The 144,179-nt window shown below is 35.2% G+C and overlaps 2 long non-coding RNA genes across 6 annotated transcripts; one reads left to right on the top strand and one right to left on the bottom strand.

Moving 5' to 3' along the window:
• Window positions 1-36,563: 36,563 nt before the first annotated feature.
• LOC144291796 (uncharacterized) lies at window positions 36,564-75,407 on the bottom strand. Of its 3 annotated transcripts, XR_013359330.1 has the most exons (6): window positions 75,254-75,407; window positions 56,129-56,294; window positions 50,792-50,961; window positions 37,818-38,008; window positions 37,475-37,619; window positions 36,564-36,900 (listed from the first exon to the last, which is right to left on the bottom strand). It is a non-coding gene; the product is annotated as an uncharacterized LOC144291796 (long non-coding RNA). The 3 variants fall into 3 exon arrangements; XR_013359329.1 differs by lacking the exon at window positions 50,792-50,961; XR_013359332.1 differs by lacking the exon at window positions 50,792-50,961 and having other exon boundaries at window positions 37,818-38,118.
• Window positions 75,408-75,473: 66 nt separating this feature from the next.
• LOC144291980 (uncharacterized) lies at window positions 75,474-98,696 on the top strand. Of its 3 annotated transcripts, none has more exons than XR_013359521.1 (4): window positions 75,474-75,503; window positions 96,387-96,587; window positions 96,877-96,932; window positions 98,388-98,696. It is a non-coding gene; the product is annotated as an uncharacterized LOC144291980 (long non-coding RNA). The 3 variants fall into 3 exon arrangements; XR_013359522.1 differs by having other exon boundaries at window positions 75,490-75,573; XR_013359520.1 differs by lacking the exon at window positions 75,474-75,503 and adding an exon at window positions 75,608-76,187.
• Window positions 98,697-144,179: the final 45,483 nt, after the last annotated feature.

The following is a 144,179-nucleotide window of genomic DNA, read 5'->3' on the forward strand; positions in this document are numbered from 1 at the left end:
CTAAACTTGAGTCTCTGTCCATGACGGCACTATCTAGCCTCACATTCCTGGCATTCAGTGTATCTCTCTGGGGCTCAGCTTTTTCCTCTATCAAAAAGAAAAACATTATTTACCTGCATGAGTTTTGTAAAAGTGATAGTTGTTATTATTATTTCAATATCAAATTTTAATCCAAGAAAGTATTGGAAGGTGCTAGAGAACTATGTGAACTCAAAAATAATAATAATACTATATTAGGTTTAAAACAGGTCATAGTTAAAATTTTTTTAATTTACTTCCCTAAAATATCATTCAACTAGTTTTGTACAAGATGATTTTTCTGAACTATTATATATCAATACATACTAAGAAATCAATTAAGATACTTCTAATCTGGGAATGCCTGGGTGGCTTGGTGGTTGAGTGCCTGCCTTCAGCTCAGGGTATGATCCCAGAGTCCTGGGATTGAGTCTCGCATCAGGATCCCTGTATGGAGCTTGCTTCTCCTCCCTCTGCCTATGTCTCTGCCTCTCTCTGTGTCTCTCATGAATAAATACAAATTAAAAAGTCTTTTTAAAAAAAGATACTTCTAATCTGGACAAGACAGTGTAAAATGGTTTTTCCCTGCATCTCTCCTCTAAGGACAACTATATACCCTGGAAATGGTACAAGACACAACCAAAGAACTCTGAAGGGTGGTAAAAAGGACACCGGGACTGGAGGAAAAAACACAGCAGCAGCAAGGCATCTGGTTTTCCCCACCCAACAGAAGAAAGCCACCCAGATCCAGCATTTCCCAAATCCTAAACTGGCAACAGAAGGCAGGTCGTTTCTCCCCCAACAGAATTCCCTTTGACAAAAGCAGGGAAGTTTGATACTACTAGAAAAGAGAGTCAGTTGGAAACCCTGCCAGATATAAACAGCCAGGAGAGGTACTCTCACTTCCCACAAGGCCTGAAACTCCCCATGTCTACTAAGAGATGACCTACAGGGCAACCAGAGCTGGCAAAAGAGCCAATAAACAGCAGGTGGCCTGGTCCAGGAAGCCTCATTGTTTCAGCTGTACCCACACTTACTCCCCTGCCCAGTAATAGGGAATGGGCAGCTAGAACTGGGAAAATGGATGTAGCCACAACAAGCAGCTTGGTCTAGGGAGTCTTTGCTTCAATGGGACCAGATTCTTCCTCTCTGAAAGAGGCTCTGGGTTGGGTTAGTGGGGCAAAGGACCAGCTCTAACAAGGGGCTCAGTCTGAGAAGCACCTAAATCTCTGTAGGCACAAGACTTTCTTCTGCCATCCAGAAATACCAGGCAGCAGACAACCTCCATAGGGCAGTCCCACTACGCCCTCCCTGCTGAGAGATACCTGGCAGCCAGGACTAAGGAAACTCCTTCCACCCTGAGGCAACACCAACAGGAAACAGCTTGGAGCCACTCTATCAACAGCTGAATCAGATTGATCAAAATAATACCACAAAGGCTCTGATAATTAAAATGACATTGGTACCGTAGCCTACAAATATAGGCCAAGCCTCATGTGCTAAATCATTCCACTAAAATTAAGAAAAACTGTTACAGATTTTACAACCATTACAGATACAACCCAGTTTCTCCTAACATGAGAGACAAAATGTCTAAGATACAATAAAAATCACCCATTGTAGCAAGAACCAAGAAAATATAACTTGAATAAAAAAAGAGTGAACCGATGCCAACACCAAAATAAATCATATGTTGGAATTAGCTGATAAGACTTTTAAGGCAGCTGTCATATAAAAATATTTCAACAGACAATTACAAAAACCTTGAAACAAATTAAAAAATAGGAAACCTCAACAAAGAAGTAGAAGTCATAAAAATAAACCAAATTGAAATTGTAAAACTGAAAAATATAATAACAGGGTAAAAAAATCTTGGATGGGCTCAATTGTAGAGATAACCAAGAATAGTGTGAATGAATGATATAATTGGTGCAATCTGAAAAATAAAAAATAAGCAGAAACAACAGCAACAAAAATGAGCAGAGACTCAGGGATCTGTGAAATATGACAAAAGGCCCAATATTTGTATCATTGGAATCCCAGAAGAAGAGGAGAAAGAAATTTTTTGTTTGTTTGTTTATTTATTTATTTTTAAAATGTTTTTAAGATTTTATTTTATTAATTTATTAGAGACAGAGAGAGAGAGAAAGAGAGAGGCAGAGACACAGGCAGAGGGATAAGCAGACTCCATGCAAGGAGCCCGATGTGGGACTCGATCCCGGATCTCCCGGACTGAAGGTGGTGATAAACCACTGAGCCACCGAGGCTGCCCTATTTATTTATTTTTGTATATTTTTTATCAGAGTTCAATTTGCCAACATATAGCATAATACCCAGTGCTCATCCCATCAAGTGCCCCCGCCCCCAGTGCGCATCACCCAGTCACTCCAGACCCCCACCCACCTCCCCATCTACTACCCCTTGTTCATTTCCCAGAGTTAGGAGTCTCATGTTCTGTCTCCCTCTCTGATATTCCAACTCATTGTCTCTCCTTTCCCCCTTTATTCCCCTTCACTATTTTTTATATTCCCCAAATGAATGAGACCATGTAATGTTTGTCCTTCTCCAACTGACTTACTTCACGCAGCATAATTCCCTCCAGTTCCATCCATGTCAAAGCAAATGGTGGGTATTCGTCGTTTCTAATGGCTGAGTAATATTCCATTGTATACATAGACCACATCTTCTTTATCCATCATCTTTCGATGGACACCGAGGCTCCTTCCACAGTTTGCCTACTGTGGCCATTGCTGCTATAAACATCGGGGTGCAGGTGTCCCGGCGTTTCATTGCATCTGTATCTTTGGGGTAAATCCCCAGCAGTGCAGTTGCTGGGTCATGGGGTAGCTCTATTTTTAACTCTTTGAGGAACCTCCACACAATTTTCCAAAGTGGCTGCACCAGTTCACATTCCCACCAACAGTGCAAGAAGGTTCCCCTTTCTCTACATCCTCTCCAACATTTGTTGTTTCCTGCCTTGTTAATTTTCCCCATTCTCACTGGCATGATGTGGTATCTCATTGTGGTTTTGATTTGCATTTCCCTGAAGGCAGGTGATGAGGAGCATTTTCTCATGTGCTTGTTGGCCATGTCTATGTCTTCCTTGGTGAAGTGTCCATGTCTTCTGCCCATTTCATGATTGGATTGTTTGTTTCTTTGGTGTTGAGTTTAAGAAGTTCTTTATAGATCTTGGAAACTAGCCCTTTATCTGATATGTCATTTGCAAATGTCTTCTCCCATTCTGTAGGTTGTCTTTGAGTTTTGTTGACTGTATCCTTTGCTGTGCAAAAGCTTCTTATCTTGATGAAGTCCCAATAGTTCCTTTTTGCTTTTGTTTCTTTTGCCTTCCTGGATGTATCTTGCAAGAAGTTACTGTGGCCGAGTTCAAAAAGGGTGTTGCCTGTGTTCTTCTCTAGGATTTTGATGGAATCTTGTCTCACATTTAGATCTTTCATCCATTTTGAGTTTATCTTTGTGTATGGTGCAAGAGAGTGGTCTAGTTTCATTCTTCTGCATGTGGATGTCCAATTTTCCCAGCACCATTTATTGAAGAGACTGTCTTTCTTCCAATGGATAGTCTTTCCTGCTTTGTCGAATATTAGTTGACCATAGAGTTGAGGGCCCATTTCTGGATTCTCTATTCTTTTCCATTGATCTATGTGTCTGTTTTTGTGCTAGCACCACTGTCTTAATGATCACAGCTTTGTAGTACAGCTTGAAATCCAGCATTGTGATGCCCCTGGCTATGGTTTTCTTTTTCAATATTCCCCTGGCTATTTGGCGTCTTTTCTGATTCCACACAAATCTTAAGATGATTTGTTCCAACTCTCTGAAGAAAGCCCGTGGTATTTTGATAAGGATTGCATTGAACGTGTAAATTGCCCTGGGTAGCATTGACATTTTCGCAATATTAATTCTGCCAATCCATGAGCATGGAATATTTTTCCATCTCTTTGTGTCTTCCTCAATTTCTTTCAGAAGTGTTCTGTAGTTTTTAGAGTATAGATCCTTTACCTCCTTGGTTAGGTTTGTTCCTAGGTATCTTATGCTTTTGGGTGCAATAGTAAATGGGATTGACTCCTTAATTTCTCTTTCTTCAGTCTCATTGTTAGTGTATAGAAATGCCACTGATTTCTGGGCATTGATTTTGTATCCTGCCACACTGCCAAATTGCTGTATAAGTTCTAGCAATCTTGGGGTGGAGTCTTTTGAGTTTTCTATGTCATCTGTGACAAGGGAGAGTTTGACTTCTTCTTTGCCAATTTGAATGCCTTTTATTTATTTTTGTTGTCTGATTGCTGAGGCTAGGACTTCTAATACTATGTTGAATAGCAGTGGTGAGAGTGGGCATCCCTGTTGTGTTCCTGATCTTAGGGGAAAGGCTCCCCGTGTTTCCCCATTGAGAATGATATTTGGTGTGGGCTTTTCGTAGATGGCTTTTAAGATACTGTGGAATGTTCCCTCTATCTGTACATTCTGGAGAGTTTTGATCAGGAATGGATGGTGTATTTTGTCAAATGCTTCCTCTTAATTGATTAAGAGGACCATATGGTTCTTGTTTTTTCCCTTGTTGATATGATCTATCACATTGATTGCTTTCTAAGTGTTGAACCAGCCTTTCATCCTGGGGATAAATCCCACTTGGTCATGGCGAATAATCTTAATGTACTGTTGGATCCTATTGGCTAGTATCTCGTTGATAATTTTTGCATCTGTGTTCTTCAGGGATATTGGTCTATAATTCTCCTTTTTGGTGGAGTATTTGTGTGGCTTTGGAATTAAGGTGATGCTGACTTCACAAAACGAGTTTGGATGTGTCCCGTCCCTTTCTATCCTGCAGAACAGCTTTAATAGAATAGGTAGTGTTTCTTCGTTAAACGTTTGATAGAATTCCCCTGGGAAGCCCTCTGGCCCTGGACTATTGTGTCTTGGGAGGTTTTGGATGACTGCTTCAATTTCCTCCTTGGTTATCAGCCTGTTCTCTATTTCTTCCTGTTCCAGTTTTGGTAGTTTGTGGTTTCTCAGAAATGTATCCATTTCTTCTAGTTTGCCTAATTTATTGGTGTATAGCTGCTTGGTGTAGGTTTTATTTGTTGTTCTTTCTCCAGTTCCTTTAGGTGTGAGTTTAGCTTGTGTATTTGAGTTTTTTCCAATTTTTTGAGGGATGCTTATATTGTGAAGTATTTCCCTGTTAGTACTGCTTTTGCTGTATCCCAAAGATTTTGAACAGTTGGATCTTCATTTTCATTAGTTTCCAGGAATCTTTTTAATTCTTCTCTAATTTCCTGGTTGACCCATTCATCTTTTAGCAGGATGCTCTTTAACCTCCACGTGTTTAGGTTTCTTCCAAATTTCTTCTTGTGATTGAGTTCTAGTATCAAAGCATTATGGTCTGAAAATATGCAGGGGATAATCCCAATCTTTTGGTATTGGAAGAAATAGGATTTATGACCCAGTATGTGGTCAATTCTGGAGAAAATTACATATGCACTTGAGAAGAATGTGTATTCAGTTGCATTCAGATGCAAAGTCAGCCACGGTGTGGTTGCACTCTCCCCCCAGATGCTCCTCCTCTATTAGTGACCCCAGGAATCTGGAGGGTTCCCTGCCCCTCCTGCGATCCTGCTCGGTTTCCCTGCTGAGCACCTTTCCATCCGGGAAGAATCTGGTGCAGATTTTTTAAAGTCCCCACTTCCCCTGAGCTGAGCTTTCCTGATCCAGGGGCTCTCACCACTCCCCTTAGCCTGGCTCCTCGCAGGGCCCTCCCCCACTTGAGTCTTTTTTATTTTATTTTTTCCACCTTCCTACCTTGTTAGAAGTAAAAGCCCTTTTCTCTGTAGTGTTCTAGCTGTTCTCTCTTTACATCTCAGGTCAAATTTGTAGGCGTTCAGCGTAGTTTGAAAATTATCCAGGTAAGTTGTAGGGCCCGGTGAGTTGAGGACCCTACTCCTCTGCCATCTTGCCCCGTCCCCCACCCCCAGAAGAAAGAAATTGGGACTGAAAGAACATTAAACAAAAACGATGGCTGAAAACTTCCCAAATTTGATTAAAGACAAACTTAAAATAAGAAGCTGAACAAGTTTTACATAGGGAAGCCCAAAGAAATCCGTATCAAGACACATCATAATTAAGCTTTTGAAAACTAAAAAAAGGAAAAAAAATATTGGAAATAGCCAAGATGGATGGAACACTATCCATATGGAACATGAATTTGGAGTGGATTTCTCATCTCATCCTTGGAGTCCAGAGGAAAGTGGCACAATATTTTCTAAGTGCTGAAGGAAAAAGACAGCAGTTACTAATATTATAATACCTGGCAAAACTATCCTTTAGGAATAAAGAGGACATCAAACATTCTAAAACAAAACTAAAGTTGTCACTAGCAGAGCTATCCTACAGATTGGCTAAATGAAGTTCTTCAACCAGAAAGGAAACAATAAAAAGGAATGATGGAACGTCAGGTAGGGAGAAGGAGCAGTGGGAAGAGAGGAAATAGGGGTACATACAATAAGCCATTCTTTTTCTCCTAAGTTTTAAAAATCACATATGATATTGAAACAAAAATTATAACACCATCTCATATTCAAGTCAATGATATTTAAAAGTGGGACCTAGGGATCCCTGGGTGACGCAGCGGTTTGGCGCCTGTCTTTGGCCCAGGGCGCGATCCTGGAGACCCGGGATTGAATCCCACGTCGGGCTCCCAGTGCATGGAGCCTGCTTCTCCATCTGCCTGTGTCTCTGCCTCTCTCTCTCTCTCTCTCTGTGACTATCATAAATAAATAAAAATTTTAAAAAATAAAATAAAAATAAAAAGTGGGACCTAAATGGAAGTGAGACTTCTACACTTATCTTAAACTGGTGAAATGTTGATGTCAGTGGCCTGTTGTAAGTCATACATATGTGTTTAAATACACCAAACAACGACTGTGAAAACGATACTCTCAAACACATTTCATATAAATCAAGGTGGAATCTTAAAAAATATCCCTACAACCCCATGGTAAAGCAAGAAAAGAATAACCCAGAAATGGGAACCAGAAGAAATAAGTAGTAAGCAAATAAAATAGCAGATTGTAACTCTATCATATCAATAATTATCTTAAATGTAAATGATCTAAATACAACAATCAAAAGACAGGCAGAATGGTCACAAAAATATAACTTGAACTATGTACATGCTTTTACAAGAAAGGATTAACATACCAGCCCTGATATTGTTATCCTTAAAAGAATTAGCATGTAAGACTGGCCCCTCCTGATGTCTGGGAACCTGATTTTCTCTAATAAGAATGTCTCTATGTGCCCAAACTATGTAAACAGTATGTCTATACTGAACACTTGGTTTTTTTGGGGGGGAAGAAGGAACTCTGGAATTTTAGTACATGCCCAGCAGAAATGCTTACATGACCAGTTGCCAATAAGAAAAACTGGGTGATGAGTCTCTAAGGAGGTTCCATGGTAGAAAACTCTCCACACTTGTTATCATAACAGGTTGCCTGAGGAATTGAGCTCTCAGTGTGTGATTCCACAGGGAGAGGACTCTTCCTCAAGAGCTACACCTGATTTTCTCTGGATTTTACTCCATGCAACGTTCCCTTTGCTGAACAAATCCTTCACTCTAATATGTCATAGCTGTGAATCTTACAATATGCTGAATCTTGTGAATACTGCTAACAAATCATCACACAAGGGTATGATGTTGAGAAACCCTGACACAAGCTGCTTATGAGAAATGACTTCAAATTCAACAAGATAAGTAATTTGAAAGTAAAAATCTCTCTCTCTAAACGTGTGTGTGTATATATATATATATATATATATATATATATACACACTCACACACACAAACATAAAGCAAGAATAGCAGGACTGGCTATATTAACATAATAAAGTAGATTTCCAAGCAAAAAAAAAATAGAGAAAGAGGGTCATTACATATTGATGAAAGAATTAATATACCAGGAAGTCATATGATCCTAAATATAGACACATCTACCATTGGGAGAAACTGGGCAAAATGTTCAAAAATCTATGTTTTTCTTGTAACTGCGTGCAAATATACAATTATCTCAATAAAAGTTTTAATTAAAACTAGAAAATAAAAGTTAATCAGTCCAGAAGGCTTGATATGAAAAACATTCTGGGTTGAAAGTCATTGTTCACTTAGTGCCACGAAGGAATAACTTCATTCATTGATTCATTGTCTTATAAGAACAATGATGCAGGGTTTACCTGCAATAGGTTTGTCCCCCAAACCCATTCCCCCAAATTTAGGATATCCTATGTATCTAAGTTTTAATAATTTTTCATTCACTGTTTGATTCAGGACTCTCTAATGTGAAAATATTTAACTTAGATTTTATTGTATTAATATTATTATTATTGATAATTTTCTCTGACCTTTCTAATAGCTGATTTTTTTATCTTTTATCTTTTCTGTCATATTTTTACTAAAGTTTATTTTTATGTCTTATATTCAGGGAGATTTCTTCAAATGTATCTTTTTTCTCTTTTTATATTTTGCTTTTAATTTCCAGGAAACTTATTTTGTAGCTATTTCTTTTTTATAGTATTTTTCTTAATGGATGTAATACACACATGTATGTATATGTATATATAAATGTATAGTTTTCTTCTCCCTCTCTCTCTCTGAAGATTTTAATTAGAATTTTGGTTCGTGTTACTTAGTTTTATTTTATTTTTATTTTTTTCTGTTTCCTCCTTTCTCCCTCAGAATTGTTTTTCTTTTGTTTATTTTGGTCTTTGTCTTTCATGTTAGAGTCTTATGTGGGGACAGACTATTAATTATTCATATTTAAGTGAGCCAAATAAAAGTTGATTTGCAGCTGTGTATACTTGCATGAATTATGTCACCTAGAGGATGTATCTTTTGGGTGAGGGTCTGGTACATGGTCATTTTGCTGAGGAACCCTTCAGTGCAAGAATAAGAATGGAGGCACTAATGCCTATTATTTCTGACCAAGTAAGTCATCCCTAACATGTGGTTTTATTTAAGGCAATGAAACTTTATTTTAGATTGTCCCATTAATAGGGTGAAATTGTAGACAGGCAGGGACAACCAGTCCTATGACCTTGCAGTCCACCCTACTCTGCACTCCTGCCCTTGTAGCCTCTCAGGCAGTTTAGCTAGCTCATCAGTTACAACCACTTTTGCTTGTCAACTAAATTATGGCTTTCTCATGTCCTCAGTCAATACTGTGTCTGCTGTTTTCTGTCTTCTAGAAATGTACTAACATTTCTCATTTTTTTCATGGCCCCCATTTGGTATTCTTTATTGTATGATTTATACTAGTTACTCTTTTACCATTGTTTTAATGATGTGTCAAGATAAAGAGGAAATATGCATTTGTGTTGTCGGCAATTTTCAAACATTAGTCACCATTAAAATTGTCTTGACATAAAAATATAACTGTTGTACATTTTACCAATAGTAATTTAAAAATCAATAAAAGTTTCTCTTTACCCCAGAAATATAATCAAAAACTAAAGCCATAATTAGATTTTGCCAAGCTAACAAGTAATTGAATCATGGATTTCTTTTACTTTATAACTCATGTTTCACGTGATTTTTAGCTACTAGCCTTTCATGATTAGAATAAGTAAATTTAGTTTCTTCCAAAGTGTTTTAAAATCCTAATTAGGAAGAGTTTTGTTTATCTATAGAAAAGTGTTTTCTTATATTTTACTAAGTCAGTTTTAGGCACACAGTATTCAATCAATTAATACTTCTTTGTTTGTAGGAAACCACAAGTGTAATTTTAATGTGCAGTGATGTGAAATTTTGTGTTCTGTGAATCTCAGTTGGTTTTCTAACATCATCCCTCCCACCCCAAAATCAATCTCCCTTCCAACCTTGTCATAAGTTTCACTGACAGTAAAGTCACTCATCTCAGTGGAGCAGAAAGGTAAAAGCAGAATCATTGTTTGGAACTACTGGCACGTTGTACATTTATTTCATTTAGTTCAAGAACCAAAACATCTAAGTCATCTTAACCATGCCAATAATGGCAAAATATCTTCTGAGCCCTTCAATCTCTTAACAACTACAGAACTTCAATTATATACTTTTTTTTCACCTTCTTCTTGACATCCTATTTCTCACTGAGGCCATTTTGTATAATTCCGTGTTCCTGATTGGAAGATAGGAACAAAGGCAATGATGAAAATAATAACCCAGGAAAATACTTAAAAGTACACTTCTGATTTAACCACTTTTTTGTGAAGGCTTATATTAGGGTATAATATTATTTATTATTTGGAGAGTGACTAATAAGATTTAAATAGCAGTGAAGGAAAAGGAGAACAGAAAACGTTTTGTTAAGGCAGCTTGACTTTGAGTAACTAAACACTGGCACAGTAGCTTTACTCTTATTTCTCTTCATAGCTACGAAAAGAAAAAAACTAAGCCCCCCCCCCAAAAAAAAAAAGCCCAAGGCAAAGAAGTGAGTCAATAAAATCTTGTAGTTATAAAATCATTGTGAAGATATAACTCTCTCAAAGTCAGGCTTAAACCAGGGAATGACTTATTTCCCATGATGTGGATTATAGAAAAATAAAACCCTAATTTAATTTTATCTTGCCAGTAGACCTTGTAGGTTGGAGGAAGCAGGGTAGGGTAGAAAAAGAGTCTAGTTTGCTCTAATATTTTTCAAGATTATTATTTTATTTTTTTAAGATTTCTTTATTTATTATATATAGAGAGAGAGCATGAAAAGGAGGGGCACAGGGAAAAGGAGAGAGAGAGAGAATCTCAAGAAGGTTCCCTTGTGAGCCCTGAGCCCAATGTGGGCCTCAGTCTCACGACCCTGAGATCTTGACCTGAACTGAAACCAAGAGTAAGGTGCCTAACCATCCGAGCCACCCAGGTGCCCCAGGACTATTTTTATTTATTAACTACAATAACTGAATGAGCAGTCGTTATTTTTGGTGTTATCTCTATTTTTATATCTAGAAATATTATTTCCCTCAGGTAATAATTAGGCTAAACCCTCTCATTTTAAACTGTCTTATTCTGAGGGGCCAACTACTATAATAAACAATCTTAGAGTATCCAGGAATGACATAATAAAAATTTATTTCTAGCTAATATCACAGTCCAAATCAAGTTTTGCTCCATGGTGTCATGGAGAGGATCCATTTTTGGTTTGATTTTTGTTTTTATAAATACATCTTTGAAATTGGTTGAGGGGAAGAAGGGAAGTAGCTGTTTTGATCATTAGCATTTTTCTTAAAATGTTTCATTACTTATTTCAATCTGATAATCAGGATAGCCAAAATTATAGCTCTGTAATGAAAGGTCTGTAATTTTAAATATGTTCTTTTTTCTCAGCTATATTTTCAATGTCAGGCCATAGTCAACAGGATTAAGAACTTCCTCCCTTTACTCATTGAAAAAGGAAAGGAAGGAAGAGAGAAAGGAAGAAAAGAAAAGAAGAAAAAAAAAAAGTCTAGTCCAACTTCATGGGCTCATGACCTATGTAGATGGAGAAGGCTCCCTAGTCAAAAAGGCACTGTGCTTGGTTCTGCTTTCAGCATCTTGAAATTCTTAAACATTTTATCTTTGACCTTGTGTCATAAAAGTTGTCAAAGGGTCAGTGGAACAGTGCCCATACAGAGGTTTGATGCATAATATGTGTGTCTCTTCCTTTCACTGAAGCATCTTCTCATTCACTGTTGTCCATAGTGCCCAGTGGGCACAGAATTCCCATTAGCCTTCCCAGTCTAGTGGACTCCAGCATTCCTAGGGACCTCTGCATTCTTAGTGGATCCTCTGGTTCTTAGTAGCAAATGAAAAGAGAGAAATGTAAGAGGGATGCCTGGGTGGCTCAATGGTTGAGCCTCTGCCTTTGGCTCAGGGTGTGATCCCAGAGTCTCAGGATCAAGTCCCACATCAGGCTCTGCATGGAGACTGCTTCTCCCTCTGCCTGTGTCTCTGCCTCTCTCTGTGTGTCTCTCATGAATAACTAAATAAAATCTTTTTAAAAAGTAAAGAATTGGGAAGTTTTTAATTTAATTATTTTATTTTAGGGTCTGTCCCCCAAAACAGCATATATCATCTCTATCAATGTCATTGTGCAGACCTCGGTTCTATAGTCTCTACAAAACCATCTACATAATTTGTAGTCCCAATAAAAAATGAAACTGTGGAGCCTCTTGGTCAAACATTATTGAGAATTTCATGACTATAAAAACAGAGCTTTAAACCAGGCACAGGGCCTTTTTAAGTGCAGGTCATATGTTACTATACAGTCTTCGTGTCCGTGTAGATGGTCCTAAGTCTCACTTAAATTCCAGGGAATCTGAGAAATGTGGTTTAACTGTGTATCTGGCAGAAAAAGGCAATGGTGTTTGGTAAGTACATTACCAAACAAAGACTGCTGCAACAAATTGCCACAAACATGATGGCTTAAATAATACAGATTTATTGTTTAATAGTTCTGGAAGACAAATCTGAAATGTATTTCACTGGACTAAAAGTTGTTGGCAGAACTGTGTTTCTCTTTGGAGGTTCTAGGGAAAATCTATTTACCTTTTCCAACTTCTAGAGACCACACCCTACTTGGCTCATCTTCCAACTTTGCATCTTTCTGATGATTCTTCCCTAATCATGTTTCTAGCTGACCATAGATGGAAAAGATTACAAGGACCTATGGGATTCTATTTGCCTACCTGGATAATCCAGGATAATCTATTCACTTTAAGGTCTTTACTTTAAGCACATTTGCATGGCCCTTTTGCAATGTAAAGTAACATATTCACGTGTCCAGGGAATTAAGGTATGTGTATTTTGGAAAGCCATTGTTCTGCTACCACAACAAGCATATGGTATTGTTTTCATTACAACTTGCTATGAGAGTTGGTATAAATTATTTCTTTAATGAATTCTACCCAAAGAAGTTTAGTTTCTGAAAGTAATTAGTTCTAATTAAAACAGTGTCTCATCATGGAAACTATGACTCCAGTGATAGCTCTGGTGCTGTCTCTTCTTGATATATTCTCCCTAAAATGTTTTCCTTTTCAAGATCATGTAACTGTCATTTTTTGAAGAATGCCTATTAAATCACTCAGTTCTAGATGTCTGTTTCTACTTTGTTGTACCTAATCTTATTTCTAAAACAAAAACAAAAACAAAACAAATAACAAAAAACCTCAGCTATCTGAATTGAATTATTGAAGTTGAAAGAGGATAGGAGAAAAAGAAGGAAAAATGTGTGTGTATCTATCCTACATAGAAGAGTTATATCTAGTACCCATAAGTATTTTCTTAAAATTATCTTTTTTCTTTATGTTAAAGGCGGTTTTTTTAAATTCTGATGAAATGTAGCCTGCCAACTTATGAAGAGATTTTTTAAAGCAATTCATTTGGTACCCTCCAAAAGCAAAAATAAATATATAAATAAAACTCCAGTAACTCTTCTTTCATTTTTTTAATTAGTAGCAGCAAAATTATTTATGAGTTGTTTAGGGGCATGTTCAGACAATGTGGTAGGGTTCAATGAGAGGAATATCACATTTTTATTCTTCCTTGGGCAACTTTGATTTAGTTCAACTCTTTCTGAAAGAATGAAAGTCAAGCTTGACTGCCTTCTGCTTGATTTCTCCTATGCTTCATCTCTGTTTCCTTATTAATAGGAAAATTTAGAGAAAGGATAAGGATTCAAATTAAAAAAGGAATTGAGAATGTGTGAGGAGCAGTTCTAGACATTTTATTTTTCCCTCGTCTCTGTATTAGAAATAACAATGGACACCCTATAAGATGAACTCATTAAATACAGTCTCTGGTAATTGCTAAAATATAATGTAGGAAAAGGAAGAAAGATGAACCTCAGGTGCAAGTGACTTCTTAGACCTTGTTTGCATATCAAGAATTTTTAATAGTATCAGAGCATTTGCATAAGTTATGTACTTTAGTATTAGACAACTTTCACCAACTTTTGCAATGATAATAAGTAACCTTAATATCTTAATAGCATATAAATACATTAGTTCAGTTTTGCTTGGTATGGCTGTCACCTGCTTTGCCTCTACTTTATATACCATCACCTTTCAGAGCAGAGGCTAATGGGAGAGCCCCATCTAGAAGACACTATTCTTTTTTTTTTTTTTTTAAGATTTATTTATTTATTTATTTATTCATGAGAAATACACACAGAGAGAGATAGGCAGAGACACAGGCAGAAGCAGGCTCCATGCACCGGGAGCCCAACATGGGACTCGATCCCGGGTCTCCAGGATCGTGCCCTGGGCCAAAGGCAGGCGCCAAACCGCTGTGCCACCCAGGGATCCCCTAGAAGACACTATTCTTATCATGAAGGGAAAAGAACAAAATAGTTTATTTTTTTAAGATTTTATTTATTTATTTGAGAGAGAGAAATAGCAACAGAAATGGCAAGAGGCAGCACAAGCAGGAAGGAGAGGGAGAAGCAAGCTCCCCTCCCAGCAGGGAGCCCAACGTGGGGCTCCATCCCAGGACCCTGGGATCATGACCCAAGTTGAAGGCAGACACTTAACCAACTGAGCCACCCAGGGGCCCCCATGATAGGTTTTTTTTTTTAAGATTTTATTTATTTATTTTATTGGAGAGGAGGAGAGCAAGCAGGGAGAGGGGCAGAAGGAGAGGGAGAGAATCTCAAGCAGACTCCATGCTAAGTGCAGAGCTAGACATGGGTCTCAATCTCACCACCCTGAGATCATGACCTGAGTGGAGATCAAGAGTCAGACTCTTTTTTTTTTTTTTTTTTAAGAGTCAGACTCTTAATGGACTGAGACACCCCGACTTCCCAAGAACAAAATAGTTAATGGAAACAGACAACAGCACATAAGCTTCTTCTAAGAATAGGCTGTACCACTTTTGGTTCATTTTTTTGGCTGAAGTAAGTGAGCTACTTGGACACACTTGACATTGAAAAAAGGAAATACATTTTACCTACAGTGAGGTAAGGCAAGGCTTTCAGCAATGTGCCAAGATATGTAAACCTCTGAGACAAAGGAAAGAGAAGCAAATGATTTGGAATCATAATGCAATCAACCACACGAGGAGTAGAAAGGAAGCTATTTTTTTTTTTAAACTACTGAGTGCCTCAAATTATATCTCCTATGTTGTAAAAGTTTCAGAAATTATTGTGGAAATTAGAATAGAAACATTTTGGTGTGTTTAGGGTAATTACAGATTTAAAGAGCTAGTGTAAAATTTAGAGAAAGCTGGAGTATACTGTTTCTCCTCCTAGGGAGAAAAATAGTTTAATCAAAGAATACCACTTTGTTACTTCAAGTCTAGTCTGCTTTTCTTTAGGAATGAATTACTAGTTTATTGCTTGGCTGTGTGCCCACATAAGCAACTACATTTCTCAGGCTCCATTGCAACTAAGGGGGTCCATTGTGCATAAGTGGGATTTGACAGATGGCACTTTGGAGAAAATTCCTTGAGGATTTTCTTGCAACAGAGGGGTAATGTGCACCTTTTTGCCATCACTTCCTTCCATTTGCTTCTTCCTGTCTAGAACTAAGACCCAATGGATGAAGATCTGTAGTTATTTTGGACATTGGCTTTGAGGATGGAAGCTGAGTGCTAAATTCTTGGGGCTAAGGTATTGAAGGTGTTTGCATCTTTGCTGGCAAAATGCAAACCCTGAGTCCTGGAGGGTTTAACTCTGTACTTCTTTTATGACAGGGCAACATAAACTTTAATTTTATTTGACTTACTATGATTTTCTATTTCTCTTACTAGCAGCTGGGCACAGTTACTATGTGGTACAAGACTTAATTAAATAATATTGATTAAAAATTGAGGGCAGCTCATTGCATCTTTTCTCACAGAGACCAGTGTGGATGTTTAACTGAGAAGTAAAATGATACAGAATAAGATGCCGAGGAGAACAGAGCAAAATTATAATGTCCAAGACCTAGAAAAAGATTAAAACAGTGCTAGTGTTCAGCCAAATGAGCAAAACTAAAGAAATGGTATTGTATTAAGTAAGATTATGACTGCACAAAGCTTAAATATTTAGCTGTAATGATAGACATAGATATACATTTTTGATCATATATGGATACACACAGATTCAAATGCATTAAAAAATATCTTATTTTTAATAAGTAGAGTCAAATCAAATAGACTCCTCAGATACTTTAACTGGGACACTATAGAACTATGAGCCCTTATTTAAGTAGAATGATATAATGTTCTCTCTCTGGGCCACTTGGCACCAATGTCACCCATTTGTTTTGCTTCTACAGACTTCTCAATGATAGCTACCCCCAAACAATGGGAACTGTTCAAATGGGTCTATTGGCAATGGGATTGTGGTTTGTGAACACACGGGTGCCCCAGTTTTTAAAAATCTATTATTCCAGCATTTTTTCCCCTGTTAGTTCTGCTTAGATTTAAAACTAGAAAAAAATAGTAGAACTTCTCATTCCATTCTGCAGAATCTCTGTTCCAAGTATCCAGGATCCTTTCCAAATAGTGGGCTAAGTGGACCCTTCTCAGCATTTCTTAACTCGCATGATGTGCTGTCTTTGTCTATGCCCTGATTTTGTCCTCTCTCATTTATTCATCATCAGCTGAAGACAGCAAATTCAAGAGGCCTCTTAGTTGCTAAAAGCTTTAACTGCTTAAATCTGCCAGAGCAGGTATCTGAATTTAATATGAATTGAGAAAAAAAAAAGCAAGAAAAAAAACTTCTCAAATGGTATGTCAGGAAATATCACCAATACACAAGGATGCTTTAATCTAAAACAGGTATAATCAGTGCACATATACTGATGTGTCCATAGACTATGTTGACAACCAATTGTACAATTAAAAAAATATTTTAATTAATTATAATTGCAGGCAGAGAGGATTCATGGTAAATCCCTGTTTTACTTTTCATAGTCCAAGAAATATTTCACAGTTTCCAAGGAGGGATTGAAAATATTCGATTAGTTGAAGTAAAGAAAATATTACTGGTGTGTGGGTTTGGAACATGAAGAATGAGAGGAAGAATCAGGAGCAAAAGGAGGTAGAGGAGGAGGAGAAAGAAGAGTGTGTAAAGTTGTGTTTTAAGCAACTGAGAGAGTGAAATGAACAAATGTTGGAAATGAGCAAGTAAAAGTTGGCTAAAGACTATGGAATAATAAAGGAACTGGACTTAGCAGCTGGCTAGAGGCCAACAAACTAGCATGTTCATGTTCTGACTATTTGAATATTTGCTTTAGTTTCCATTGACCAGATTTAGATATTCACTTAGATATTTCAAAGACCATGTGAACCAACACAGTGTTTGGACAGTATTATCCCGGTTGTCTGGAGATGTTTAGGTAACATCTTCGTTTTATAGTGTGCTTTGCTGTTTTTATTCTAACAACTAAAAACATAATATTTTTGTATAATTGCCAAATAGTGATAGATTAAAATATATTAAATAATTCTTAAAGCGAATCTCTTGTCAGTCAATGCAATATTTTAAATATTTTGAATACAAAGAAGCCAATGTTTTATTTGTACTTATAATCCTTTTCTCCCAGAGAAAGAGGAATAATTATATATCTTTTCTACTTCAGAATATGCCTCTTAGAAGTGTATCAATTGCATTCAAGTTCTTACAGTTAAATGTGTCCATTTAAAGTTATTTTCTGTATTTACCTTGGTACTTAAGGCAGAATACTAGCTATCTTGTTGAAATAGAAATGTCCACACTAGACTCTTTCTTCCTTTCAGAAATGATTTCAAGCCTGATAAAGAAAGAAAAAAAAAGATAAAGGCAGCAAAGCACTTGTCATTTTTTTTTTTTTTTTTTGTATGTGCTGCACTTGTTTCTTTCAGGCATTTGGGAAAGGACTGAATATATATTATTTGATTTATTTTACTGTCTCTTGAAGTACATTTGGTTTTGTGTATTTTAAACAGAGAGACAGAGATGACTTGATAAACAATATCCATCAAAACAACTTGGAAACCACTTAAGATGTTGGTCTTTGTAAGAAGTCAAGATAGCTTTTCTATCCAAGTAGCTTTGAGTGCTTCTGTTAAAAGTATATAGCAGGAAGGAGATGAGGATGGCGGTAAAGCAAAGAAGCAGAAAGGTTTAAGTTGGAAATGTGACTTTAAATATTGTTAGTGTCTTTCAAAACGGGTACTCCTAAGAGTAAGCTCCTCTTTGATAGCAATAGATTGTCAGTATTTGGTCTGAAGTTAAAACACTGTTGAGAAGCTCATTAGCTAAATATGAAATTCTGTTTTGTTTTTTTTTTTAAGATTTTATTTATTCACTCATGAGAGACACACAGAGAGAGGCAGAGACATAGGCAGAGGGAGAAGCAGGCTCCCTGCTGGGAGTCCCATGCAGGATTTGATGCTGGGGCTCCAGGATCAGGCCCTGAGCCGAAGGCAGACACTTAATCACTGAACCACCCAGGCGTCCTGAAATTCTGTTTAAAATAACAAACTTGGGCAGCCCAGGTGGCTCAGCGGTTTAGCACCGCCTTCAGCCCAAGGCGTGATCCTGGGGACCCGGGGTCGAGTCCCACTTCAGGCTCCCTGTGTGGGGCCTGCTTCTCCCTCTGCCTGGGTCTCTGCCTCTCTCTTTCTCTCTTTTTATCTCTGTCTCTCATGAATAAATAAATAAAATCTTTTAAAAAATAAATAAAATAAACTTTCCGGGGTGCCTGGGTGGCTCAGTTGGTTAGGCATCTGCCTTTGGCTTAGATTATGATCCCGGGGCTTTGGAATGATGCCCCACATCGTCCTTACTTAGTGGGGAGCCTGCTTCTCCCTCTCCCTCTGCCTGCTGCTCCCCCTGCTGGTTCTTTCTCTCTCTCTCTCTGTCAAATACATAAATGGAATCTTTAAAATAAATAAATAAACTTTCAGATTGATTCAAAGTATCTTACTCAATTTATGCACATGGGATTGCTTTATTGCTTTTCAGAAGACTAACTAGGACTTTCCGCTTTAGAATATGTGAACCAGCTTTGAAATATACCATGGCAAATATTTAACAGCAAACAGCACTGATTAATAAGGGAGAAAAGGAATGGATATTGCTCCAGTAAAATAGCAGAGATTTAGGAAGTTGGTAAAGAATGATCCAACTTGAAATTTGGCCAGAAAACAGTGCCTGACATACACCCACACCCTCCTTTGGCAATATGTTCTCTGCTATTTTAAATGGCCATGAACAGCTGTAACATTAGTTTTGTTGTTAAATGATGAGAAAAGGGTTGTAAAGCCAGTGCCCTGAATTCTAATCCCAAACTCCCTATTTATTTTATTTATAAGGATATATCATTTTCTAACAGCCTATTTTCTGGAGGTCTGAGGGGTGTAACTGGTGCAGTATAATTATTAAATTTTCTGTCAAGTCTTAGTAAATTAGAATGACTAACCCATATGTAGTAATGATCATGTTTGATAAGAATAACATGTATGATCAGGATTAGATGGATATATAAATGAAAGTAAACTCAATCCTTTAGTCTATAATCAGGGTAGAGCTCAAAGGCAAACACCACTACTGTCTCTGGAACCATCACAGAAAGCCACACTATCCCCCATGAAAATTCTATTTTCAGTTGCTACCAATTCATCTCAGTGTGTTTTCTTGCCTAAATCGTCTCCCCTCCTGGGCACAGTAATTCTCCAAATTTTCATGTTAAATCCCCACCGAACTTTTGACCAGGAGCAGCATGCTAGACGGTGAAGAAACATGATGGCCACTCAATCACCTGATGGACAGCATGATTTTCTTTGCAAGAGTTAAGTGTGGTTCATTTTTGCAAACTGAGAAAATCACATTTTAAATGCCTTGTCTGCAGGCTATTTGTAGCTAATTTAAGACTCAGTGCATTTCTCTAAGGCTGAAGACTAAAGGAAATGTTAGGAGTATCCAGCTAACTTGGAGCACTGATAGAGTCTGCCTTGCACAAGCCAGTAGTCTGCACTCTTGATCATATCCTTTCATTCAACCAACCTCTACTTCATGTCTCTTAACAAACAAAACACACAATTAATGAAAAAAAAAAAAAAAGATAAAAGAAGAGACAGTGAGGGAGTACAGGAATAATGAAGTTAGTTATTCCAGCAGCTTCTAAAAAAAAAAAAAAAAGACTGTTATCTCTAGATTGATATTTTCAATGGATATTTTTAAGTCATTGTCTTATTTGAACTTAATAGCTTTAGGTAGCATTAATCATTCTCTCTCTCTCTCTCTCTCTCTCTCTCTCAAAATTCCCTTTACCCTTGGCTTTCATGAATAGTATGCTCTTCTGATCTACTACAGCTCCCACTTTTCTGACCTATCCATGTTAATCTTTGCTACCTCCTTCTTCTTCTTCTTCTTCTTCTTCTTCTTCTTCTTCTTCTTCTTCTTCTTCTTCTTCTTCTTCTTCTTCTTCTTCTCCTTCTCCTTCTTCTTCTTCTTCTTCTTCTTCTTCTTTCTCTTCTTCTTTTAGATTTTAGATATTAGAAGGTCCTAAGATTTCATTCTATTTTTCATCTTCTTATTTCTTCCCTGACAAGCACACTGACACCTGTGATTTTGCTTTTTAATTTATCTCAGAACTCACTTTTGAGTTCTAGATCCGTATCATCTTCTTTGTATAGAGCAACTAAATTTGAATATTTCAAAGGCAACTCTAGGGAATCCCTGGGTGGCGCAGCGGTTTAGCGCCTGCCTTTGGCCCAGGGCGCGATCCTGGGGACCCTGGATCGAATCCCACGTCGGGCTCCCGGTGCATGGAGCCTGCTTCTCCCTCTGCTTGTGTCTCTGCCTCTCTCTCTCTCTCTCTCTCTCTCTTTCTGTGACTATCATAAATAAAAAAAAAAAATGCAACTCTATTTCATCATCCAAAGTAGAACTCAATTTTTCCTTTAAATATCATTCCCTTCTCTAGCATTCTGTATTTTAACAAATGCAGCCATGCTTTATCAAGCGAGGCACATTAGAAATTCAGAGGTTCTAATTCTTCCTCCTCTTTTATTCTCCATACCAGATCCATTTCCATGGACTTATATTATCTAAATTTATATTATATTTATATTATCTGAATATATTCTCCATCCAAACACCACCACTCTGGGTAAAGGTCCTACCTCACCTGAGCTACTAAAATAGATTCCATCTCATCTTTCCCCTTCCCTTCTGGACCACCTCAAATCTGTTCTTACATGGAAGTCATGGTGATATATTTTAAATATAAACATTTATGTTATTTTCTGCTAAAACTCTTCCAAAAATGGCCCATTGTTCTTGATAAATATGCACTCAAAATTCAACTCCTGACTCCCTTTTTACGCAATTTTATTACATTCTTCCTCTCTTTTCCTATATTTCATCTATAAAAGTCTTTAAATCTAAAAATTCCACTTTGTACCAGCTCCACCCTGGACCTGTACCACCTTAAGCAAGTCATTTTTCTTTTCAGATCTGACATCTCTCCCTGAAGTGAGCCTAACCCGTTGTACACCTACAAATAGCCCCATTGTAGCCTCTCATGACTCACAATCATTTCTTCTTTATCACAATTACTATAACTTATAATTATTTATGCATCCCAAATTAGATGGTGAGCTCCATAAGGTAACATTAATGTCTATGTGTATTCACCTGAATGACAAACCAGTGCCTGAAATATACATATGAGATGCTCAGGAATTTTTTTTAAATGTCTAAAGGAAAGACCTGATCTGTTTTATATATTATCAAGCTGAATTGCATCACTACAACTGCTCCATGTCCCCCGTGTTCTCTCGTTTTCCCACGCGGTAACTTTAATAGATCTTTCTTCCAATATTGCCTCAATGTCTTCAGGGATCTGTGAGGGAGAATAACACCAGGTTAAGAATTTGTTTTCTAAAGAGGACTGTGTAGTTCAAGTGACTTGTCTCCTTTCCTAGCTTTGAGATACTTAGTAAGCTACTTAATTGCTCTGCATTTTAATTCCTCATCTGTAAAAATGGGAATATTGATTTATAAGATTATGTGGTTAAATACAATTATTCAGAGTCCTTAGAACAGCACATAATATGTGTTCAATAAATATTAGCAAATGTTTCCAATCGTATTTTTCATGTACTGGAAAAATTGAAGGGTTATGCAAGGCAACACTGAGGGTAGATGCTCTATTTTTGAGGAACTGGTTGGTACAAAGAGTTTTATAGTAGAAATGTGGCATCTGTCCACAAAACTAATTTACAAAACCATTTTTTTTCTCAGTAATGATGCAGTTTTCATAAACATTAAGGGGAATACAGGAAAAAGACAGTATCCCAGATCTTTAGGCCCTACTGAGGAGAAAAATGACAAAATACTGGTCAGCAATTCATCTTTTGTATAAATGCTTGAAATTCTATGCAGATGTTTTAAGTTGTAGCCTTGCCTTGGGTATCCAACTTACAGTAAAAATTACTTAATTGGTTTCTATAAAGAGCATGCTTATTCTAGACTTGAGTTTTAAATAGAATAGTCATTTTGATGAGGATCATTACAGTTTCAGAATTTTCTAGCTTACATCAATATGTTTCTGAAAAAAAAAAACACTATTACAAAGTCTAGAGATAACCAGAATAAAAAGCAACTTATATAACATTTGAATTGTAATAAAAAACGGAAGGTATTTTGCATCTTTTTATCTGATAGCTCTGAAAATTATTTGCTCTTCACAATTATCTTGTTTTGGGAGGGGGATATTTTTGAATGGGTTATTATATTTAGTTTGTTCTTGCAAAGAATTATCCACTGCAAACCAAAAATATAGATATATAGGAAAATACATAATAGTTCTCTTGTTCTAAATTTAAATAGCACACAAATCTACTACAGTCATCAGTTGTACAATCTGCCTTTACCTTTTATAGCAGGATTATAGCTTGAAGGGAGCTTCAAGTGTCTTTCCCAAAGGTAGAGACAATATGAAAAATAAGAGTATATGAACACTCACTGACTCCACTGAGGAGATTTTTGTCTCGTCTCAAATATACTGTGAGGTACCAAAAAATTACAGGTTAAACAAAGGTATAGGCAAGAATGAAAACAATGCCAATTATGGAAATACTCTGAATGTTAAAATATTTCTGTTAACTTACATATATCCATATTAATAATTATTAATAAATTGATATGAGGGGCCAATTAACATATAGAAATATAGTCAGCTTCATTACTAAAAACATTTAAAAAGCAATATAATTTTTACCTAACATATGAAAATATTTAATGGGATCGTAATATTCTGAGTAGAGGTAAATATGTACTTACAGACTGTGTTCATGTACATAAGTACAACCTACTAAGGGGCAATTCGAAAATATACATTCAAAGTATTTCAAATGTTAATGCTCTGATCCCCAATTTTTTATTCTTAGTAATTCATATTGAGTATTTTTGATAGTAGGAAATATTTATATAAGAAGGTTTTTTTATTGAGAAGTTAAAAAATTGATTTCCCATACATCCAATATCCATTTTCCCCTATTAATAATATTGATGTGGTACATTTGTTATAATAAATATTGTATTGTAATTAATATTGGTGCATTGTAATTAACTAAAGTCCATAATTTATTCAGGTACCCTTGGTTTTTATGTACTCTTTTCCAAAATCCCTTCCAAGTTACCATATTACATTTAGTCATCATGTCTCTTTAGGCTGTGTCTCTTGGCTGTGAGTTTCTCAGCCTTTTCTTATTTTTCACAAACTTGATAGTTTTGAGAGATACTGTTAAGGTATTTTGCTGAATGTCCCTCAGTTAAGACTTGTCTGAATTTTTTTTTTCATGATTAGACTGGAGTTATGCTCTTTCGAGAGGAAGACCACAGAGAAGAAAAGTGCCATTTTAATTACAAAGGTATGTACTATCAGCACAACTTATCACTATAATGTTAAACTCGATCATCTGGATGAAGCAGTATTGGTTATGTTTCTTTTCTATGAAGTGAATCTTTTTCTTCTTCCCAGACTGTACTCTTTAGAAGTAAGTCACTATGTACAACTCACCTCCTTGAGGGCATCTACATAAATTATCTGAAATATTTCTGCATAGGAGCATCTACATAAATTATCTGAAATATTTCTGCATAGGAGATTTGTCTGTTCTCTTTAATTTATTTATTTTTCAATACTTTATTTACATTAGTATGGACTCATGAAAGTTTTATTTTAATATAATTTATAAAAACACAATTTCAAAAATACTTTAAATGTCCATCATCAGTGATTGGTTAAATAAAGTATGAAATTTTATGCAATGGAGTAACATGTAGCATATTATATACCAATATCAACATATATATTTACATGGAAAGATATCTATATGCTAAAAGGGAAGATACTTATTGTTAGTCAAGTTTCATTTTTACCAAAAAAAAAAAGAAAGTAAAATAAAGTGTGTCAATGAGTGTATGTATATATGAATATATTTTTAAAAGTCTGAGATGAAAGAAAAATGTTGATAATGATTATATCTAGATGTTGGGATTATGGAAGTGATTTTTAATTTTCTATATTATATGACCTTAAATATTTTTGTTCAAATATTTTTCATACTGAATGCATATTAGTTTCATCATTGTGTTGTTGTCTTAAAATTTTTCCCATGCTGAATTCTGGTTTTAAATGCACATTACTACTCACCTTTGCTCAGTTTTACTTTCTTCTTCCATTATGGAGAGTGACAAGTAATGGCTCATTCCAGTTCTCTTTAAATAAATCTGTGTGCCCATGGAATAGAAAAGTCTGCTATTTGTTACATGTAGCAAGTGCTCTGTCCTCTGCATGCGTCTTCAGACTTCATGATGCAAAACCTCTGTGTCATTGTTATCATCATTATCATCATCATCACCATCATCATTACAGAGATGAAATTCCTGAGACTAGAACTTGTGATGAGTCCCACAATTAGTACATGTAAGAATCACGTTTTGAACAAAGGCTTGTTTAAATCCAAAGTTCATGTCATTATGTTATGTGTCGGAACAGCTGCTCCTATACAAGACGGCCTCCACTCACCTATTTAATACCACCTGCTTTCTCTTATATCCTCCCTGGCTCTATTCAATACCTTGTCTTTACACCTTATGTCAAAATATTCTCCTTGAGTCCTCCCTTATTTAATAGCTCATCCAAATGAGTCACCATTGTTTTTTCCCTTAAATTTCAAATATATTCATGATGATGTACTGCCCTCTGATTCCACACACCTATAGTTATGGGTTGGATAATATCTCTAACAAATTTGGGCAATATCAGGTCCACATTATTATAAGTCATATTCATAAAAGCATGGTCTGTTGCATTAGTATGCTGTATTTGTGATGCACATAGAGTTTTTCATTAGCTTTTAATATTAATTCCATAGAAAGAGAAAATATAACCCTTACCCCTTTGAGAAGGACAAACATAATTTTTAAAAATGAGTTACCACTTCAAGAAAGAATTCTGTTTTAATTAAAGGCTAAGTATGAAGTAATCACTCATTCTTTTTGTTTGACCAGGTTTAATAAATTGTCTGTGCACCTGAATATTTTAAATACATTATGATCACAGACTTTGACATTTGGTGCAGTTGGGCCAAGAGCAAAAGTCTTAACTAAGGTTGCATTCTATAATACTCTACCATATTTCAGCAAGTTTTTGCGTATATTTTCATCCCTGATACCTGAGGCCCTAGGAGACATGTCTCTCATTAATATTTAAGGTCCCTCTATTCATCTTATTCCTTTGTAAATATAAGTTTTACATTTAAGTTTTAATGTTCTTAAGTTATAACATATGTTTTAGGTTAATTGCATGAAGTCATAAAACATGGCTAGTGTAAGAGATAGCTAAATTTCAAAAAATGAAAACTGTTAATTACTTAAAATGTAAATGAGTTCCTAGGGAAATAGCTTCCTTCCTTCCTTCCTTCCTTCCTTCCTTCCTTCCTTCCTTCCTTCCTTCCTTCCTTCCTTTCTTTTCTTTCTTTCTTTCTTTCTTTCTTTCTTTCTTTCTTTCTTTCTTTCTTTCCTTCCTTCCTTCCTTCCTTCCTTCCTTCCTTCCTTCTTCTTTCTTTCTTTCTTTCTTTCTTTCTTTCTTTCTTTCTTTCTTTCTTTCTTTCTTTCTTTCTTTCTTTCTTTTCTTTCTTTCTTCTTTTTCTTTTTTTCTTTTTTTTAACGTTTTCTGCTCCTTTTGGCTTTATTTACCCTCTCCCTCACACAATAACTTGGTGTTACATAACTCACAAGTCACATTACACAAAACTCAATGTTATATCTAATTTTGAGATGTATAAATAGGCAAAGATTTCTAAATTTCTAGGGGAATAATTTGTTTGTTTATTTATTTGCAAATTAAGAGACTTCATCCTCAGAAATTTACATAGGTAGAAATCAGCAATTACTAGTCCAAAAACAATTCCCCCAAGAGATAAAAATCACAAGCCTCTATGAAGTCTTCTTAAAAGTTGCTTATATGATTCTGCCTCCAGTCTTAAGACCATATGTGGCCACAAGATGTTTAAAAACAAATGAATCACATCATTGAGTAAGAAGTCTCATTGATTACAATATTTTTAATGCTCCAAAGCATGTCACTTTGGGCCCCTTCCTCTGTACCCATTGTCATTTAATTACTCTACTGAAGTTTTTCTATTTGTGCTGTTACTTCAGGGAATGAAAATAAATGAAGTGGAAATGCATTGATGGCTCTAGTTAGTGAAGAGGTCAAATGAACTCCTGGCTCTGCACTTTGCAGCTGCAAAAGACAATGGCTTTCACATGAAACAGTTCTATTCTTGCAGCAGAGGAAGTGAAAAAGTTGGTTTTTGGGGGGTTCCAGGGCCAGAAAGAAATGCTAATATTATTTTAATCATTTATGTACAAATGATCTTCTTATTGCTAACAATAAGGAGAGCTAAGGAGGGAATGATAGGTTTGGCTAAGATAAACATTTTCTTTAAAAGCCTGTGTAGTTTTAAAAGAATTACCATCTTTAGGATTGCCAGATTTAGCAAATAAAACTGTAAGATGCCCAGCTAAATTAAAATTTCAGATAAACAATGAATGATTTTTTTAAGTATAAGGATGCCAAGAATATTTAATAGTACATACTTATATTTTTAAAATTTATTTATTGTTTATCTGAAATTCAAATCATTTTGAAATTCTATATTTTATTTGTCAACCCTACTAAAAAATGTATCGCCTAGAAAACATTTGGGGAATATGGAAAATAAGATGATAGCTCAATAACACTTCAGGAAGACGAATGGATATATCAAAATAAAAATCAAATATATTAGCCTATGAGTTACCATTTGTTCTAGGCCTATTAGGCATGAAAGAAATGTCAGTTCCCTGAAGTAAGGGTGAGATGGCTACTCTCTTCCCAGTTCGGTGGAGGTAAATGCAGTGCTTTTTCCATAAATGATGTTACTTTACTTGCTGAAGATACAAAGGCTCACATATTACATTCAATGCACCTCCTGGGTTTTCTAGTCTTTGTTATTAAGAGGCATTGGCTGATATTTATTCAGTTTTGACTTAAGATTTAATTTTGATCCGTGTTTTTATGTATGCCTAAGATTTGTTTTGAAGGAATTCTAGGACTTAGGAACGAAATAGGATTCCTGATTTCCTGTGGATGGCTGTGCCATTTACATTTTGTGATGTTGGCAGATGAGAAAATGAACAAAGAGGGCAAGTTTTCGAAAAACTCAATGAACCTAGGAGCTTCAAACATTTAAGTTAGTAAGAATGAGGTTCAAAATGTCACCCTAGCTAGAGATGAAATGAAGAGGACTATCCAGTATTATGCTTATGAACATAAACTAATTTGCTAAATTTAAGAGTAATACCCTGCCCTCACCCCCATTTTCTCATTGGTAAACTGGTAAGCAATACAGAAAGAATGTCAAAGCTGGGTACATTCCATGACATTCATGGATTTCTCTGGAACATTTGCAACCACATGTGTCAGAGAGGCAGGACACAAAGGTGGCTTGTTACAACAATCTATATAGAAAACTGGGACTTCACGCCTCAGAGATTGACAAAACATTCAGCTATTGGTCTGGAGAATGAAGTTCTAAACTGGGACTACGTTTCCCTGAATCCTTAGCCACATATATTAAAGAACTATATCCCCTCCAGCAAGGATCTCAGAAGATTTCTATCCTTTGAGACTGTCTTGATTAAATCATCTTCTTCCCTGCTTTTAGGGTATACTTTTATTTATAAATGATATTAATGCTTGGGTATTGTGTTAAAAGCCTCACAAAAACACCAAAAACACCATGCCAATTTTCTCTCATTCATCATAAGCAAAGGTTAAAAATGTTTTATCTTGTGAATATTTTTTCCCCTTGTGGACCTCATATAGATAGATAGATAGATAGATAGATAGATAGATAGATAGATGATAGATAGATAGATGATAGATAGATACAGATAATGGATAGATACACACATATAAAATTCTGAATTTTATATATGTATATTTAATATAATTACACATATAAATTTTATTTTCAAATGATTTTGCTGAATTTCTAAGATGATGCAGAGCATAATTCTATCTTGGAAATATACTCCCCTTTAGAGGATTGAGAATGCACATTTGTAAATTTGTCACACTTTGCTCACATTTTTGTTTGCCTCATTTGGTTGGTGTTTGCCTAGTAAGCTGCAAGTCACTAGCAAGAGCGTGAGGCTTTCCCTGGGCACTGTAGGTGCTCAATGAATAATTAATCATCAAATGAAGCTGCAGCAGTTACCAGGAGGTTAGCCACCAGGCATCAGCTGCTATCTTGTGCTGGCTTGAGAGGAAAATAACTGACTGACATGAAATTAGGTAATTTTTAATGAAATTAGAACCTTCTTTTAAAAAAAAAAATCTGCTGCTGGAATCATTCAATAATAATCATGGTAAAGGGAATAAAAGAGAAAAAAAATAATCAGCATTTTTTTTCAACTTTTCTACAAGTGAGTTGATAAAAAGCCATCTACTGTCATTCATAAACACATTCTCAGATGTTATCATTTTCTCAACTTCTCTGATGCTCTTTTGGCAGTTCTATTCCCCACCCCCCACCCCCTGCCAACAGCCAACTGTAGCACTTCACTATGCTGTAGCAGTTTTGAGTTACTGTGTCTTTCTGAGACATTGATAATTTCCACCTCATACATTGTAGTGCTTGCAACTAGGAAAGGAAAATTGTGATGTGTCATCATCTTGTCTTTAAGAGATTTCATTTGCAAAATTCTCTTAGTGCAAACCTTACTATGATATTAAGTTAGACAACTTGAATACCACATTACAACCTGGCAAATCCTAACATATTCTAAATTATTAGCAGGAAGATCAAATAAAGGATAATAAGTTTGCTGGAACTTAGGTGGTAGGTGGAGGAAGCAGAGAAAAGCAGCAAATATAGAGAAATGATAGAGGTTAGAAGTTGTGTTTCTTGAATAAAATGGTCTAACTCTGTTGAAACATTAAAATGCACTGGAGATACAAAAACCCCAGACAAAGGAAGACTGAAATTAGATCAATCTCTTTATCACGTAACCAGAAAATGGGAAAGGACTAAGGCTGAGATACGTTAAAAGTATATTGAAGAGCTGTCTGAAACTTTTTATTACCCCCAAACCTGTAATTCCTTTGAGTTCTCTGGTCATCAGTTGATCAATTGTATGAGTCACATTATGTCACCTGATTTTCTGTCTTCCAATAAAGTAGTTTTTAATTTCCAATCAGGATAAAAGAAGAGCAAAATCTATATGAATTGTTCAGAATTGTCTTTTTCATGTCCACTGCTCTGAGGTGTCTTTTCTATGGGAAGCCCAAAAGCAAGACCCTCTGAGGATCTTTGACCCCCTGAGTGTTCTCCTCCATTCTCTGTAAACCTTGGGTCTCGATCAAACTTTTTTTCATTTTTTTTTCATCTTTTACCCTTTGTTCACAGTCCCAGGTTAATATACATAAAAATGCTTGATTATGAGATTCACATTGAATTTTTCAAGTTAAATTCAAAACTTTTCAGTCATTTGAAAACTGATTCTTCATTATCTACTATGAGCAAAAGCATTAACCAAGCCAGAGAGGTAGGTGAGGAAGCAGTTGAGGTGTGCAGGGATTTTTCCATAGAAGTAATTTGTAAGAGCGTTGGTCTCACTCCCTCTCTTTCAACAAATAGCTGTCTTTAGAGAGACCTGTTCATGCTCGCTCTTTCCCACAAATAAATGAATAAAATCTTTAAAAAAGGAAGAAAAAGAGATGACTCCAGCTTCTCATTTTAAAGGGCTTTGTTGAGGTCCAATTTACCATAAAATTCACATATTTAAAGTGACCAACTGAAGTATTTTTAGTATATTCAGTTATACAACCATCACCACAATCAGTCTAGAATTATTTTCATAAACCCAAAAAGAAACTCAGAAACTGTGCCTACTTCTACCTTCACCCCTAGGTAACCACAAATATACTATCTGACTACGTTTGCCTATTCTGAACATTTCAAACTTTTGTGATTGCCCAAGCCATCTTTTTTCTTACTGGGTCCCAGTGTTGAACGTGTGCCAACACCTGTCAGTGCCCCACAGAGGAGGCTCACAGTCAACACCAGGAGGCAAGCTGATGGTTTTTTGTTTTTGTTTTGTTTTGTTTTGTTTTTGTTTTTTTTGTTTGCTCCCTCTGTGCTGGGTCTGGCTGTATCATCTGTAGTGGGGTGGGGAGGGTGCTCTTGTGTCCACGGATAGTCTTTTTTTGTTTGCTAAAGTCCTATGAGACTTTGGAAAGCAAGCTCCATTGACTAATAGAGCCAGATGACCTAGAAGCCTGTCCCTTGAGTGGCAGCCACAAAAGCTGGGTTGCTGGCTGGGTATACACACGAGTGCCTTCTAGGGAGATATTGGCTATTTGGAGTGGACTTGAGTGAGAGGCAGAATTGGTGTCTGCTGGCTTCTCTGGTCCCCAGGGAGGATCACAGATAGCTCCCAGATGTGTGCTAAATTACAAGTCTGACCCTCAGGCAGCAGCTTTTAGTGTATGCAAACAATCCTCTTTTAGGGAAAGACTAGGAAATGGCATTTTGCTTGTTGTCTCTGTGCTGAACCCCTGGAGCACAGCCACATTAATGAAAGATAGTCCAAAGAAAGGCAGGCAGGGACAAGGGGCCCCCAACCTAAAAGGAAAGCACCCTTGAAAGGATCTTATACCACCCTGGAAGGAGCCCTCCACCTTTTGCCATTTGATAGGTAGATGACAAAAACCTGGCTGTATAACAGAAACATGGAGGATTAATCAGATTAAAACAGCCTGCCAACAAACCCAGAACACCAACCCCTAGACTTAGAAACTCTGGTGGCAACCTGCTCAGGTCCCCCCTCTCTTCGGGAGTTTTGTACTTTGCTCTCCCTCAACAAACTTTGCTGCCCACCAGTCTTCATGTGATCTATCTCCTCAGCCTTCAAAGCGGTGTGACCCAGAACCATGGCCACCAAAGGAAAAGGAATCCTGCAACAACATGTCCTTGTGAGCCCACTAAGAACTGTTTTCTGTCGCCTGTGGGTTTCTGGATGTGAGTTCTGTTGGCTTTAATAGCTAGGTGTTTGGGGAGGTAAGGGGACAGTTTCTAGGTGGAAATCTTAAAAGTTGGAGCTTTAGATGTAAAGTCCAAACCCATCATTCCTCAGCATGAAGCTGGGAGTTGTGAATTCCCTCCTGATTGAGGAGTGAAGAGGTTTGGACATTGTTTCTAAATATAACCCCTAATTATGAAGTACTATGGTCATATATACTCCGGTTATACACATGTCGTGTATGTTATTCTATGGAATTAAAAAAAAAAATCTTTAATTGAGAGGTGCCTGCTTGGTTCCGTCGGTACAGCATGTGACTCTTGATCTTGGAGTCATGAGTTTGAGCTCCACGTAGGGTATGGAGATTACCTAACAAAATAAAACCTTTAAAAAACACAAAAACAAAGAACTGAATTTGAAATTCATATATCAAGGCATTACTGAAAAAAATAAATTAAAACCACAGACTGGAAAACTGAAGTGTGTGCTTGGAAGCAATACAAAAAAAAAAAAAATCAAAAGGATTTAGTGAAGTATTAAAATTGGTAGAAATTGAAATGATGGGTAAACTATCAAAATTATCACTCTTCCAAATAGAATGAGAGCCTGGACATTGACTTTTGAGGAAGTGGAGGAAGATTAATTTCCACTAGTGTCAAATGCAGGTATAAGTACCCTCAGAGTACTAAATGAGTGTTTTTGCAATATTAGGAATTTTAAGGACCTATGTTCTCTCATGAGAAAAGAGAACTATAAGGAAAAGCTTCTTTACTGGATATTTATTTTCCCCTAGAAGCTTACTGTGTTTGTTCCCTGGGTTACTTAAAAGGGGTTCCTGCACAGCAGGGACCTGATCCTTGTGTCAAATCCATCCTAATGCCTGGTTTTGTAAAAAAAGTTTTATTGGAACAAAGCCACACCCATTTTTGACAATTGTGGTTGCTTTCAGCCTGTATTGCAGGGTTGAGCGGTTGCGACAGAGACCGTATAGCCCACAAAGCCAACATTGATTCTCTGGCCCTTTACAGAAAGTTTGTCAATGTCTGTTGCACAGTAAACTTTTTAAAGTTAGTTCATATCACTATTTTTAAAATTGGATAGTTAGGTTTTGTCATCTCAATAAATTTAATTGCGTGCATGTTAGCATGGAAATGACAAAGGTAAGGACGGAAAAGAAATAAAGCCTTTATTGCTTTGGGACATGGCTGCTAATGACTAATTTCATGTTTACAATTACAAATCTCTGTGACAGCCCACCAGACATGGTCTGCATTGAAATAAGGATGCTGCAGTGAGATCAATCTGGAATTATTTTCCCTGAAATTTTAGTGTTTGGCCCTAGAAGTGAGTTCGATGAGACCAATGGCTAAGCCTGGACAAATTGTTTCTGTTTAATACCATGTCAGATGCTCACGTTCAGAGGTTTGGCCATTCTCCCTCTCTTTCTCTCTCTCTCCCTCTCTGTTTCACTCTGTCTCTGCCCTCTTCCTGTGTCTGGTTTTGCCAATCTCTTTGCTTCCTCTCTCTTCCTCCCCTTCCTCTATTTCTTGTCCTCTTCTTCTTGACTCCCTCATTCACAAAAGCCACACAAATTCAATAGCTGCAGCTTTGTTTCTACATTGTGACTTTCAATATTTTATTAGAAACCCAAATTGAAAGCTGCCTAATGATCCCAGGAGAAGACTGCCAATTTAACATAACCTCTAAACAACATTTGAGAGGCAATTTCAGAGGGCCACAGTGGAGCGGGCATTGCAAAATCCACCGGTGCAGGGGCAGTTTAAAGGGATATGCATTTCTTTGCTTTTAGCACAGCCATGGGGTCCTGCAGACATTTGCTCCCCATACTGCTGGCTTCTCACTTTCATTTTTATTAAAAAACTAACAAGGAGCATTAAGCAGCTCCCTGTTTAATTTCCCATAGAAAAGCAATAGTTTCGAGCAGCCCACTGGTGGAGGGATATTTAAATGCAAAATGCACAGCTGTGCCAAATGTATGCACCAGAGCAAAAAGGGTTTTTTAATATGACAGGTTAATACCATGGATTTTTATTTCATTTGCCACTGAAACAGCTAATCAGAGAGAATTGGACCAGTGGAAGCAGAGGTGAAACTGGGTAGTTGTTAAGAGACAAAAGATATTGCTTGTCAACCTTCTGTGGTTTTAATATTATGCTAGTGAGGTGCTGCAGAATTGACCAAACGTTACCCCACTGAGGAGATTTGCTCTGACCTACCCTCACTTGGCTGAGCCTCTAGAAGCTTCCTGCACAGAGACACTAAGTGAACCATGTTTTCACCCAGCCACCTGCTCAGGCCCTGCATCTGTCCTACCCAATGGGGGAAAAATTATATTAAAGCAAGCGCTAGAAAAGATCACACAGAGGAAATCTTTAAGGCTTCCTATCAGCCTGAACACTTGGCTTCCCTTTGGCTCTGGGTAAATAGACACATAGTAATGTGAATGATTGTAGAAAAGAGAGATTGCCCTAAGCACAGATTTCATGAAATCTCTGTATAAGCCAGGCGACCCTGTCAGATGACCAGCTTAGCCCAGCCCAGGTTGATAGGAGAACAATTCTTTAATTACATTTTTAACAGATGTCGCTCTTAAGCCGATCCTGCTTCCTTAGGCCAGGTTTCCATAATGACCTTTCCTTTTCTTTAGTTCATAACATACACATCCTAGTTAAAAAAAAAAAAAAAAAAAAAAACATGTAATGAATAATAATGCTTCCTGATAGGAAGCTTGGCAAGACCCCTGGATGGTACTTAAGATCTTAGGTAAATACGCAAATTATGATGTTCACACCCATTAGGTCTGTTTTTCCTCTTAAGAACAAGGTTTTGTCCAGACATAGGTCGAAAAGTAACTTTCAGAGTCAAAAGGAATGTTGGCAAATATGCCCTGAATTGTCTCTTTTAGAATTTTTCCTTTTACTCGAAATGAATCTGTGCTTGGCCCTGGGCCCCTTTCTCTAAGTTTTAGGATTGTAGTTTTAGGATTCAGTTTCTCAAGTCCAGACCCACAGCCACCTAGATCCCATTAGATACAACTATAAAGTTTTGAAAGATATGTTCTACTTTTCAAATAGTAGAACGTTCAAGTGATGAAGGTGTGAAAGAGGCCACAATCCACATATCTGAAGGGAGCAAGGTGTTAGTAGGTCCCAAGCGGTAGACAGATCACCACAGAGTAAAGGAAGAAAACATTTTCCACTAATTTGTTAACTTATAGCTCAGGAAACAGTTCTCTTGCTTTCAAATTAAGTCATTTCTGCTCTGCTACCCTAGACAAGCATCATGAAGGAACCATCTGAGGAGTTGAGTGAAGTTTTCAACAATAAATTGAAAATGGCCATTTACAAATGACTGCTTTCATACGGGTCCTTCTTCTGTTAGCTAAGGCAAAAGAGGTTAGCTTTCTAAAATAGTAAGCAGAAAAAGAGAGAGAGGAAGGGGGAAAAGGAAAGGTAAAAGGAAAGTATATCTGTAGAAATTAACTGCTAAAGGATTGATCTAAGGAGAAAGGCTATTATATTTCTAGAGGAAGAAGCAAATAGATCACCTGTTTTATTAAGTAGACACCTAATATATGGATAACTCTGAAATGATGTTTCCATTTCTTCTGGTTAAATGGTGTCATGCATGTATAATGCAGCTTCTGAACCCTGAGCCCAGAATACAGGTGGGCGGCAATATTTGCTGCCATTTGGTAGGTGCTTATTGTATGTCAGGTATTTCATTAAGTGCTTTGTAAAAAATGAAATTCAGAATCTTGTTTAGTGTTTGAGATGACTCAGGTCAGCCTGAGAATAGCTGGAGAATGATATTTGATTTTACGCCTTATATCTAAAATCCGATTACTGTAAAGTTGCAGTTCTTCCTACTTACACTTTGTTCTCTCTTAGCCCTTGCTATTTTACCCCTTTGGTACCAACTCCTCTTCCATCCCCTCGTTCCTAACAACCCATAATCTGCATGCTAGTGCAGCAGCCCTTGGTCCAACTCCAAATTAGCACAATTGAGTTTTCTCCCCAGCTTTATTGGGGTATTACTCACAGATAAAATTGAAAATTTATTTTCAATTCTGAGTACAAAACTAAAAGTTTACAAATAAACATAGTCGCATGCCTTTTTCATCTTCTACTCCCCCTTTACTCTGTTTTTGTCAGTGAATGTAAATAGGCTCATTGTCCCAACTCACATGCCTGAAATATTCTTTTTTTTTTTTTCTGCTGGAGAGCTACACCAATGAACATTTCAAAAGATCAGCTTGTGTATTTAATTTAAATAGTAATCCTAGAAAATAAATCCCATCCTGATCCCCTGAGTGAAAAATGGCTCCAGCAGCAAGGAGGACTCTCTGGCCATTCTCAAAGTTCCTCTCCAGGTCTGGAATATACTTAGGCTGTGAGAATAGCTTTATCCCCTTGACCACAGCAAAAGAACTTTCACAATTAAGCCCTACAATTTATTTACTTATAATTATGCTTGTCTCTGTAGATTGCCTTTTCTTTAACTTTTCAATACCTGATTCTAAAGGCATCATGTGCTTTTATAGGTCAAAGTATCTTTAAAAGCTTTTTTTTTTTTTTTTAAAATGGCTTTAGTTGTTTTACTTAGAACATGCTCACCCAGAGAAAGTCAATAAGACAGGAATGACTGAACTAATAGAATTCCAGGTGATAACAGCAATCAAATTCTAATTTGGCAAAGTCAAAATGAAGAGTTTCCATCACCTTACAATCTGTGTTTTTGATATTTTATTTCTTCAGGTTTACCCCTTTCTACAAAATGCCTAAAGGAAGAAGATACCACCTAAAAAGTAAAAGGCAGCATTTATAAACATCTAAAGGGATTCATTCATTATTCAGAGAAAAAAATCATTTATCTGAAATTAGTTGGAAGTAACACCAATAATGAATGAGAAGGGAGGCATGTTGTATATATTTTGTCTTAACAGAGGAGACAAAAATGTAACCCTTGAAAGCTAAACAGAAGCAAAAGCTTTATTCCATTTTTTCTCCTTAATATACTTTATCCTTTTGATAAATTCACAAAATTATAATGTAAATTCCTCTTCAAAAGTGCAGTTTGGTTTTAGGTATACCCATGTTTCATTTTGGCCATCTGACCCTTTCTTCTCCTGTTCCTCTTTTTCTCCTTCCCCTTCCCCCTCTTTCTTTTCCTCTTTTTGTTTTCTTCCAAGGTTCAGGGTCTGTCTGTAGGGATGCACATATGTGTGATTATATAAGTTAAAGAGCATGCCTCTTCAGATGTCAGCCTTTGGGAATTTCAGGATTCGGGATCAGGTCAGAACCTGGAATTAGTTGGAAAAGACAAAAGAAACTGTGGCGGATAAGCAACATTTGAAAAGCCTGGACTATACAATGCTGCCAAGCTTCAAAGAACCTAGCTAAACTTGATGGACAGCTGTTGTTCAGTTCACTGTGCTAAAGAATCAAAGTGTGTAGATTCACTGGCAAAACTTATGAAAGGTCAGGCTTCTCAGGCCAGAGCTGTTGAGAAGCAAACAGAGCAGAGAACAAGACAACAGGGGCTGAGTAATACCATGGCTTCATTTCCTTCACATCAGAAAGTGTTCGCCTTGAGGCCTAGGAAAGCAGTTGAACTGGCCCTCTGAGACAGAGATCACCTATGATCACATCACCACCAGCATCAACCTCGTGGTGTTTGTTTTTATTTATGTTTTTATCGTGTTGTTCTTGCCTCCTCTCTTTTAGCAGTGTAAGGATTTTTTCCTGGATAACTTCATCATTTCTAATTTTAACGTTCTTTTTTTTTTTTTTTTATGAAAGTGCTTGTATATTTCTCATAAAAACATAGAAAACACCCATGAGAAAACGAAAAAGAAAACAAATACAAATTACTACCACGTGAAGACAGCCACTTTTAAAAAATATTAATTGTTGTTTTGACTTGCAATTCTTGGTATGTTCTGGTTATTTCTTCCCTCAAACATTGAGATCCTTAGGTATCAGTTGACTTCGTCTCAGGTGGAGACTTCATCTTACACACCTTTCAAAAAAAGGAGGGACATGTAAAGGGCAGGAATTTCTATAACCTATCTATACCTTCATCAACATTGCATAATATAGAAGTAACTAAAAAGAAGCTATAGATAGAACCAATGAAGGTTTGCAGGTTTATTTAGTAGCGAAGAGCAAGAGAACTAAAAGCAAGGAAGACATATTGATTCAGAAGGAATGTGGTTACCCATTCAACTGTCCATGTTGCCCGCAGCTGTGCTCAGCCTCATCACACAGAGGCTAATAGTCAATTGCACCTCAAAAGTGTAAGTCTGTACAGCTCCGGAGACATAAAATATCTCAATAGTATATGTGAGGAGGATGAGAATAGCATCTGTGCTTCAATACCTGCAGAGTATCTGTGCACCTGCTTCTGTCCTGGCAAACAAAACAACAGTAGTGAAGTAATGGTTGGTCCTAGGTTTGTGGGAGATTGGCAGGGAGGAGATCATAGGTGAGATGGTGTGACAGCTGCATTAGAGAAACATCTGCAAAATATTATAACCATATTCATAAAATGTGTTCATTTGAGGCTTCAAATAGTCATTTATATTTAGTGCATTCTGTCTTAAAGATGTCTAGTTCATTTTTTCCATTCGTAAGGTCTCTGACTTAAATGTCATCTCCTCAGAGAATTATTTTCTGAATTTTATATTTTTGGTAGGCCGCCACCACATACCTGGTTACCATCTTAATTTCTTCATAGCAATTATCATCTGAAATTATCTTTTTCGGTAAATTGTTTATCTCTCATTTTTCCCCAATAAAATTTATACCTAATGTAATTGAGATAGTTTTCTGTGTTCTTGATCATTGTATTACTAGATATAGAACTTAAAATACTGCTTACAACACAGTAGGTGTTTGATAAATACTTAGAAAACTTAAGTAAAACTAAAACAACAACAAAAACAAACAAACAAAAAAACTAGGTGCATGTAAGACCATAGCTTCACTGATTGTTTTATCTTCTTTTTCTCTATTCTGAAAGGCATGTGGTAAATTCCTCACTGTTATTGTGGATTTTTCTATACATTTTTTTTTCCTGTTTAAAAATTAAAGGTATTTTATTATATGCATATGAATTTTAAGAATTGGGGAGTGGAGAAGAGTGTCAGAGGCTAAGCAGGCAAGTATTCAGAAAACATTTGACGTGAAACCAGTTTACCATTTTCAAGTTCTCTTTCATGTTTGTGTCACCTTTCCCACCTCCTCCTTCTTACACTATATGCAGAGTCAGGGCTAGATATTACTCAAAGAACACTTGTTCCAGACTTTCATAGCACTCAATATAGCTGGGAGATCAAAACAAAGACTTCATACACTTTTCAGCTTATCAATGTAGAGTAAAACATGAAACAAACAAACAAAAAAAAGGAATGAAAAAGTTGTATCTTTTCTTTCTTTTTTTTTTTTTTCACACAAAAAATAATAATGTGGCTAGGAAGCCATCGTTGAAACCTGCATTCTGCATCTTTCAAATGAGCGTTGTACTCTGAGGAGGAAAGCAATGTGTTTTATTTTAACTAACACATGACATAAAATTTCCAGTTGAGTCATGGAAAGAGTGAAAAAGAGGAGAAAAATGAGCCAGACAGTGAGACAGTGCTGAATGCACAGATAATAAGGAAATGGTTTCCTTGGCAACAACAGCACTTTGGAAGGTTTCAGACAAGAGTACAACTGGGTACAAAGTATCTGATTAAAATTTATTGCAGGAGAAGAAAATTGTTCAAATTGAACAGTACCAGAATATGCACTGTAAATCTGAATGTGATTGCTGAAAGAAATATATATACATATATATAATTTTTTCTAATTGATTTTATTTTCTCCATTTTGGTATAAAGTAGCATTTAGGAGGCCAAATTAATCTAGCAAAGAAAGTTTTTTAAAATAGCCCAAAGATACTGATGCTTGATTTATGACTTAAGAATCAAAATCCACTGATAAAAGCAACAAAGTATGTATCTTTGAAAAAAATTCAGAAACCTGTTATGAGGCACCTACTATCTCCTTTAGCTCCATTTCTTCAGAGAAGGATAATATTCAGTGTTCATTTTCAACCATCAAGAATAAGAAATATTGGGGGATCCCTGGGTGGCTCAGTGGTTTAGCACCTGTCTTCAGCCCAGAGCATGATCGTGGAGACCCGGGATCGAGTCCCACATCAGACTCCCTGATTGGAGCCTGATTCTCCCTCTGCTTGTGTCTCTGCTTCTCATTCTCTCTCTCTCTCTCTCTCTCTCTCTCTGTCTCTCATGAATAAATAAATAAAATCTTAAAAAAAAGAATAAGAAAATTTTCTGTATATTTAAAAATAATTCATGCTTAGCATTTAATTTTCAAAGCTAAAATGGACTACAGATGGTCAAGATAAAAATCTATTGTATAAACTTGGAATAAACAGAGTCAACTGGTCAATCTGACAGGCATATTCTGGTACATACAATAATGACAACTTAGGCCCTGTCCTGCATATTGCGTGCTATAAGGACATAAAGAGTAAAAGGTTATTGGATTTCTAAAATATTGCCAATTCTGAGAGGATATTTTCAAATGTCTTAAGCCAAAATGAATCATCATAACATTTTAAAAACCCCATTTTATTGCAGAAAATAATGTTCATTATTATAAAATAATTTTGTAAAAGTAATTCTGAGTTCTAAATCTTATTTTGATTGGTGTCTATTATGTAAGGAAACTGCACCATTCAGTTTTCATTACTTAGCCTTACACACTGGAGATAATCATAGGAAGTGGTGAGTGAGCTTTAGCTCATTTTTATCTGTGATTACCACTTAAGTTTTCTGAGAACTCAGCATGTCTAAGAAGTTAACTCCTAAGGAAGCAAGAGAAATAATATTTCTATGAGGCAATTGAAAGTAAGGGAGCTATATTAGCTTTTTAATGTACAAGGTACACTTGGAGACTTCTGCTGAAAAGATGTAGAAAAGCAGAAAGCATTTCTATTTATTAATTTTGTCCTTAGTTACAGCTAACATTAAGAAATTCAAGTGAAAGAAATATATGTCCATACTTAATTTTTAATTTTAGCTCTCTAGGAAAAATATGCCAGGTCAAAATTTTAGCAAAGGGCCTGGGTTTAACTAATGTAAATGATTCATTCATCCTTAATAATGATGGGCAATTTCTAATGAGTAGAAAGTGAGAAATAAAATTAAAATGTCTACAGAACAGTATATGGAGACCCACATTTTCTTTCATTTACTTCTATTTCTGGTAAATTGTATTTAAAATATCATTGGTAAAAGGACAATGGAATTTCTAATTCCACCTCTTTTATAATTATGTTAGCAAATGTCCTTGCCTTTGGTTCTGAACTTTTATCATTAATTTTTTAGTTTATTTAAATTCTCATGTTAAAAGACTATTATTTTGAGAGTGAAAAACCCCGTGCTTGGGTAGAATACAAACTTTTTTTTTCTATTTTATGAAATTAGCACAGTGCACAGATCATTATTACCCACGTTAATTGACTTGCCATTGAAAATCTGATGATTTTTATAGAGATAATTCCTAATGTGCACATTTCTAATAATTTGCAGCATGATGTCAAATTCATTTTTATTAGAATTTTATTTTTTAAAAGAACTTTATAGAGAGCCTGGGATAGCCTTAATACTTGAATGGATACTTAGAATGTGAAAAAGAAGATGAGAGCAAGGATTTTGCTCTAGAAGAAATTACATACCCCCTAGAGGGAAAAAGATATGACTGTCAAATTACTTTCACGTCTTTGGGCTCAGATGCAAGTTAATAGCATACCTAGTCATTAAGGTCTATCTAAAATGCCACTAATTCTATACCTGCACTGATTCACCAACTACACCCTTGCACTATGTTTTTTCTCCCTCATAGGAATATAATTCTTAAAGTGAATATTATCACCTCTAAGATGTGTATTGTTTTCACGGTTATTATCATGTAAGATCAGTAAAGGATTCCCATCACGGAGATACACGAAAGTATGTGTAGGCAGGAGTGAAGCCAGAAGGGTCATTAAAAGGCAGTAAAGGAGCTAAAGCCTCTGGCAAAGCAGATGGGAGAGACCTACACGAATTGGTGATTGTAGGATGATTAATTAATGGTGATCAGAAAGATGGGTAAGTGGGAGAAGTAAAGTCATAGTGGTAAGCTGATGAATCTGTGAAGATGGTGACTGTGATCTCACAAAGGAAGTGATAGATTTAAAAAATGATGGAAAACTTAGAAAGCTGACTGGCCTTGATGAAAGAGTGAATGTAAAGGGAAAAGGCAAATCTAGAGCCAGAGTACAATCAGGAAACAAGAAGGCACTTATTAAAAGTAGGAGATGTTTGGGTTCAAGTTTTAATCATCTACTAAGTTTTAGTAGTAATTTTAGTAATTTTCTTACTTTCCTGAGCCTTATTACTTCAATTGTAAAAGATAAAAATAATATTTTATTTGGTAGTTATCAAGACTAAGGAAGATAATATGATATAAATTCCTTAATCTGGTGTCTGGCAGGTAACAAGAATTCAACAATTATTAATGCAAACCTTATTAATCTGTTGTTACATTAATAATAATAACTTAATATGAACTTATAATTCAATAACATTGCTAATATTATTCTTCTAATTTAATTTAAGATTTTATTTTTAAGTAATCTCTACACAAAATGTGGGTCTCAAACACACAACCGCAAGATCAAAAAAAGTTGCATTCTCTATCAGCTGAGCCAGCCAGGTGACCCATCTTCTGATTGGACCTAGCTGACTCCCTCACCCCTTAGATGACAAGGGACATCTAAATGAAAACTCGTTGAAGTGGGGAAAAAAAGAAAACTGGTTGAGGGAAAGAAAATGTTCTAGATTTTTTTTTTTTTAATAATTATTGAGGATCTTGGAAACTAGGCCAAGGAGTTAGAAACAACTAATAAAAAGGGACCTTTCCATAAAAGGGAACTTTCCATAAATCTTTTTGATTTGAGCTGAAAGTGGTGCCTTATCTATTCCTGTGATGTCCTAGGAAGCACAAAGTAATAAATAAATAAATAAATAAATAAATAAATAAATAAATAAATAAATTTTGTAAGCCAGACCAGTCTCTGCCTTTAGTTTGCTACTGCAAATCTGAGTGGTTTTTGCTGATACTAGTAACTGGCAATGTTATATAATTTTGAAAGAGGATGTATGATCCTGAAAACCAAGGGAATTTCAGAATATTTGAGTCAGTAAAACATAAGAGACAAAAATGATAAGAAACACCCACTAGATTAAAAGCTCCACAGGGGCAGAAACTATATCTTGTTCTATTTATAGCTAAATACCCAATGAGTGTTGCACTTAACAAGGAGACTTTGAGTGAATGAAATATTATGGGTTAATACTAATTTGACTACCATTTATTTGCACTCACTCATGACTGCCCTCTTTGTAAGTCACCAAGAGGTGTTTCTACATCTGTTCGAGTCCAATATGTATTTTGTCTTTCCATATATGTGTTAGTAATTGAGTCCAATGTTTGGTAAGATTCTAGTGTTTTTCATAATGCACATGAGACAGACTGTGATTGATCAAAAAGATTAATTTTTAGATTTTATTCACTAGCTGGAACATGTTCTTTGGCTTTGAAAAGTAACATTAAAATTTTTTAAATAAAAATTTAATATTTCTAGGGACCTTAAATTGTATTACAGGCATGCTAATATTATGGGTACCAAGATATATTTTGAAATCTGAACCTTCTAACTAGAGGAATTTTACCTTGATCTAAACTATACTTTTTTCTAAACTCTTATTTTTTTGTAATTAATTTTAAAATATCTTTGGAAGATAGAAGGTATTTTTAACCTACATTAAATTCAGAGGTACTTTCTATTAGTTTTCCAGATAAATAAAACTGTCTGTCTGAAATTCAGTTCTAATGAAACACTCTACTCAAGGGCTTTGTGAAAGTAACTCTATTTATAGCATGTCCTTCTGGAAATGGAAGGTAACCCCTGAATGGCACAAAGCTTCAAAATATTGTTAAATGTTTCTTTGTCATTGTTAAATAAATATTGGTAGGCATCAGAATTTTTGAAGAAACCTTCAGAATTAGTATACTAAGGATCAGGAATTCGATCCTAACTACACATTGGATTTAAGGATGTCTCAAAGCTAATAAAGGTAAAATAAGTTATTTTCCTTTTATATATATGAGTTTTCTAAAACCAGCATATAAAAGTGGATTTGGGGATCCCTGGGTGGCGCAGCGGTTTAGCGCCTGCCTTTGGCCCAGGGCGTGATCCTGGAGACCCGGGATTGAATCCCACATCGGGCTCCCGGTGCATGGAGCCTGCTTCTCCCTCTGCCTGTGTCTCTGCCTATCTCTCTCTCTCTCTCTCTCTCTCTCTCTCTCTCTATCATAAATTAAAAAAAAAAAAAATAAAAAAAAAATAAAAGTGGATTTGGGGCAGCCCCCAGTGGCCCAGCGGTTTAGTGCTACCTTCAGCCCAAGGTGTGATCCTAGAGACCCAGGATCAAGTCCCACGTTGGGCTCCCTGCATGGAGCCTGCTTCTCCCTCTGCCTGTGTGTCTACCTCTCTCTCTCTCTGTGTCTGTCATAATAAATAAATAAAATCTTTTTAAAAAAGTGGATTTGTATTAATTTTTGAAAACAACAGAAATGTATGTTTTGGCTTCTCAGTAGGTTCCACAATTTCTTCTGTGACTAAGTTGATGTTGAAAATAAACCACATGTTTTAAATGCATCAATCTATAAATCTCACTTTCTAAAACAACAGTAGACCTTCCTATCTAGAACCTTTGATATTAGCTTAATGACCCTTCATTTTCCATAAGTTCACATTTAGGATCATTCTCTCCATAAAAGTCAAAATAGACATGACATGAAACACATTTTATATTTTGGATATTTGCCAATTGTTAGCATTTTCATTTTATTTTGTTTTGTTTGTTTTTTTAAATTTTCCTCAGTAACTCCCTCTTTCAATTATGGGAACACACAGTGACAACTGAATGTGGATAGCACAATTCTTTTCTTAAGTGTTTTAGCATTCTTACTCATTGTTTTGTTTTACATTATTTTATTGATAAATATACTAAGCTTAAGAAACAACTTATCTTTGCAGTCTCATCAATTTAAAAGCTACATTTGATTTAATTAATAGGAGGAGTTTATGGGAAAAGCTTTTATCGATGGGCATTGGTTTAAGATATCTTGGCCTTTTGAGAACGATGCACTATAATAATTGGTCTAAGATCATGTTAGAGAGAGCAGGTCACTTTATATTCTCTCCCAACTAATAGAGGAGTCAGGTGAGGTTGCTTCCTGACACGGCTACTATTTCATTATTTTGGCTGATATTACCGACCTGAAGAAGCTATTTCCAGTATTACTTGGACCCAGCAGATATAGTCACTGACAATCAATGTGTAAATATAGAAAACAAGCCAATTTCTTCGTATCTGGACCTCTATTTGCCATTAATTTTCCTCTCTTGATTACACAATAAATCACATCTATCAATTCCATTGTATTATGATCTAAAAAAAAGGTAATTGTGGTGTAGTCATCAGGGTAATTATTGTTCTGGGTGTAGGGAAGCTATAGTCTACCTCAGGTTTTGAAACAGTGAGACTTGGGCTGAATAATTTTATGCAGTGATTTCTCAACTTGCACTGCACACTATCATCACTGGAGCATCACAACAAAACAAATCAGAATGCCTACAACTGATTCCCACTGCCAGAGTTTTATACTTCTGTGATTTGTTTTTCGAGAATAAAATGTTCCAAGTATGTAATTTTGGTACATTTGTTTTTGTTTTTCTGCAAATAGGCAATAACACATTTAATCTAAAATTTAAAAGTCAAGAATAAATATTTAACTTAATCCATATAATTTTTAATAATAAAATACTATAGATAGGTACTTTCCTTAAAAGCATTTTCATCCTCATTTTCTTCTTTAATGAAGTCTGTATAATCTAAAAAATGAATGGAATCAAATCTAATCCTAAATGTGATTTGTTTAGAGAATATAGACTCCTGATTCCTTTACCTTTTCAGTTAAAAAATATACCTCTTGGTGAAGATATAAATATATTTTCAAATCATTACCCAAAAGTAAAAAAAAAAAAAAAAAGTTTCATTAGTTAGTTATTACATAGTATATACCTCCTTACTATTATTTCATTGATTTTCTAAGACTTTTAATATACAAATTGCAATCAGGAGGAATTATCAGTCTACAACTTCTTCTGCTTGCAATATAATAGAGAAGATGTACACTAATAATCTTACAGATATTATTACTGTGTTTAGCAGGTGAAGAGAAGAAAGTCTTGGGCTCCACATATCTTAAAAACTAACAATAGAAGATATAGCTGTTGTCACTCCAGAAAAATGAAAGAAAATCTTTGATTAATCAGGTAATTAAATTACATAAACAAGGGATAAAATGTAGAAATTTTTAGTCTCCGAGAACAGAAAAGAGCAGAGGTAAACTGACGTATAAATTACACACAGCTAGGGACACCTGAGTGCATCAGTTGGTTAAGTGTCCAACTCTTGATTTCAGCTCAAGTTGTGATGTCAGGTTTGTGAGATTCAGCCCTGTGTCAGGCTCAGCACTGGGCAGGGAGCTTGCTTAAGATTCTCTCTATGACCCTCTCCTCCTCTCTCTCTTAAAAATAAATAAAATTAAAAAATAAAAAATAAATTACACATATCTAATTTAACCTCTCATGCCTCTGTATCTTTGGCATGTGAAGCTATATATGTCATCCTGATCTTGTTATTTCTGGCTGTCTTTTTCCCTTCTTATATCTAGCTATGAGCATTTGCATAGGGTATGCATATCAATCTGCCTTTTGGTGTTTCCAAATTCTCTGTTGAATTTTCACAAATCATTAAAATTGATCAAAAAAGTCAAGTTGAGTATCATAGTTTTACAGTTTATACCAAGGAAATTAATTTAAATTTGAAAATCAAATATATATGATTGAATTAATGGGGAATCAGAAACTATTCAAATTTCATCTCCAATGTAGAAAGAGCTGAACATAGACACATCCTATCTTCACCCTCTGGAGATGAAATTTAACACCCTCTGGAGATGAAAATGTCTTTGCCTCTTTGCTATTTGTCTATATCTTTTTGTCCTTTGCTTGTCTCCTAGCTTCATCGTATCAATTCTATCAAGCTATTTTTTAAACTTCTTTTTCACACAATCATAAATTTTTGAGACTAAGAAAGACCTCCAGAGTCTCAGTCTTATCTCTCATTCTCTCCACAAAAGGATTTTCTTCTCACGATCATAGGTGGCAAAAAATGCTCAGTGTTTCAGTGAAATGTCCCACATATATCAGTACCAGAAACTGCGTCACTCCTTATTTCCATAATCTTTAACAGAAAAAATGTCATAGTTTTATATCTTCTTGAGAATCTACCTTTTAATACAAATTTATTTTGTGCCATGTGAACTCACAGATTTATTCCTTGATTTACTTTGATTCCATTATTTTATTATTTTTATTTCATCTTTTTGTATATATATTTGCTTTCTACTTATTCTAATCAGTTTGCCTTTAGATTTTCCTTCTTACAGTGCCTGCCAACATGAATATAGAAGGTTTTTTATCTATTGCTATTTGAGAAACTAGAAATTATATATTGTCTCAGAATATTAAAGGACTTAAGCCTAAATTACCTATATCTTTATTATTTATCTATTCTAAAATTCTATGTTTTATACTTGGTTCTATTATCTTCACTTTTTTTAACTGTTCAATTCAATTAGCACTTATTAATTCCCTGCTAATTGATGACATTATACTATGGGTTGAAAGCATAGAACAATTAACCCTCAGGAACTTTACAATCATGGCCCCGATTGTCAATATGCCACAAACATCCATCAATTTAATTCGATTTAAAATTGGCTTTTGCTAGTTACTTGAATACACCAACAGTTAATGGTTCCCTTGGTGAAGTAAATGTGAATAGTTATTATCCTGTAAGTATTACTTCTGAGGTTAGAGAAAATGTGAGCTCTTATCATAGATACCCTCACCACCCCTGCCCACAACCTTCTGAAGACCTGACCCTACACATATTTGAAAGATATTTTACTTTCTAGTAGATAAGAACTTAAATTTAATTACAGTAAGTCCAAAATTATAGCTTTTGGGAAAGAGTCACATACCAAATCCAGGTTTATAGATAACCATAAAATTGAAAAAGTTGGTACTTAGACCAAAGTTAGAACTGACTTTTAATGCCAAGTTATTGAGCAGCCCATTTAGATTAAGGGGAAAGCAAAACATTTCACTCATGGATTTCTATTTCCTTTTGAAGCTTAGAGGGTTTTTTTTTGGGGGGGGGGGTCTGCTTCTTCTTTGAAAGCTGTTATAACTTCATTATAAAATGTGTTACATGTATAGTTGGCCAAGATAACAAAAATACTTAAATGCAATTCAGAGTCATTTTTCAAATGCACCATCCCTAATCTAATATTCTACAGATTACACATGACATAAGTAAAATGTGGTCAGCCAAAATTTCTAGTGTTTTCCATCATATGAAATGTGTACATCACAATAAAGCCTATTTTGTTCTTATTGATGTTATTAAAATTTTATTTTGAATATACTTTATTTCTGAGGTGTGAATCCTTTCCGTTTCCAATGGATATTAATATTCTATTGGAAACAAGTAAGCAAAACTTAAGACACACTTAATAGTGAACAAAATTCTGTAGGATAAATCATTATCCAGAAGAGAAAGTAAGGGGGGATGTTGAATTTTCAATCAAGTAGATCATTTTAAAATTTTTTATCTGCTGGACCTAGCCTTTCTGAAAATTATAACTTCTTTCATTCTTCTTTTGTACGTCTTTCTATTGCCACTTTCTTATGTCTCCATCTCAATCTTCATCATAGCCAACACTAATTGTGCCACTTGTCATGTGTTGGGCACCGTTCTCACTGCTTTCATGTATGATTGATTTACCATTCATATCTACACAAGATTCTATTACTACTCTCCTTTGCACACATTAGAAAAGTAAAGAATATAGAGATTTACAATTTTTCTCCCCACATCCCTATTTCCTGAAAACCCTCAGGCATTTTTGAATAGATGAACCTTGCTCAGGCTTTTCTTGAACAAAACAATTAATTTAGGATTTGAAATGCAAAGTTGTTAATAGGATATGAACACAACTTAGGCATTCCTCCCTCTTTACTATTCATGTATGAATCTGGTCCTCATCTGAATAAGTTCAAGCACTCAGTGTTTCAGCTCACTCAGAAAATGATCAGAGCAGGTCCTCTCTGGCATAAAAATTAATTCATGCTAATCATATATATATATAAATATCTCTGCTACATCAAAGTATCAATGTATTAATTTGCAATGAGAAATTTAATTTCCTGAGATAGTGATATTTTCAGTGACTAGAGTAAAGATGAGGGCTAGTCTCATCCTTGAATAGCAAGGGAGGAAGGATGTATAAGTTATATTCATATCTTATCAACACCAACACCATATTCAGTCTCCTCCGGAGACTCATCCTAGGCACCCAGCTGCCTGCCCTTTTATTAAAGAATTTGCAATTTATAATCTCTTCTGGCCCCAACCTGTTTCCATACCTATTCTCATATTCCTTAAAATATCTCTATGCCATCATTCCAATTAGCTAATATCCTCAAAATAACTTTTTATTTTGTCTCTTTTCATCCTTGTATCTTTTTTCGCATCATGGTAAGATTTCCTTTCTCTTTTCCTGTATCTGGTGTAACATCTTTTTCTTTATACTCCTAATGTTATCACTCTGGTAAGAAATGTCATTATATCCTGCCTAGAAAGTTATAATGGTCCCTGAATTGGAATAACCAATAAATTGTCTCCATTGCCTGAAGATTTATGTTCTTAGGGTATACTTGAATATTATTTTTTATCTTTACAGACTCCCCCATTGCCTACTGAAGTAATATATATATATATATTATATATATATATTATATATATATATATTTAGCATGAATCCTATATGAATATATATTAGCATGAATGCTATATAGATATATATTATATTATAAATATATAAATATATATATATATAAACCCAGAGTTGAACATTCAAGAACATTCAATACCTTACTAATCTCCTTCATATTACTACTCATGGCTTTCTTATTTAATGCTACACATTTTATATTTACTCATCCTGTTCTTTTTCCTAGAATAATATCCCTTCCTATCCCTTGTGTACTAAATTTTTTATCAGTCTACAAGACCATTTAAATGTCACCTCCTCCATAAGGTCTTCTGGAGCTTCAGAAGGATATCATTTATCTCTCCTTTGACTTTTCAGAGGACTACATTTTTACTTTTCTCAGACATTATTATTTTTTCTTACATTAGAGAGACTTTACAATCATTTATTTTTCTAATAGTCCACTAGACCACAACTTCCAAGATCAAGGATTAAGTCTTATTCATTTTTGTTTCCCCATATTATCTACTTACTAAGTAAGTATTTAATAAGAGCTTGTCCCATTTTAAATTAAATAGATCAAAAAGAAGCACTTGGAGCCCCTACTTTTTGTTTTATTTCATCTTGAAGCTTTACTTCTCTGACATTTCCCAAAAACTGTTTATACTTTCTGTGTCAGCAGAATTTCCCATTAAGTGAACAGTTTCAACCTACATATGAAAAGTTGTAAGCAGCAGTTCCTGGCCAGACAGTATTTCATTATCTTCAGTAATATCTGAGTCTAAGAAGATCATCTTTATTATATAGATGCTATAAAGAAATGTAGTTTAAATGGAAAATTCATCATTTATGTATTTTATACAGTTGAAGAGTATTATCAGTAGTGGTTCTTCAAAGTTTTCCCCTAAAATACTCAATGTCTTTCAGTGTTGAAATAATTTTAAAATTAAATTTAAGGGCAGCCCCGGTGGCCCAGTGGTTTAGCAGTGCCTTCATCCCAGGGCATGATCCTGGAGGCCCGGGATCAAGTCCCACGTCAGGCTCCCTGCATGGAGCCTGCTTCTCCCTCTGCCTGTGTCTCTGCCTCTCTCTTTTTCTCTGTGTCTCTCATGAATAAATAAATAAAACCTTTTAAAAGAATAAATTAATTTAATTTAATTCACTTACCCTTTCACTCAGACACCATGGGCTCTTTGGAATGGTTTTAGTTTGTTGGTTGGTTTGTTGGTTGGTTTTGGGGTTTTTTTGATGGGTTTAATGTAGTAAGATGTCCTTTGTAGTTTTCCAAGTCAATATTTGGCAAGATAAACTGCTGAGCAGATAGCATCTGTGAGGAACTGAGATGTGCAAGCTCTTCACTAAGTGCTTATGGTTTATGCTCAGATATAGTGCAATTTCACCAATGAACTCAGAAAAGCAGAGTAGATATTTGGCATATTCCTTTCCAATCTGTTTCAGTGTATTTTATTCATGGTATGGACAATCTTTGAATTTTTTTTTTTCTAAAGAGATGAAATCTCACTGTACACAAACAGAGAGAATTATAACATGTCAGCTAATTAAAAAAAGATGTCAAGCTAATAAGTGCACCCTTTATTACAAGCACATATGGAAAAAATCTTCTTGAAAATGTAATTTATTTCCATTCTCCTAAACCAATGAAACATTTCCTCCATAGAAGAATCTTGATTATATGTGTTGAAAACTCCTTAGGACTCCTATATGATATACTTTATTCAGCTAAGTATAGTTTCTCTCTGTATCTACTAAAATAAAACTTGGGACTTATATTATACTTTCTTTTCTTCATTTTTTGAAAAGATAGTTAGACAATATACCCATGTTCAATTTTGACTACTTTTTTAGTTTTCTTTTGATGTAATCAGACAGAATTCATAGTTCCTCTATCTCTCTCATTCTCTCTCTTTAGGTTTTAACTCCTCAAAACTAAAATTTTAAAGTACTGCTGAAAGTCAAGATAAGTTAGGAAATGGCAATAAGTCTTATAGCATCTGGTCATTTGCCCTTTTTTTCTTGCTTTACTTGTTCTATAAGGTGAGCAGTAATCACTTGCAGGAATTAAATTTGAACCAATTTATCTATCTATATTATATACATTATGCTATATACTATATATACTATAATTATATACATAAAACACAGTTATAAATATATATTGTTATGACATATATGTTACTATAGTCCAGTGAAAAAGCATGACCAGAAACAAGAAACTCTCCAGTTTTCTCTTTGGCATAACTAGCTGTGTGAGTCAACACACATCATTTCCTCCACAGTCAAATATGTAGCAAAATTTATTTTTTCTAAGTTTTTATGAGGTTCAACTGAAATATGAATCCAAAAATATTTTTTAAATAAGCTTATCTGCTGTGTAAATTCAGGTGGTGGCAATGGGTTGAATTATAAAATAGAAGAGAAAAAAAAAAAAGTTAAGTCGTTGAGAGGGAGTAGAAAAAACATTGAAGAACACCTCCAGTAAATACAGTAAATAATTATCTTCTCGATTAAAAGTAACATGATATCTCTAAATAAATCTTTCCTATACCTAGTCTGTTTTGGAGGTCAGTCAATGAAGACTGATTATAGCATGTAAATACCGAAGATGATACTGACTGATGATGGATGAGACATATAGTTAAAGCTCACGTAAAAGATAGAATATCTAACAGGATGATGGAGAGAAAGTAAATATTGGGAATATTCAGGAGGTCCTTCTAGTTTGGAAAGCACTTCCTAAAATTTTTGAAGTTTAATCTTCCTTTAAACTCAGGATCTTATAGAACCTAGAAAAAATATTATTAAAAGATGTAAAGGCACTGTAGGAAATAAAGAGTTTATAAAAATTGAATATATTGAATGGTAAATTCCAAAGAAATATAGCTATATTATACTGTGAATCTCAAATTAATCCTTCCAATCTTTTGAGAATATTTGTAAAGCAAAGGGTGACTTCTTTTCATTCTGTTGTCTCCCCCCAAGTATGAATCGATTACTTGTGATAATATTTGTCATCAATATTCCCATCAATATCTTTAGTTTCCAACTAATCAGTTACTATTTTAAGTACAGGTCTTTCTGCATCATCTCAGCATAGATTGAAACATATCTCTGCTACTACTCAGTAGCTTGTTTTGTTTTTTAGTTGTCATTAGACTAATTCTTTGCTACCCTTCCCCCTTTAAATAAAAGAATTCCATGAGATGGAAGCAAGTAACGCTTTCAAATATGAACATACTAGACAAACTTCCTTGCTCGTGAATTGTACCAAGGGAAGCCTGCTACAAATTTCCCAGGATTAGGCAGGTAGGCAAATACTTTTTGGAATGAAAGCTGTGTACAACACTGTCCTCCATTACTGTTCTCTCTTTTCCCATGATTATTCTCCACCAGCAACTACTGTAGGCTATAGAACGAGGACCCAAATTAAATAATCTGCAAGATGACATTGTTTTTCCATGACCTATTGTGTCATTCACACTAGTTACTGGTAGTGAATAGAGTGATGACGTGGAGACTTAATTTGTGTATAAATGAAGGATGCATAAAATCACTAGGCAGTGACAGTGATGAAACCAGAGATGTTGAGGAAATCACTGGCATTTTTGGAAATGGGATTTGGGCATATATGTAAAAGCAAAAGGAAATAGGGGGGGAAAAGCTCAAAACAGAATATCATGATGGAGAAATTCAAGCAAGTATAAATTTTAGCCATGTTTCTTTAGAAATTTGTTGGAGTGGTTTTATAAGGTAAACGCATCTTAGTTGTTATTTTCTTACCACTGCAGAGAAAATTCCAAGACTGTCCTCTAAACATGTTTCTTAAGCAAAATAAACTTAGTTTTGCTTTCTTTTAACATGCTTTTTGAGTTTTATGTTCAAATATCACATCCAGGTAGTATTTGTAATTTGAATTTAAAAGTTACCATGTGGTTGATGGAGCTGAGATGAAACCATCAAAGGCAGGATATTTCTATTGAGATCTACCTCCCTGCAATGTGTGGAGTGAGAGTATCAAAGAGAACAGTTGCAGTATAATAAATTTTGAAAAATGATACATATTTTACATAACATTCAAAAATCATCTTTAAAAACGGATTGCTGAGTTGTATTTGTTCTGTGGTGCTTTACATCTGATCCATTTGAAGGCAACGCTTCCTTTATATCCACACATTGCTAAAGACTATTTTTTGGCACTTTTCCAGATATTGCGCTCACCACGTTTCAGCATTAAATTTTGTTCTGAAAATATGGATTCACTAAATTGTAGAATGTTTAAGGAGACAGTTAAATTCTAACTACTGTATTGGGATATTTGGAGCAAAACTGTAGTTGTGTTTTTTTATGCTGTCTTTCCCTTTGGCATCTCAGGAAAATCCATGTCTCTGATGCAGTCCACATACCACAAGAAAGAACAGTATGCTTTCTCAGTAATTTGTCACTTTCTGTATGATGGAAAGCCTCATTTTCTAAAAGAAATATCAGAAAAGTGAAGGAAAGCACTTTGTACATTATTTTATCATTTTACCAAGAACAAAAATAATGGTTTAATACTTCCCGTAATTCCACTTTTTCCTTTTGCATACAAAGTAAGTTGCACAAGTTCAAGATTAACAGATCCTAATTGAAATGCTAAAAGATAAATATACAGTGTAATTATCCAGTTTGAAGTTTAACATTTTTGAAGATATTTCAATGTGAAAAAAATCTGTTCAGAGACTTCTTAACACATGTCATATTATAGAAAGAAATGAGCACTGATTTTTCTAGATATTTTCAGTGCCTAACAAAATATGGTATTTTATCTTGACTTTGTAACCAAGCACCATATTTTTAAACAGATGCCATTTCTCTTCTGATTCCTGTATCCCATTATGAATTACCTCAGTTGGGAAGAGGAGGGGGGAAGCATTTCATCAAAAAATAAGTCTATGCACCTGAAATACACTATGTTCTGAAGATAATAAAAAAATGTACACATACGATCATTTATCTCTGCTGATTTGAAATATCATCGAACCTTTAGAGCCAAAATACTGAAGTCTTGAGAGATACCATGAAACCATTAGAGTGGTATATTCATACTTCTAAAGGTGATATTCTTCTACCCCAATAAAATCTTTCCATATATGCAAACAATAATGGCAACAATGTAAATTGAATTATCCACAAAATACTATGTTTTTATTATAGCATTGCTAAAAAGATGTTCTGGGCTATGATACTGTTAGAAAGTGCTTTCATATTGTATATACCCGGGCTTCTAATTAGGCTTGTCAATCACTGATTGATTACTACCATAAGATGAAAGACCAATTGCATCCCAGCAATTATATTATCTTAAGGGTACAAAATGCAATGTTCTGCTCTCAGCTGTCAGCAAGATTTCACTGAATGAAGGTCTGTTCTATCACCACAGGCTGTTCAAAGGCCCTTCTGAGAACCTAAACGGCACATTAAGCTCTAGAAATACTGCTACTCAAAAGAAAATATGCAGTGGATTGAAGTTGACTAAATTTTAATTGATGAATGAGAAATCATTGGCATTGTAGCTTCACATTCTGTAATTTTAGGAAAATATAATCCATACAAATATGCAAAATTTCTGTTTCCATACTTCATATGCTTCCCTTCTTTTTTTTTTATTTTTTTTAATTATTCATTTATGATAGTCACACAGAGAGAGAGAGAGAGAGGCAGAGAGAGAAGCAGGCTCCATGCAGGGAGCCCGACGTGGGATTCGATCCCGGGTCTCCAGGATCGTGCCCTGGGCCAAAGGCAGGCGCTAAACCGCTGCACCACCCAGGGATCCCCCATATGCTTCCCTTCTTATCCCTCCCCACTTCTCTCTACCTGTTGACTCTCTCCACGTGTAAACACTTCCACGTCTGTGAGGAGACACATGTGTTTCATATATTGAACTTTGCCTTTTGGCTTTTTAGAATTTTAAAATAGTCAGTGGATATATATATTTCTAAATATATTCTAGCAGCATAAATATTCTTTTCTCTCCGTTTCCTAAGGTTGAAATATTGTCAAGTCAATAATTATTTAATAATGAGTCAAGATTAATTATTAAATATTGTTTTTCATCCTAAAATGTACTCTTTTGGGGATAATAAACTTTCCAGTAACATTGTTTTAGGTGTATCTTTCAAATTCCAAAGTCAAGAGTTTAGGAGAAATATGTGGTTTAAGAACCCTACAGCCATGATAGCTGCTATAGTTTCAAATATTTGGAGGAAAAAAACAAATAACTGATTTAAAATGTGGAAGAGAGGCTTTAAGTTAGAGACTTATTTTGAATTTGACTTTTTGGTTTTCCGCTTTTCCAATAAAGAATACTGGATGACCTCCTAGTGCTATTGCTATGAAGCAAACCACCACAAACTGGGAGTAGAAAACAACACCATTTTCTTACACTTAAGGATTCTTTAGGCCAGGAAATAGGACAGAGCACACTGCTTCACAGTGTCTGGGGCTCACCTGGGAAGATTTGAATAGCACGGGACTGGAATCATCTAGAACTTTCTTCTCATGCCTTCCTTGTACTGGGGATGGGATGACTTGAAGAATGGTTATAGCTGGATCTGTCTATGGGAACAGCTGTAAGAGGTTTTCTATGTGGCTTGATATTCTCACAATATAATGGCTGGGTCAAAAAAAAAATGTGATACGAGTGAGTATGAGGATGTGGAAAAGCTACACGAGTTTTCATAAACTAACCCCAGTCACACAGGATCACTTCTGCTGGGCTCTAAGAATTGAAAGCAAATGCAAACCTCATCCATACTCATGGCAAGGGGACACAGAATGACCTCTCCTGGAAGGAGGCTAAAATAATTTACCACTATTTTAAAAAGCCAGCAAAATTTCATCTGAACACAAATTATTGATCACATCTGCAAAATAAATCAAGCTCTCCCAAGGCTCTCAAAATGCCTAAACTCTTTATGGGATTAGGTTCAAATTCAAGAGCCAAGATCCTGTCTTTTAAATATGGTCCAGGTATGGATAATGCTCCTCAGTGTGATCTTCTAATATAGTCCTTGAGTTTAGTCTCTCTTGGTCTTAAATCTGGTGAACTAAAGAAATGTGTTATCTTGTTTCGCATACCCAAAGTACAAGAGTGAGGTAGGCATAGGCTAAGTACAAGTGGCACTCCTGCTAGGAGATGGATGAGGGGAGGGAGAAGGAGAGGGACTGGAAGTGCCCAGCAGTCAACGTCCCATCGCATGTCTAAGATCCAGCCAGTATGAGTTGCCAGTTTCTGGGTTAGAGTCCACTCCTATTCCCTGGCTCCTGGCTATGGAATTCTCCATGGCTGTGAGCTCCAGCCTCTGGGCCCTTGTTCTGACGTCTGTGTTCTGTCCTTTCTATAAAAAGCAGCCCACGTTTGCAGCTGTGTAGTTGTTTCAACCTGAATCCTACCTGGAAAAATAGGGAGTTCAAAGCCCTTTTTTCATTTTGTACTCTCTTTCCGTCCAAGCTGCTATAAAAATCTTTAAATTTTATGTGTTTTTGTGTGCCAATTTATCATTCACTTCATTAGACAAAGGCCACACCTCTCTTGCACCGGCTGTAATGAGGCTATGAGGAAAGCCAACAAACAAACATACAAACTCTAAGGGTCTCAGAACCGTTGGTATCCAACAAAACCTTTGAGAGACTTTATACACTGAAAGGGTTTTTGATGCACATCTTAAATCTTTCAGAAGTCTTACAAAATATGTTATGGTCATCCCTTGTTTACTTTTTAGCCTGAGACCATACTTTGCTGATGCATCCTAGATTTGCCTTGAGGCCTTTCACTACTTGAAAATATTCTGCTGGCAATAGTGGGTGTGGTAGCCATAACAACATGCCACTCAGATCTCTTGTTAGATGAAGCCCACTGACAGATAATCCCAGTGGGGCGCTTAGAATCTACCACGTAAGGAATGAGCCCATGTTTCCCATGGGCTGCTCTCGGCAACTAAGTGTGGCAAGGGTACTAAATTAAGCACCTTCCTATGAGAGGAAACACTCCCCTGATGGGGGACTTTGGCTTATCTGCCTAGAAGAAATTTCTTAGAACTGCACTGCAGCTGGCTAATCTGCCTATCCAACACACTCTCTCTCCTTCACAGGGGACAGACCTGCATCACAATCAAGTGGTTTTTTCCCCACCATCCCTGGCTTCCCCACTCTTTTCCCTCACAGTATGTACTTGAGGAAATCTCTTGCACACCTCATCCCTTCTTGCTGTCTGTTTCTAGAGTAACTGACTAACACACATGATACTAAGAATTTCACGGTGGAGAAGGCCAAATAGAAAACTCTGAAACCATCTCCCTAAAAATAATATTATATCCTGGAGTGACTAGAGTTTAGAACTAATGACCTACCAGATGCAAGGGTGATGGTTTTATTATATGTAACCTCCACTTAATTCACCAATATGACCTCTGCAAAAATGGGATGGATTCTGAATAATGACTATAGATTCCTGAAGGCTTAACCAAGTAGTAACCCAGATTATAGCTGCTGCGCCAGATGTGATATCATTGCAAGAACAAATTAGCAAGACTTCAGGTACGCTGCGTGTGACCACTCATTTGAAAACTGTATTAGAGTCAGATTTAAAAAGGCTATAAAAGAGTTTGCATTCATGTCAGTTAAACAACAACATTTATTTATGGTTTGCCTTAGGACTATTTTAATATTCTTATTTTCTACCATAATATAGTCTGAAGATGTCAGCTCTGCCTGGACAACTCAAAGAACATTACACATATCATTACATTGATTATATCACACGAGTGGACCAAATGAGTAAAGGGAGGCTGGAACCTAGAGGCCACGTAAAGACACATGAGCCACAGAGGCTGAGAGAGAAATGCCACAAAATTCAGAGACCTACCACTACAATTAAATTTTAGGAGACTTCAGAGACATGCCAGGATATTTCCTGCAAAATAAAAGATGCATTGCTGCGTCTTGTGTGCTCTCCCACAAAGAATCACAGCATTTGGTGATCAGCCCTTTTGGGTTCTAGAGACAACAAATGTTAGGCATAGGGATACTGCTTCACCCCATCTACAGAATAGCATGGAAGACTTTAACTTTTCATGGGGCCTGCAAGCATCTCTGTTACCTGTAGTGTGACTAACAACCTCAGTTTTCCTGGAGCAAATGGGTTTCCTGGGACATGAGACTTTCAGTGCTAAACCCAAGAAAGCTCTAGATAAACCAATGTGGTTGGTCACCCTGGTTGGGGCATAAAATCTGGCAGACACTGCAGTGTTGTAAGCATCAGCAGTGGTAAAAATGTAGGATAGAGCTCGCGGTAAGCTGCAGTGAAAGAATAAAAATGCAGACACCTGGAATTATGGAAAAAGGCCATGCCATTCCAGCAGAGAATTACACTCCATATGAGAGCGAGAGGAGTTTAGGATGGATAGCAGAAGAGGGAGAGGATGATGCTGATGGCTCCAAGATGAGTTACTGTGATGGGGGCTATCTCCATAACCCATTCTTCTAAGTTTACTCTCAGGAAAAGAGGTCCCAGGGAACCCAAGAGAAGCTGCTCTTGGCACATATGCAGAGAAGTGTACTGTGCAGCGTAAGCAGGGAACTGTGGTTGCTCAGAAAGTGCATAACCCAGATCGCCTGCCGCAGGGAGTCTAGTTGACAGATGACCGCCATCTCTCAGTACCACTATTTTCGTATCGCAGTCTTAATTCGCAGCAACTTTGGCCTGGCTAAAATTCCTTAGACCTGCACTCCGGTCTGAGGTTCTGTTTACGCAGTATTTTCTCCTGTTCTCTCCTTGTAAAGTGTCGTGCCTGCATCATGGTGTACCACCTCTCTCTCCCTCCCTTGGCTCCCTGCTCTTTCTAACTTACAGCTATTCCCACTCCCCACCGCACTATAAATCTATCACACTCTAATCTTGTTTTGACATCTGCTTCTTGGAGGACCTGAACTAATGCACTGGGAATGAGTTGTTGCATTTTAAAACCAGGAAATCCTGATTCTCATAGTTTCTCTATGTTCTACTTGAAAGACTAATAAGTTCTCTTTAGCTCATCACTCTCTAGTCTCATCTTATGATGCGTAGTTATGGAATATAAGGGACACTTGGAACATGCTGCCGAAATATCTCCTTGGCTGGATCTCTCAGGTCATTTAGGTACTTTGTTTTTCCATGTTACTGTAGGTGCCAGTTGTGCTTAATTCTTGATCACTATGTAATGAGAAATCGGTTTTCCTCCAGCTTCCAATAACAGCTTCCTTAACTTATTTTTAAATTTTCCCAACAGCTTCCTCAAGGCCTATTCAAGCATTTTCCATGACCTAGTTCCAAGGTTAATAGCATGTTTTCAATTTGCTCTTTATATTTTAGATTTTTGTGTTTTGTTGTTATGCATTTTGTTTTATGGCTTTAGCCCACCTCAAGTTACCACATTCCATTTCAATGGTTATTGGTGAGTCAGAACCCATTTCAAACTAAGGGCATACAATGCATATTCTACTATGTTCATGCATTCACTTTTGCTTTTCCCTCATGTTCAAAGTGAATCCAAACTCAAATATATAAATGTCAAAAGGAAGAGTGCATAGACCCTCCTGTTCAATAGGAACAACAAATTTGGAGCCATTTATTAAAATGTCCATAGATAATATTTATCAACTAACTGATTACCAATTTGTAAATGTGTAATATTAATGAAAGAAAATGTGTGACGCTAATGAACAGCCTAGGGAGAATTTTCAGACCTACAAAGTATTCATTAACCCTTCCTATACTTAAGACTCTTCTTTCTATCACTTGCTACTACTACCCTTTCAGCACAGAAAAGCAACTGTCTTTAAAACTGGTACTCTGCTATCCAGAGACATGTTTTTTCCTCTACTAATGAGCCTACAGTATTTCCCCTTATGTTAATTCAAATCAAAATTTTTCATCCTCATCTCTGCCTTGAAATTTGATTCTTATGTTCCTCTTCTTAACACCAGTCCTCTTTTCTAGAGAGTTCAATCCTCCCTAAATGCCTTCATAATCTAAATGAAATGGATTTTGTCTTTCTTCACCATCAATCTAAATCTCATGTTTGCTATTGACAAATGGCTTAAAACCTAATGTTTTCCAAAAGATTGTCTTAACCCACCATCTCACAGATCTCTTTGAATTTCTAAGTCTCCACGGCATGTGTGTTTTCTAGTCATATGCCCTGTTAGCTAAATGAGAATGATATACTCATTCTGATTAATTCTTTGTAATTTAAAATCTATTTCTGGATTGACAAATTAATTCTGTTTTTTTGGGCATTTTTGTATATTTGATTTACATCCTAACTTATGGTGTTCATAGTTCTCAGATATTTGCTGCTCTTTTTAGTTGTGTGCTTTAGTTTGGGACCTCTCCCACATTCTGGACTGTGTAAACTGTCTTGTGGGTTATGACATCCTATTTGGGTCCTTAGCTTATTGCTATTGTGGTAAATTTCAGTTGGATGCCTTTAAAAAATGTTATACAAATTCAGTGCCTCTGAGAAATCCTCTTTATTTTGGCCAAGGTTATATGCTTCTTAACCAGTTTTTACATTTCTTTTCCTGTAATTTTTGTAGATTGAAGATGGCAAGCAGTGATTTCAATATGTAACCCATCTGCCATTTTGATAGTGAAATTGTCCACTGTATATTTTATGTTATCTTCCACATAGTTGACAAGGATTATATTTTCATCATCTTGACTTTCAGATTAGCTAAAAGAGTATCTTCAATGTAATAAATGCTCAATGAACATTTTTTTGAATGATATAATTAAATGTCATAGTTCCAACTCATGGTTTAATTCTGATATTATTTTGGGAATATGGTTTTAAACTGAAATTAAACCACAACATCCCCTTGGATGTAGAATATAAGAACATATTCATAACCAGAGATAAATTTGAGAATTAGGATTTACTTCAGAGATTCTGAAATAAATTTAAATTTCTAAATTTCTCTAGTTTTTCAGCTCAGACTGGTTTTACTCCTTTCAAAAAGAGATTTATAAAGTAACTCGTATTTTTTTAGGTATTGTTCTGGATGCCGAGTTTATAGAAATAAATAAAAATTTAAAAAATCCTTCCATTAAGGAGTTCATATGTGTAGAGCACTGAGATGTTTTCAAGGAGGAAAATATAGCTGAACAGGATTGCCAAGAACAATACCAGATGGTGAGGGCAGAGAGTTTTTGAAGGAAAGATTGGGTAGAAACTTTTAGGCCATTGTGAAGATTTTGGTGTTTAATATGAGCTATATGGGGGACTACAAAAAGTTTCAACAGGGGAGTGACATAATTTTGGTACTGTTGCCTAGTCCCTCTATGCAGTGCCCATCACCTTCATTTACTTTTACACCACCCTGTAGCAGTCATTCTCAAACTTTTTGATCTCAGAAATTATTTTATTAACTTATTTAAACTGCTAATAATAAATCCACTTCATGTTTACATATAAACATATTTTTATGAAAATATTTTTAAAATACAGAGAAAGGGATAACATTGTTTTACATTTTTCAGATTTCTTTGATGGCTGCTTTGAAAGAAAACAATTGGATTCTTATATCTGCTTCTGCATTCAATCTATTACAATATTTTTTTGGTTGTAGTATATTGAAAAAATCAAATATGTAGTTAGAAAATGGAAAAATTTAATAATCTATTCATATGATTATGGATAGTGTTCTTTGATATAACACCAATAATTGATAAGAAGTAGTTTCTTAAATATTGATTACACTGCAAAATCTGAAACCATATCAAAGAAACTTTCACACTCTTTTGCATTAATATTCATTGATTAATCTTGTGATCTGAATGAGTGTTACCAATATATGATATTATAACAATATGTTGATCATTTAGAAAATACGGGTTTATTGACTTTTGCATATCTTTTATTGACATATTTCATTACATAATATTTAAAAATTACATTCAGTAACAGCACCTTTGATCCCACCAAAAAGGTCTGTAAATATTATGAAGCTGACAAATTCACAGTGGCAGATAAAAGTATTCCAAAATTTTAATTTTCTCTTGAAAACTCAATTGTTTTCCCTTGGCAGCATATACTATCAGTTGCTTTAGTCACTTGTTTATTTCTGAGAAAATATCTGACCCAAGTCAAAATATCCATAGTATTGGTTTGGCATTCTTTTAAGGAAAAATGATATTTCATGAAGTTTTTAGTTCAGTTCACAACTTAATCACACAACGGTTTTCCTTTAGGCAACCATTGTATTCATTCAACATGCTATAGAAGTACTTTATGCACACTTTCCATTTTGCCATAGAGTATATTAGAAGTAGGTACTCAAAAGCTGATATTTAATAAAACTAGTACTTTTTAGTAAGTTATAACTGAGACATTTATAACTGAAATTATCGTTGGTTTTCTGCCAAATTATAGCAGTTAATACTACAATACTATTTGACTATTAGTACATCCCTTGATTCCTGTGAAGGCACCAGCGATTTTGCCTACTATTGTTTTTAACCATCATTTCTTCTTTTCTTCATCATTTCTTCATCCCATAGATCTTTCAGAGTACTTCGTTTAGTGCATGTGCCTTACCCCTCCTTGAATTATGACTAATTATGTTTCTGTCTCTGCCATATTCCCAAGCTCCCTGAAGTCAAGACTTGTATTTGATTTTACTCCATACACCACCTCAGTCACACAGTGATTTCCCTTTACTACTAGTATAATAAGTACTGATTGAATGAGTAAATCAGCAGATTTTTTTTGTTCTAAATGGGAGACAATATATGTCACAATTTTGTTGAAATTCCCACCAAATCTTTCTATACTTAAGCTATCCACAATACCATGCTGTAATAGATTGTATGCATTATAATTTATATTTACCAATGCACAAGGTAATCATTTGCCTTACAGGAATATTTACATGTGTGTAATTTTATTTTATTTTAATTATTGATTTACTCCTCTCTATCTTTTATGATAGGGTTCCTGGTGGACAATGAATATGTCTTATGAAAGTTTACTGCCTAGTATAGTATCTTGTATGTATGAGTCATTCAAAAATTGAAAGCTGATGAATAAATAAATAAATAGATATTTTTGGATAAAAAACTTATTCACAGATAAAAAATGAATGGTAATAAATGATACTGGAGCAACTAGGAAATCACATAAAAAATTATCCTAGACACAGAATTTACAAACTTCACAAAAATTAACTCCAAGTAGATCGCAGGCCTATGAGCAAAGGGCAACTATAAAACTCCTAGAAAATAACATAGGAGAAAATCTAGATGACCTTGCATTTGGTGATGACTTTTTACATATAACACCACAGGAAACTCCATGAAAGAAATGGTAAATTGGACTCCATTAGAATGAAAAACTTCTCTGTGTATGAAACTCTCAAAAGAATGAAAAGATATATATAGACATATAAATACATAAAAAAATGAAAAGACAAGCCAGAGACTGGAAGAAAATATTTACAAGATTTCTCTTCTAAAGTATTATTATTCAGAACACACAAAGAACTCTTAAAACTTGACAATGAGAAAATAAACAACCTTATTAAAACATGGACCAAAACTTTAACAGACATCTCACCAAAGAAAGTATATAAATGGCAAATAAGCATATGAAAAGATATGTCATTGGGAAATGCAAAGTAAAACAACAATGAGATACAACTACACACCTATTAAAACATTCAAAATCCAGAACAATGACAACACGAAATTCTGGTGAGGATGCGGAGCAACAGGAACTCTCAATCATTCATTCATTGATTGGTGAGAATGCAAAATGGTACAGTCACCTTGGAAGACAGTTTGCAGTCTCTTGTAGAACTAAACATACTCTTCCATACAATCCACAATTATTTGTGGTATTTACCCATGTGAATGGATAAATAAATTATGGTACATCCAGACATTGGGATATTATTCAGCACACACATGCACAGAAAAGCTATCCAGCCATGAAAAGACATGGAAGAAACTTAAGTGCACATTACTAAGTGAAACAAACCAATTTGAAAAGGCTATATGCTAAATCATTTCAACTATATATTTATATATGACATTCTGGAAAAGGCAAATCTGTGGAGATAGTAAAAAGATCAATGGTTGCCAGAGGTTAGAGAAGAGGGATGGATGAATAGACAGAGCAGAGAGGATTTTAGGACAGTAAATTACTCTTTATGAAACTGCAATGGTAGATAAATGTCATTATAAATTTGTCCAATCCCATAGAATGTACAACACCAAGAGTGAATCCTAATATGATAACAGTGTGTCAGTGTCAATATAGGTTCATCAGTAGGCTCAAATGTACCATTCTGGTCAGAATATTGATAATCAAGGAGATTATGCATATGTTGGGAAAGGTGGTAATTGGGAAATCTTGTGGTACTTCCTGCACAATTTTATTGTGAACCTAAAACTACTTTAAAAAGTAATCAATTAAAAAAGGAGAAGAAAGGAAATTTCCTTATATGGATGGTGCCCACTCAACATAATCCATATTGTATAGATTACAAAACATATTCACACAGAAAATTCTATTTTCCCTTATATAAACCAGTTAAGCATAAAATACAAACGTTATTAACCATTTCCTTCATTTGTCATTGCTCTACAATTATGCTGTTGTTAACCAGTCTTTCTATTACTGTTAAATGTTTACTTTTGGCAAACCTTTGGCTGCATAATAAATGCATACAAATGGAGGGACTGGTAATTAGTTGAAAACTTATAGCTTGATTACACTATTAAAATTATAATTAGAACAATTGTTAACTTGTATTGATTATGCACTAAAAATTGTGTAATATTGTCTCATTTACTTTTCTTAACGCTTATATGTAGAAGGTTATGTAGTTCTACTTTCACATAAAGAAATTGAAACATCAAGTAATTTACAGAATGCTATACAGTAAGCAGTTAGAACCAGGATTTGAACCCATGTACTCATTCCGTTATGCTCCTAAATACTATAATGTCACACTTTTTGCAAAATAATCATTAAATATTATTGAAAAGATGATATTTTGCTAAGCATTCTAAATCAGTCTAACCTTTTAATGGTTTATAGCCCAAGATGCCCATTGTACAAATAAAGAACAGCATGTAGGTGGAGTTTGCCTTGGCCTTAATAGCTTTTTATATGATGGTATGAAATTAAATAATTGCAATGATTTAAATTCCACTGACCGATATCTCCCCTGCTATTGTAATAGACTAACAACCTACAGGGTCCTCTTTTCAATTGCCACTATTTTCAGGAATCCCCAATGGGTATCAAATATGTTCATTAAACCTATCTTCTCCCATCAGATGTTGGCAGTTGTGATAGTTAATTTTATGTGTCAACTTCGAGAGTGTTTTGAATGAAATTAACATTTACACTGGTGAACTTTGGGTAGAGCAAAATTCCCTCCATAGTGTAGGTAGGCCTTTTCAGTTGACAGCCTGAATAGAACAAAAAACCTGGTTTCCCCAAGTAAGAGAAAATTCTCTAGTAGGCTGCCTTTGGATTTCATCTACACGATCAGCTCTCCTGGGTCTGCAACCTGCTTTCCCACACTGCAGATTTTGAACTTTGGTCTCCATAATCATTTGGCCAATTCCTTATAATAAGTCCTTTCCTTTCCTTTCCTTTCCTTTCCTTTCCTTTCCTTTCCTTTCCTTTCCTTTCCTTTTCTTTCCTTTCCTTTCCTTTCCTTTCCTTTCCTTTTTCTTTCCTTTCCTTTCCTTTCCTTTCCTTTCCTTTCCTTTCCTTTCCTTTCCTTTCCTTTCCTTTCCTTTCCTTTCCTTTCCTTTCCTTTCCTTTCCTTTCCTTTCCTTTCCTTTCCCCTTTCCTTTTCCTTTTCCTTTTCCTTTTCCTTTTCCTTTTCCTTTTCCTTTTCCTTCCCTTCTCTGGAGAATACTGACTGACATACCAGGCCCTGCAATCAGTGACTTAGCCTGTCGTGGTGGCCTACCTACATGGTGATTTGTGACTAACTGGAGAAAAAGGTCACTCCCTCTCATGCAGTATTTTGCTGGAGAGTTCTCAAAGCAGAACTGCTTGTAACTCAGTCTTTCACACAGTTTTTCTGTACAATTTTTTTTTTATAGTCCTTCTTCTTGGGATATGTGAGACTGATGATTTAATCAGAATTGTGACTCCCCTTCTACAATGACTCCAGTTAAAGTTAACTCTCATGCACAGCTACTTCTTCTCTTGGGATGAATTATTTCCCTCTGTTACTGTCAGGTTGGTGTGTTACACTATCTTTCCAAGACATGCTTCAGATACTTCAGCTCTCTAGTAGTATTCTTTCCTGCGGATCACTTCAGATGCCATGCAAAGAAATTCTCTTAGGAATGTCCTACCAGGACTCTAAGAATGCCCAGTATGTCTGAATCTCAACAAAGGTAATATTACCCAACAAAGTTAATATTTCTGCAACATGCGGAATACTTTTGTTCTAATTCCCAAGGCATTTATATTCTGTGGGAAAATTAACCCTCATGTGTCCTATTTTATTTTTCCATTTGACCAGATGTCAATAAGCACAAAACACTAGTAGTTCCACTAACTTCACTTATGGACATGGAGAACTATAATTTTCCCCAAATTTTGTTTGTGTAAGAAGAATCTTTGGCATAAAGGGTAAAGACAAATTGTGTCCTATGAGGGAGTGATCTGATGCTTATCAGATTTGTTTATGCACAATGTCTTATCTGACTAATAAGCACATATTTATAGGGACAATGAATGATTCAGAAGGTGATATCTGAACAGAAATCTGACATACACACTAATATTAATTGTCACTCCATAAAATGATGAGATTAGGAAGAAAAAGTAAGATTAGAAGAATATACAATCTAAAACAAAAATCCTGTTTAATTTTTTGAGACAGTGAACAATGACAGCTCAGTAGGGTTTAATGTTTAATTAGGCAAGGTCACAGCTGAACTTTTAGTTTTCTTCCTATTATTAAGTCTTCTATAAAGAGGTGGAATTTTAGAACCTATTTGAGGATCAGAGAAGAAAATGCATTTAGCACTCCAAGGGATAAAAAGAAGATTCTCCAGACATTAAGATAACTTTGCTACTACCTACTCATTATCTGTCTTATAACAATAGCCAGCTAGTCAGTGACTCACCCAAACCAAATGTGCGAAGTGTGCAACTCTGAATAGATCAAAGACAAGTACTCCATTTACTGGTATTAAGATACAGGTGTTAAAGTTGAGGAAATAGAAAATAAAAAGTGATGGAAAGTTTACTACAGTTGTTGGCTCTAAGGAGTTGCCAAGTGAGCCAAGCTCAGTCATCTATTGTTCAAACAAATGTACCTCTATTATGCCCCCGGAGCTATGACTACTGCCCTGAAGGGTACCCTCCAGGTGATCTCAGGAGTAACAATGATGCAGGTCTGCTTGTGAGTTAAGATAAATTTCTACCACATTAATATTGGATATGTCAGTACTTAACTGATATTAAGGAGGAAGCATTTTCTTGTTACTGAATTCTTTGCTCATTTTTAAATCTCAAAGTGTTGTTATACTTACAAGCAAAAAATTATTAGAGATCCCCTCCTTTAAAAAAAAAAAAGCGTGTTCATGATTATGTGTATTAAAACTTCCACACCTTAAAGTTACCCTTCAAGTTAATGCCATTAAGCTTTCTTTTTTTTTCCTTTAAAGATTTTATTTATTTATTCATGAGACACACAGAGAGAGAGAGAGAGAGAGAGAGAGAGAGAGGCAGAGACATAGGCAGAGGGAGAAGCAGGCTCCATGCAGGGAGCCTGACGTGGGACTCGATCCCGGGTCTCCAGGATCACACCCTGGGCTGAAGACAGCACCAAACTGCTGAACTACCCAGGCTGCCTGGCATTAAGCTTTCTAAATGAAACTTAGGGATAATGTGCTAGTTTTGAACATCTTCTTAGAGTTTATTTTGGGGTGCCTGGTTCAGTCGGTTAAGGACGGACTCTTGATTTTGGCTCAGGTCAAGATCTCGCAGGTAATAGATATAAGGCTCCTTGTTCAGTGTGTCGTCCCTCTGTTCCACTCTCTCTCTCTCAAATAAATAAATAGAATCTTTTTTTTTTTAGAAAAGTCTTCTGTTATATTATAACAAATTATTTATTGTTCCTATATGTTAAAATTTTCTTATTCTCTTTACGTGCATCAAGGGTACTCAGATATGTCCCTTGCTAATGCTAAAAAGCATTATTTTTCTATATATATTTTCTAGTCTTTCATGGTTATAATGATGTTTCCATTCAAATACTCAGTCTTGCTATCCACAACTGTATTAATTATAGAACAATACTAATCATTGGAAGGATTAGCAAGTAAAAAATATTGATATTTCTGCAAATGGGAAATAGTACCAAAACATCTCATTTTGTCCCTCATCACATTCCTCTTGGTATTTATTTTTGGATCCTTTGAAATGACTCTTTCATGCTCAAGGGCAAGCACTAGGTCACTTACCTACTAGTCATCCTTTCCCAATTTTTCTTTGTTAATCTAACCACAAATTTACCTAGATTTCAGGTGACTACCTGCTTTAGAAAGGGGCTCCTCCTTAAACCTAGTTGGAGGATGAATCTTGATTACTTAATATCATGGCAATTCTACTCCTCTCAAGCCTGAATTAAGAAGGATTTAATAAGGATTTTCTTATATAATTCCAAATCAGGACAATGTTGAGGAAATCTTCTAGGGGCCTCTGGAAAAGATTTCATTCCTCTTAGGAATATATACTCTTTGCCTCTTTTGACATTTAGATGATTGTGTGAGGATGGGATGCTGAAAGCTCATCAGTAATACCAAAAGGGGTCAAGTTTAAGGACATTAGCTCACAGGAAGAGGATGCTTGTTCAAAAAGATTAGAGGAATTGGGTGTTTGATGATTTCATTTAGCCATTGATTTGATGAACTCTGGAATGTCCTCCCTTGGGAATCTTGTTTCATGAGGTCATGTGCCCCTATTGTCTAAGCAATTCTGAATTGGGAATAGTACTACTTGCAGCTGAAACCATCCTAACTGACACATCTTATATTTAGGACCCACGCATACTTATTATCTGCTTTCATTAGCTCCAAGATCTTGGATTTTTGAAAGGAAATGTTAAATCCCTTCTCTCAAAGAGAACAAACATTTTCTCAGATAATGGTAAGGTGCTACAGGGAACATTCTGAAAGAGTATGTGCTGTTTTTTAGGTATTAAATCTGAAATAGGGAATTCCCATCCAACTTTGGTAACTATACAGTTAAGCACTGTATTTTTAAAATGTAGAAGAGTGAATAATGTTGAAATAATTAGATTTTAAATTTAGATATCATTTTAGAAGAGCTAAAATTATCTTTATATATACATATTATTATACATTCTTTATCTTATAAACACTTCAGACTAATCTATAATCTGTGTCAATATTATGCAAATGCTGAGATTTGTAACCTAAATGTCTCACTAAATTTTCAGAGAACAACTAAGAAACTGTAAAATTTCTTGTTGGAACAGATGGTCCTTTGATTAATGCTCTAGTGCATAATTCCACCTCTATTGAGTCATTTTAATGAGAAAGTGTTTAAGTGTTCCACCAGTTGGCTGGTCAAATTGGCAATAGGCACCAGTTAAGGTGTAAACCACAAACATAAATCCATCTAGTGACCCATGAGCAAGTGAAACTGTATCTGCAAGAGTCTTTCTAATAGAGAAGATAGTGATTTAATATTTGAGAAAGCAGCATGAAAAGTTTCTCATTGCTTTAAATTCCTAGCCAGCGGCAATTATTATATGATACAGGTCTATGTTAAAACTAGTCATGTAAAATTTCAAACAAATCAGAAAAAAACAAAGTAACCAAAGTCGTTTGGATTTAGTCTTGAAAATGTTCTTAGGTTGGAAATGAAATGCCTCAACACCAGATTTAAATCAATTGAAATAACTGGAGAGATTATATTTTCAACTCACATATTCATAGTTCATTAGGTTTAATAGTGTGAAAACCTCATATTTAGAACACCATTGGCATTACCTACACATCCCTTCCCATAAACATCCAAAACTAATTCTGATAAAAATCTTCAAATTTGAATTGTAGTTATGAATCCACTTATTTTCTCCTAGAAAATTTAAAAGCTCTAGGAATGTATCCATTCAATTTCAATATAGTTCATTTCAAAGGCTGTTTATAAAAATAAAGCCTTTTAGATTAAGCTTTTCCCAACTGTTGCTTCCAGTTTTGCCATATTACATAATTTTTTCTTAAAAAAGGGGGGGGGGGGCTCTTGAACTTTTAACCTTGCCCTATAAGCTAAGTCAAAAGTTATCAGTTACTAGTACTCTTTTATATAAGTTGGAAGGAAGTAAAGGCAAAATATAGGTTTAGACTTCTCTGAGCATGCTTCTGGTTATCTTATTCTGCTGATGGATCTGCTAGATTCAAAGTAAAAAGGTATATGCTTTGTACCACTTCCTGGCTTTTCTCTTCATAACCTTATTAGTTTCCTTCAGCATGACTACTTAGTGATAGTATAATTATTAATATAATTATAATTATAATATTATAATTATTAATAATGGTCCTCCATTATTTTGGTTTTCCAAAAGCCCTAGTCCTTTTAAGCAACTTATTTGTATACACATATACTTTCCTAATATTTAACTTACTTTAGCCCCCTGATTAGACTTTGATATATTTGTTGAATGTCTATGTGGGCAAAGTCAGTGTCAAGTGATAAAGAATGGAGGCTATAATACAGATATCTCAGATAAGAATTAGTCAGTACAGAGCAGGGTATGCCGCGCTAACAATCACAAGGGTTCTCTGGTTTAACAAAACAAAAGTTTATTTCTCTCTTGTACATAATCTTTTATGGATTAGGGCAACTGTTTAGCACAATCAGGGCCCCAGCCAGCCATTGATACTGAACTGATCTGATCTATGACTTTATCAGCCTGAGGACTTAATCTGCTCTTGCCTTAGGAGAAGAAAGAGCTTGTGAATTGTTGGCTTTTCCAAGCTTTGGCTGGAAGTGACACACATAACTGCTGCCCAAAGTCCACAGGCAAATACTAGTTACATGGTCAAAGGTGAACAGAAATGTGGTGGTGCAGATGGAATGTTTGGCAAGTGAAACTGTTGCTACCATAGTGGAAATTTGAAACTATTCATGCTTTTTAACAACAACAACAATAATAACAACAACAACGACAATTCTGCCAACATTTCAGAAAGGGGTATAAATGAAAAAGAGTAGATTATAACTCAGAGGTAACCAATTATTATTTGGTAAATTGGGACCCCTTTGATTTATTGATTTTATAATTTTTTACAGTGGGAAGTAAATCTAGTTTTAGTTTTGGAGAATTAGAAAATATTAACAAATCAGGTAGTAAGTACATGTTAATCCTCCCCTTGACTTTACAGACCTCACTTTCCTCCTCTTTTCATTCACACTCCATTGTAGAACAAAAATTTAAAGAATAAAATTTGCCTTTATTTCATAAAGAATACATTTTGTATATAAGTTTAGTAAATTGTGGCTTTTAGACTCTCAATATATCTTATGATTATATGACTCTAGGTGAGAAAAACAAGAAAGCTCACTTAGTTTAAATGACTGCCATTAATCTTGTATTTAAGCACAGCTGACTCTAAGTCTACTGAATCCAAGTCTTGTGCTCATATCTTACCCCCTTTGTCCAATACTTTGAAAATACCTCCTTGTTATGTTCATCTCATCCACTACATAGAGAGTTCCTAAGGTCAAGCAACATGGATTTCTGGTATATGTTTGATCTATATTACATGGGTTATGTATTTGATACAGGTACTCTGACCAGGAATTTAGTGCCTTATATATTCCAGAGGTCTGAAGAGGCACCAGATTGTATTCAGAATTATGTATGTGCCAATGTCATCAGGTCCAGGTTCAATGTTTTTTTGTTTTTATTTTTTACTCAAGTAAATTAATATGTACTAGTATAATATTTTCAAGTGTACATATAATGATTCAACAATTCTATACATTTCTCAGTGCTTATTGAATACTCTTAATCCTCTTTATGTATTTCAGGCATCCTCCTTCTGGCAACCACTACTTTGTTCTCTGCATTTAAGAGTCTAGTTCTTTTTTTTTCTTTCTTCTTTTCTTTTCTTTTCTTTTTTTTTTTTGGCTTTATTTCCCTTAGTTTATTTGTTGTTTCTTAAATTCCACACATGAGTGAAATCACATGATAATTTTTTCACTTAGCATTATACATTCTAAGTCCATCAATGTTGTAGCAAATGTCAAGATTTCATTCTTTTTTGTAGGTGAGTAATCTTACACTCTTTATCCATTTATCTATCAGTGGACATTCAGGTTTCTTCTATATCTTGGCTATCTTAAATAACACTACAATAAACATAAGCGTGCATATATCTTTTTGAATTAGTATTTCAAATTTCTTTGGGTAAATATCTGTAGTGGAATTGCTGGATCATATGGCAATTTTATTTTTAATTTTTTGAGAACCTCCATACTCTTTTCCAGTGGTTGCTCCAATTTTCATTCCCACCAATGATGCAAAAAAGTTCCTTTTTCTCCACATCCTTGCCTACACTTGTTGTTTCTTGTATCTTTTATTTTAGCCATTCTGACAAGTGTAAGGTGATATTTCATTGTGGTTTTTATTTGTATTTCCCTGATGATTAGTGATATTGAGCATCTTTTCATGTGCCTGTTGGCCATCTGCATATCTTCTCAGGTTCAATAGTTTCTGACAGATATTTGGCATTCATTACTGATTGCATATACACCACAATTATAAATCCCTAGATATAGTAATTATCCAGGATTAACTACTAATGACAAAAAGAAGAGAATGAGAGAGACATTATTGTACACATGCTGCTTACATTATTTGATGTAATATTCACAACCACGTTGACAAATGAATTTACTGGCTCTGAGAAGTTCAGTAGCTTTCCAAAGTCAGTGTTAAAGCACATATTTGATCACATGTCTACTTGATTCTAAATCTTGTGTTTTTTCCCTCAATGCCATAATGATGCTCCCATAAGAATATTTAGTACTCTAGCAAATAGAAACATCATCAAGAAAAATGGTATGCCTTATTTTCCTCTTTTCTTGACATTCTATTTACTTTCATATTGAATAGGGATTTTATGCATCCTCACCAGCAGTAAGACATGCTTCTTAAATAAGATTGCAGTGCATAAAGATTACTATTTAAATATTTTTCCTAGACTTGACCTCTGCATTTTTCTTCTTTACTTGGGAAAAGTCAGAGAACATAGCTGTCTTCAGGCTAGATATAAATGTTTTTGGGAAATAATGGAATTTGTGAGATTGGATCTCTCTCTTACATATATACTAAAAAATTATAAAATGAACTATATCCTGGGAGTAAAAGGAGAAGAATATCCTGCTAAATCTAGTTAAATCATGGTCCTCTTTCTATTCCAAAAAAGATTCTCTTGTGGATATTTCTTTTTTGTTTCTAAACTGGAGGTCAGTCCAAGATGTCTTTCACACACACACACACACACACACACACACACACACACAGAGTTTTCAAATATTTACTAATTTGTTTATTCAGTAAATATATATTTATTGAATGAATATTTATTGATTTTTTAAATACTAGATTCTGTAGTAATGGTGTACAATTGAAAGCATATTTACTGCTTCCTTTCAATTTTATTTTTTTTAATTTTTATTTATTTATGATAGTCACACAGAGAGAGAGAGAGAGAGGCAGAGACACAGGCAGAGGGAGAAGCAGGCTCCATGCACCGGGAGCCCGACGTGGGATTCGATCCCGGGTCTCCAGGATCGCGCCCTGGGCCAAAGGCAGGTGCCAAACCGCTGCGCCACCCAGGGATCCCCCTTTCAATTTTAATTCAAGAGAGAGGGCACGTGGAGATACCATGAGGTCAGAGGCAAGAGTAGTCATCCCCTCTCCATTACATCAAACATAACAAGATGAACAGATTCCAATGTTGTATTAGGATTTTCATTTTGAAGATATTGAGACTGAGATCCCTGTGTGGCTCAGCAGTTTAGCACCACCGTCAGCCCAGGGTGTGATCCTGGAGTCCAGGATCGAGTCCCACATCAGGCTCCCTGCATGGAGCCTGCTTCTCCCTCTGCCTGTGTCTCTGCCTCTCTCTCTCTCTCGTTCTCTGTGTATGTCTCTCATGAATAAATAATTTTTTTTTTTTTAAAAAAAGGATATTGGGACAAAGAGCACAGCCAAAGTCTTAATGTAACTGTCTTCACTTTCATTCAGCTCTCCAGGTCTTGGATCATCCTTTAGGCCAAAGCAATAAGCCAAGTACTTTTCTATTTACTACCCACATTTTTGGTGTCAAGTTGTATGTGAGTCTTTTACATTTGTTGTTTCATTTAAGAAGCATGTTTTTCCAGCTAGCAAAAGTTGTTACTGATTTGGGGGTTTAAGAGTAAAGTAGAGACAAGAATTTTTAAGTGGATCTTTGAGCTGAATTGAAAGTGGCTTTTCGGTATATGACTGATCTACACAACAGAGATTACTTACTTGATGCAGATGATCTGATCAAGAATTCATAATCTTAAATAATGCAAAGTTCTAAGGAGCCACCAGGATGTGTTCACAAGTTCAATATTTTGAGCCTACGGTAGAAAAGGCAGAAGATGGTTTAAATTAAGAATGAGTGACATCACCAAGATGGTGACACAGGTTGTTCTTGGCTTCTATCTCACTCACAATAAGAATACTGGCAACCATTCACAAATAAGATACCAGTGAGAGATTCTAGAACACAAAGGTAAGGCTGAAATAACCCTTCCTCCACCCCTGTCTGCACCAAAGAGGCCAGGAAAGACTCTATTAGAAGGGTAAGAGAAGAGGTTGCACATTGAATATATTGTCCTTCCCTTAGGCTAGCACCACACCATGTGGAGACATCTTCTGTGACCCTTCAGTTTCTCCAGTGGGAAAAGAAAACTTAAGGGGTACAACCAGCCCCCAAATTCGGGTTGCATTATAGGCACCTTTACTCTGATCTTGCACCATGGGTATTGCAGAGGAATCTGGGAGCTCAACCACTGAGAATCTGATTGTGACAAAGAAGAGGGAAGGAACTAGCAACAACCAGCACATGGATATTGGCATATTGAGTTCACACCTGCAGTGTCCAAGTAACAGTCCCAACTGGGAGATTGTTCATCTGCAGAACTAACATGGGGACACACCCTGACTAGGGAGCTTGTCTGGTTGTAGATATGCCTGATTTGGATCCTCAAGTGAAGAGCTTTGTTGGCTCTAGGCCCCTGTTTTTCCACCTCCAGCCAAGGAGCTGAATCACAGCCCAACCCACTATACAAAGTTTTCTAACCCTATCTGATCAGAAGAGCTGGTGGTAACTCCTGGAAGCAGTGCAGCCCAGCAACACTTGAGCTGAGAGGAGGACAGATGGAATTGATTGCCCACAGAGCATAACTAGTACCAGGTATGGAACATTTTCATGCTCTACACAGGCAGGAGGATAATTCATAGCCGAGGCTCAGGGTAGCTCCTGGCCCCATCCAAATGAAAAGCCTGTTTGAGAAAATTAAGATTTTTTATGTAAGTTTCATGGCAACCACAATGACAAATCCTGTAGTAATTACACACATAAAAACATAATAAATAAGTCAAATCAAACTAATACCATAATAGGTATTATACATACACAAAACAAGACAGCAAGATAAGAAAAAAGGTAGATTGGATGTACAAAACAATCAGAAAACAACAAAACGACAATATTAAGTCCTTACCTGTCAATAATTACTTTAAATGTAAAAGAATTAAATTCTCCAAATAAAAAACATACAATGGCTGAATGGATTAAAACACACACACACACACACACACACACGATAAAAAAATGTGCTGTCTATAAGAGACTCACTTTAGCTTTAAAGACACACACAGACTGAGAGTGAAGCAATGGAAAAAGACATTTAAAACAAATGGTGACAAAATAAGAAGTGTGTAACTACACTTATATCAGACAAAAGAGATTTTAAACTAAAAATTATAAAAAGAGACAAAGAAGGTTATTATATAATGATAAAAGTGTCAATACATAAGGAAGATACAATTGTAAATACTTACACACCCAATATTGTAGCCCTTAAATATATGAAGCAAAAACTAACAGGGCTAAAGGGAGAAATAACATTAATACAATAACACTTGAGGACTTTAATGTCTCAGTCAATACTGAATGGATTATATATAGAGAGAATCAGTAAAGGAACAGTGGATTTGAATAACACTATAGACCAGTCGGATTTATAGACATATACAGAACATTGTATCCAACAGTAGCAGAATACATTCTTCTCAAGCACACATGGAACATTTTCCAGAAAAGACCATATTTTAGACCATAAAGAGTCTTAGCAAATTGAAGATTGAAGTCATACCAAGTATGTTCTATGGCCACAATGGCATGAAACTAGAAATCAGTAATGAGGAAATCTGGAAAATTTCCAATCACATAAAAAATTAAACAGACTCTCCTGAACAACTAATGGATCAAAGAAGAAATTAAGGGGGGAAATAGAAGTTCATTGAGACTAATGATAATGGAAATACAATATATCAGAACTTGTGGGATGCAACAAAAGCAGTTCTAAAAAGAAATTTTATAGTAATACATAGCTACAGTAAGAAAGAAGAAAGACCTCAAATTAACAACCTAACTGCACTTTATAGAACAAGAAAAAGGATAACATATTAGCAGAGAAAATAATAAAGATTAGAGCATAAATAAATAAAATAGAGAACAGAAAAACAGTAGAAAAAGATTAACCAAAGAAAAAATTTTAAAAACTAAAAAACTTTTAACTAGATTAACCAAGGAATAAAAAAGAAAACCCCAAATCAATAAAATTATAAATGAAAAAGACATTATAATTGATACCACAGAAATTCAAAAGATGATAAAAGGCTACTATAAACAACTAAACACCAAAAAACTGGACAACCTAGAAGAATGGAAATACTCTTAGAAATAGACAACTTGCCAACACTGAATCACGAAGCCATAGAAAATCTGAATAAACCAATTATGAGTAACAATATTGAATCAGTAATCTAAAATCTACCAATGAAGAGAAGCCCAGGACCTGATGGCTTTACTGGTGAATTTTACTATTTAAAGAATTAACACCAATCCTTCTCAAACTCTTCCATAAAAATCAAAGAGAAGTGAACACTTCCAAACATATTTTATAGGGCCAGTATTATCTTGATACCCAAATCAGAAATGAACACAAGTAGAACAGAAAACTATGATGAATCCTGATGAATGTGGGTGCAAATATTCTGAAGAAAGGTACTCCTGGGTGGCTCAGTGGTTGAGTGTCTGCCTTTGGCTCAGGTCGTGATCCCAGAGTCCAGGGATCAAGTCCTGCATCGGGCTCCCCACAGGGAACCTGCTTCTCCCTCTGCCTATGTCTCTGTCTCTCTCTTTGTGTCTCTCATGAATAAATAAATAAAATCTTTTTTAAAAAATTCTGAAGAAAATACTAGCAAACTGAGTTCAGTAACACATCAAAAAGATAATATACCATGATCAAGTGGTATTTATCACTGAGATGCAAATACGGTTCAACATACACAAATCAACCAATGTAATACATGGTGAATGAAAAAAATGAATCATACAGTCATCTCAATAGATGCAGAAAAAGCATTTGACAGCATCTGCATCCATGCATGATGAAGTCTCAACAAATTTGGCACAGAAGAAACATATTTTAGCATAATAAAGGCAATACATGACAAGCCCACAGCTAGCATCATAGTCGATGATAGAAGATTGAAAGGTTTTCCTCTAAGATCAGGAACAGAATAACAATGCCCATTCTTATCACTCGTATTCCACATACTAGTAGAAATCTTATGTAGATCAATCAAGCAAGAAAATGAAATAAAAGGTATCAAAATTGGAAAGGAGATAAAATGATTTCAATTTGCAGTTGACATGATATTTATATATATATAGAAAATCCTAAAGACTCAACCAAAATACTCTTGAATCTATGATGAACTCAGTAGAGTTGTAGGATATAAAATTAACATACAAAAATCAGTAGCGTTTCAATGTACTAACAATGAATTATCTGAAAAGGAAATAAAGAAATCAGTCACATTTCCAATAGCACCAAAAACAATAAAGTACTTAGAAATAAACTTAAGTAAGAAGGTGAAAAATCTCTACTCTGAAATGTAAGACATTGCAGAATAAAATCAAAGAAGATGCAAATAAGTGTAAAGGTATCTCATGTTCATGGATTAGAAAAAACTCGTATTATTAAAATGTCAGTAGTTGCAAAAGGCATCCCTAGATTCAAGCAATCTCTGTCAAGAGATTCCAATGAATTTTATTTCACAGAATTTAAAAAACAAAACAAAACAAATAAAACTCCTAAAATTCATATGGAACCACAAAAGTCTCCAAATAGCCAAGGAAATCCTGACTAAAAAAGAACAAAGCAGGAGGCATCATCCTTCCTGATTTCAAGGTATACTATAAAGCTATAGTTGTCAAAACAGTATGGAACTGGCATAAAAATAGACAATGGAACAGGATCGCAATCCCAGAAATAAACCCATGTATTTATAGTCAAGTAATACTGACAAGGGAACCAAGACTATTCAATAGAGAAAAGACAATCTTTCAATAAGTGTTCTTGGGACAACTGGATATTCACATATAAAAGAATGAAACTGGACCTTATCTTTCAAACCACTCAAAAACAAAGTAAAACAAAACAGGTGAAGGGCATTAAGGAGGGCACATGACGAGATGAGCACTGGGTGTTCTACTGTATGTTGGCAAATTGAATTTAAATTAAAAAAATAAATTAAAAAAAAAAGCTTAAAATGGATTAAGACCTAAATGTAAGACCTGAAACCATGAAACTCCTAGAAGTAAACATAGAAATAAAGCACCTTAACATTGGCATTCATAGTGCTGTTTTGGATATGACATCTAAAGCACAAGAAACAAAACCAGAAATCAACAAGTGGGATTACCTCAAACCAAAAAGCTTGCAGCAAGAGAAAGCATCAACAGGTAAAAACAAACGAAACAAAACACACAAAACAAAACAAAACAAACCCCAAGGATTTGAAAAATATTTTCATGTCATATATTTAATAAGAGGTTAATATCCAAAATATTTAAAGAACTTCTGCAACTCAATGAAAACAAACAAAATGCAATTTTAAAAAATGGGCAAAGGACTTGAACAGACATTTTTTTTTTTCAAAGAAGATATATAGGCCAATAGGTACCTGAAAAGATGCTGACCATCACTAGTCATATGGGAAATGCACATTAAAACCACAATGAAATATCACCTCACACTTGGTAGAATGGCCATCATCAAAAAGAAAATGGATAATAAATGTTGGCATGAATGTGGAGAAAAGGAAACCTTTGTGCATTGTTAGTGGGATTGTAAATTGATAGAGCCACTATGAAAAACACTATGGAAGATTCTCAAATAATACAAACAAAACTACCATATCATCCAACAGTTCTACTTTTGGGAATATATCCAAGGGAAATAAAAACACTAAATGGAAAGATGTATCTACCCTCATATTCATAGCAGCATTATTTACACTACATTATTTACAATAGTCAAGACATGGACACAACCTAAATGATTATCAATGGACAAAGAGATAGATACATCTCTTTGTATATGTATATGAGTATTATTGAGCCATAAAAGAAACAAGGAAATTGGTACCATTTGGGACAACATGGATGGATGTGAAAAGCATTATGCCAAGTGAAATAATTCGGAGAAAGACAAATACTCCATGATGTCACTTTTAAGTGGAATCTTCAAGTCATAGAAAAAGAGAACAGACTTGTGGTTATGAGATGTACATTGTGGGAAGGGGAAATTGAAGGTAGATGGTCAAAAGGTACAAACTTTTGGTTATAAGATAAATAAGTACTAGGGGTATAACACACAACATGATGACTAACTAACTGCTATATGATATATAGAAAAGTTAAGAGTAAATTCTAGGATTTATCATCATGAGGAGAAACCTTTTTTTTTCCTTTTTTCTTTCTTTCTTTTCTTTTTATTGTATCTGTATCAGAAGATGGACATTAGCTGAACTCATTGTGGTAATCATTTCACACCATATGTAAATCCAATCATCTTGCTGTATCTTTAAACTTGTACAGTGATGTATCCCAATTATTTCTCAATAAAATTGGAAAAAAATTAAGAAATATTCTGTCTATTGTTTCTGGGTAACATATGATTGGACTTTCCTGAGCCAGTCAATTATTCCTCTGTGTATTTGGGCATTAGCTGGATTCTTATGTGTCTGGAATACTGTCAAGGTAAATACCTTAGGCTTTACACAGAGGATTAGACTAGATCACTAACGAACTCATCCTAATATGTAAGGGAACAGAAAATCGGAGAGTCACAGAAAATTACAGATTTAGGAAATGTTTTCTTGTTAGTTTAGAAAAAACACATTTAATTTTAAACTTGGAAAAAGAAAATCACTATTCATTAGAATGAACACATTAATTTGGTTGGATTAGAAATCTCTAAATATACAAAATGCTAAGTTGAATGTATATATATATATATATATTTAATATTTTATTTATTTGAAAGAGAGACAGAAAGAGAGAACAAGAGCAGAAAGAGGGGCAAATGGACAAGCAGACTCCCTGCTGAGCGAGGAGCCTGACTGAAGGCTCCATTCCAGGATCCTGAAATCATGAGTTGAGCCAAAGGCAGATGCTTAACTGACAGAGCCACCACAGAATAACTGCATGTATTTATAATTAAAAAATTTTGTTTTGATATTTACAATTTGGGTATTGGATTTCTCTATTTAAGCTAGAGTCTATTTTTGATTGGAAAATTTGATAAAAACCTGCATTAAATGTGATTTTTTAAAATTCCTCAATCAAGAAGTAAAATCCATGTCTTCACTCCTTCAATAGACCGCTAGTTTGGTTTTCTTAGCTCTAAATATAATTTTCCATTAAGTTCCTAGAGAGAGTAGGTTTTTGGTGACTATGTGGAACCATAGTTCATGTATGAATTTAAATAAATAACCTTTACCCTTAATTGTTAGTTTTTAATCTATGATATATTAACTTCAACCAATAAAACCCCAACTGATAAAAAGAAGATTTAGAAAGATAGAGATAGAGATATTTGGACAGAGATAGGATAAGGATAGGATTGTGATTTCCGTCCAAATATTAATCAAATTCCTAGGTTAGTTAAAGAAATGTTTCATTATATGTAAGAATAGGGCAAAGCAAGATTTATAGTGCTGACAAACATGAATGCCTTAGCTGTTAAGCCCCTGGAGATGAGTAACCATCGTAAGAAGGAATGAATGCAGAAAGTGAAGAGTGAGCCAGTGCCCAAACTGTGGATGGGGATTTAATCAACAAGTCAGGTTAGTGAAGAAACTCATTCCCCCTCAAGCTATCCAAATAACACAGCTTTTTCAATATGTTCTTGAACTAACAAGAGCTTAAAGAAATAAAATCTTAGTATTTTTCAAATATAACTTAACATACACATAAGTTCTGTTACTGTTTACTCATTTCATGCATAATTAAATATACTAATCAGTATTATCTATTACCAATTAATTAAAATGTTGGTAAAAATAAACATTTTAATTTTGTAGCTTGATTGTGATAATAGCATCACTTATAATAAGAATATTACACTATCCTATGCAAAAGTAATAGTAAAATATAATTACTTCTAATGCATTATTTTATAGATTTCATTTTCAGATTAAAGTAGAAATGAGGCAAAATATATATCCTTACTCATGTAACATTCAGCATCTTCCAAATATAGTTGAAACAAAGAAAAGTATGAACAATTCCTAGTTTTCACATGTATATGAATAATTTTCATATAATTTTAAAATAAATTAACTTTATAAAAGTAAATACAAGTAAGAAAATCTCCAATAATATGATTCCATTCCTCTAAAAATTTCTTATGAGCTTTAGTTTCCCAGTGCAAATCAATTTAATGTATATTCCAGTACATGCCATTGTATTCTATCAGATATTTTAATATAATCTTGTTAAGTGCTTATATTTTCCAGAATTTTTTTAAATGATTAAAGAGATTGGTTCTCATCAAGAGTGCCTCTGAATTCTCATTGATTGTTCTACTTTGGATAATAGCAAATTTAAATTAACATTAATTTTTTTAAAAAAGTAATAATTTCTAATTTGGAAAACAAACATGAGTTTGTGAACTAAAATTTTTCCTCAAGTTATTTCTTTGGTGTTGTCCTAAAACCCCCATTCCCTACAGGAATGAATGAAATCTGGTTTATTAGATGAACAGGAGATTATTTACAACAGCAAAAATTACAAGGTGATAAATATAAATCATGTGAAAGTTTAAATACCACAACCAGTGTTAATTACCCATCCCCAAGTGATTATTAGAATTAAAAAAGGAAATAAAAACTGCAAGTTTCATTATATGACATCCTGATAATATAAATTGCACAGTACTACAGTATAAGAGTGCCTCCAAGTGGCATTCATCAAAACTCCATATGAAAAATTTAAGTACAAGAGCTAAAAGTTAGGCTTTAGTAACAGTAGACCCTAAAGGAACACTATCATTCTTTTCTTTCTTCTTCCTTAGGATCTACCCTTCTTATTTATAATTTAATTTAGAGGAAATTCTTAAATCTCTTTAAATATCTACACTTAGCCTCATTAATCTTCAGAATTCTAGATTGTTTCTAATATTATTTATACTGTCTTAATATAGTGTTTAGGTAGCTGATGAGTAATTATTTCATTTCCATTAAACTTGTACAGTAGAATCTGTTCTGATTAGTTATACTATGCCCCCTCTTTTCGTTGTTCTTGAAAATATTGTCTCTATTTCCAAGATCTTAGAGGATAAGAGGGACAAAAGACTTATTCCCCCCTATATAATCCTAGAGTCATTGTATCATCTAATTCCACCTGTCTGATTTCACAATTAAATATAAGAGTTTAAGGGATATACCCAAGGTAATCCTGGTTGATAACTTTACTAATGGAATCTGCCTGACAATGTTTATAATTCAGTATTCATTAAAATATATTTGCTATGACACCAAAAATAGAGCACTTCCCCATGCCCTAAACAAATGCATTTTTAGTACATGGTTTTCTTAAAACTCAACCAAACTCTAGAACCCCAAATAAATTTAGAAGTTGCCTAAGGCAAAAAGTGCTCTGTAACCGACAAATGTACCAATAGGTTCTCAATAAGCTTAAAATTATTAATGTGTAGTGTTTGGGAATTTTTCTAGGTTTATATCACAGAAATATTTAAATTAGAAGAGCAGAAAGGATTCTAGGATAGTAATAAACAGGGCAGTTGAGCTTGTAAGATAACTTAGAAACAGATCTGTGTGCTCTGAAAAGATAATCTTTGTAGTGAATGTTATTTTCAAACTATTTTCACTTGTAAATACTACTCTTTCCATTATTTTACCACTCTTTTCATGATATTTCTTCTAAATTTCATGTTTTACTGTTTATTTCCCTACTTCTTTTTCATATAAATGATTCCAGGAAGGCATTCTTCTCTCTTTTCCCAAAGGTGTCATTCCAATGCTGTTCTTTCCTAATTCTTATTCCTTCCCCCCTCCCCTAATTGCTTTTTATGGGTCTTTTTCTTTCTCTCCTGCCACTTCATATGCAACTTTCTTGGAATGAGATAGCCAACATCAATAACAAGATTTAAAGTTCATTCTCTGAGGGGCTATAATGTAGATATATCCAGAGTACTAAGTACAGAAAAGTTCCTGTAGATTTTCAAATAGATATGTGGATATCTGTATATATAACAAATCTATTAAGTTTTTTAACTTTTGAATGTTATGCTGTACTATCTATGGAACTACTTTGTTGTGAAATTAGATATTTACGGTTATTTAATTCCAAACTGCCGTTTAAGGCTTGAGCTCACACTGTAGTGTCCCTTAATTTCTTCAGCTGTATCCCATTTTAAAAATTAAATGTGTTTAACTTTCTTGCCAAGATTCCACTTGTTCAAGGTTGTCTTACACAATGGCCATTGTTTTTTTTAGTCATGGTTTCACTACCTGCCAATCTGAGTTCATCTCAGAATTTCATTAGTACACTATTTGCTCCGACTCTCACATCATTAACGAGGTTTTAAATTAGGTCAGGCTGACATTCATCCCTATGGCACCCAGAAAACATGACATTGTTTACCATCACTCTGATTCAAGCCCATTGTCCAGATTTTAAACATTTCAACAATGCTCAATGCAAAAACCACTTAAATTAGCTCCTCTGAAAAAAAATTGTGACTGAAATTTAATGAGACACATCAAAACTTGGCTATAATTAATACAAAAGATCTTCTACATGCTTGTAGTTGTTAATCCTGCTTATTTCTCCCATGATTAACTATTCATTTGTTTATTTTTCCCATAGTGAGTTCCTCAGATATCTTCTTTGATATTTGCATTCATTTTGTTAGTGATGAAAGATACATGTCAACCTTCATAAATATTTCAATAACTTTTAGTTTGGTAAAGATTACTTAACTTTTCATATTGCATGCCAAATAAACCCAGATGGTATGCATATATCAGAATGAAATACATGTAATTATAAAATCCAAGTTAATATTTTACCACATTTGTGATGACTTATTCCCAAAATTAGAACAAGGAATAAACTGAAAATGAATAAACCACATTTTTATCTGGGCTTTATGCTAATTAAATATAGCAATTTAATTCTTTAGAATTCAAAATTCTAAGGATAGAATCATTTTTAAGAGACAAAAATATCTATAGAATAAACTAAGTTATAAGATATTTAACCCTAATAGTAATAATTTTTATATTTATGGACTATTTACCTCTCAACCAGCTGTCAATACTCTATACTACGTATAGAAAAAGATTTAAAATTGCCTTTCTATATACCCCTAAATGAAAATGGTCAGGGAAAATAATGTTGAAATGAAGGTAATGAAGAATATGTGCTTTGAAAATTATGGTTGTTAGAAAGTACTCAAAAAATACTATTTGATTATTGTCTCACAGATATCCTAAAATCTGTGTATATCTCATCTCCCTGAATATATTTAAGAATATTCAAAGGCAGGAATATATGCTTTTGAAACGAATCTAATGTTTTTCACTAAATAAATATTATTTGCTAAGTGACTGACCTTGGATTAATATGCCTCAGAATGGCTAGATTTGTCAAATGAATTAGTCTCTGAGATGGCACCAGTTATAAACTCCTCAGATGAGTTGTGAGTCAACAGTGTTTGAGAATTATTGTCCTACGAGCAACAGTAGCAATGAGTGAATGAATGAAAATATTTAGGTGCTATCTAAAAGCACATGGTTAAAGAACAGCAACAATATTTCTATCGAGCTTAGAGAGAATAACCTCATAGAACGTTTTGAGTTATTATCAGCATCAATACAATGTGATGACAGAGAATTACTCCATTTATCTGATTATACTGTCTGTGTTGACTGAATATGATATATATTGTAGCCGTTTAAAGACATAATCAAAATGTCAGATTATAAATGATATATCTCAAATTAAAATGACAGTGAAAGCTAAAAAATGATCAAAAAGGTATTTATGTTCATTTCCAAAGATTTAAAGGGTCTATATTGGTAACACTGATATCAACAATAGGCCTGGAAAACTAAGTCAAAACATATTCACAAGATATATTTGAATCCTTTGGCTGTCTCTAGATTCAAAATTAATATTCCAAAATGGGAATTACCTAATTTCTCCAATTGTCACAGTAGTATAAATGTAAAGAATAATATTGTAAATTAAAAAAAAAAAAAAGAAACCTGCTATTAGTTCACACTATGTTTGAGAAGATTTATGGAGGTAACATGGTTTAGTCAAGAATGTGAGTTTGAAGAAAGACAAATTTTACACTTGAATTCTCATTATAGAACTTGTTATTGCAATGAGCTAAACCAAGTTATTTCAATTTATCTTTTCTAAACAGAATCATAAAACCTACTCTGGGTATGGATAGGGGTTAAACCATATAGGTTGGTTAAATGTGATGATAACACAATGTCTGAAACCTACTGGAGGCTTTGTGAATATGTGTTATCATTTTAAAACTGTGACTTAAAGCAATCACAATGATAAGAACCAAAAGATACTACAATTAATGGGGCATCTGGGTGTCTCAGTTGGTTAAATGTCCGACTCTTGATTTCAGCTCAGATGGTCTCCATGTTTAGCAATGAGCCTGCTTTGGACACTATCTCCCTCTCCTTTTGCTCCTCCCCCTGTTCATGCACATGCTCACTCTCCCTTTCTCTCATACTATCTCTCAAATACGTACATACATACATACATACAATCTTAAATAATAGCGATACTACAACTGAGGGAATTGAGGGCCTGGTTGCAGAGAACAACTGAGGTTCTTCTCTGGTATAATTATGCATACAACTTTTTTTCTCACTTAGGTAGGATTCAGTGAGCTCACAACTCCTTTACTTGCCTCAACAAAATTTTTAATTCATAATTTTGTTCCAGCAGAAATGCTATACTGAGGAAGAAGCAGATATCAGGGCAATCTTCATACATTCTGTGACTTGTAGCCTCTGTAGGGAGTACTTCAACAGAAGGAAAGTGGCTTTGATTAGACAGCCAAGAGGGAAAAGGTCCCTTTTGCACTGATGAAGATAGCCTATCTAATGTTTTAATTATTAGATAACTGAAAATTCGTTGCTGGGGCATTAAGACATAGGTAAGAGGATACTAAAACTAAACAGTGCACACTGCTTTGTTGTCCATCTTAAACATTATCATTAACATATGCACTGAATCAAAATAACTGATACAAAGAAATTGTAAATTACTTCTGCTTATGATCCCTCAGACATGGTCCATAGAGGTCAAACTGATGACATATTTTACAAAAATCATCTCATTATTTCATTAATATGGTAAATATCTCAGTATATAATCATAGGATGATAGTGATTGAAATACCAAAAACAGCCTTAACTGTAATTCAAAGGTTGTGTAATTTTATCCGTTTATATTAAAATTTGTAAAAAAAATTAGAAGATACCATTAAAAAAATACATGGAGAGAAATCCTATAGGAATTCAAGGGGAAAAAATCATAGGGTATACTTGGGAAAGTTTCATGAGGAAGTAAGAGTTGTTTTTTTGTAAAAATGAGTGCCATGTAAAAAACAAAATTAAGTCAGCTTTATTTCCCAACTTTGAACTTATGTTCATATTTAGGAGGTTTTCAGAAATATACAATTTGGAATGCAATTTGACTTTCAAACTCTTAAGTGTTACAAAGTGTGAACTGTGATTCAACAAACATGATAGAGAATAAATAATTATTCAAGGACAGACCAAAAAAAAGGAAAAAAAAAAAAGGCAAAATTTTAAGTGCAAGAAAATAAAGCAGTATAATAGAAGTGATATTTATAGTTCTAATACACATGAAGCAATATATTTAAGGATAAGTTCCAACAACAGAAGAAATCAAACACTATGTGAAGAAAGAAGATTGAATAAAGTATAAAAAATACATTTAAAATATTAATAATATATTTTAAAAAGCAAATCTAAAAGACATACTTTTCACTACAAAGAAAACATGTAGTAAGAGAACATCTTTGGCAATAAAATATAAAGGAAAGTCTTCATTGTTATTAATGAAATTATATAATATAGTTACAAATTAATTATCTAATGAAGATAAATAAAGCTATTTGTTGCCACATAAACTTTATGACATGATTTCTTTTTTAATTTTAAGAGAACAATGCTGTGTATCTATGAAGAAAAATTCATTTATGTTTGGTCAGAATGCATCCATGATAAAAAACATAGATGCAAAAAAAAAAAAAAAAAAGAAATAACTCATGTTGATATCACTAAATTCAGCAGAATATATGTTCTACTCAGCCTTAACTTCTTTTTAGGCTGTTATAAATTCTCCTCTGTTCAGCTTCAAAAAAAAGACAAAAATAATGGATTCCTCATTGGAAAATTTAATGCATATTTTAAAATTTTTCAAAATATAAAGTTGCAATTATTCTGATGAGAAGATATCAAGATAGCAAGATCAGAGAAGAAATCTGCTTAGTATGTACAACATAACCAATCTTTTATAGCACACAGAATAAAAAGTAAACAATGAAGTTTAAAATTATCTGGTTTGATGAGGGAATTAAATAGAAAGATTTTAGACTGGTGTTTAGTCTTTGGGAATGTGTGTGTGTATAGTAATAAATTTCGTCTGTGTAATGCAAGTTAAAAACCACTTCAAAATTCTGGTTAAGAAAGATTTATAATCTTCCAGAGCTGAAGATGTAACTTCAATAGGCTTCAGGAATTTATGAAAACAGAGTTGTCACAGTTCAATTACTTACATCATTTCCTGAACTGGGAAACACAATAATATCATAAATTCTTCTATAGTGGAAAATATCAACCATTTACATAATGCACTAGCGATGACTTTAGCAGCAGGCCAGCTAATTGTCTACCTTCTATAAATTAGCAATTAGGAGATTATTTTCATTCCTCATGACATCTATTTCTGTACATTTTTCTGCATCATTTCCCGGGTGATCTTGTTCTACCTCTTTCTAAATTGATTATTTTCTAACCATAATAACCTTATATTAAAACATATGATTAGACATAGACATTTTAGTGTGAATGCAACAGAACAAACATTTATTGAGCATAGTATTGCTAAGAATAGGTTGGATAATGTGGGAACTGGAAAGATTAATCGGGTAATTTCTTTGCTTTCAAATTTATTGGAAGGGAACAGATATAGATATAAGTACATACATATCACAAAATGTCATTTGCCATTGGCCACGAAAGTGTTTTAATTTTGTGTAACAAAGAAGTAGCTGTGATGAGGTGCCTGGGTGGCTCACTGGGTTAAGCATCTGCCTTTGGCTCAGGTCATGATCCCAGGGTCCTTAGATCAAGCCCAGTGTCAGGCTTCCTGCTCAGGGAGAGCCTACTTCTTCCTCTTCCTCTGTCCTGCCCCTCACCCCGCTAGCTTATGCTTGCTTTCTCTCAATAATAAATGAATAAAATCTTTAAAAGAAGAAGCAGCAGCAGCAGCTGTGGAACCATAGAGGCAACGGTTGTGAATCCACTGGGGTCAGGGTTAGGGAGTGCTTCCATCATGGCCCATGTAGCTTTTGAGAGGACTTTTAATGAATGTGTAGGTTTTTAGTGGGTGACACACAAAATTCAGATAGAGATGAACAGGAGGGAAGAACCTCAGAACATAGTTTTTGAAGGTGTGGAGACAGAATATGGGATTTATCTTTTGGGGTAGAAAGGAGGAGTCTCATTATATTTTAGAGCAAGAAGCTCTTTCTTTTATTCTGTATTGTTTTATCAAGATTACAGGATGGTTACTCCTCACATTGAAATACTGCTAGTATCGCTACTGTGCTTCTCTCTAATTTGGTGAATCTTTCATATATACAACTCTCATTCACAAAGCTGATTACCAAAGTGAGAAAATTCACTTAGTTTCTTTTGATTGTAAGTAATTTTTTTAAGCTAAGGTTCAGAATTTTTTTTGGTTAGATTTGACTAAAAGAAAATCGCAAACCTGGAGTCAACTTCCTTTTAGTTGAGCTTCACAATACAGTCCATTGTTTTTTCTTTCCAGTGTAATCTTTTATTTTTTAGCAAACAGCTTTTAGAGTTACATAGGCTATCTAGATTAAATGCTTTGCATTTAGCCAAGAAAAGCTGATGAAACTCTTATTCAAAAATTTGAGAGGCTTTACTTTCTAGAACTTAATATGTACTGAACCTCAAAATGGTCATCTATGGAATTCTGATGAAATTGCCTTAAAAGCACAAGGCATTTGCTAATTGCTTATGATTTAATTCAAAATTTTCCATTCTTCCTATGTAAAATTCATAATCAATTATTTTTATTTTATTATTTTTAATTCCAGTATGATTTACATGCAATATTATATTAGTTTCAGGTGTATAACATAGTGATTAGGCAATTATATATACATTATGAAATGCTCACCACCACCACAATAAGAGTAGTTACCATCTGTCACCATACAAAGTTTTCATACATAATCAATTATTTTTAAATTCATAGGCTTCACTTGAATAGCATTTATGACCCAATAAAAATATATTGGGTAAAATTTTATCATGCTCAAAGAGATGCAAGGACTAAATGAATGTGAGGTTGCCTTGGCAATACAGCCCCACACTTTAAAAAGCAATCTTTCGGGATCCCTGGGTGGCGCAGCGGTTTGGCGCCTGCCTTTGGCCCAGGGCGCGATCCTGGAGACCCAGGATCGAATCCCACATCGGGCTCCCGGTGCATGGAGCCTGCTTCTCCCTCTCTGCCTGTGTCTCTGCCTCTCTCTCTCTCTCTCTGTGACTATCATAAATAAATAAAAATTAAAAAAAAAAATTTAAAAAGCAATCTTTCCATGGTTTTTCTACCTGCTTTGCAGAGATTACATGAAATATCCAAGAGAGACCATATTGTTAGCACATTAGGGCATTTAGTGTCTACTCAAGTCTCTTTAACTTTTCAACAGAAATCTTGGTAATAAGTTTGCAACTAGCTGACCCTGTGCCTATGAATAGACCATTTTATTCCTCTGACTCTCTTTTCTAATCTATAAGCCAGTGAAAAAAGGCATAAACAGCACAATCTATGCTTAAAAAAATATCAACCCTCTCTCTAACCCATTCTACATCCTGCAATACTCATTAGAACATGAGCCATGCATGAGTACTAAATGGATATTTTCAAAAATCCCACCCATAATTAGGTGAATGGATAAAGATTTGACACATACACACACACTGGAATATTATTGAGTGATAAAAAATGAAATCTTGTCATTTGCAAGAACATGGATTGATCTAGAGAACATTATGCTAAATGAAATAAGTCAGATGAAAATACTATCCATATAACAAGACATGGAGGACTTAGAGAAATGGGTCCAAAGAGCTATAATAATGAAAAGGTGTCTATCTTTGAGATGATGAATAACAATGAACAGTGGTTCTCAAACTTTAATATGAATGGGAACTATCTGGAAATACTGCTCTTGTTCAGTAAGTATAGAAGGTCTTCAGCAAGCCTTTTACAAAGAAATGCCAATGTTGCTGGTCAGTAGACCACACTCTGAGTAACCAATGATAAGAGACACTCAGAAAGCCTGGGAGTAAGCAGTGAGGCATGGAGACAGGAAAAGGATTTTCATATATGTGCCCAAGCAGAAACACGACTCAGAATCTCACTGGAATCAGAAAGCACATTAAATCCGCGCTTTGTTCTGGCAATATTCGCTACCAAAAGTCCTTTTATGAACCATATAAATTGAGCTTTGAGTATGGAAATTACCTGGCAATAGATATTTTAGCTAAAAAATATCTCTTTCTTTGTAGGCAATCTACTTGACTATCTAGTAAGACACCAGGTCATAAGAAGAGATAAGGAAGGCAGAATTAAGAAATGTGAATTTAAAAAGAGATGATTAATCCATTTTCTGGAGAAAATGTAGAAACATAAGACTGGGAAGATGATTGCATTGGTCATCAGCATATAATAAAAGAATGTGTTTTTTGTTTTGTTCTGCATTTTCTTTTTGAGCTCCAATGTATCACTTTTTTTACTGCCCAGATATATTTCTTTAAAAATTTTCCTGATATAACTTATTTGCTTCAAATAATTATTTTATTTTATTTAATTTGTAGTTAGTATACTCTTTATATTGCAAGGTAAGGACAGTCTATGAAACTCTAAACAGTGACTTGGGCAAAGTAAGCACTTTGGGCTTCAGTTTTCTCTTTGCAGATCCAAAAGTTCGTATGCTCCTTCAGCACTGAGTTAATGACACAGTCAGGACCAAAACCCAGATTTTAAATTCTCATTTTACTTCTCTCATCACATTATCAAGTGTTTCTTATGTATTGCATTAGGGTGTGATATAAAATCAAAGATTTTGATTGGAACTAGAATTGCTGCGCTCAAATTCCAGCTTGGGTAACCTTGGGAAATGTAATCTTTCTGAACCTATTACCTCATGTATAAAATAAAAATAATTGTAATATCTTATTTCAAGGGATGGTTCGAAGATGACATGATAATATTTGGCTACCCATCAACTACCATATAATCATAAATGTTATAAAAATAAGAATTATCATTAGGCAATTATGTTGCTTTTGTGTAAACAATCCATTGGGGATCATAAATTAATGTTTCTAATGCTATCTGAATATCTTTATTACATTTTTTTCAAAACAAACCTATCATTAATGAATTTCTAATTCAAATAAACTTGGTCTATAATTATTGTCTTAAAAACTTGGTGTGTATTCCATACTAGCCATTATAATAACCTTACTTTTAAGTAAAAAATTACATTTTTTAAGACATTTAACTTCCATTTTAAAACGTTAAAACTTCTTTGCTTCTTATTAGGAAGAGTTCTGTTGGCACATTCATCTTATGTTCTTCCTAATGCTTTGGTACCTCAACAACCCACAGGTCTAGACTGAGGTTAACCATTTTTGTCTGATATTTTATAAATATAGCTTCTGAAATTCCTCCTCTATAATTAGACAACAATGGGAATGAAGGTGATTTGATACATTCAACTATTTTAATATTCAAATAGTCATAAGATTTAAAGTCCATTTCAAATAAATGATTTCAGCAATTATATTGTATTTCTTGAACAGCAATCCAAGTCAGCAATCAAATTTGAATTTTGACATTTTTGAGCTATCTCACCAATATCATATACAGGACTAAGTTTTTCCTCTATGGGGAAAAAAAATATTATAAGAGGATTCCAGGATCCTATGCTTACAAGATCAAATAGAGAAGAGGCAAAGGGAGCGATATAGAGGACAAGTGAATCAGCACTCACTTATTCTTGTTCATAGAAATATGATGAAAAAAGGGAAAATTTTACAAAAAATCTTCCACTCAAAGAAATACACAACCTATTTCTAGCTGTGGTTTATTTCTAATGCAATGGGACTGAAATGCAAACTTCCTCAAATCCTTTCTGTTTTTCTCTCCACTCACCCACCAACAATAATTGAGTATTTTAACTCAATTATTTAATAATTGAGTTTGAGTTTGAGTTTAAAAACTCAAGTATTTAATAATTAGAGTATTTTAACTCTGACTAAAAAGAATAATTTTAACAAAATCTGCTTACTTCACAATCATAAAGGTAATATGCCCAAAAGAAGAATTTTCAAAATCTGATGGTGGGTTTCCCTGAAACAACAAAAATAAGGGAAAGAAATTTAATTACTGTACATCTGCTATTTTTGTCACACAAACCTTAGAAGTGCTCATTATCAATAAAGAGTATATGATGAAATTGAGACCTAATAAGTTATACAACCTGCCAAATATCACACATCAGTAAGTGCGATAACCTTGGATTCTCCAAAAACAATGTATTAAAGGTCGGGTCTTTTTATCCCCAGATATGTCATTACTTTTATGATGTCACAAAGTCTTTAATCTTTCTGGACTACAATTTATGTCTCCCTAAAATGATGCTGTTTGAGCAGAAGCTTTCATTCTGCTTTGTAATTCTGTGATCATGACTATGGCTGGGGCATACATTGATAGAATAATTGGCCAATAATACAGGGTCGTGGCATCATCTCCGAAGCTTGCCATAAATGACCTGAATAAAAAAACCTAAATATAATAACAGCTCCATTATAATTCACTAAATAGTGTTCTTTTGGCCTGAGAGAGTTAACATACCACCCTGAATGCCCAGTCTAATATCAGACAGTAAATGAGGCATTTGGGAGATGGGGATCAATGACATCCCTGCATGCACATCAATTGTAGAATAATTAACTAAAACCAAAAACCAGGAAGTTCAAAAATTGAAATGCTCTCCACTGCACTTTTCTATCACCAATCATTGTTGTACATCATTGTACAGGATGTACTTGTGATTGAGGAGAGAAGCCTTGACAATTTAATGAAGAAAAGATAAAACACAGTAATCCTATAGAGAGAAAGGCTGGTCTCCTATTTATCAACAAATGCATTAGGAATCTTCCATCATTAAATTATATGTCAATAATGGTATGAAATGAAAAGAAATAAGTGCCAAATAGGTTTCCTGGTATAACAAAGGTCTTAGAAATTTAAGCTTTTATAATCATGTAAAAAAAACCAAAAATCCTCCTGCTCTATGACCTAATTGTACCGAGATATTAATAGAAATGGGTCTATCATTCTTAATCACGCAAAAATTGAAATCGATAAAGGATTTGCCTGAGTAAAAACTACAACATAAGTCCCAACAGACTGTGCAAATAACATGCAGCATTTTTTTAGCTTAGGACACATAAATTAAAATAATACTGCTGTTGAAATCACATAGTTCAGCAACAGAGGAAGCAAAATAGAATACAACAAAAAAATGTATGTGTTTTAAATATAGCTTCTTTAATTAAACTTCTGGAAAAAAACAAAATGGAAAATTTCGGATTAAACTTCAAAGATTAGGGGCACCTGGGTGGCTCAGTGGTTGAGCATCTGTCTTTGGCTCAGGGCGTGATCCCGAGGTCCTGGGATCGAGTCCCACGTCAAGCTCCCTGCAGGGAGCCTGCTTCTCCCTCTGCCTATGTTTCTTCATCTCTTTCTGTGTCTCTCATGAATAAATACATAAAATATTTTTAAAATAAATAAATAAAACTAAACTTCAAAGATTATAAGGTAATTTTGTAACAGCCTTCCAAAACATCAATAGATCAAGAGAAAAGCTACAGATTTCTTTAACCTCAAATTATCTGTATTGCCATTCTTAAATAAAAATAAATGCATTGTAAAATATTTTGCTTTGCTCTGCAAGAATTCATTTTCATCTATGAAATCATAGCCATGATGGTGTCCCATATGCAGAACAATGTGATAAAAATAATAAAAATATGAAGTTTGACTATAAGTAATTTTAGAGAAGTAAGATTTTTAATTTTTAAGAAAAACTTACTAGATGTCAGTATTAATAATAACTAATATTATTTTAAAAGTAGTTGTTTCAGTTAATTTTGCACTGATTCTAGAAATAAAATAAATGATGTTCAAAAAGTTTTGGAATTTCTCTTTACCACTGTAACAGAACCAAAGGAGAAAGGTGATCTATTTTTCTTCATTTTGTTTTCAATAATCATAATCACCATCCTGATACATTTCATTTACAAGTCTGGACCCAATTGTTTGTGGAGTTTTTGAGAAATTATGTTTAATTTTAATGAAGATGCAACAGACAGAACAGCAAGCAGAATTTGGTAAAAGTATCTTCCACTTTCTGACTAGGTAATAGCGGGCAAGCGATTTAAACTCTCAGAGACTCTATTTCTTGTCTTCCAGATGAAAATGAAATGACTACTGAAATCAGAGTTGTAAGGATTATATATTAACACACTTAAGAGAAATATTATGAGATCTGTGAAGATATATAAATGATAGTCATTAATTTTAAGGAAAAAGTTATTTTTTCCCATTTTATAGGTTGACAGTAGGATTACAGCTTCACTCCAAGAATTTTCTTCTTACCAAGCCTGAGCAAAGAGCACCACTCCTAGACTACTTGTGCTTCTGTGTGCACGCTTCTCCAAAAATCAAGTGACTTCACTGGTAGTTAAACTGAGAAAGACTGAGTAGATGTGGCTGTCCCAACGCTACCTGCTTTCTTCCTCTTGCTGGCTGAGAGTGAGTTCTATCCATTCCTCTGAGCTTTGCTCTTTGAGGAGGGGTGTTTAGGAGGACTACTGTGCAGGGCAAGTCCCACCTGGATCCAGAAGAGTTGTGTCTGGCTGGGAGAGGCTGCATATTTCTGGGATTTATTGAGAGGATTGATTGGCACACACACTATGCTCTCTCCCACAAATCAGGCATTATTAGATATAAAGGGACAATTTGGCATCCATAATTATATTTTAAAATCTCAACTATATTCCTCAATAAAAAAAATAAGGTAAAAAATAATTCTTTTCTTCAGTCCCAGGTAGAAGCTCTCAACATGGATATTGAATAGAATATGCCATAAACTCTAAGGTAATTGGACGTGAAAATAACAAAATGTATAAGCGCAAATTGTTGAAATTTGTCATAAGCATCTCTTAGTGACTACTGATAAGTGTAGCACTTAGATGCTGTACATGTCCTGGCAGAAATGTAACAAAATTAATTTGGAATTAAAATAACCATTTAGGTATGCACAAAGAAATAAATATTTTTAGATTTCTATGTTCAAAAAAAGAAGATACTATAGCATTTTATGTGTACCCTAGTAATTGTTTGTGTTTCCGATCAATAGAAATATAGTGCTGACCATAAATATGTGTTTAAAGTTTAAATCCCTATAATTTGAATTTCCTAGTAATCACATTTAAAAAGGTAGAAAAGACATAATTGACCTTAATAATGTATTTAACTGAATATATCCAAAATATTATCATTTGAGATGTAATCCATATACAATATTGATGAAAAATATCATATGAATTTTTTTCTTATTACTTTTCCTAAAGTCCAATACGTGTTTTATATTTATCTCATTTTGCACTAGCCATATTTGGTGAGTAGCCATATGTGTCTAGAGGATACTGAACTTGATAACAGCACAGGTGTAGATCCTTAAGAGAATACTATATCAAAACATCAGACACACACACACAAGCACACTTATGTGTAATAACGTAAAACCTTCATTAACCAAAATGAGTGAAGAATGAAAACTTCAAATTGAATGCCTTAATTGACTTATGTTTGGGGTGGGGTTTCTTTCATATATATATATGAAAATATATATTTTTGATATCATATATATAAGTATATATGATATATGTATCAATCCTCTTCCTTTTCTTGATTAGGTGTTATTTAGCAAAAATAATTATATATTTAATATGTAATTAAATATTTATTTAAACAAGTGAAATGATGAACAATTTGTTTTGGAAGAGAAAGAACAGATGTTTGTGGACTGATTTACCTGCCATGCAATCTGAGCTCATAGAAATTAAATATATTTTTCCCCAAATATCCTGAAACAATTAGTCATCAATGTTAGAGCAGCTTAAATGTTTCAGAGGGATTTAGCACAGTTGGGAACCCAGCATTAAGTTGTTTTTTATCAAAATATTGAAGCTTATTGCACTGATGGATTCACTGTTTTGTTCCACAAAATCTGAGTTTTCTTACAAAACAAATGTATGCAGAAGCCAAAACTATGACTAGATCAAACTTAGAGACAACATAGATCAAATCAAGACTAGGGATCCTTGGGATATAGATGTGTTTATCACAGTGTTCTACAATTCCTCACATAGAGTACAAATCGCATTGTCTTTGCGGCAGCTTGTACTATCACTTGATCACTTATATAGTATTTGGTGAGGAGGAATGTTCTGGTTTCTCAGAGATACAAAAATTTTCGGAACCCAAATCTGAAATCCGACTTAACACTTAATTTGCTTGATTTTTTTTTCTTCCACTCTTATTCCTAAGCAATCCTTCGAGGAAGACTGAAAGGGCAGAGGTAAACACCTGCTTTGTGAGGTCCACCCTGCTCTCCAACCAGCTGTAAAGTCAGAGAAAGACTTCAACTGCAGTACTTTCTTAGTGTGAAAAAAAAAATCTTTCTGAAAGTTTTAGTGTCTATAAATAATTATGTACTTTTCTGAATCAAACTTTTCTGTAGTTTTTGCCACCTTGACGCAAACCTTAAAAAACCAATCTTTTAAAACTAAATTTAATTGCTAGATTCTAATTCTGAAAATAAGTCTCAAAATAAACTTCAGAAGCTGTGAAAAATGGTTTACATATGTTATGATTGTAATTAATTTAAAAATAAAGGTATGCATATAAAAGTACTAAGAGAAGTCAAATGTTAATAATAGTGTCTTTGTGTTATGAAATATGGTTGTTTATTTTGGAATTTGATTTTATTATACAGTAAGCGCATATTACTTTTTAAAAAATATTGTATTTATTTATTTATGAGAGACACAGAAACAGAGGCAGAGACACAAGCAGAGGGAGGAGAAGCAGGCTCCATGTAAGGAGCCCGATGTGGGACTCGATCCTGGGAATCCAGGGTCAGGCTCTGAGCCAAAGGCAGATGCTCAACTGCTGAGCCACCCAGGTGTCCCCATATATTACTTTTTAAATTATAAACTTCGTAAAATAAAATGAAACACCCATGGATATGTACATCAAATAAGGTATAGTGACTCAGAAATACTAAAAACACACCCCCACCAATACAATCTGATGTTAAAATATAAAATTACAGGGCACCTGGGTGGCTCAGTCGGTCCTGGGTCCTGGGATTGAGTCTCATGCTGGGCTCCCTGACTGAGAGCCTACCTTTCCCTCTGTCTCTCCCTCTGCCTGCTGCCCCCACCCCGCACTTGTTCTCTCTCTCTCTCTCTCTTCCCCTCTCTCTCTGTCAAATAAATAAAACCTTTTAGAAAAATCATAAAATTACAGTTCTAACAACTCCCAGAAATTTTACTCCTCAGTGTGTAGCTTTCAATATTAACACTGTTATTGTTTTGGGTCAAAATACTTAATCCCTATTTCAAATAACCTTTCCAGCAGAACTTGTCTTGCTTATCCTCATTCTTTTCACTTCCAGGAAAATATTATCTTTCAACTGTTAAATATTCTTCTATTTTTCACAGTGATTATGATTAAATTGTAAATTTGAACACAAAAATATAGCTCATGCTAAAGACTAACATGTTAATATCTAGTCAGTATAACTATTGGAGAAATTCTTAATACTTTTGCATGCATTCATTTATTCAGACATGCAGGCAAGCAGGCAGGCAAAGTGTTTATGTTTTTATATTTCTTAAAGTTCTAATTTTGAAATATTTTAAACATACAGACAGAAACAAGGAATATTGTGGCATAACCATGTTCCCACCATCCAGATTTAACAACTGCTATCATTTGCCATAGCTGCTTCAGGTCTTTATTTTAGAAAAAAAAAATTTCATAAACAGTCAAAGCTTCCCACTCTTCTATTTCCCCTTTATCCTCTTTATCCAAAGGTAATATCCTTAATTTGTGGGGGGTTTTTCTATGTATGGTGTTAAATTTCTAGCATTTTACATTTACAAATAATAAATTATATTGTTCTGCATTTTTAATTTGCATAAATGGCATGTATCCTTTTGTGACTTATTTTATAGCACATTAGACCTTTTAGTATTATCCCCTTAACCCGCTGGATCTAATCTTTTTTTTTTTTTTTTTTTTTTTTTATTCATGAGACCCAGAGAGAGAGGCAGACACACAGGCAGAGGGAGAAGGGAGAAGCAGGCTCCATGCAGGGAGCCCGATGTGGGACTGGATCCCGGGACTCCAGCATCATGCCCTGGGCCAAAGGCAGGTGCTAAACTGCTGAGTCACCCAGGGATCCCCTAACTACCTTATTTTAATAGCAATCTAATAATTCATTTTTCCACTCCTCTGTGGACATTTTTAGATTTTTTTTTCGATTTTTTTTCCAAAACAAACAATATCGTAAGGAATACCATGAACATCCTTATAATGCACATATGGCAGTTTCACCAAGATGGACATATTACAAACAGAAATTCTGCATTATGCAAGATGACCATCATCAATTATGCTAGATAATGCCAAATAAAAATCCATAATAATCATGTTAACATACACTCCCTCCAACCATATATATTTTTCCATATCCTCAAATTAGCCTATTGGGATTTTGACTGGACTTGCAATAAACTCATAAATTAATCTAGGGATAATTAACATATGTATGTGATGTATATGTTCTGTTATTATATATCATACTAATATATACCATTTATGAACGTGACACATGTTGGGAAGGCAGTCCTCCTTGGGCCTCTTGTATTCCAGCTACATATTTTGTGGATGTGACAAGAATGCAAGGCAACTGACTGCTTTCCACTGGACTGGAACAGGTCATTTCTCAGTGTTAGTTATGTAGCTGGTAGCTTTCAGAAAAGAGATAATGCCTTCTCTCAACCCGAAATGCAAAATCAAACAAAAAAGTCTTGCTTACTGCCTGCAGTGAAAGCAGTGGATCCCTAAACTCAGTTTTCTTCTATAATTCAGCCCACTGTGTGTGCAGGCATCTACCTGGGCCTGTCATCTCTCTGTGATCTTGGGTGATGAGGGCAAAGGGACCAAAGCAAGGATGGCAATATTCATGCTGCTTCCTTAGCTGTACTACTTTGATCTCTAACTCAGGAGCCTTGTGCCTTCTGCCAGAATCTATGAAATAGTGTCAAAGTAATTTGGCAGGTTCTAAGTGGGGTAAAGTAAAATCTCAGAGCCAACGGCACACATTTTATTTATTGAAGACTTGTAACCCTCAATACAGATTTATAATTCTCTGTATAAAGGGCTTCCACATCTTCTGTCAGAAGGAAGGAAGGGAAGGAGAGAGAGAAGAAGAGGATGGGAGGGGGTGAGAAAGGGATGGACACAGGGAGGGAGGGAAGACGGGCAGAAAGGAAGGAAATGAGAAGTATATTGGCCAAATAAAACATGTCTTTCAATCAGATTTGAGGTTAAATTGCTAAATTGCCACCACTGTGCAAAACTGTTCAGTCTGTGTTACACATAAACCTATATTATTCCTCTTAGCTATTTTATTGCAGTGATTTGGTTGCATTTGTTTTTCTTACTGTTATCCAAGAATAAATATCCTTTTTTTTTAAGATTTTATTTACTTATTCATGAGAGAGACACACACACACACACACACACAGAGAGAGAGAGAGAGAGAGAGAGAGAGAGAGGCAGAGACACAGGCAGAGGGAGAAGAAGGCTCCGTGCAGGGAGCCCGACGTGGGACTCAATCCCAAGACCCCAGGATCATGCCCTAGGCCAAAGGCAGGCACTAAACCGCTGAGCCACCCAGGGATTCCCCCAAGAGTAGATACTCTGTAGTGACCTTGACATAATTTATATGCTTGGCATTTGGTATGTGATGTGCATATGTTACCTTTCACATATTCACTTAAGATGATCATGTGCTCTGTCTACCTTGTGAAGACTTCAGAAATCACCTATCATGGAGTCGCCTTTGTTTCTATCTCACCAGTTGGTATAGTAGAGAATTCTGTGTGTGTACTCGTAAAATAAATGCAATTGACTGACAGACTAACTATTATCCTAGTTGGAAGCATATTTTAAAATGTTCACAGCAGTTACTCTCCCTACTTATGATGATTATAATCATAATAATCAATTCCATTCGTATTATGCATTGTATTTTCCCAAACTTTTTTCATATACATTATTTAATCTGATCATCTAATAAGCCTGGACTACAATAATCAACATAAATCTTATCCATTTGGCAAGGTAAATTGATTATATATACTTTTACACATAAGATCAAAATAAACTAACATTATGCAAAAATAAAAAGGCAAAGGACACATCTGCTTGTTATTTTACCTATGGTGAGCATTAATCCAAATCGTTTATGTTGACTTTGATGAAGCTACATCTGTTTATAAAAGTGCTTTGATCTGTTTTACAAAGCAAGTGCCCCTAGGGTATCCTTAGACTGAGCAGAAGATGGTAAAATTATCCTTTCTTTTCAGATTTTGAATTAGATAGCTTTGCTTAGCCAAAATGTCTCAGGGCAGAGAATATTACCATTCTCAACTTAATTTATAAATGTGTTCATAAGTGGGGTTTTTTTTTTCCTTCTTCTTCTCAACCCATTTGTAATATTGCTTACTGCGCTCCAGGTCTAAAATGTTTCTATGCTCAATCATCTTAAAGTGTAAAATTGTCTCTCAATTTGGAGATCACTAAGATGGACTGCATCTCTGAGAATAATTAATATCTGGAGACCCAATTTAGTTCTTTTTGTTCTAATGTTCAACAAAGGTCCTCATTTATCAATGTATGTTTCCCATGTGTCACATCGTTATCTTAAAAGTAGGTCACAGGAAGAACACTATTGACTTTTAAAGTCTAGTATTCAAAGATACTGTTCCAGCGAAATTACATGTTCCTTAAACAATGACATCTAAAAGGGCATTGTACGGTCAACCACAACCACCTAATGATGATGACAGAAGTCCAAGAAATGTTTCAAAGTGGTAGAAAAACTGTTTTCAACTCAATAATGTACAATTACAAAATCTGGAGACTAAATATATGTAGGCACAGTAACTCTTAAATAGCCCAATCTGCTTGAAGATAATACTTATTTTCAATTCATATGATTATGAGGTCCATTAAGATTTTAATTTAGAGACCATGTTTTTAGTAACATAGGTAAAGGTCATTGAACTAAACAGTTCAATTAATGAAAATCTATCTAAATAGGAATATTTGGCATAAACAACTTTAAATTACAGGGAAAGAAATATTGGTAAAAGGCATGGAAAGAATAAGGGAAAGAGGGAAGGAAGGAAGAGAGAAAGAAAGGAAGGGGGGAGGGAGAGAGAGAGGAGTGAAAGCCTACTCAGACATACTTTATCAAAATGCCAATCAGAGCAAATCTGTCATCTATGGCACGTTTGCTTTGGAATAACCTAAAATTTTAAAACATCACAGTTAGCTTCTAGTTTTAAAAGTCTTTTTATGGGACTGTTCTTGTTCATCATAAGTGTCTCAACCTTCATTTACTTCAACAGACTTTACCCCTGATGAAGAACTATCATTATTTGCAAAATAGTGCTGTTTACACTGTCACTAAACATATGAGAGTTCTGAATTTTGTGCATTTCCTAGGAAAATAAATAAATTACATTGTTTGATGTTTCAGTATTCTAGACTGTTGCCTTTTAATTCATTTGTATTATAAACTATTCAGTGCCTATTATCCCTCAGGGATACAGAATAAAGAAACAAGGTTTAGGAGTGCCTGAATCGCTCAGTTGGTTAAGCATCCAACTCTCGGTTTGGGTTCAGGTCATGATCTCAGGATCATGAGATTGAGCCTCTCCTCAGCCTCCACATGGAGCCTGCTTGAGATTCTCTTTCTCCCTCTGCCCCTCCTCCCTCCTCTCTCTCTTTCAAAAAGTTTTTAAAAATTAAAAAAATAAAATCTATTAAGGAAGGAATAAGTTTTGACCTTCAGGAGATCATAATCAATGGGGAAAACAAATATAGAAATAAGAGTAATTCTATTTGATGGATACTAAAGCTAAGAAAATATAGATTATTTTGGAACACTCAGAGTTTTTTCCCCTCACGTATATCAGTGTGTTATCATTAGTATGACATTTTGCAATATGGAGCTATCATCTGAAGTTATGGCAACCATCACAAAGACACAGGACTTTCAATACTATTTTCCAATAAAGAAGAGAAATTCTTCCAAAGTCTAGTGTCATATTCACAAGATAGTTGTACTAGGTGTTTCAGTCAAAGTTCTCCACAGAAACAGAACGAGTAGGATATGTCTGCATGTATGTGTACAGGCATACCTCATTTTATTGCACTTCACAATTGCTCTATTTTTAACAAATTGAAGGTTTGTGGTAATCCAGTGTTGAGCACATCTACTGGAACCATTTTTCCAACAGCATTTGCTCACTTGATGTCTCTCACATTTTGGTAATTCTCACAATATTTCCAACTTTTCATTAATATTATATTTGTTATGACAACCTCTGATCAATGATCTTTGATGTTACTATTGTATTTTGCAGTTGTTTTGGGGTGCCAAGAACCATGCCCATATGGACAGTGAACTTAATCCATAAACGTTTTGTGTTGTTCTGACTGTTCCACTGACCAACCATTCCCCCATCTCTCTCCCTCCTTGGGCCTCTCTATTCCCTAAGACACAATAATATTGAAATTAAGCCAGTTAATAACCCCGAAAAGGTCTCTTAGTGTTCAATTAAAAGGAAGAGTTGCACGCCTCTCACTTTAAATCGAAAACTCAAAATTATTAAGCTTAGTGAGGAAGACATGTTGAAAGCTTAGATAGGCTGAAAGCTAGGCCTCTTGTGCTCAACAGTCAGCCAAATTGCAAATATAAAGAAAAAGTTCTTTTTTTTTTTTTTTTTAAATATAAGTTCTTAAAGAAAATTAAAACTACTACTCCAGGGGCACCTGGTTGGCTCAGTCAATGGAGCATATGATGTTTGATCTCTGGGTTGTAGGTTTGAGCCCCACATTGAGTATAGAGATTATTTAAAAATTAAAAAAAAAAATCTTTAAAAAAATAGTACTACTCCAGTGAACATATGAAGGATAAGTCTCACTGCTGATATGGAGAGAGTCTTAGTGGTCTGGTTAGAAGATCAAACCAGCCACAGCATGATCTTAAGCCAAAGGCTAAACCAGAAAAAGACTCTTCAATTCTGTGAAGGCTGAGAGAGGTGAGGAAGCTGCAGAGGAAAAGTTTAAAGCTGGAGAGGTTGTTTCATGTGGTTTAACAAAACATAAAAGTCTTTGGTTTGTGGTAATATTTGTTTGTGGGCAGCCCTGGTGGCTCCCCGGTTTAGCACTGCCTTCGGCCCAGGACGTGATCCTGGAGACCCAGGATCGAGTCCCATGTCAGGCTTCCTGCAGGGAACGTGTTTCTCCCTCTGCCTCTCTTTCTCTGTGTCTCCCATGAATAAATAAATAAAATCTTAAAAAAAAAAGTAATATTTGTTTGTGGTAATTTGGAACTGAACCTACAATATCTCTGTATATAAATATACACATATATGTGTGTATGTGTGTCTATATATGTATATGTAAGTACATAGGAATTGGCTTACATGTTTGTAGGGGTTGGCAAGTCCAAAATCTTCAGAGCAAGCTGTTGACTGGCACCAGGAATAGTTGATATTGAATCTCTAGTCCAAAGGCAGCCAGTCCATAGACAGAACTGTCTTCCTCAGGGGACTTCAGTCTTTTCTCTCAAGACCTTCAACCGGTTTGGTGAGGCTGACCTACATTATGGAGGGTTATATGCCTTATTGAAACTCTACCAATTTAAATATTAATAGCATCTAAAAAATCCTTTACAGCCACTTCCAGGCTGATGTTTGACCCAAAATTGGGAATCATGGCCTAATCAGGGTGACACACAAAATTAACCATCACGCTACCAGAGATGTATTCTCCGTATTAATGGTGTTTGGAAATGATTTCATGGGGAGGGATTTCTGCTAGAGTAGTACATCTGTTTTCTTTCCCTAATATTTACTTCCTCAAAGATAAGTAAGAATCTGATTGCCAATGGCATGAGTATGTCCATACTTATCACTAATGGAATTTATCTATTAAAAATCTGAAAATACTGAAGACTCGTTCTCTCTCTTTTTTTCCATCTCAGATATGAGACAATTTTTGTTTAGTGCTAAGAGTGGGTTGTTCTAGTATTTAGACTACAGAGCAATGCATGGTGATAGCAAGTTCTTCTCACTACAGATATAAAGACATGCTCTTGAGTCAGCTTTATTAATATTGCAGCTGCATTTTGAATTCTATTGACCTCCTATAAATTGTCACTTAAATTCGGGAAAGAAAAAAGAAGTTTATTTATTAGTGTTCTAAAACCAAAGCAACTTGGTCTTTGTCTAGGACCTTGAGAAATAAACAAAGCCTGGCTCCTGGTAATCAAAACAAGTGGACATCAGTTTATGGAAAAATCATGGGGGTTGCTTTAGATGTTCATGTAAATTAGTGCAGCTGACATGAGATTGTTTCAGTGAGTCACAGAAGCCTACAGAATTTTTGTCTACTAGTGAGTGACTATCATTTTAGATCCAAGGCCATTTTTTAATAAATACAAACTGGCCTTAGTAAGACTATATCCTAATAAGGTGAGAAGAGGTGGATGTATTCAACTGACCTTCACTTGATTCTTACACATGCCAAAATAGGCCAATATTAAATTACACAGAATGGAGTCTTAAAGTCTTAGTTAAAAGACTCTTATATAAGTTAAAGTTCTTACATAAGCCTTTCAGGCATTAGTGAATGGAATAATTTTCAGCTACTTTAATTGAACTTCTCAGTCAAATCTACAGGCCTGGACCTTAACTTACCAAAGTAGCTAAATTTTGTTTAGTGGTAACACTCAATTCTTTTATGAGATGCATACCAAATTCACATAATCATCTATGATTATCATTATTAATGATATATCATCTGGCGAATTAATTACTTACACCTTTAATTTTACAGAAACAGGAAAAAAAATGCCATCACTTGCAAAAATGTCTAGGTAACCTGTCTTGAAAGATATATACTAAATCACTGAAAAATATACTAATGAGGCATTAAAATAGTTTATCAAATAACAATTATCCTACTTAGTTGATCTATTCATTTAGTTTTTTTTCTTTTGCTTTGAGAACCTTGTCAATCGATTATATTTCAAAGTTGTTAAAGCTAAGTTTCATTTCAACACATTTTGCCAAAAAAATACATAATAAATTATTTTATTATTTCTCAAAGTGTATTTTTATCACGACACTAATACCACAGATTTGGGTCATCTCATTTATTGAACATGAATCTCACCTATCTTAATTATCAAAACTAACCATTATCATTATCAAGCTTATCAACCAATTGGAATTAATTTTTATTATAAAAATCTAATATTAATTTCTGACATAAGTAATGTGTTAATATGATTTAGGAAAGTATAAAATGATATATAAATTATAGGATCCAATTTGTGACATACATTGCTAAAATTAGCTAAATCAAGATTAAAATGAAGAGCGTCTATAATAATTAATTTAGACTTTTTTCATAATCAGTTGAAAAACAACAATCCAATATTCTGTTTCTTATAATTTAATTTTTTAGATAGTAATGTATAGATAAAATATATATATAAATTTTTTTTTCTGAAAAGAAGATTATAATAGGCACTGTGTTTATTGGGTAAATGTCAGTGCATAACTGTGTTGACTTCTGAGGTTCAACTTTTATAAGTAATAAATAAGAATTGTGTTAAAAAAAAAATAAGAACCAACACATAAATAACCCCATTAAGATATCAAAACCAAACTGTTTGTATGTATTTAATGAAAAAAGATCTATGCTCTTTTTTAAAAAGATGTATGCAGTTTAAGACTAACATATGCTCTTAGTTTTTGTTAAGTATTTTATATGATAAAAATGATAATATGATTATAAATATAATGAGCATTTCATGATATGATTTGATAGGATAGATTTAAAATACCTGATTATAACATATTCACCGAATCTGGTGGAATCATACAAAAATGTCTGTCTGTGAATTTTCTCAAATATAACTTGGAATATTTAATGGTCCTTTAAAATGTTCTGATTTTATTTAAAATAGTCACTATCATAAGCTGTACTGTTTCTTCTGTTAGAAGTTTCTGGCAAATAGCCAGCCCTGTGACCAAGCATTAAAATAACTGAAAATAATTTGTATAATTAAAGACCATAAAAATCACTTTTACAGTCATAATTTTTTAAACCAATGTTGTCTTTGCTTTGATCTTATCAGTTTTTTGCAAGGGAAAGCTATATACGGACCATAGAATTCATGAAGTCTCTGAATGAAAACTGCCATCAACTTTACCATGCACACTATGTAAAACATACGATTTGGAATATCTCCACAAATCTCCCCATTTCTAAAATCTAATATCTATAATATTTCTAATATCTCCCCATTTCTAAGTAATGCATTATGTAAAAGATACTGAATTTTTTTATTGCTAATACAGATTTATTTTGAATCATCATTAAAGATTTTCTCCAAACAAATATTGTTTTAATTGTCTCATGGTTAGGATCTCTCATTTTTGTTTCCAGAACAGAGTATAACTGCAAAATTCAGGATGAGAATCCTCTCCCTCTTGTAAAGTGGGAGGACTACTTTGAACTCACTAGGGAAAAGAATACATGAAAGTTGAGGATCCAGAAACTATGCCCCTGGGAAGATTTCCGTGTAGCTTCAGGGGTTCACACATCCCATTTTAAAGACCATTGACTTTAAAATACTCAGAGTTGTGAGAATAAAAATACAGAGAAGACAAAGGATACTGAGTAATCCCAGAAATACTGAGAGATTCTCTGAGAATACTCAGTTTTCTTTGATTGAGAAAGGAAATAGTTGAATGAAATTATTCCACACTTGAAAGTAAATAAAGCAATTACAGAAGCCTGTGTTTGGAAATCTCAGTCTCTAATCAAACAAGTTTGCTGGAATGTAAATGGCAGCTAGATTGGTTTTAAAAATATATTTCAGGGCAGCTCTCAGAACAGAAGCAATGTGGGGATGATTAAAATATCAGGAAGAAGAAGGTTAATTTTTTGTCTCTTAAAAGAAAGGTTGTAATGTTGTAGGACAAGCCTGAAATAAGGTAAAGAATATCTAAGATGTGCCTGGGTCTACTGCTGCTAAAGATGCGATAAGAAAAGGGGGGAGGTGTTTTAGTTATTATTATGTATGAAAAAAATGCATGAGAATCAATGCAATAAAATGGAAAATGAAGGGCAGGACCTCAGTGAGGAGCCTGAAGCGACTCAGCACAGCCTTGGGCACCAGATATATAGAACCAACAGGAAAATGGGTCATAAGAGATTTTGAATATGTTAAATAGGGAGGAGAGCATGGCAAGTAAGTTCTGCTAACTAAGGTTGTCAAATTACTGTCTCAAATTTGCAGAAAGTCAGAAATGTCCCAGCAGCTACACACACAGAGCAAGTACAATAGACACAGATAAGCTTTCCTCCAAGGAAACTTTAAATAAGGTATATGTCGTGTCACAGTCTGATGAGAAATTTCTTCCCCACTGAGTTTTAGTTCACAATTCACAATCTATGGACAACTGTGATAGGCTGAACAATGAGGTTGTGACCCAGAAGAGTTTGCTTTTTCCCCGCAGAGATTGCTGAGCCTCTTCTGTGGTTTTTTAGCACCAAGAGCATCAGTTTCCTGGTTTATGTGGAGAACCGAGTTCTGGGAACAATCATTTTTGCCTCCAACAAGACTTTAGCAACTAGAAAGTCACTTGCCTTTCTAAAATGTATGATGGGAGTTTGTGGTGTGCATTTGTGAATCCAATGACAAGGGTTAACATTGTTAATACTCTAAAAATTAAAGAACATGAATTTGCATTGGATTAATTCAAATTTTGAAAGTGCTAAAGAAACCGTATCCAGAGCTTTTAAAAGTAGCCTAGGTTGTTGCTGCTGAAAGGACCCCCCAATATAGCCAAATTTCAAAAATAAAATATAAAAATTCTGTTCTGGCTAAGAGAGAGGAGATTTTTTTTCAGACTTTATTTTTTTTTATCTGTAATTAATTACTTTGAACATTGATCATACTTTACTTTCACTTACTAGGGAATGGAGATTATTACATTTCGGGCTTTTAATTCCTTTCTCACAATTTAATTCAAATCATAGGAATCCCTCTGGAGTTGGCATCCATGTTGCATGATCTCTGTTGAGTTCTGATGCACAGGTGCCTGGACACGGTTTGAGAGGAGACTTAGAACAAAGGATACTATTTTGGTCTTGGAGTTAAATATATTATTTTATGACCTAATTTATTTATTTATTTATTTATTTATTTTTTTATTGGTGTTCAATTTACTAACATACAGAATAACACCCAGTGCCCGTCACCCATTCACTCCCACCCCCCGCCACCCTCCCCTTCTACCACCCCTAGTTCGTTTCCCAGAGTTAGCAGTCTTTACGTTCTGTCTCCCTTTCTGATATTTCCCACACATTTCTTCTCCCTTCCCTTATTTTCCCTTTCACTATTATTTATATTCCCCAAATGAATGAGAACATATAATGTTTGTCCTTCTCCGACTGACTTACTTCACTCAGCATAATACCCTCCAGTTCCATCCACGTTGAAGCAAATGGTGGGTATTTGTCATTTCTAATAGCTGAGTAATATTCCATTGTATACATAAACCACATCTTCTTTATCCATTCATCTTTCGTTGGACACCGAGGCTCCTTCCACAGTTTGGCTATAGTGGCCATTGCTGCTAGAAACATCGGTGTGCAGGTGTCCCGGCGTTTCATTGCATTTGTATCTTTGGGGTAAATCCCCAACAGTGCAATTGCTGGGTCGTAGGGCAGGTATATTTTTAACTGTTTGAGGAACCTCCACACAGTTTTCCAGAGTGGCTGCACCAGTTCACATTCCCACCAACAGTGTAGGAGGGTTCCCTTTTCTCCGCATCCTCTCCAACATTTGTTGTTTCCTGCCTTGTTAATTTTCCCCATTCTCACTGGTGTGAGGTGGTATCTCATTGTAGTTTTGATTTGTATTTCCCTGATGGCAAGTGATGCAGAGCATTTTCTCATATGCATGTTGGCCATGTCTATGTCTTCCTCTGTGAGATTTCTGTTCATGTCTTTTGCCCATTTCATGATTGGATTGTTTGTTTCTTTGGTGTTGAGTTTAATAAGTTCTTTATAGATCTTGGAAACTAGCCCTTTATCTGATATGTCATTTGCAAATATCTTCTCCCATTCTGTAGGTTGTCTTTGAGTTTTGTTGACTGTATCCTTTGCTGTGCAAAAGCTTCTTATCTTGATGAAGTCCCAATAGTTCATTTTTGCTTTTGTTTCTTTTGCCTTTGTGGATGTATCTTGCAAGAAGTTACTATGGCCGAGTTCAAAAAGGGTGTTGCCTGTGTTCTTCTCTAGGATTTTGATGGAATCTTGTCTCACATTTAGATCTTTCATCCATTTTGAGTTTATCTTTGTGTATGGTGCAAGAGAGTGGTCTAGTTTCATTCTTCTGCATGTGGATGTCCAATTTTCCCAGCACCATTTATTGAAGAGACTGTCTTTCTTCCAATGGATAGTCTTTCCTCCTTTATCGAATATTAGTTGACCATAAAGTTCAGGGTCCACTTCTGGATTCTCTATTCTGTTCCACTGATCTATGTGTCTGTTTTTGTGCCAGTACCACACTGTCTTGATGACCACAGCTTTGTAGTACAACCTGAAATCTGGCATTGTGATGCCCCCAGATATGGTTTTCTTTTTTAAAATTCCCCTGGCTATTCGGGGTCTTTTCTGATTCCACACAAATCTTAAAATAATTTGTTCTAACTCTCTGAAGAAAGTCCATGGTATTTTGATAGGGATTGCATTAAACGTGTATATTGCCCTGGGTAACATTGACATTTTCACAATATTAATTCTGCCAATCCATGAGCATGGAATATTTTTCCATCTCTTTGTGTCTTCCTCAATTTCTTTCAGAAGTGTTCTATAGTTTTGAGGGTATAGATCCTTTACATCTTTGGTGAGGTTTATTCCTAGGTATCTTATGCTTTTGGGTGCAATTGTAAATGGGATTGACTCCTTAATTTCTCTTTCTTCAGTCTCATTGTTAGTGTATAGAAATGCCACTGACTTCTGGGCATTGATTTTGTATCCTGCCACGCTACCGAATTGCTGTATGAGTTCTAGCAATCTTGGGGTGGAGACTTTTGGGTTTTCTATGTAGAGTATCATGTCATCGGCGAAGAGAGAGAGTTTGACTTCTTCTTTGCCAATTTGAATGCCTTTAATATCTTTTTGTTGTCTGATTGCTGAGGCTAGGACTTCCAGTACTATGTTGAATAGCAGTGGTGAGAGTGGACATCCCTGTCTTGTTCCTGATCTTAGGGGAAAGGCTCCCAGTGCTTCCCCATTGAGAATGATATTTGCTGTGGGCTTTTCATAGATGGCTTTTAAGATGTCGAGGAATGTTCCCTCTATCCCTACACTCTGAAGAGTTTTAATCAGGAATGGATGCTGTATTTTGTCAAATGCTTTCTCTGCATCCAATGAGAGGATCATATGGTTCTTGGTTTTTCTCTTGCTGATATGATGAATCACATTGATTGTTTTACGGGTGTTGAACCAGCCTTGTGTCCCAGGGATAAATCCTACTTGGTCATGGTGAATAATTTTCTTAATGTACTGTTGGATCCTATTGGCCAGTATCTTGTTGAGAATTTTTGCATCCATGTTCATCAGGGATATTGGTCTGTAATTCTCCTTTTTGGCGGGGTCTTTGTCTGGCTTTGGAATTAAGGTGATGCTGGCTTCACAGAACGAATTTGGAAGTACTCCATCTCTTTCTATCTTTCCAAACAGCTTTAGGAGAATAGGTATGATTTCTTCTTTAAACGTTTGATAAAATTCTCCTGGGAAGCCATCTGGCCCTGGACTCTTGTGTCTTGGGAGGTTTTTGATGACTGCTTCAATTTCCTCCCTGGTTATTGGCCTGTTCAGGTTTTCTATTTCTTCCTGTTCCAGTTTTGGTAGTTTGTGGCTTTCCAGGAATGCGTCCATTTCTTCTAGATTGCCTAATTTATTGGCGTATAGCTGTTCATAATATGTTTTTAAAATCGTTTGTATTTCCTTGGTGTTGGTAGTGATCTCTCCTTTCTCATTCATGATTTTATTAATTTGAGTCTTCTCTCTCTTCTTTTTAATAAGGCTGGCTAATGGTTTATCTATCTTATTAATTCTTTCAAAGAACCAACTCCTGGTTCTGTTGATCTGTTCCACAGTTCTTCTGGTCTCGATTTCGTTGAGTTCTGCTCGAATCTTTATTAACTCCCTTCTTCTCTTGGGTGTAGGATCTATTTGCTGTTTTTTCTCTAGCTCCTTTATGTGTAAGGTTAGCTTTTGTATTTGAGTTCTTTCCAGTTTTTGAATGGATGCTTGTATTGCGATGTATTTCCCCCTTAGGACTGCTTTTGCTGCATCCCAAAGATTTTGAACGGTTGTATCTTCCTTCTCATTAGTTTCCATGAATCTTTTTAATTCTTCCTTAATTTCCTGGTTGACCCTTTTATCTTTTAGCAGGATGGTCCTTAACCTCCATGTGTTTGAGGTCCTTCCAAACTTCTTGTTGTGATTTAGTTCTAATTTCAAGGCATTATGGTCCGAGAATATGCAGGGGACAATCCCAATCTTTTGGTATCGGTTCAGACCCGATTTGTGACCCAATATGTGGTCTATTCTGGAGAAAGTTACATGTGTGCTTGAGAAGAATGTGTATTCAGTTGAGTTTGCATGTAAAGTTCTGTAGATATCTGTGAAATCCATCTGGTCCAGTGTATCATTTAAAGCTCTCGTTTCTTTGGAGATGTTTTGCTTAGAAGACCTATCGAGTATAGAAAGAGCTAGATTGAAGTCACCAAGTATAAGTGTATTATTATCTAAGTATTTCTTCACTTTGGTTATTAATTGATTGATATATTTGGCAGCTCCCACATTCGGAGCATATATATTGAGGATTGTTAAGTCCTCTTGTTGAATAGATCCTTTAAGTATGATATAGTGTCCCTCTTCATCTCTCACTACAGTCTTTGGGGTAAATTTTAGTTTATCTGATATAAGGATGGCTACCCCTGCTTTCTTTTGAGGACCATTCGAATGGTAAATGGTTCTCCAACCTTTTATTTTCAGGCTGTAGGTGTCCTTCTGTCTAAAATGAGTCTCTTGTAGACAGCAAATAGATGGGTCCTGCTTTTTTATCCAGTCTGAAACCCTGCGCCTTTTGATGGGGTCATTAAGCCCGTTCACATTCAGAGTTACTATTGAGAGATATGAGTTTAGTATCATCATGATATCTATTCAGTCTTTGTTTTTGTGGACTGTTCCACTGAACTTCTTCTTAAAGGGGAATTTTAAGAGGCCCCCTTAAAATTTCTTGCAGAGCTGGTTTGGAGGTCACATATTCTTTTAGTTGCTGCCTGTCTTGGAAGCTCTTTATCTCTCCTTCCATTTTGAATGAGAGCCTTGCTGGATAAAGTATTCTTGGTTGCATGTTCTTCTCATTTAGGACCCTGAATATATCCTGCCAGCCCTTTCTGGCCTGCCAGGTCTCTGTGGAGAGGTCTGCTGTTACCCTAATACTCCTCCCCATAAAAGTCAGGGATTTCTTGTCTCTTGCTGCTTTAAGGATCTTCTCCTTATCTTTGGAATTTGCAAGCTTAACTATTAAATGTTGAGGTGTTGAACGGTTTTTATTGATTTTAGGGGGGGATCTCTCTATTTCCTGGATCTGAATGCCTGTTTCCCTTCCCAGATTAGGAAAGTTTTCAGCTAGAATTTGTTCAAATACATATTCTGGCCCTCTGTCCCTTTCGGCGCCCTCGGGAACCCCAATTAAACGTAGGTTTTTCTTCCTCAGGCTGTCGTTTATTTCCCTTAATCTATCTTCATGGTCTTTTAATTGTTTGTCTCTTTTTTCCTCAGTTTCCCTCTTTGCTATCAACTTGTCTTCTAGGTCACTCACTCGTTCTTCCACCTCGTTAACCCTCGTCGTTAGGACTTCTAGTTTGGATTGCATCTCATTCAATTGATTTTTAATTTCTGCCTGATTAGCTCTAAATTCTGCAGTCATGAAGTCTCTTGAGTCCTTTATACTTTTTTCTAGAGCCACCAGTAGCTGTATAATAGTGCTTCTGAATTGGCTTTCTGACATTGAATTGTAATCCAGATTTTGTAACTCTGTGGGAGAGAGGACTGTTTCTGATTCTTTCTTTTGAGGTGAGGTTTTCCTTCTAGTCATTTTGCTCAGTACAGAGTGGCCAAAAGCAAGTTGTATTGGGAAAAAGAGAAAAAGAGAGGAGAGAAAGAAGGAAAGAAAAGAGAAAGAGGAAAAAAAAAGGGAAGAAAAAGAAAAAAAAAACGAAAAAAAAAAAAAAGAAGAAAAAGAGAAAGAAAAAGAAAGGAGAAAAAAAAGGGGGTGGGGGAAGGAAACAAATCAAAAAGCAAAACAAAATAAAAACAAAAACAAAAACAAAAACAAACAAACAAAAAAAGAACCACCGGGGAGTATCTTCTGATTCTGTGTACTTTAAGTCCCTTGGCTTCTCCTGGAAGTTGTCAGTCTGGCTGATCTTCTGGGGGAGGGGCCTGTTGTGCTGATTTTCAGGTGTTAGCAGTTGGGGGAGCTGCTGTGCCCCTCCTGGTGCAGGGCTCCGTGGGGGTTGTTCACCCCGTGAGGCCGCAGGAGGAACAGCCCCAGTGGCGGGGCAGCTCTGGAAACCTGGATTCAGCTCCGGCAGGAACTCCGTCTGCAGGGCCTGGAGGCTCGGGGCGGGGCCGCTGATCTGCTCAGCTGGGGCAGGAGCGTCCTCGCTGTCCTGGGCCCTCCCGGCCTCTGCCTGTCCCGGGGGAGGCGGGATCCTGGGCTGTGTCCCGGCGCCCTGTGCTCCGGAGCCTGCGCTGGTGGATTCGCGCTCCCGGGCCGCGCAGCCCCCTCCGCGGAGCCGCCGCCCGAGCCCCTCCGAGCTGCTCCTGGAACCGCGCAGGCCCCTCTGCACGGAGCCTCTTCCTCTGCCCGAGCCCCTCCGAGCTGCTCCCGGGGCCCCGCAGCCCCCTCCGCGGAGCCGCCCCCGAGCCCCTTCAGCTGCTCCGGGTCCCGCCGGGTCCCGCCGTGCGCGCTGCAGCCCTTAGGGAGCTCGGCGCACTCTCCTGGGCGCGCAGTTGCTGTTACTGTCCCGGGGAACCCGAGGGCATCCCCGCCCTCCTGGGTCCTGCTCCAACTCCCCGCGAGCCCCTTTCCCCGGGAAGGTCGGTGCAGCTCCTGCTCCTCCGGGACGGGGCTCTCCTGTCCTGGGGACACTCGCCCCGGCCTCAGCCCGGCTCCTCGCGGGGCCCCTCCCCCTTGGAGCCCTTTGTTCCTTTATTTCTTTTTCCCCGTCTTCCTACCTTGATAGATGCGCGAACTCTTCTCACTGTAGCATTCCAGCTGGTCTCTCTTTAAATCTCAGGCCGAATTCATAGATTTTCAGGATGATTTGAAGGTTTTCTAGGTAATTTGGTGGAGACAGGTGATTTGGGGACCCTACTCTTCCGCCGTCTTGCTCCTCCCCGATCTATGACCTAATTTAAAATTCCCTCGTGACTAAAGATAAACTGAACCCTAGTGCTCTCCCCAAAATACAAAACAAAACAAACAAAAGGAACAGTCCTAGGTATGGTGGGGTAATCTGGCCAACTGCTGGTCTCTTCCCCTGGTAGGTCCAGCCATGTTCCTGACTGACGACAAATCTAATTAAGTCTAGTCTAGAGGGAGACAGGAAAATACAAAGTATTGAGTAAACGTATGGGGGAAGGGCATTTATTTATTACTCCTCCCATATGTATGGAGGAGAGCAAAATTTTACTCTACTGCCCAAGTGGAAAAATAATAGAGCAAACATTTCCAGCTGATTTGTGCCCTCACTCATTCCGCCCCTAGGAGCAATGCCTTATTTGATTAATGATTTCGGCAGAAGAAATTTAATTCCCTTGTATTCTGTCCTTTTCTATATTTGCCTTCCTGTGAAGAGGTTGCATTAGGCTTGTTCCTTCAGGGCAGCATGTGGTCATCCAGGTGGGTCAAAAATTGGGTAGATCAATCTGCTAAATCTGGAAGAGTTAGCCCACTTTCCCCGCATTGATCCAAAACTATATTTTCCATCAATTGAACTAACAATCAATGCAAATATAAGTCTGATCTCTAGATGTTTGATCCATGTCTACATTTCAACTAGTTATGAACTCAGGAGGGCAAAGTGGGGATGCTATTGTTATTCTGGATGAAATATGGAGGTTTTGGTGCAGTGTGTCAACCAACTGAGCTTACTAGTTCCCCAGACCTAAAAGTCTTATTGTTTCCAGCTCAGCCTACATCTAATCTTTTTTTCAAGATCACTTTTTAATGACAGACAATAATCAGTGCAAAATCTAAAGTCTCTTGACTGGAAATATCAAAACCACACATAAGTGGTAATGAGAAAAAAGGAGAAAAAGTTTGGTGTCTAATGGAAGATAGTCTAAAAGCAATATAAAAAAAAAAGTCTTGGCAATAGATAAAACTGAATCTTTATTCAAATTATGAAAAATCAGTACTTTGTTCAAAAGGAAATATTTATTTTGCTAAATTCATATTACTCCAAAGTAATCAGCAGTAAGTAATTTTTTTTAAATCTCTGATTTAAATAAAAACTGCTATTTTAAACATTCTACCTGGTTTCCATCAAAAAGACAATGGCAACATTTCTTAGACTTTGTTAATTTGTTTTAAATCTTAAAGAAGTTAAAGTAAATCACATAACATTACAATGATTAAGTGAATTTTTTTTCAATTTAAAGTAAATCACATAACATTACAATGATTAAGTGAATTTTTTCTATTTACATGTATAATTATTTTAAACTAATTAACAATTACTTTCTTGTTTTTGTCTACCGTATCTTGCCCTCCAATTAAAGACTTTTCACTTTTTAACTTACTAACTTGGGATGCCTGAGTGGCTCAGGACATGATCCCAGAGTCCAGGGATCAAGTCCCATATCAGGCTCCCCACAAGGAGCCTGCTTCTCCCTCTGACTGTGTCTCTGCCTCTCTTTCCATTTCTCTCATGAATAAATAAATAAAATCTTTTTAAAAAATAAACTTACTAACTTAATTTACCTTTTAACTTACTATGCTGTATGAATTATCCACTGTATAAGGATGCTTTGGCTGCAAGGAAAAGAAAACTCCATGTAAAGCAGCTTAAAAACTAACACATGTAACCTCATATGACAAAAAAATATGAAGACTGTATGGTCTTCCCAAATGGACTGTTCAGCAATATCATCAAGACCCCATGTTCCTTCTGTGTCTCTGCTCAGCCTTTTGTAATGATTGGCTTATCCTCTGAAAGTTACTCCCTTTTTCATCCAAAGATAGCTACCATATTTTCACTTGTCAACATGCAGGTAGAAGGCAATATCCAGATTCAGAAAAGTCTCTTTCTTCACATGCATTTTCTTTTTCAAAATCAAGAAAAATGTTTTCAGAAGTTTCCAGTAGAACTCTTAGTACTTTGGGCCAGAATTGGATCTCATACACCTTTCTAAGCCAATAAAGGAAAAACAAAATGCATTATTTGGGGTGCTATTTAATATTCAACAGTCAGGGTAGCATAATCACCTATTAGAATAGAATATTACTAATGGGAATGGACAATGGTCATCAACCGATATGTGTGAATATTCAGGTATTTACCATCTGTCTCTGTGTATGGCACTTATTACTGACTCAGACTAGTGGTTCTTAAACTGTATTCCCTAAGCCAGCAACATCAGCATCATTAAGGAGCTAGTTAAAAATGGAAGTTCTTGGGTCCCATCTCAAACCAACTGAATTAGAAAAATATCAAGAAAATTGATATGAAGGGCTCCTGGGTTGCTAAGTGTCTGTCTTCAGCTTGGGTCATGGTCCAGGAGTCCTGGGATCAAGCCGCACACAGGGCTTCCTGGGCGGCGAGGAGTCTGCTTCTCCCTCTCCCTCTGCTTGTGCTTGTTTGTGCTTGCTTGTGCACACACACACTCTCTCTCTTAAATAAATAAATAAAATCTTTTTAAAAAAGAAAATTGATATGACATTGTTGTTAATTATATTTGCCTTAAACTTGCAGTGAAAATAATCATAAAGAAATATGGCTCTTTTTTTGTGATAATTATGTTAAGGTAAAATAAGCTAGAGATACCGCGAACAGAAATGAGTTAATAAATTATCTGATTCTACCAGTAATTATTGAGCACCTATTTTATGCCTGACTCTATGGTATACATGAATTATGTTGCATTTCTTCTTAAACCAGTTCAAAAGCATCTCCCTTCATATGTACATGAGTAGGAGGGCAGTCCTATGATGAAGGAGTGTCTTAGGTCCAAAATTCTTAAGGCCATAGGCTTCCTCTTTGAAGAGAGTCCTTGCCCCATCGTTGATTTATTATGAAACGAAACAACATTTAGTATAGAATGGTTTAATGTTGAGCAAATGTACAGATAACGAATAATATTTTACTAATCTATAATCCTTTCAGTAGTTTCTGCCACCTTTTATGAACTCCCTAGAGGGAGTCACTTGTGAAAATACTTCTAGGGTGAGAAGTATTTTCAGAAGTTCAGATTTGCACTTCATTGACAATTTCCCTACAGAGATAGGAGGATCACAGTTATTTTCTTTAAAAGAGATGTAAGTTAAAGAAAAAAAGCAAACTTTAAAGCTTTCAGGACATCAAACAGAATAATCAAATATTTTATAAAATATATATCTTGATATGTCAGCCAATATGTGTTTTCAACAGAAGAAAAAAGTTGTAAAAATCCTCAAACAACAATGATTTTCATGCATGCAAATTTAAATGTTAACTTTGGGCTTATTTTAATTCTACTGAAATATTTAAACTAGTTTTATCTTCTTGCTTCTTATTTCCCAACCCCTTTGACAAATACTCTTTACACAAAAAGTGAGACATTTGCAAACTGATGAATCATTATCAATTCATGAGGTATGAATATGCAGTGAAATTGCAACTAACGGATATTAATAACTTGCAATTTTGCAATTATTTGTTATATTTTTTGTACCCAGCAGGTAATAGCACTTTGAACATTTTGTATTTGTTATATATTAATAAGAGATTTTACCAGATTAAACTCAAAATTTCTGGATTGAAAATTAGGTTAAAAATACCATATTTACTTATACATTTCTCCCTCAGGTAATCTTATTCCCATGCTCAATTTTAAGAATTCAAAGTTTTGATTTTAATTTTATGTTTTTCTGTGAAATTATCAAATATTTAAAAAATAAGAGTTTTTCTAATGTTTTAGCTAGCACATTTGAAGAATGTACAATTATCCTGTTTGCAAAAATGTATGAAATCAGAATTACAGAGGTATTAACAGTGGGCTCTACTTTCTCCAGCCAAACCTCAGAGATTACACTTGAGTGAAAATTTTGTTAATGGTTGTGGTGGCTTAAATACACATCAAGGTTACTCACTGGAAACAGCAACTTCACTAACTTGGAGATAATGTATTTTTTATATTTTTCTGAAAAACAGAAGTAAAATCTGGTATTAAAGTTGTAAATCAACATGGATTATAAGGCATCCTGATTTTAGAAATATTAACACGTGTAAATACATTGGCTCTATACTGATGAGATAAAATCAAATCTGAAGAAACATTGATGCTTCCATCAAACAGATTAGATTCAAGTTTCTTTTCAGAAAGTTTTTTTTTTCATTGTTTCATTGTGAAAATGATGAGGCATGACCATTCCTTCTCTTCTACTTGAGGAAGGACTTCAGTGATCCTTTTCTATATGGAGAATAAGATCCTCGCTTAGGACTTCGTTTTTGAAAGGAAAGTTAGATGCTTTGTCATTTAATTTTCCGTCTTTTATTTAGATAGTATACATGGGATAGTAAATAAATAATTTAATTTTAGTGAAATTTTTAAAAGAAGTAAGGGATAGAAGGCTCTAAGGAATGTCATAACAAATAGTTTCTTAGAATGTAAGCAAAAATAACTCCACAAGATTTCTCTTATTGAGGTTGAATCAGAGTTCAGATTTTATTTTCTCTTCCCTTTTAAAAATAGAAATGCAGGGATCCCTGGGTGGCTCAGCGGTTTAGCGCCTGACTTTGGCCCAGGGCATGATCCTGGAGTCCTGGGATTAAGTCCCACGTCGGGCTCCCTGCATGGAGCCTGCTTCTCCCTCTGCCTGTGTCTCTGCCTCCTTCTCTCTCTCTCTGTCTGTCTATCATAAATAAATAAATAAATAAATAAATAAATAAATAAATAAATAGATCTTTAAAAAAATAAAAATAAAAATAAAAATAGAAATGCAGGAGGCCAGGTATGACTCTCCATTCAAAATAGATGTAACCTATTCACACTTGCTGTAACGAGACATGCTTGGCTGGACTGCTTTCCATTGGTGATTGCATTTCTTTCAACTCACACTCCTCACCAAACACATATCCTCAATCACTGTATAAAAACCAACAACTATTTATTCATATCTGCAATCTTTCTTCTTATATTTCCCTCCCACATAGAGGATAAGACTTTGAAAATGCTTTTACTTCCTTACATCCCCATCAAGAGACAAAACTTTGGGAAGTACTTTATTTCTCTACTCCATCCCCATTCAGCTGAGTTTGTTGTGATTGTTTAGTACTTTAAGTTTCTTATAAAAATTTGTTTCTTCTACTCTAAGAAACCATAACTTGGACTGATCATATATTTGTAATTATTGTATCTTTGGCCACCACTCACCACTGCGTTATTTCCTTCTCTCCCTCCCATTGAGACAACTGATCTGATTCTTTTAATATTTACTAAGAGTTTGCTTGAATACTAAATATGTGGTTATTATATGTTAGGGTGGCTTCTATATTCTCCAATATTTTAACACCCATGTGAAAGCTGTCTTAGCTGGGTAGAGTATTCTTGGGTTAAAGTCCATTTGTCTCAAGAATCTATATTTTCATGTAATATCTAACATCACTGAGGAAAAACTATGCTTCTTTGCTTATAACTTCTGTCTTCTGTGTGGCAGACTATAGGATTCTTTTAACCTTAAAGTTCAGGAATTTTTCCAGGATATACCTAGATCTGTGTTCCATCCACCCTGTCTGGAAATCAGTGAACTAGTGTAATTTGCAGACTCAAATATTTCTTCACACCAGGGAAATTTCCTTCTTTATTTGTTGAATTACTGCCTCTCTTCCATCTGTTCCTTTTTATCCTTTGGAAACCTCTATTATTCATATCTTATGTCTTTTGTATCTATTTTCTTTGTCCCTTTTCCTTTACTTCATGATTTTCATCTCTTTATATTTTTGCTCTGTGTTTTGAGGTATTCTATTTGATTTCCCAGACCACTAATTCAAATATCAACAGTGATGATTTTTCCTTTTTATTCATTCTTTGAAATATTTGTTTAGAAGCAAATTCTTTTACTTCTAGTAAGTTATTTTTTTGTGTTGTGTTGACTCTTCACTGATAGATAGATATATAGACAGATACACAGATACATGATATATACATAGACAATATAGATATAGATAGAAATATAAATGTTTATATAAACTATGAAACCAAAAGCATAATGTGAATTTATTGTCTGAATTTTCCCATAGCATTAAATATGTTTATGAAATATCTTTTTTATGGTTGTTTCTGTCTTATTAATGAATTCTTTAGTAAACATTACTAAATTTTTTGGCTAGTAGAAGTGTCTTACCATTTTAGATATTGCTGTGGTAATTCTGCTAGTTGTGCATATTCTTGAAGTCTATATGCATGTGTGTTAATATCTAAAGTTGATATGGATGATTTTCCTCCTTGTTTCATTGTCTATTTTATGAATAAAATTATTTAATAAATGCATATTGCTTTTATAATAGAAAAACTTAAAGGTCAATTTAAAAGCTTAAAAAACAAGTCTGTTTATAGCACAAATTTAGCTCCTCCAATGTTTGCATATTCCTCAGCCCACTTCTGACCAGCCACCCTTTCTTCTTTGATTACTGGCCTCTATCATTTGTATATAATTATATAATCGCTTTAGAATGGAAATCTCTTCCAGAAGAAGGACTGTTTTATTCATTTACATATATCTCACAATGTTAAAACAAATGCAATGTTGAAAAATTGCAGATAAGCAAAAAAACAAAAAAAGAAAAAAGATAAATTAACAGATAAGTTATATACGGTAAATTAATAGCTAAAAAGCATTGTTCTAAGTTTCATTGTTAATACTGTGTTCAGTTTCCATGCAAACATTTGTCATTCAACATGGGTGAAATTCAGTGCTTAGATACTTCTTTTAGCGGAAAGTACTAGAAAAGTACATTCACACATTCATCTTTTTAAAGTTCACATTCGTTGACTTAGTCATCAAACATTAATTTAGTGCTAATTATGTTTCAGATGCTTAGCTTACGGCTCCAAATCATTCCCTGTTCTTTTAAAATGAGAAATATTCCAAAGGCATTCCTCCTCTCCCTTTTGCACCTTATTGGCCTGGTTCCTACTAAATGGTTTTCATATCCCATTCTTCTCTTCTAATCCATCTCCCAATTAGCAATCTCCCACCTCTATGGATGAAATACCATTCTGTCACCTATGGCATGTGCAGGTACAACGAGTTTGTTTATCAAGAAAAAGTTGGAGGGAAAAAAAGGTCTTACTCATTCCTGCCTTCATCAACCCTCTAAAAAAGATTTATGCTTTGGGGTAGTATTAACTGTAATGAAGTCTGCAGAAAGTTAAAAAAAAAATCTTTTAGCATCAAAGTTAGAGTCTCCAGTCAATTTGGATGGACTCGATGGGTATAAAAAATGGAAAATAGCCTAATTCCTGCCATCAGCTGTGAACTGCAATGATGTTCCTCTGTGTAGACAGTTTGAACAAATGCCACAGGGCTGTGAATAGCCTCAAACCTTATGACAGTGATGCCAACTAATGAGAAGCAATTGTTGCCTTCAGATTATGGGAGAGCAAAACCACTCAGATAACTATATTTTAATACCATTTATAAGTGTATTATTGCTTTGTATCCTAGTTTTTGGTATTTTCTTGATTAAGAAACAATGAATCAGGCCTATGGACAAAATTTTTCTCTAGGGCTACCAAGGCATTAGCTTGAACCTTTTGACTTTAGTACTGCCCTTGGTTTCTTAAAAGTGAAGGCAGGAAAGCTTTACATATGTAGTATAAACCAATCAACAGGAAGAATGTCCAGTGAAGACTACTCTGTAAGAGTAGCTATTTTTATGTCTGCCTTTCTAGGGTCAATAGTCTAAAGGGAAACGATGTGTTGAATTTACCTGGACAACTCTCATTTTCTTGGATGCATTTGAAAACAAAAAAAAACCCCAAAAATGAAAACCTTATATATAAAAACACGAAATAATTCTATGAGAAAGACTGTCTTCTTGCTATAGTAACAACCCAAATTAGAGAAATATGACTAATTCTGTGCAGTGTAATATTGGAGGTGACTTTTAATTATGTCTCACTAAGAAATAAGTAAAATTCTTAAGCAGGCTAATGAAATGTATTCTAACAGCTCAATCTGGATTATCTCTCTGATTAGCTCAACATCTTGTATTTTTCTAGAGCCAGTGGGTTCTCTCTTGGAATGGCAGGTGGTACATTTTATCAGTGCACTATATTATATATATTCTATATATAATTGAAAAATAATTTCTAGACTCTTGGTTGCTCAGAATTTACATTCTAAATGCTATTTTAACACCAATTAAATATAACAAAGTCCCTTGCTTTCTTTTCACTTTGCAGACTATTAACTGCCTTTTAAACTTCGGAACAGTGTCCCTGTGCACCACCGTGATCCTCAAGTGTGTCTCTCCTGTGTGTCTGTGGGCAATCACTTCCATGTTCCACTACCACCTGCTGAAGAAGAAAAGTTCTATAGCCCCTTGTTGCTTTATGATTCAGACTGAAAAAAATTCCAAATCAAATAGAAGTTATGACTATATCAATATCGGTGTAACTCTTAAATTATCTCCCTTTAACACGGATTTTTTTCCCCATTTTTTATCCATGGCCAAATGTCTGGGCTGTTTCTTTGGTTTTCAAGTAATAGGAGCCCACTCAGGTTAGCTTTACAAAAAATAGGAAATGTAGGACAAAATTAAAGCTGTAGGTCAAAAACCTCAGGAAAAAGTAGAGATTTCAGCCTCTGGGGGACGAAGACTAGAAACACATCAGGAATTAAGGCAGTTCCTCTGTGGTCCCTCCTGTTATTCGTTTTATCCATCTCTTTCTCTCCTGCCTCCCTCACTCTTTAAGACCATGATGTCTTTTTTTTCTTTTATTTTTTAATATTTTATTTATTTGAGACAGAGAGAGAGAGCATGAGCAAGGGTGACGAGTGGGGAGGGAGAAACAGACTCCCCACTGAGCAGGGGGCCAGTCCTATGGTTTGATTCTACGACCCTGGGTTTGACCTGAGCTGAGGGCAGATGCTTCACAGACAGAGCCACCAAGGCACCCCAAAACTGAATCATTCCGAGTTTCTTAAATTCCACTCTGTCTCTCTATGAGTTATTTCTCTGCTCCTCTTTTATATGGGAAAAATATTTGCTCAACTGGCTTTGTAGTTTGGAGGTTTCAGTTCAGAAAAGAGCCAAAATTGACTAGTATGTCTGAATTCTCAATTCAAAATTTCTGCTCTATCCAGGATTTTTTTTTAATTTTTATTTATTTATGATAGTCACACAGAGAGAGAGAGAGAGGCAGAGACATAGGCAGAGGGAGAAGCAGGCTCCATGTACCGGGAGCCCGACATGGGATTCGATCCAGGGTCTCCAGGATCGCGCCCTGGGCCAAAGGCAGGCGCCAAACCGCTGCGCCACCCAGGGATCCCTCTATCCAGGATTCTAAATCAATTGCACAGAGCTATGTCCAGGAAAATGAAGTCACTCACAGCAATCACCCACAGTGCCAGGCCCCCCACTGTTAGCTTGGCAGACAACCGGAAAGGTCTTCATTACACCATCTAAAAACAAACAAAAAATTTTTTTCACAGTGTATCAAAAATGTAAGCTGTCCTAGGTCATGAAGAAAAAAAGAAGAAAAAGAAATAGTTTCTAGAGCTACTATAGTCAGAAAATATATCGATACAAGGCAGTTTTCAGACAGTGAATTTATATGACTAGGGTACATTTGTGGCTTCTTCAGGAAAGAAGTTTTAACTAAGCAGCCTAAGGAAATAGAGGGCTAATATGTAAGATTGGGGATTTTGTCACATAAAGAAATAGATGTAGAAGTAGGACAAGGAAAGCAGACAATAGTTTCTTCTTTTCGAAGGTTCTTGCCCTCTAGTTAAGAGCGTGACACATTTATTATATCAAGAAAACCATATTCCCCAGTTTGAAGTCAAGTGCTGGGTAGTATGATATGGATTAGGATTACTAGAAATCAGGGAAACCAATTATTAATGTAGATGATAAGAGTTTTATTGAAGCCTAGAATTTTTCCAGGCCTTTGTCTAGATGTAGGATTCACAATACAGGAAGGGAAGAGAGATGGAGATTAACAAGATTGGGATTATAAGGATGGGAATGAGAATTGTGTGGACAATGACTAAAAGTGATAACGAGTTATTGTCAGAGGAAATGTTGATAGAGCAAGGCTGTTGTCAGATATACTAACTACAAAATTGTCCATTATTTTCTTCTCTAAAACAATCAGAAATAAAGTAAATTTTTACTATCAAGATTAATGCAACAACTGGTTTTTGGCATCAGAATGTCATGATCTCATACATAAAATGTCACTGATATTATTTCAATTATTACCAACAGAAGGCTGGGAGTGGCTAAATGTTTTCATAATTTTCAGAATGAGTCAGTGACATGTTAAAGATACTAAAATAGATTTTGTCATTATTATAGTCTCCAGAAAAATCATAGATGAATTGATTTATTAAACAGAGAGTTGAGTTGGTAAGCACTTAGGAAAGAGTGGAGTCCTCATGAAACAAACTAAATTTAACCTCGTGTTTCATAAGATTACTTATGAATAGAAAGATAAGAAAGGTGTCATCACGTAATACGTCTTGATCACAGCATGAGATTCCATGGAGGCATAACAGCCATAAGTGTGTCAGTCTTAAGTGTAAACAACATAATCTAATTCTGGCTCATTAAACAACAAAAACAAAACCAATATAAAGGTTACCCTAAAAATAGCTGATTAGAAGGAAACCACTTTTTTTCCAAAGAGCTAAAGCACAAATCACAATTATTGAGAGAAAGGACGAATCAGGCTTGAAGGAGTACAGGTACAAGGAGTCTCACCCAAAGCCAAGGCACAGATCTAGCCTTCAGAGGAAATCACTGTTACCAGCAGTACGTATCTGAGCCCACTGATTGTGTGACAGCGTCCCCAGCATTTTGCTTTGGGAAAGCAGTTTTGTCTAGTAGCTAAGAATATGAGCTTTGGCATGAGATAGCTCATGCTTTCTGTCTCTTTGTGCACAACCTGGGTTTTCCTGTCTGGATCCCGTGAATAAAAATACCCAACTACAGTGGTTGTTATATAAATAAACGCACTAAGATGGTTGTTATAGAAATAAACCCAAACTGCTTAACATAGTACCTGACACATAATAACTGACCAGGAGGTAGAGTAGTGTAGTTGTTAATTTACCCAATTTTGGCTAACAGAGTGGCATGGCTGGGGGATGAAGACCTAATACATAGTCATAGTCCCTAGGAAATAATAATTCCATTGTGCATTGCACTTGTTAGGCAGTACACAGTAATGTGTCCAATTCTGGCTGTTACATTTAGGAAGAATTTTAAAATCTGTATATTTACCATTTGATCTTTGGAAGAATACCATGTGGAAATAGAATAAAACTCAATCTGTAGAGTTCCATTCATGAGATAGGAATGATAAATTGGAATTACAGGGAGATGGACTTCAGATCAATATAAGAAAAAGCTCCCTAAAGATTATAGAAATAGGGTGCTTTTTCATATCTGACAAAAGAGAGTGGCTTTCTTTGAAGTAATGAGAACCACAGATCTATTCAAGCAAAAATTAAATGAGTATTTTTAATGATATTATGGAAGTTCCTACATTTTACAGGATTTTAAAAGTCCTAAAGGTCATTTCCCATGATTTGTGAATTGGTTTAAAGATACTCACCTACCCTTGTGAAACATATTGTACAAGTTCATTTTGAAAAAGGAGGAGATTGGAGCAGCAAACTGCCAACAATCCACACAATATATTTATGCAGTATTCAAAAATCTACTTTGTGACATGTCAAATACCCTGTCTCTTACTTAGAAAGTTCTATTAGTGCTGTAGGAAAAAATAACAACAAAATAACATTACCCTAAAAATCTTTTTACTTTGGTGGACAGCTTTGGAGCTTTTGTGCTAACAGGAGTGAAAGACAAATTTTAGTAACATTTTACACGTAGAAAAAAATTAGCGAATTTTTACTTGCCTCATCAAAACAGAAAATAATATCAGAGATTGAATGAAAACAGTTGAAGCTTTGAAAAGTTAGGAGCAATTTATGTTGGTTGTTATTAATCTCAAATTTTACTATTCTCAAATAGCAGCACACTTTAAGGAATTTTTAAAAGTGACTAATAAAGGAACTTTTAAAGATTTTATAGATTTGAGGGAGACTGCTTAAGCAGAGGGGAGGACGGAGGGAAGAGGAGGGACAGAAGCAGACACGCCACTGATCAGAGAGCCCAACATGGGGCTTAATCCCAGGACCCTGAGATCAAGACGAGCCGAAGGCAGACTCTTAACCAACAGAGCTACCCAGGTGCCCAAGAATTTGTTTTAGTGATTTTGTAAAATAAGGCAAATTATTCCCCTCATAGGAAAAATAATTCTGGTTTCAAGAAAATGCTGTAAGACCAATTTCTAATCAAAATGCGAGGCAAGTTATGGCTAGTATGAAATTAGCATTCAACTGATTTTCAAACAATTTCCCTTGCATGTAGAGAAAGCATACATGAAGTTGTTTTAGCATAGATGAAGCCTCATTTTCTTCTAACTTATTTGTAAGGGACTGTGTTGAAATCTAAGACTATTTGGTTAGATTCTTAAAATAAATGTGAAACTTTCAATCTACCAACCTACTAATCTAGGAGCTATTTATCTCCAAACAGAATTACAGAAGTCCAAAAAATAAGAAAGTCATGCAGTACAGAAAAAAAGCTAATGGAGTATGGAGTTTGGGTCTTGCATTCTCACTCAAAAACCCTCTGACCTTGAATAATTTGCCCTTTCCTCAACTTTTTTCCTCCTGAAAACTGTAGATAAAATATCTTCTGATCAATTATATTTCCATAAAGATGTTGGCATATTTTGAATCACTAATCAAGAATGAGGATACTATTATTCCTTCATTGTAACTACAGAAATAAAGCCTCAGAGGTACCTACCAGTTTAGTGGAACAATTTCTGAAACTGCTTTTCATGTTAAGACTCCAATGCTCAGAATTTTAGGCACACATAAAGTTTAAAGGAAAAAAAAATATCAAATTTGCCAAAGTTAAAAGGAATGGGTGAAATAGGTGATAGGATTAAGGGAAGCACTTGCCGTGATGAGCACCAAGTGATGTATGGAGGTGTTGAATCACTATACCATACACCTGAAACTAATATACACTCTATGTTAATTACCTGGAATTTAAATGGAAAATTTAAAGAAAGCTTAAAAGAAACCTAGTAATAACTTCTGGTGTTATGATGTTAATACATCAAGCATATATTGAGAACATGAAAGAATAAGTGTAACCAGAAAAATAAGCATCTGGCCTTCATCGGTGATATTGTATTTCTGTCATTTATCTCCCCTGTTCTGATCAATAATTATCAATAATTATGTATGGGAGATTATAAATGTAAATAAAAATTATTTCAATCCTGTGATGAATTCTTTATATGTGTTATTTCCAGCTCCTCAACCATCTTAAAGAATTGTACCATTATGTTCATTTGGGGGAGGAGGAAACAGGTTTATGGTGGCTGTGACTGGTCTAAGATAATCAGTAAAGGAAAGGAATGAGTTTTATTTCAGGCCTGTGTTGCTATTTTTTTTTTTCTTACTCTAAGTTTTTTTTCAAGATCCTATGGTATCTTCACATCTAGCATATGGATCCTCTTCTCATGACTATATAAAAACTGGTGTGGAAAACATTATTTGTTACTCTTGTCTTTTAGGTTTCATGTCTCTCTATTCCTGAAGACACTCAATCATATTTGGCCCTGGATAAAGCTGCCCGTTTTCCATTCTTTCCTAATTGCCCATCAGAAAAAGCAATAGAATGACTAAGTTGATTCTAAGACAACATCTGCAGTCCCAAGTGTTGAGAGACACCAAATGCTTTAGTTCCAAAGGCAGGGTATTAATCACTAAAAATGTCTGTGGATGTGTCTGTCAAGACGTTAAGGAAAATAAACTTAAAGAGAAAGGAAAGGGAATATAATCACACAATACAATTACAAGAAGAAAGACAGATATAAAGAAGATATAGACAGGCTGCCTAAGAAAAAAGTAATCTTGGAATGTAGGCCAATAAAAGGGAGAGGAAAAGAAACTAAAGAGCTGCATATAGCAGCTAAGTGCCATTAAAGCTTTTTCTAGTACCATAAATAGCACCAGAGATTGCCCACTCTGTACTGGAATGCAATAAGGATTATATCCAAGGCTAACTGCTTTGTTGTATATTGTATTATATTCCCTAATTGAATTAGGAAGTCCTTTTCTGAACTTAAAATTGGTTATTATTGCTATCATCTAACCATACAAATTGTTTTTGTACATGAGCTATACATCTCTCTCCCATTCTCTATCTATATCTACATTTGATATACTTAATTTGATAATAGATTAATTTTTAACAATTGCTTTGGTTTAAAACTAAAAAATTATTATTTACTTGTAAAAATCAGATACATAAGAAGGGAAACATTTTTTTGTTTGTTTTAGAAATATGACCTTTGTTCTAAATAAGCAAATATCACTCCGTCCAAGCTAAATCAGTTTGCTTTCAATCATCACATAAGTTACAAAGACAACCAGAAGCATCTTTCTCTTCTATATTTGGTATCATCAAGATGCTCCAATTGACTGAATATATTATGTTAGCACCAAATCTTGTTGGCAAGAGTTTTATCTGACAACCTCCGCATTCCTCACCCAACCATCTGTTTTTCTTGGTCCTTAGTCACAAGGAAAAATTTTCTAATTTTTTGCAACACCCTTATCAAGCTAACCTAATAACAGATTTCCATTGACTTCAGAGAATACTCAGCACTTGCATTCTTACCCATGGTGTGTGAAGAAAGATGTGAAAATGATTCAGGGAACTATGTAAATGAAGTAGTGTTGCCATTGGGAGCAGATACAGATGCCTTCACTCTTTTACACTCTGGATACCATGAACTAAGGCCAAACATTCTCATGTATTGAAACACATTGCAAAATAAGTTATTTTTAGGAAAGGATTGGAAATGCAGCCTGACTCTCCACAATATACTCCAGTAAATATGTTTTCACATATCATCCACTTGATTTGACAGTAGACATACTGCAAAGAAAGTTTGCCCTTGTGAATCCATCATAAAATTATTACTGGCCTAGTATCTATGATTTAATTACATAACACATTGGCCCTCATTCAATCCTAATAGCTTTTCTCTACTCTTTCTAGCATTTTCCTTCTCTAAACATACCCTTAATTTTTATACATTCAATGTGTGTGAACCCAGGCCATACCACATAAGTAATAAGTTCTCATATAGCTTTTATAATTATTTTAGGTTCATTCAGTCACCGGCAAATCATTGAAGACCTTCTATGTCCTCTGGCTATACTTAGGCTAAGATGTAGTCTTGTCACTTAAGCAACGTCCACCCCCTTTTAGGGATTATGTATTGTGCGTCCATATATTTTTTTCTTCAAATAATCTGGGAAGTCCTCTTCAACAACAGCCGTTGCTGTGTATTTAATATCTCAATAAACGGTTTGTTTAGAAATTCAGGCACAATCCCTATGTTAATGGTGAAAATTGTAAATTAGCCATGTATAATGGCTATGTGAAAACACCTTCTTTTCAGCCATATCCGTGTTATTGTATTCTTGCTTATCCATCATGAACTCTCCATATTTGAAATAATTTGGAAATAGAGACCAAATCTATTCGTCTTTATTTTCCTCTAGGATCTAGTACAGTGTGTGGTACATAGAACAACATATTCAAGGAATGTATTTTCTTAGCTATGAAGGAGAGAAATTAACTCAATTAAGCCTCTAAATGGCTGCTCCTTAATCATCCATCGTCTACACTAAATCAGTTTTGTGAGTCTGTCATATTTCTATGTCATTACATTGTTCTGCCTAGCAGCAGCATTCCTTTTGTTGTTTTTCCTCTTGAGTAGAGGCATTTGATCAAAAGATCTACAATTATAAACAAATATTTATCATCTTGACAAAAGAACATTATTATTCCATTCAGACAGCAACCTTTGTAACTGAGAGTTACAATAGAGATCTGCAGAAATAGTCCATGTAAGTTCCAGTCAAGGCATTTGTGGATTTATTGGAAATACTTTCAAAATGGCTCCAGTGGTATATGAGAGAGTGATAATTGTTGGACGAAGCATTTATGGTTTTCTGCAGTCTCGACTACTTTAGAGAACTTAGTAATCATCCAAAGTTACTCCCTATGAATGATTGCAGCTTTCTTTCAGGCATTCAGTGCAAGCCTCATTGATTCTCTTCATGATTTATTAAGCCAGGGCACTTTTGTGGTTAAGCGACAGAATTCAGATTTCACTGTAATATCTTTTGTAATGGTTTTTTAAAAACTTTATGGAAGAATATGAAGTTGTATATTGCCTAAATTAAGTGTGTACTTATTCAAACAAATTTGTTTTCAAACAGTTTCAAAACCGTTCATAGTCAATGCTTATGTCAGATATAGAATTATTTAACTTTAAAGTATGATTAAAACATTTATGAGAATGATGGCCCATATTATGCAGATTATTTTAACTGGGACTTCGTCAGAAAGAGAATGAGCCCGTCAATAATGACCAAGACCCGGGAATCAGGAAAAAAATATTTGGGAGAGTCTGTGGAAAATAGGCACTTATCATCCAAGAGGTTACTGTTTAAGGACTTTGCTAGGCAATTGACCTCAGCAGATCTGAAAGCCAGTAGAGAAGACTCTACCATGAAGAGGAGGAACGAGAAAGAAGATATTTCCCTAGAAAAATAAAGGAGAAGAGAATGAAAGATTTTGGTTCAGTAGAGCATGCATATTACCCAAAGGACTGAGCGCCCAACTGTTATGCTGATACAACCGGATTGTATTAAAATAAAACAAAATACTGGTCACAGTCAATGAAAAGTCGTGCTCTTCATCCTGGTGTGTTAACATCTACATAAGATCAGAAGCCTGGCTGACTTAATCCTAAAAAAATAAATTGTAGCCCAGAGAATTTTTTTTTTTTTTTTAAGATTCTGTTTATTCATGAGAGACAGAGAGAGAGAGAGAGAGAGAGAGAGAGAGAGAGAGAGGCAGAGACACAGGCAGAGGGAGAAGCAGGCTCCATGCAGGGAGCCCGATGTGGGACTCGATCCCGGGTCTCCAGGATCATGCCCCAGGGCAAAGGCAGCACTAAACCACTTAGCCACCTGGGCTGCTGGCCCAGAGTTTTTTTAACCCAACCTAGCGGCTAAGGACAGGCTGCCTCAAGGTAGGCCATGTTGGCATGAAGATAATTTTGAGTTAAAAAGCAATCAAACCACAGCAGATTCAGGAAAAGTTCTTTATACCCACAACCACCTAAAAGAATTTCAATAGAGGGCCTGCTCCAAGAAGAGAGCTATCACCATAGTAAATACATTAGGACGGGAACTAGGTACAGTAGACGAAGAGGAACCTAGCAGGGCCTATTTGATCAGTCTTCTGTGTCCCAATTTTTCTGAGTGGCCCAGTAAATATTTGTTTACCAAACATTTATTCTTTTTCATCTTCCTCTTATTTGCATTTCTTCTCTTTGAAGTCCTAGAGCCCTACCCCCTTGTCCTTACTTCAGAATGACATATATACTTTCAGTTGATCTGTCTTTGGAATTTCCATGTCTGTGTGGCTTCCTCATATATGTATAAAATTAAGTTTGATTTTCTTCTATTAATCTGACTCATGTCAAGTTGATTCTTCTTCCAGCTAGAAGGACCTTGAAAAGGCAGGAACTTCTTGCTCCCTGACACCTACTCAAGGGTTTTAGATTCTGTGCAAGAGCTAAATTTACATAAGGAACTGAAGTGACACCAGCAGCAAGGGTCAGAGGGCTTTAAGAGCTGAAAGCTTGACAAACTCTGCATTCATTGCATTTACTGCCTCCATGAAGACTATAAGAAGTGAAGGGCATTTAAAACAGGGGAAAGAGACTCTAAGACTTCAGTGACTATCCTGAGTTCCTTGTGTGAAGGTGCACAAAAAGAACATACTCTTAGTTGGCAATGTATTTTGTCTTATTTTGCCTGTTTGTTTTAGGAAACATACAGAGTAATCAGGAAATTTTTGTCCTTTCCAACAAGATAGAGTGTTGGATAGAGGAGAGATTTATACTAAAGTAGAATAATAATGAAAATGGCATTTTCTCTGTCTTTAATTATTGAGGGAATGCACTCATACCTGGAGAAAAGAACTGAAGGAACGAGAGAGGGAGAAACAGAAATGACAGAGACTTGCGGTCATTTTCTTTCCCCCCTAAATACGTATCACTATCTACCTTGACTACTGTATCACTGTGTGTGTCACTTTTTCATTTACTGTGATATTTTTTCTTTTAAAATGTCACTTTTGGAATGAAAGGAACAATAAAAAAGAGAAAGAAAATCATGCCTGGAAAAGAAGTATTAGTAGCTTTATTAGTGAAATTACTCCCTTCTTTTTTTCATCTTTCCCTACCTTCCATGGCAGTGTCAATCTTTACAATCAATCCACAGCTACACAGTGGTCCTCCCTCTCCCTACCCCACCGCAAGTATGAAGGAATCAGTATGTAGTATGAGCACATAATTCAGAAATAAGATTTCTGAATGAGATCACTGCTTCTATGAAAAGGTTAATGAAACTAGGGCCTGCTGTGAAGAGCACATTAGTTTATGCACGATAGATGTAGGGAGGCTTCATAATAAATTATAATTAGCCTTTTCATAATGCATTTCACAAATACCATCGATTTTGATAACCAGCTTCTTTGGGACACTCAATATGTTTCACACCTCAAGATGTATAAAATACAAATTAACAGAGTAAATCTGAACTGACCATCAGATCAAGGCTCTGCAAGAAATCATTGGTAGAATTAGTAGGAACAGAGTTAGACTGGGGATTCCTGAAATTTTGGGGAGTTTATAAACATTTTATAAACTGATTAATTTGCTTGCCCTTCTTGCCAGCTGCCATGAGTTCTCTCTCCTCAGCAGTCACAAAGATGCAAATATACTAGCCTCATTTTGGATGCAAAAAGATGAAACTAGGTCATTAAATAATTTATGCTTTTGGGGCAGATTTACACCCTTCTGAACTCTGTGGGAAGAAGCTCAAATCCTTGCTTAGGTTTTTGACTTCAGAGTGTGACCCCTGAGCCACTGTCTTAAACTGCCGGAGTCTATTTTATCATCTGTAAAAGCAGAAGCAAGAAAACCTATTTTGCTATTCTTATGGATGTTGCTGCACATAACTAGGATGTATATAATACAGTTAAATAGGTTAATTTTTATAAAAATACAAGATGATGGGATTAATCTTGCCATTCCAAATCACATATTTCTCTAAGAGTGAGGCTACTGAGTCTATTCCTGAAATTTTATGAGAACATTCTGAGGATATGAATTACTCTTGCCAGGCTAGAAAAGGATCTTAATTATAACAGTAAGAATGAAATCTTTATTCACTCAATAAATATTTATGGAACACCTACTATTAGGTACCAGGCATTGTATTAGTTGCTGAATACGATGATGAATGAAATAGACATAATCATTACCCTGATGGAGGTTACTTCTATGGGTGAAGCAAACAATTTTACGGAATTTCACTTAAATGACCCCCCCCCATGAGAAATAAGTTTTCCTATGAAGAGCAATTACATTTTTAATTTAGGCTGATGATCAATTCATAGAACCATAAGAAATTTAGAGTCATTCAATTCTCTCCTTTGGATTAGATCTTTGATGACAATATATAGAAGAATAAAAGAATAGAAATAGAATAGAATAAAAATCACAATACTATATATATATCACAATACTATATATATATATATAGTGTGTGTGTGTAGATATGTGTGTGTGTATATATATATATATATATACACACACAATATGTTCTTTTTTTGCATTATTTGAATCTATATTTGAACAAAACTTTTCAGCTAACTTATTTCTACAGTCTACCAAGACAGATTTAAGGGGACAAAAAGACATCGAGGCTGATTTATAGCTCATCAAAATCATCCCACTAGTAGAGATTCATCAAGATCAACTGAGTAATGGTCCGACTGAGTTAGTGAAAGTCAACGTAGTGCTGACATAGCACATCTTAAACTTAAGAATGATAGCTTTGCATTGGTGGCTAAGAGAACTGATACTGCATTTGCCTCAGTAAAATCTCAATTCACTAGACATTAAAAGAAAGAAGGCTATGTCCATATCAGTTCTTCTGAGTAGCAAAAGGATAAGCAGAAAACTTTTTCTAGCAGAAATTTTTCCATTTTCCCTCCTTAGTAAGTATATAAATGATTTAATCTTTCATGACTCAGGTTCTTGTTTTGCTTCGAATTCCTCAATTTATCTCCCAAGAACCATTGAAGAAGCCACTTTATGTTAAATGCAAAAATAATATTTACAGGTATTTTATACTTTGTGAAAAATATGTTTGATAATTTTGAAACAAAAGTTAAATGCGAGAGGTAACATAATGTAGTGATTAATCCGGTACTATGATGGCTTTGAGTTTAGCCTAACTCCCTAAATTCTTAAGTGTGTAATATTGGGCGGTACATCAGTTTCCTTATTGATTAAGTTAGAATTCTTATATTATCTGTTTCATGAGGTTGGCATAAGGATCAAGTAAATGAACATTTAGAAAGGGTATCATCTTAGGACAATGGCTGCAGCAGTTAGCATATGTAAGTGTTTATTAAATGAATAATACACACAGAGACAAATAATTTTCTTAGGTGACTCATAAATGGGTTCTGAACCTGAATGAAAACAAAACAAAACAGAAAAAGGTTTTAAAACATATTTTGAATAATATCAGTGTCATTAGAATAAATAAATGACCCCTCCAAAGGTGGCCACTTAGACTAGGAAAACATTGATTTGAATGTATAAGCAGAAGTATGCTTCTTAAAAGCTATTTTATTTCTCTTGAATTCCATCTTATATGATGACCCAGATCTGTCTGCTAATCATATCAAAGATTTTTTTATTGTCATTCAACTTCTTCTGGAAGAGGAAGAGAGGTTTGAAATCTGATGCCAAAAGTGAGACCTGGTACATTAGACACAATAAAGGGTTCTCCTTTTTTCAAATTAACAAAATGTCATTAGCTTTGTACCTAAAATCAAAAATGAAAAAGATAAAGTACAGTTATTAGGAATCAAAGCTAGAATTCATGAAAAATATATGGAAATCTAGGAATACCAGAGTTACTTAGCTGTTATGGGTGTGTGTGGTTAATATTCTGCAGAAGGCTTTCTTGTTAAAAACAGCACGGTATGTCACAATTCATATGAGTTGGAAAATTTTGGAACTCTTAGTGTCAACTCAAAGAATCAGAATTTTGAAAGCTTAATTCTAATATTCAATTGTGAGGAACTGGCAAATTTAAAAATATTTTATATTTTAATTTCTTAGCATATACTTTCCTGCTGCTGAGAAGCAATAGGGAAAATGAAGATTTATTGAAATAATTGTCAGGGGAGAGCAGGGGATGGGGGTTAGAGACTTTGTTTTATTTGTTATAAAACACTAAATAATCAAATTTATTTTACTTTATTTTTTTTTTGACATATTAGTCTGTGGTTATATCATTGTCAGAGCCAGACTTAATTGGAGACTTTTATTTATTTATTTATTTATTTATTTATTTATTTATTTTTTATAGATTTTATTTATTTATTTCACAGAAAGAGAGAGAGGGAGAACAAACAGGAGGAGCTGCAGAGGGAGAGGGAGAAGTAGGCTCCCCACTGAGCAAGGAGACCAATGACATGGATGGAGCTCCATCCCAGGACCTTGGGATTATGACCTGAACCGAAGGTAGATGCTTAACCAACGGAGCCACCCAGCCCTCCCAATTGGAGGCTTTTAAAAAGTAGAAATGATAGGTGCACTTTATTATGTAAAGATATCAACACCTGAAGCCAATGCTAAAGGAAGCAACAACACTGAGCTTGGGGGGGGCGGGGGGATGGAAACTGTTAGTGGATTTAATTTTGTCAATTTGCTGAATAACCCACCCTGCCCTACAATAAAACTCTCTGACTGTGAGGCAAAGCTAATAATGCTGACATCATATCCTATCATTCTCTCTCCCCTCATTCCCTCTACCCAAACCACTCTAATCTCATTGCTTTCTTGAATTCACCAAAAATCCAAAATGATAAATATATTATTCCTAAATAAAATATATAGGAATTAGGTCACACAGCTGTGGAGATGCAAGTCAAAACTCTTCAGGGTAGATTAGCAGACTGGAGACCCAGGGAAGAGTTGCAGTAGAAGTTCAAAGGAGATCTGTTGACAGAATGCCCTCTTACTGCGGAGGTCAGCCTTTGTTCTATTAGAGCTTTCAACTGATTGGCTGAGGTCCACCCACATCATGGGGGATAATACGTTTTACTCAAAACCCACTGATTTAAACATTCCTGTCATCCAAAAACATCTTCATAGATCTATCTGGAATAACATCTGATCAAATATCTGGCCACCGTTACCTAACCAAATTGACACATACAATGAATCACCGCATCTGTTATATCCCACTCATGACCACTGCACCATTCCCTGTAAATATAACATTCCTCACCAGCCATCTGTGCAACACCCTCCCTCCCTCCTCCTCTGGTCTCAGCTATCCTCTCTTTGCTCCATGGCACTTATCACTACTTCACTGATAGTATACCCACTTGTTTTGGGGGGGTTTTGTATGTTGGCTTTTGGGTAGGTCCATCTTTTCCTATTAAATGGAATCAGAGATGTTGTCTGTTTTGTTCACTGTTGCTAATGCCTCACACACAGGCACTCAAGCATTCATTAAAAAATAACAATAATAAATGAGCATAGGGACCATATTGTCATCAATTAACTCATTTATTACAGGAAAATGCCGAACTGCTTCATTAAATAGAACAGCTGTATTTCATACAAATATTGAGGAATAAATCAGACAACTCTCTTCTATACACTATCTTGTTCCTCTATGCCACTGGGTCCATAGTTTAAGTTATGCAAAGAGAATCTCTGAAGGACAGAACCCTGTTAGAAGTTGTGTACTCCCCTACAATTCTCTGCTTTATCTCAAATACATTATATCAGTTACAATTAGAACAATTGGTTGCCAGGGTCACAACTTGAACTGGCTTAATTAAGCAAAAGAAGGATCGTACTGGCTCATATTAGTGAAAAAGAACAAAAGTTATAGTTGATTTAAAAATTAATCAACTAGATCCAGGAGCTCAAAAAAATGTGATTAAGAATAAGCATTACACTCTGCAAACCTCAGCTCATTTTTTCATTCTGTCCTAAGTCAGGTACTGCCTTTGTGGTGGCAGGATGGCTCCAGGCCTTCATGCGCACAGCTCATCTGGAGGAAGAAAAGAAAATTAAAAACACCTCTTTTTTTAGTTCCCCCAGAAAACACTCCAGGAATTGCTCTGATTGAGGTAATATAAATTATATGTCTATCTATGGAACAATCTCTGTGTTTATAAAGAGGAAATGCTCAATTGAGCCAGGGCTGCTTCACAGTCTCTACTGGGGTTCGGCATCCAGCAAGCTCTACTGATTGAGCCAAAACTGCTTCACATTCTCTGCTGGGGTTGGGCATCAAGCAGGCTCTGTTGAAGTGGCATCACCTCATAATGAACAAATAAATTTTTTAAAATAAGCTTTCTATTTTAGAATAGTTTAAGATTTAAAGAAAAATTGCAAAGGTAGTAAAGAGAGTTCCCATATACTATACCCAGTTTCTCCTGTTTTTAACATCTTATATTAATCTGGTACATTTGTTACAATTAGAGTGCCAATATAGATACATTTATTATTATTATTATTATTATTATTATTATCTTCATCATTATTATTTCTGAGAGAGAAAGAGAGAAGTAGGGGGAAGGACAGAGGGAAAATGAGAGAGAATCCCAAGCAGATTCCATGCTGTGCATGGACCTGGACCTGGGGCTTGATCTCATAAACCAGAGCCTGTGACCTGAAATCAAGAGTTAGACACTTAACTGACTGAGCAACTGAGGCATTCCTAGCTACATTATTATTAACTAGAGTCCACATTTATTCCGATTTCTTCAGTTTTCTCTAATATTCTTAGTCCATCCCAGGATCCCATCCAAGATACTAACTGTATTACATTTAGTCATCCCATTTTCTTAGGCTACTCTTGACTGAGACATTTCCTCAGGCCGTTTTTAATCACCTTGATAGAGTACTGGTAAGATATTTTATCTTATTTTTTTTTTTTAAAGATTTTATTTATTTCTTCATGAAAGACACAGCGAGGCAAAGACACAAGCAAGAGAAGCAGGCTCCATGCAGGGAGCCCGATGTGGGACTGGATCCCGGAACTCCAGAATCACGCCCTGAGCCAAAGTCAGACTCTCAACCACTGAACCACCCAGATATCCCACTGAAAGCTATTTTATAAAATATTTCTCACTTGGGATTTTATGTGATATTTTCTCATGATTAGATTGGGTATTGGGTTACTGAAAGGAAGACCACAAGAGGTAAATTGCCATTTGAATTATACCCATTCAAGGGTATATAATATCAACACATCACTGTTGATGTTAATCTGATCATCTGGATGAGGTAGTGTTTGTTAAATTTCTCCACTATACAGTTACTCTTTCCCCCATTGTTATACTATGCTCTTTGGAAGACAGTCACTAGGTCCAGCCCAGACTAAAAGGTATAGAGAGTGATGCTCCACCTTTTTGAAGGCAGTGTATCTATATAAATTAATTGGTATTCTTCTGCACAGGGTATTTGTCTATCCTCCCCGATAAGTTTATTTATTCAATCATTTATCCACATTAGTACAAATCATTATTATTTTAAACTTACGTTATAGTCCAATAATACATTATTTATTTTGTTACCCAAGTTGTTCCAGCTATGGCCATTGAGAGCTCTTTCCATTGGCTCCTGGGTCCCCTTGACAGAATTCTGACATTGCGGGATATTTTTCAGTAATTTCTTATTTATGATGCTACACCATACTCTAGGAGTGGATTTTTAAGGACAGTCTGAAAGTAATGATCAGAAAAATGGTGAATGTATATATGCCAAAAAAAAAAAAAAATCCACAACAACTCTGAGTTTGTTGTGTAGCCAATCCTTTATGTAAAATTAGACCAAGAGAATTTCTATGAAATGAAATGAGCTTAGATTCTGTTCTATGATGTATGATGTTTTGTTTTTATTTTTCTACCAGGAAATTCTGAGACTATCAGCTTATAATGCCAATGACTGTTACACAAAAGTTGTTTATTTAAGAAATGTCTTTGCATAATTTAAGCTTTGAGGGTGACATTCCAACTCACATGCTTAAGGTCCATATTGATTGGATTTCTTTCAGCCTACATAACCATATTTCAGTATTTCACATAGATGTTAGAAAAAAAAACCTTGATTTTTTTTTTAAACAGAAGAAAAAAATTCTTCCATACTTATTTTTAAGTATTCATATATTTCAAAGTATTCATTTTTTAGGAAATATTTTAATTCTTAACAGATCCACAAATCCTGTATTATCACAATCAGGTAGTAAACCACCATTTTATTACAACACTGCTGATAAAATTGCTTCAGGTCTAGATCCTAGGATCTACATTCTTACTGTAACATAGCAAAGATAAGGCAGAAAAAGATAAACTTACTGTGTCAAGACCATTTCTGTAAAGAATATCAACTTGGTCTTTATTATTCTCTGGAACCCACTCTAGATTTGTGATTCTTCACCCATGACTCCTACTGATGATTCAGGTTCTAATATGACTATTTATCCTACATTTGGTCCCTCAATCTGAAGTCACTTTCTTTCAGGAACATATATTTACAGTTTCTTAGTCAAAGACTGTTGCCTTTTAGAAAACTGCTATCATCTACAAACAAAATACTTTCCAGTTTAGTGTTACTTTTGTAATATAAAATCATAAAATTTTTATAATATAAAATCATAAAATTTTTATAATATTTTATAATATAATATATTATTAAAATACATAAAATATATAATACATTTTATAATATAATAATTAAGATGGTAATTATTGCTTGCTATAATTTCCTACTAGTTTCAGAAAAGTCTTAACAGTGTTTATTACTTTGGAGCCAGCTGAAAGGAAAAAAAAGAAAGTGCATCTCTGTCCTGGCAGGTGGGGCTGGTTTCATAGAAATCTCTATGTTCTGAGAGGGTTGTGGAGTTCTGTGTATATAGTATTCCCACAACTCCACGACTCTCCAAGGTCATGTTTTCCCCAGTATCAACAACTTGTGGGCTTCCTACCACATGGCAAAATTCATCTCTGTGCCTTTCCTTTTTGTGTTTCTCTGAGTATCTTCACATAAATTCTTGGTTGATGCTTTATAGCACTTCATTCTCTGGGATCTGTTGACAATGTCCCAGGAATGAATGACCTTAGTCTTATCACCTATAGTCAATAAGAAAGTTCTTATCACCTATAGTCAATAAGTTCTTATCACCTATAGTCAATAAGAAAGATCCTTCCATTCCTTAAGGCCAGCTTTTTCAAAGAGGTTTACCAGAATAAGGCAGTTAAAGAACAGTGATCAAAGAATAGTTTGAGGGTGTGTCTGTAATTGATACTTTGAACAAGACAGGGTGCCTGGGTGGTGCAGTTGGTTAAGCATTTGATTCTTGGTTTTAGCTCAGGTCATGAGGTCTGGGTCATGAGATCAAGCCCACTGTATGGCTCCATGCTTGCACTGAGACTGCTTGGGTTTCTCTCTCCCTCTGCCCTTCTCCTTCCTCTCTCTTCCTCTCAAATAAACAAAATTTTTTAAATAAAATAAAATAAAATAAAATCGACCCAACAGAGGTAATTTTGGAAGTAGAGAGCAGGATGGTTACATTTCCCACAGCCTTGTGGGAATAAAGATTCAGCAAAATCCCATGATTTCTGCCATCACTGGAAGGTGTCCATAGGACTCTGAATATCACAAACAATTTCAATTAAGTAATTCTAATTAGAAAGATTCATGTAATAGTCAAATTTTCACAATTTTTCACAATTTTTTTCTATGGGGTGAGAGAGTGGTGGTTAGCAAATTCATCAACCCTTTTAGGAATATTCTCCCCAAATTCAGAAGCAATATAAAATACCACATAAAATTAGAATGAGTAAAGCTAGTAGTTAGTAGACAATAATAATTTAATATATAGAAATTTGAAGTAGGTGAAAAAAAATGAAATCCCACTTAACTCCTTTTATCATATCTTCCTTAACCAGCTTAAAACCCTTCAATGACTCCTTAATATCAAAAAAATTATGATCAGCTTATCTAGGAGGCCATAGAAGATTGGCATGATTTGGCTCTTGAATTTCTCTTTATCTTCACTTCTCATCAAAACTTTCTTTGTAATCTTCTGTCATATAGAACTGCTTGCAGTTCTCAAAACTCACTATGTTATTTCAA

This window comes from Canis aureus, chromosome 20 (assembly GCF_053574225.1).
Source record: "Canis aureus isolate CA01 chromosome 20, VMU_Caureus_v.1.0, whole genome shotgun sequence".
NCBI classification, from domain to species: Eukaryota; Metazoa; Chordata; class Mammalia; order Carnivora; family Canidae; genus Canis; species Canis aureus.